Source organism: Numenius arquata, chromosome 1 (genome assembly GCF_964106895.1).
Source record: "Numenius arquata chromosome 1, bNumArq3.hap1.1, whole genome shotgun sequence".
Taxonomy (NCBI): Eukaryota; Metazoa; Chordata; class Aves; order Charadriiformes; family Scolopacidae; genus Numenius; species Numenius arquata.
In genome coordinates, this window is record NC_133576.1 from 48088285 (window position 1) to 48232463 (window position 144179).

At 45.2% G+C, this 144179-nt stretch overlaps 1 protein-coding gene across 1 annotated transcript; it reads right to left on the bottom strand.

The window, feature by feature from the left end:
• Window positions 1–18590: 18590 nt before the first annotated feature.
• On the bottom strand, window positions 18591–119224 carry TSPAN7 (tetraspanin 7). The gene is made up of 8 exons (XM_074149005.1): window positions 119136–119224; window positions 36947–37135; window positions 34649–34723; window positions 33101–33196; window positions 31122–31277; window positions 26999–27082; window positions 20409–20481; window positions 18591–19722 (listed from the first exon to the last, which is right to left on the bottom strand). Exons 1-7 carry the CDS (start codon window positions 119214–119216, stop codon window positions 20413–20415), a joined length of 750 nt encoding a protein of 249 aa, XP_074005106.1. The 5' UTR covers window positions 119217–119224; the 3' UTR covers window positions 18591–19722; window positions 20409–20412.
• Window positions 119225–144179: the final 24955 nt, after the last annotated feature.

The window sequence follows — 144179 nt, forward strand, 5'->3', positions numbered from 1 at the left end:
GTATGTCAGTGGAGGGAGAGGAATTTTTAAACAAAGACATTAGATAGATTCCTGCTCCAGCATAAAATGTCAGGGTTTCTTTCATATTAAAGCAAGGAAGCCAGGACTTAAATGGTAGATGTCTTATTCAATCTTTTCTTGGCTAAACTAGGCAAACTGTGAGCATTATTGAAGATAAGACACCCCAAAGCCAATCTCCCGTCAATACAAGGAGCTGAGTTTGGATCAGAGTTGTGCTGTGAATGCTTGTGCTGATTTTATGAGATGAGCAGCGAGCTGCGATCGCACAGATCCTAAAAGATACAGAGCACACACCAGATAACGCCTCAGACCCAAACTTGTAAACGCTCCTCTTCCAAGGACTTGAGTGCCAAAGATGTGTTCAAAGGCAGAGAAGCGGCCATCGAAAAGCCTTTGAAAGTAGTGCTGCTGAGCTGCAATTCAGTTTAGCTTTTGGGGCAGGATGGGTTATATTTGTTTGTATCCTTACAGAAATATTAGCTATGGAGTCTCTGCATGTATGAGAATATATATACAAAAAGAGAGAAAAAAAAATTAATGACTGCTTTATATTTTGCTCCTTACAGATTCTGAAGTTGGTGGTAGTTATATGTTGAGGCTGGGCTCTCATTACTCACCTGTCGTCCTCAGCATACAGACATGAGTGCTTCTTCTGCAGTTTAGTGAACATACAGAAAGGGTACAGTAACACTTACTAATTAGTTTCCCTTTACAGTATTTCATAAAGATATTATTATTATTGTTGTTGTTATTGTTACTATTATTCTCCCAGTGAGTGTGCACAGAGAATGACTATGTAATTTGGACAGACACAGCGTGATTGGGAAATAAAAGGGTTTCTAAGCACTTCATTTTCCCCCGTCCTGTTCCCTCCAGCAAGAAGAATAAAAACCCGTGGTTTTCATGCAGAACCTTGTGCAGGAGGCAGGCAACAAATAATTAAGCATTCCTTTCCTACAGCCCAGCTTAGGCCTTGTCTGCAAACACGCAGATAATGCCACTGCAGAAATGAGGTGTTAGCGGCTGCGTTAGCTTACCGGTGTGCCAGCAAGTGTTGGAAGGGGCTGCACGCAGCCAGTGCTTGCTCACTGACCTGACGCCTGTCAGAGGGTTGATGCCAAGCACTGCTAAAGCCTGATGGATGGGCATAAACAGCAAAGTGTAGTATAGGGCTTGTAAAGGGGTCAACACCTGGATGAACTCTACAGGCATTAAAGGAAGAAAGGGGTAGCTTTTCTTGGGTTCATATGAAAGCAAGTTAATGACATAACCCACGTCCATTTCCTTGAGTTATACACAAGGACAGCTAGGAGATGCTGGAGCAACCTCAGGTACAGTAAGCCTACACTAGCAGCTGGTGTTATGCCAGCTGTGATGTGCTGAGCATGAAACTGATGGAGCAATGTGCTTGGGATCCTGACTAGCCAGCTCTCCATCCTCTCTGATAAAGGAGACTTAAATGGCTTCTTTAAAGAGCTGCAGAAGCTCAATTATTTTTTGCAAAGGCATAGGATAAAATAATGGATGCAGCTGGAGGTGGAATTGAGATGAAAGAAGGGTAAACTAGACTGAGGTTTCCTTCTGTATTGCATTGATGCAAGCAGCACAGATAGCTGAACTGAGGTGTAGGACTTCAGAGAGAGAAAGAGAGATAAGGGAAGGGCTGAAACACTCTTCCATGTCAGTAATGCTGTGTCAGGAATGCCCTTCCAATTTTTTTTTTCCCAAAATAACCATATGTGAAGTTGTATGAAGAATGTTTGAGAGGAAGGACTAATTGTGTGTAAAGCTACTTCTGGAAGTTCTATACACGAGCCTTTCAAAGCAACTTACAGAGGTGAGGGGTCAATTTTCATTGAATTTTAATGGGATTTGTGCATCTGCTTTTTCAGAGTCTTGAATAAAATTCTGAAACTGTTGGTTTTCATAGCAGCAATACTTAATACTGCTTTCTTCGTACTATAGTAAAAAACATCAAAGTCCTTTAACTACAAATCAATATAATGGACAAAGATTACCATTTGAAAATTGTAGGCTACTATATTCATTTAAAGAAAACATTCTTAATCTTGCTAATCCCTATTCAAATAAATACAGCAACTACTTTAAGAGACATATAATAATCTAATGTACTCAGCCAGCTCTGTGTCTCCTTGAGTAACTCAAGGGGAGAAAACAAAACAAAACAAAACAAAACAAAACAAAACAAAACAAAACTCCAGCCAATTGCCAGATGGGGATAGGGCACAAGTTAGTAAATTAAAGTAAGATAGGAGACAGATGGAGGCCCTTTCAGAAGTCAGATTTTGGTAGTTAGAAAGAACGGTGATAATCAGGCTGTGATAAAATCCCAGCTACCAATCACCCAGAGCAGATTGGACCTCAAAAAGCCGTGGGTATGCAGGAGTCACAGCCTTACATTGAAAGTCTGTAAATAGTTTAGTTAAGTCCACAGCTCCCCTGTGCTTGAGATACGAGTTATTTACTTGTGAGCATTACAAGGGTACTTGGGCATGAACGTTGCTCATGGCATCAGGATGCCACGAGGAGCAGCAGGGATTTAACACGGCTGATCTGAGCCCCTCAGTCAGCTGCCTCGGGGTGAAGAGCCCCACTTGAACGCCTTTCCAGGTAGACACAGAGGTCCTTCTCACTGTCCATCCCTGGACTTCAGGCTGTTTTCTCTCCATTTCAGCGTCAGTGTGTGGAGTTGTTGCAAAGTACTTTCCCACACCCCCCCTTGCATGCTTTCCTTTTCGGCATCGTGGGAAATACCGTGTCCGCACTTTCCACGGATACTCCCTAAATGACTGAATGTTCATGTTGGGAATATGTAGGGGGATTGGTTGCTCCATCCTTTACTTTGAGGGTTTGTTGCTGGTTACAGTATTTCCTCTTTGGCTGCGTTTCTTTCCTCGCTCTCCTCTTTTTGCTGGAGGTACAGCACATTAGGCTTTATAGTCTTCACATGGGAGGCTTCTGCTTTCTCCAAATCATTTGACTGTATCTCATCAAGCTGAACACACTGACACATACTGGGTGGCACTCTGGCTGCTATTTTGAATTAACATCATTCTTCTTTCAGACTTTCAACTTACTTCCAAAGGCACTCATGGTTACCTGCCAGGGTGCTAACTCCCTACCGTTTCCTTCTCTGTGGCAATACAGTAGTTTAGGAAAATTTCTATCAGAGTGCTACAGAGTGAGGGAATTACCATCAAAAAACTGCACAATGACCTACATGATCCAGCATGTCTTTCCAAACTGTGTCCCCTGTCCTTGTTGTGCCACCTGCGAAGCTCACTACAGGCTACAGCCTGTATTTCTGGGGTGAAACACCACCTTTCCTTTCATTAGCTATTGCTGTAGACATCTTGCTCTCTTTCAATGACTTTTTTTTTTTTTTTTTTTAGCTTAGCAGCTTTCTGAAAGCAGAGACACTTGATCATCATCTCAGCATCACCAAGCATGTTAAGTCTGTGTTTCAGATCAACAGATGTCACACTGTTTGATGGATTATAGTTTAAGAGGAAAAAAATATGGCCGTCCTAATGAAATAGACACTTGTGAAGGTGGGAACCAGAGACCACGGAACATTTTACAGTCATTGCCGTAGTTTGGCAAAGCCCTATTATTTATTTGCAGCTGCAGTTTGGCTGTAGCATAAGCCTGATTGCAGTGGTTGAAAGGGAAGGAGGAAGAAATACTGGATGGCGATGGTGGTTAAGTGCTTGAGATCCTTGCTCTTACCCTTTCTCTGTGTCCACTGCTCTAGTTGTCGTACTTACTCTGTATCTGAGCAATGCTGTTTCTTTAGCAAGTGGTTTGAGTTGCATCGCTGGGTGTGAACACACTGACCTATTTCAACCTCCTTTGCAATTTCTAAATTTCTCTGTTTACCTCTTTCATTCTCAGCTTGTTCACTGTTGCTTATAATCAGCAGGCTTTATTGCCCTTGTGGTTGGTTTCTCCAGACATAATTAAATTGTCTGGGATTGACATCTGGCTCTGCTGAGGTTTGGGTTGTATCTTCTTGGCTGCCTCAATGTCCTCCTTGATTTGGGATTCTGATCACTGCCTGCCCCCGCATGGCACACAATCAATGGGTGCTTTCATTCCTGCAAGACTCTCTTGCGCCTGCAATAACTCTGTGAAGTGTTTTTAGCTCTCAAAGCACTCCGGAAGGTTATTTCAAGACTCAGTCTCAGCTGTGGTGCCTGTTGTGCATGCTGGAGCCTCCAGCAGGACTGCATCAAGCTGCAGCAATTTATAAGGGTCCCTGTCCCTTTGCAGGAGGGCCGTGAGCTCTCCAGGGCTGATGTCTTCACCTTCACACCCAGCTGGAGCTCTGGTCCTTCGGAGGCTGATAAAATCCTGCCACAACAGCTGATTTGTGGAAGAGTTGTGTCTCTTCCTGCTGTCTGTGATCTTGTCTAAGGGTCAAAGCAAGACCTGGTACCTCTCCCGGCCCCCTTCCTCTCCTCCGCTATTACAAAGCCTTCTCTTGTTTCATATGCTACAAGCTATGCTATCTGCCCTCTTCTTCTGCAATGCTTCTTTTAATCCCTTAATTTCGGGTTTGTGAAACATTGCAGGTGGTAACAAGAATAGGGCTCTTCTTTTCCATGACATACCTTTATGTCCCTGGGTGACAGCCCTGCGCCTTTTGTAAGGGCACAGTTAGTCCCCTTGCTCCTGGGAAGGCTTTTTGCTAGTTATTGTTGCAGCTTTTGGTGCCGTGCACCCTCTTGGTCTCGGGCCTAACAGCTCAGGTACACACAGTCTCATGACCTACTGCTTTTCTTTGTCAAGTTCACTGACTTTAGTGGGTTTGGTGGCAGGTACCCAATCTAGAGATGTCCCTCACTGGAAAGTTTGACATTGCAAGTTTTAATCTTCATATTAAATTTCCTGGTCCCGTGCTAGCTTGCGTGGCCATGGTTAGCTATGGCTCTCTCTGACTTGTCTGACTGAAAACTACACGTTTTCACCAGTGAGAGCCTTAAAAGCTGGCAGATTGTCTTTTCGCTGCACTTGAGCTTGCTCCTATCTTTTCTGTAAAGAGACTTCGCATTCTACCTTCACTTCCCAACTTTTCCCACTCTGAATTGTTTGTGATATTGTTTCTAGTTGGACACCCTTCAAAGTACGCATCCAATCTGTCTTGTTATCACTCCTTGCAGAAAAGCTTTCCCCCTTAGCCTTGGATTTTGGGTGCACTTTTCCTCTGTCTGCTTTACTCCGGCATTTCTAGCCACGTGCTCTCTGTCGCTTTCTGGATGTCATGGTACAGTTGTGTTTGTTCATTTCTGTTGCGGGCACGATGCTTTGCCCAATGTGATCTTTGCACCCATGCGGAGGCTGCCATGTATCTTTATTTTCTATAGCCCAACACGGAGACATTCTGCCCACCCATAGGGTGCCAAATGAAGATGTGTCAAGAGCTGATTAGTTTGGAGTTATGGACTTTCTTTAATAAGACAGATTAACAAGGCTTATTATTTCTTTTAAGTCTGTTTTAAATATGTAGGATTTTTTTTCTTTCTGAGTTCTTATGCAGAACATCAATCTTTGGTAGATCTTTTATGGAAATGATCTGAAGCCACATTCTTCCCTTCTTACCCTCACTCTCTGTCTTGCAGCTCCAACCACCACTAAAACCAACAAGAAGTGCCACTGGCTGTGCTGTTTCCCATTTTCCTACCAAGAGGCAGGCCTTTATCTCAACTTTTTTTTCCACAGTACCCTTCCATGTTCCTTATATTTAATCTTTTAATCCTGGTAACTGATCTGTGGTAAGTAAGATTTCCAAAGTAAGCAAAGTATACTCGTACAGCAAGCAGCCCTCTAACGCCCCCGTGCTTTAGTCTGGCTGTATTCTGAGGTGCTACGAAAGTCAGCTGGAAACTTGGTGCCGCACAATAACCCACCAAGAAATACAGTCGCTTCAGATTTGCTGCTGGGCTTAATGCTTCACTGTAGATTACCTCTGTGTGCGGAGGCTGAGCCTCGCACCACGCAGGCTCTTCCAACTTGCGCTAAATGAGACATCCTTTATCTGTGGCGGTGTGGGGAATTGTGTTATTAGCAAGATTAGTTGCTCTGATCCCAGGCAGGAGGGCAATCTATTAATTATACCCTTCCTTGATTTGGCAGTCTTCTCCCAAGCACCTGAGCTGCATGAAAGTTCAGGTCCTGCAGCGAGAGCCCTCAAGGAGCCCTGGCTGTGCAGCGCGACGGGCAGAGCTCTTCCCGGGAGAGGCTGGAGCTCCTCTGGGCTTCAGACACTGGTGAACAAGCTTGTTTAACAGGAGGAATATGTAAAATCCTGGTCTTGTGCCTGTGGTCATGACTATATAATAAGAATTCTTTTTTTTTTTTTTTAAGCCTGTGGTTTTGGTGCTGAAATCTCCGGGTTGAGTCCCCCATGATGATTGGAGTGTCTAACTTTGTGTTTCAGCAGTACCTCATTTACACCCGGGCTCATTAGAAAGAGTGAGATTTACAGAAACAACCACCTCCAGAGAGAGGGGTCTCCTCTCTTCCTCCATTTACCTCCCTGGCTCCTAACTAAAAGTGCTCCTGAAGGGAGTGGACCCACAAATATTTGGCATCCAGCATATCTTGTTTTCCCCTAGTGGAGGTGGCAGATCAACCAGCAGAAACCAAACTGGGGTAAGTTTCAGGTGACTGCCCTTTGTTTCCCATCGATTTCAGGGCTGCCTCGGTGACAGGCTAATGAGGGCTGCCGGGTGCCAGGTGCTGCCGGGGTCTGCTGCTGCGCATCCTTCCACCCTGATTGAACTGCCACCGTATCACAAAGCGGTGAGAACAACTTTGATACGCTCAGGAGGTGAAATGGCAAGTACAACGGTGAGGTTTGAAAGGGAAGCGCCAGAAAGCAGAGTACAAGCTACGGCTTGTCATTTAGCAGAGACAAACGTGAGTGCAACCAAAACAGCAGCATTATCCGATTAGCAAAAGCACCTGCAACCCGACAGGAGCAGATTTGTGAAGGCAGGGGATCTGTCAACTGTCGTTGCAACACCACTGCGAGTGCCACAATACATTAAGTGGGAATAAAGAGCGGTGGTGTAACAGGTGTAATTGCAATAATGCTGAAAGGGACACTGTCAGAGCTTGCAGACCTGAAATGAGATCTCCCGATCTCCTGCGTAGGTGTGCGGGGGATGCAATGTTGGTATATTGCACTGAGGCTCTGCCTGATGGCTCCACTGTGGCATCCAAGGATGCAACAATCCTGCGCTCAGGCACAGAGCTTGCGAAACTCAGCATCCCCTTTGCTCGTGGTCCTGAACAAGCAGAGGACTGCTGCGACTGGGAATACCTCAAGGAAAGCGCCTGGTGCATCCATGCTTGGGAACACTGTTCACCTGCCACATACATCTCTGCTGCCCTGGAAAGCTACCTCTCAGAAACATGTATCAGCTTTAAAAGCACTCAGTCACTTTTAGTTTCTCCTTCCCCTGCCACACGCTTTCCCTTCCCATATGGCAAAAAACGTATTCCATTTCAGTCCGACTATAATGTATACAAGTATATTTTACAATGATGATGATGATGATGATGACACATGACATAATAGCTGTCTTTTACACACAAACTCATATGTGAGTACCACCACACGCTTACTATTTCCTTTACAGAAAATACTCGTTATGTGAAATGTCACCTAGGCATATCTCTTCCCTGAAGGGTAAGTGGTAAAAATAAAGAACATTGATAAATTGGAAAGTGCATATAGGATTTTTCATGGCTAGGGATTCTTCTGCTCATTAACCCACACAAAGCAGAGAAGATACAGTTCACATGAGGGACTGGTGTCTCGTGCCCATCTTCCACTTTAAAGATTTTACAGGCCAGTTCATTAGGCTGCTACTAACATACTCAGTTTAGTCAATCAGCCCTTGGTTGTTGGACTGTCTTGGGATTGTGCCTTAGATGCAGAGATGTGCAGCCTCACTAGTACCTTCCTCAGGTGGCAGAGACTGTATCTTTCTCAAGGAATCAAACCACTGATAATGTTAACTGGGAGTAAAAAAAAAAACAAACCCAACCAAAAAGCTTCATCTTTGAATGTGATGTTGAAAATTGAACTGTCAGTACCAACGTGGGGCTGGAAAGGACTGCCAGGACTGAGAAACACGGCTTTTCTAGACCCCGGCAGCAGGGCCTGTGGGGCATGTCCTCCGCAGCATGGCTCAGGTTTAGTCAGCTGGAGAGGGACCAGACTAACTCCATCAGGGCAGGAAAGCTGGGCCCTTTTCTATTTGCCCCCATGCCATTTTGGCAGATTCACTGCAGGGGGGCTGAATTTCCAAATGTCTTTTGGGTGCCAGGACCCCATAACATTGCCAGGCAAAGCTCTGCTCTCCACCAGCCTGTGTGTTGGCCTGGGACGGACTGAGGACTCCTGGGGGGTGGGGGGGCACGTGAGCCTTTCCTGGCCATTTATCGGCATCTCCCTGGAGTGACAGTGCCTGGGTGAGCTGCAGAGCCTGGGGTGAGGTGGGGGTGTTGCACCCTGCCCTACGGCACAGCCCAGTGCTGCAGCCTCATCAGAAGACAAATGAGACCCTACAAATGGAAAGTCCTCCTTATTCACCAGCTAAATCTATCCTTGCCTTCTTCAGGCAGCAGGAAGGCAGTACATATAGTGCCTTTTTGCAATCCGTGTCTTAAAAGCAGCTTATTTTTTCCCCAGTGAAGAGAAATGACTGTTTTCTGTGAGTTTTTGGACACGGGTGCCCACAGCATGCCTTCTTCGACCGCAAGCAGGGGACTTGGAAAACTTTTCCTACTTATAAAGAAGAAAGGGCTCCAAATTGTTCTCAAATACAAGACACTGGCTGGCAAGAGGGAATTAGGGAGACTGAGGAAAAGTATCAGATGTGGCTTGCCCCATCTGGGAGTGAGCCAAGGGCAAACACAACAGCTCATTGGTGCTAAAAACTGCCTCCTGACTGTTGTAACTGTGCAGGGTGTCCAGCGTTGAAACCTTCCTGGGACAGGCAGCTGTGTGCAACCACCTTCAACGCCACAGGCAAGTTTATTGCAGGCGGCAATGCAGCAAGAACATCGGCCGTGATTTGGCCACTGGCTGGACAGGTTGAGCTTCGACTTTGCGATGGACTGTCACATTGCCGTGCCACTTCAGGCCAAGAGAAACAGTTTACGCCATTTTCAGCATGTGCTTTTGACACAGCTGTTCTTTGAGAGGCCAGCTGCAGGCTGCTCGCGGGGAAGGCAAGAGTTTGGCCACCAGGGACCAGGGACTGGAGCCCACGGTTCGGCCAGCAGCGCCGCTGCTGCTGCAGCCCCTGCCGTCATCTGAACCGGCCGGTTGGTGCTTGTTTGGGCTGCAATTTCAGTGCCTTATGCAGAAACACAGCCTGATTCCAGAAAAGAGCTATTATTAATCATCTCAGTCATCCAAAGCGAGCTGCATTTGCCATTATTTAAACAAGCATCGCTTGATCCACTAGGAAATAATAAAAAAGAAAAACATCAGTGGAACAGTTCAGGTTCAGAAATTACTATAATTTGGGGGTTTTGTTGTTGTTGTTGTTGTTTTGATTTTTTTTAAGGGAGACTGCAACTGTGTGGCTGAAAGGAGCTGAGCTCCTTACTCCAGTGGCCCAGGGGCAGCCTGCATTTCTGTGCATCTCTCACCCTACCATCACGACATCCCTTTCTAATAGGGAAACTTAGGCACATCGCTTTCACCTTAGGACTTGAAGCTATTCAAAGACTCAGGATAAAATGAAAAAAAAAAAAGATCAAAGCTGTCCATCTCCTTACTCTGATAGCCTTTGCTCCTCAGGAAGCCCGGCAAAGCTGTCTGGACAGAATGCCGGGGGAAGAGGAGGTGCTGGATGTGTTGCCCTGCGGTGGTGGCAGCATCCTGGGAATGACTACCCAGGATGACTACCCCACAGGGTGCCAGGGGCTGACAGATCTGGTCCAGGGGCTGGTGTGGGGCAGCTCATAGGTAATAGCTGTCTAGGCTTTACGTTTGCTGGGCCTACCTGGGATAGGTTCCTTGAGTGCTATATTAATGGGAGTTTTGCACGCAGGTAATTTATAGGGAGGGTTTATGAGCATCTCCCATTTCAGTAAGTGCACCTGTGTACTGGGTCACAGCTCCTACTGAACCAAAACATACTCCATAACTCCATCTCTTCTTGAGCTTGTGGCTGCCTTTATGTCTTAGAGTCTGACCTGTCCTAGCTGCAGATACTAGCAGCTAGTGTTTCTTGGCACTGTGGCTGTGATGGCATTAAAGGATACTGTCCTTTCCAAGCTTCAGCCATTCCGATAAAAATTACCTTTCCTTGTATTGCAAGAAAATGAATGATGGAAAATACAGATTCCAGTGCGCTGCATGAATCCATAGGAGACCTAGCCATGATCTTCCTCGGTTCTGTAGTAGGATCACACCAAGTCTTCATCCATTTCGTTTGTTGAAAAAAGCAAAAATCAACCAAAAAAAAAAAGGGCAACTCTCTAAAAAGTGAAAACTGCAAATACAAATGCATTAAGTTTAAATACCATTATATTACCAAAAAATATAATCCTTGAGCCCAGATACTTTAAATGTGGCAGTTAAGTGATTACTAATTCATGTTTCAAAGCTAATTACAGCTCACTGAGCTCTTGAAAACTTCTACATAGGAAAAAAAATAAATTTCCCCCCTTTGTAAAACTTTCCCCAGAGTTCTGCCAACACTACCAGCAAAAAGGGCTGGGGGGTGGGGCGGGTGGTAAAGCTCTAGCCAATGTTGAACCGAAGGACCTTTTCTTTCCCTTTATGCTGAAATCATGACACAGCATGGGCATCAGCCCTCTCAGGGGGCTGGGTGCTCTCCATGAGCATCCCCTTAATCCCCACTCTCTGTAGCCCAGGCAGCTTTGCCGGTGGGCCAGCAGCTGAGCAGCCCTGCTCCACCATCCCATAAAGAGCCAGTGCGACAAGCGGAAAGGGGGCTGATCTAGGGATTGCAGCCCCGCTAAGGCTCCCTCAGAGGATGGTTATAGTTCCACATGAAAAAAAAAAAATATCTTCCCCCATGTACTTTTTTTTTTTAAGTAATTACTTAATCAAAACAAATGTGCGCTGAAAGAAGCTTATGGGTGCAAAATTAGGCATCCATAACCTATGAAATGCCAAAATTGAGATTGCCTAAAGCGACTGTAATGCAGCCCTGTGCTCATTGCACTGATCCCAATTGCCCCCCACGCTGCCTACTTCTCATTTTCTGCCCCTTTGTTCCTATCCTTACACTTATAGCCTTAGCTCCATGGCGTGACTGTATTTCCTTGACATACCCAGTGAGACGGTGCTCTGATGCCGCACCATCGCCTCCAGGCAGCACCGCAAGTTAAGCAATCATTACATTTACTGCTCATCTGGGTGTTTTATCTTGCTGCACGCAGCGCGGAGCCGTAGTGGAGATGTGGCCACCACGGAGGCATCTGGTAGAGCTGGCTATTAAAGGTTGTGTTGGCTCCTGAACCGGATGCCATGCTTGCCTCCAGTGGTCACACATTGTCCCCCTTGAGGCTGTCTGTGTCCCCTGCATGGGGTGGAAGGTCCCTGCTCCCCAGGAGAGTGCAGGGAGGGCTGGAGGTGCCTATTTGCCTCAGGGGGAGAATGGCCTCCCTAGCAAATAAGCGTGACATGGCAGGGGGGGAAGTGGGCAAGGAAGCATATTAACTGCAGTACGTAAATTTGCTGATGGCTTTCTTAATTAGACCTCCCATTACCATTATGTCTTTCCGTGGGGAAAGCCCTGGGGGCCAAGCTCCCCAGAGTCATCCTGGACCACTTCTTCCTCATTTGGCAGCCCAGCTTGGAGGGAAGGATTCAGCTCCTCACTTGAATCCCCAGGTTTGTAAATGTTAATGGGGAAGCTTTTAAAGCCTGGCTGCAGAAAGCTGTGCCAGCTGACCCCTTGGTCAGCAGCAGCAGCCTGGGTCCCCACCAGACCTGGGCTGAGCAAGGGCCAGGCGTGGGTCAGAGAGGAGTGCTGCCCCAGGGAGGGGTAAGGATTCTCCCAGGGCAGGGGAAGGGAAATCCTTGTTTATCTGTTCACTCTTGGAGGGCTTTCCTCTGACAGGAAAATGCCTCAGCACCATGCCTTACCACCCTGAGGAGAACCAGGCAGCCGTGATAATAGCAGATGATGAGCTGTCAGACCAGGACAGACACTGAATTGAGATGTCTGTGTGGATTTTGCATCTGCACCAATGCATATCTTGCTGAAAATGCCAACAAGCAAATAAGGGCGAAGGGATGCCACTGCCGTGTCCTCATTCTTGTGGTGCCAATGGGTTAAGCAGCGAGAGGTAGACAGCAGGGACACACAACCCTCTGCGGCTCAGCTGCTGGACACCTCTCAGACAGTTAAAATCGCCACGTCCAGACAACCACACAGCCAAGTCAGGTCCCACCCTGCCAAGCTCTATGGACACATTCAGCAAAAGGTAGTAGCCAGCACTAGTACATCTCCACTGGCTTCCTAAGCTTTGCACCCAGGGAGACATGAGGCACTGCTCTTTTTGTATGCTTTGCTTCATCTCCTTAATGAGTAAGAAGTCAAGTCTATTGCACTAATGCAAACAAATTATTAATGGCTTTTCATTTCGAAGCAACCAGCTCCAGCGTTCACCAGAGCAGGATTGCCTCCTGTTTGTGACCATCCTGCCGCCTGCATTGTCAAACAATGTTGTTTTAGAACAACATTCATCTGAAGTGGATTATTACTGGGTTGACTACCCCTTGGGGTGTAATGAAAAGCCTTCATTAATTCTCAGGGCAGGAGGGCTAATTACTTTTTAATAAAAAACCGTGCTAATTGCCAATAACATTTTTATTGAATGGGTCTCATAGAGATGATTTTGATTGGCTTTTTGATCTCCTTTTCACATTGTAGCACTTCAAATGCATAGCCTAAACAAGTAGAGAGCATCTAGGTTGCTCTCCTGCAAGGCCAAATTGGATGGGGCTTAGAGCAACCTCGTCTATTGGAAGGTGCCCCTGCCAATGGCAAGGGGGTTGGAACTAGATGGTCTTTAAGGACCCTTCCAACTCTAACCATTCAATAATTCTATGATTTTATGATCTAGGTTATCCAGATAAGCATCAGGAGGAAACCTCACCATCACGAAGACCGGTGGACTATGCCAGTCTACACTCAGTTCCATGCCTGCGTTTGCTGTGGCATCGGCCAGGGTTTTTTGAGTCTCATACCTTCACGCCACCTCATGCTTCCACACAGCAGGTGGAGACCTGTTTTCCATCCTGTTTTCCATACTTCCCCAAGGCATGACACTGATTTTGGCAGGCTGTTGGTGCCGGCGTGGCAGAGGGAGCGCAGAGGGCTCGGGCTGGTTCCCCATGGGGCTGAACTCCACCTCGCCTGCAGGGAGGAGGCAGCCCCCGGCCCGGCAAGTACCAGAGTTGCATAAAGGTAAATGGAGAAGCACACAGCAATAACCCACAGGCTCAATGTACCAGTTCCTACACTTGGGAGAAGGACTCATTCATCTGACATTTGGGTCACAGTGAAGTCTGGGATGAAGAAAATTCTGGGCAATTTTTTGTTTGCTTTTAATTACGGGCCCGAAGACACCAAATAATCAACATAAGCACTAACCAGTTCTTTTGAGCAAGCAATAACTTACAAACACGACGTTAAAGGTAAATGCCACAGAAGCACAGCAAGCCCCTGGGAACCAGAGTAGGAAACTACCAACATCACACTGCTCCAGCAAAACCTCGGGTAGTGTCCTGGGCTGACACTGGCCATGAATTGCGTTGCATGTTAGCCTTGGTAGTTTCTAGCAGTCTTGACGCTTGCAGGCTCCCACAAAAAGCTCTTCTTACCATCAGGAGGACGTAAGAGGTGTCCTGGCAGGCCACAGTCCCCTTCGGACCGGACCGCAGACCCCCTCTGCTGCTGGACTGAGCTGCTCAGCCTGCCCAGCTCAGAGCTGGAGATTGCTGCACCCCTGTGTCAGACACAATCAGGTCAAAATACTTCCTGTTTCAAACCCTTTTGATTGAAAAAAAAATAGAGGGTTATATATTTTTTGCTCTTTTTTCTCCACCTCTTCAGTTTTCCTTCTCTCACATCATGATTTCTGACTCTCTACTCAAGAAGATAAAGCACACAAACCATGGCTTCCATGCAAGCCAGAAAGCTGTCCTTGCTTCCCCTCTGGAAATAACTGCAATTTTAAAAAATACCAATGTTTTTTACTTGGATGAATAATCTCCATTTTAAGAACAGATAGGGCTTTCAAAAATGACTTTTCACTTCTGAGTGCCCTGAGAGGTTTTGAAAGGGCTGGATTGCCAAAAGGTGGGTCGCTTGGCGCTTTCTGAAAGCCAGAGCATTTTGGAAATACCTCCAGGGGGTTGTCTGAGATCTCATGCTTCTGAAAGTCTTGGCCAAGATGCCTAAGTATGGTGAATAAAAAATAGCATTCTGGTGATTCGGCAGTTGCATTGGGAACGTACATCACCTTGTGAGTTAACACTGTTGTACAGTGCACCAGGGATGCTCTATACGTGTGTGTGTATTATATACACACCCCAGTTACTGATTACTCGGAAGGAACTGCAATCTAAAATAAGGACTCAGTGTCACCTATAGATAGTTTCAGCAGAGACCAAAAATAGCCACACTGCAGCTACCGTGGAGCAGAACAGACAACAGAGCTGGAAGAGCTGCTGCCTCAGCACGGCTTGCTTTTAATAAGCTCGCGCGTACCAAATATCTCCGCTCACGTAGGGCAAAAATGAAACCCCCTTTGAATGAAACGCTTCCTGGTTGCAACAGGAACAGGTGCACTGGCAAGCAAAAGGCAAAAGCAACAGCTTTTTTTTTTCTTCAGAATTAGGCCAAGATGGTAAAAGCAGCCTGCAGAAGGTCGACCAGATTTCATACGTTTGGGGGGCAAAACACTTTTACTTACAGAAAAGCAGGAGTGGCATTTATATGTTGAATCGTGAAGACTTCTACTTTTATTATACAGGTTCATACTGAAGCAGCCCTAACTCAGCCCTGGTAGAAGTCTGACATCCCAATCAATCCTGCCCCTCCAGTGGGATGTCAGGTATTTTATACAGCGTTAACTAAATAGTGCATGGGACTTGACTGGCAGCAAGTTAATTTGATAATCTTGAAATTACCTTAAATGGTAATGAGCCATTAAAGTCAAGGGGAAGAGTCACAGACGATAAAATCAGTTTAGCCCCCACACGGAGTCCTCCAAGGAGCAACAGGCTGAAATCCCATAAGCAGTCTGGCAAAGCTGGTCTCCTCTGCAGCGATGCTCGCCCAAGGATGCCGGCAGCCGGCATGGCCTCCTGCTCCCAGAGCTGCAGTTTGATATCAGTGAGAAAAATCACCTTCACAGCAACATATTGTCCTCTTGGCAGTGCTCGGGGCACCCTCCTCAGCAGAAGCAAGCCCTGGGAAGCAGCTCAGGACAGGATGCATGTGCCAGATGGTCCACCTTGCAGCCAAACCAAGCTAGCAGCTCATCAGGGCCAAAAGGAGGTGGTCTTAATAACCCTTCTTCCTCCTCCCACAGTCCTGCTCTATCTCCCAGTCTCGTCCCCCAGCCATGTCCCGTTCCTCCTGGACCTCATCACCCACATTGACTCCCAAACCTGCCCACCCTTCTTCTGCCCAGCTTGGGTTGGTGACGGCAGTGAACAAGCAATTTGCTCGGGGAGGGATGAGGCAGCCTGAGCCCAGTGCAGCTGGAGCCCTCCTCCTCCTCCTCCCCTGATTCAGTTCATGCCAGAGGGTAGACCTCAGCGTGGGAGGCAATGCCTCCCCTGCTCCCAGTACCCTCTGGCAGCTTGACCTCTGGAGGGAAAAATGCCTGGCTGACATCAACCCATACTCAGCAGCTCCGGCTTCGTTCCCTCTCTACCGCCTCCTTCTCCCTCCAGCAGGGAGGCAGGAAAGTGGGATGCTGCGCCCAGGGCAGGGGATGCCACGGTGCCAGCTCAGTGCAACCAGAGCTGCTGGGTGGCACCAGCCAAAGCCAGGGAGATTTCTCCGGGGAAGCCCTCGGCAGGTCCTTCACCACCCTGCTTCTCTCCACGGAAGTTGTCGAAGGCCCAATTAACACAAGCAGGAGTGTTGCTGGGCTGAGGGAAACAATGGAGCGCGCACTGAAGGGCTTTGCTGAATGGACTTAATTCAATGCTTACGCCTTAAGGCTGAGCACAAGCTTCACTGAATGGGGACGGGCAAGCTGGAGCAGTTTGGGGGCCCGCTGACCTGTCACCCAACATCAGCATCTTCAAAAGCAGCAGTTCCTGGCACAAACAACTCCTTCTTTCAGGAAAAAAGAAGAAAGAAAAAAAAAAAAAGGAAAGAAAACCGAAGAGAGGCTGGTGCTTTTCCACTCCGGAAGGTCGCTGGTGGCTCCTGAGGGAGAAGGTGGCAGCCTCGCCCCCCCTCCCTCCCCTCTGTGGGGCAGGGGGGACCTGCCCGGGGATGAATAGGGGAGGGAAACTGGGGCAGCTGGTGGGCCAGTTCTTTCTGGCGTGGAAATATATTGCGAACTTCCTGTGCCTGCGGGAGAAGGGCATGGCTCCAGCATCCTGTAGCCCCAGCAACCGAGCGAGCGGCTGCGACTGTTTTTAAGCCCTCGGAAGGGACTGCCAACGTGAGTGTTGTGACCCGCGCCCAGCGGCTTTGTCTCCAGCAAAGTACACGCAGACTGCCCAGCATTTACGTACTGATGTTCCCCACATTTAAGGATGCCCTGCTCCCCTCCCAGCACATGTTTTATTGAAGGCAGAGTCAAATTTGTGGACCAGCTTCCTCTTTTCTCATTTACAAATTTCTATTTCTGATTAGTTTTAAACCCCAAAGACAGGATATGGGGGGAAAGGAGGGAAGGGGAGGGAGACGGATGACCCCCCTTTGTGAGTGCTTTACTTGCTCTGAGGTAAAGTCATTTGCTTGGTAGGGAAAAAAAAAACTGTAAAATGACTTCCATGCTTCCACAGGACGAGCGCTACTAACTTCACTACGGGCTATTCATTTACAGTGGTAGGGGAACATCTCAGATACAGAAGACCTTGGAAAAACAGGTCTTCATCTGGAAGTCAATGCATCCCCAGCCATAACAGCATCCTGCCACAAAATACACTTCGCACTCCCCAGCACCTTAAAGCCCCTCTCGCACAAGTATACTAAGCCTTTTTGTCCCCATTACCAACAACTTACAACAGGGAAAATGTAAGTGATGAGGAAAACGTGAGTTGCTCATGTTTTTCATGGAACAGAGCAGGCCTGTGGAAGTGTGCCGCAGTGCACCCGGTGCTCAGCACAGCCAGAGCTCCAGCGCCGGGGCACCACAGGAACCCAACCTGCTGAAGACCGCACACGGTGGGGTTGTGCGTTTTAGAGCCGGGCTGAAAAAATGCAAATTGTGACAGAAGCCAAATGCGAAGCTCTGAGCTGTAATCAAACAGAGAAGCAGAGACTGAGCAGCAAATCGCAGCTTTTCATTTTGGCAGCGGATCAAATCTATAAAAACCATTACCTGTGTTTCAAGAGAAACACGGACTGCTGATTTCCCATCCCCCTGGCAAAGCAGCCGGGGTCCCACCCCTCCCTGCTCCGGGAGCGCTCTCTGAATAAAGCCAAAGATGCCACCAGGGTTTTTAAAACATGCTGCCTCGGCATATGCTGACAGGTTTTTGCCCGTGTGGCTGCAAGCCCTTCTGTAGTTGTGAGTGAGAGCGCATCAGCCGTGCCAGCACCGCTCAAAGGTTCATCGGGAGCCGATGCTGGAAGCACCACGCTGGGCGTCCCCCCTGGGCAGAGGGCCGCAGGAACCGGGTGGGTGACACTGACGGATGGACAGATGGAGAGAGGACGTGGGCAGCTGTACAGGCTGTGCAGACACAGGTCCTGCGCAGCTCCTCCACAGCCGGAAGGCTACAGGGCTTCCCTCCTCAAGTTTTCTTCTCTGTCCATGTTGCCATTGTAAGGGCTTTGTCCAAAACTTCCGGGTTTAAACTTTCATGGGCTTTCCATCAGGTCTTCAACACTTCACATATTCAAATGAGAAAGAGGCAAGTGCCTGCCTTTCCATGAATGCAGCAAAGACGCCTATTACCCACCCCCCCTCAACCCCAAATCCCTCTTCTCCCCACTCTTACCAAAATGAGAGAGAAAGGCTTAAGGCCAAAATCACGCACAGCACTAAGGATGGGATAATTAAACACTGTAGATCATTATCGGTCACAAGCAGAAAAATGGCAAAGCAGAGGGTATGTATTTGTCACGTGGTGAAAGCAGCTGTGGAAGGTTTTCTAGGACTTTTGAAACAATTCCAGCTCTTTCTCTTTTTTTCCCAGGGTAGTAACATTTTTCTGTCGCAAGCAAGTTAGTTGCTAAAATATGCATAAAGACACGTCACTCCAAGCTGTGCACTTGTGTTTCATGTTCACTTCCCCCCTTGAAAGAGTTTTGTTATGACTGAAAAACGAAAAGGAAGCAGCTAGAAATCTGTAATGGTTCCATTTATTAATACGTATATCACAAATACTCACAATATCAATGCATTCTCGTTGGCATGCTAGACAGAGGCATTATTAAAAAAGTCCTATTTTTTTAAAAAGATTTTAAACTTTTGCTTTCCCCCAAAAATATTTCATATGCCTGTTTTTTTTTTTGTGATTTTTTTTTTGTGTGTGTGTGTGTTTTTATTTCGATTTGATTCAACAATGTATTTGGTGGCTGCAACCCCAATGCAAAAAGAAAGAAAAAAAGAAAGAACAGGAAAAAAGTATGAAGGCCGCAGTACAGCACAGTTCAATTAGTTCATAACTACCTAATAAAAATAAAGGAAGCAAAAATCCTGCCTTCACAGTAAGCAACAACACAGCTTAATAACAGTATTACACAGGATCAGGTTCAGAGGCAAAATGCACTAGACAAAGCCTACCGGGATACGCACTAGGCATACAACACTGAGTAAGAATCAAAGATGTAGAAGAACATCAGGAATAACGGTTCCCTTCAAGCACAACATTTTAACATCGTTTTCAAGTATCTTTATGTTATGTTACTGATTCCTTTGTCTTTGGGGAAGGGGGGGCAGGCGCAGAGAAGGGGGAAAGGATGAAAACCTTAGTAAAGCAATAAACAAAACAGGAAATTAAGATAAACCCAAAAGAATATATATTTCATATACCGGTTTATATGAACGTGTGCAACACTTATTAACCATGGTGAAAGGCTAATTATGCCCTCCAGTCACTACATGCACAGCCCGATCAATGCTGTTAATGAATTACCTTTGTTAACTTACGATGCAACTACTGCGTGACCAAGAACATACATACGGTGCCGTCCTACGCCGAGCCGCGGGGATGGGGGTCTGGGTCCGGAGGCCGAGGGGACCCGGCTGACTCTCGGTGGCACCGCGGTACTTCACAGAATGGTACACTACGCATGGGACAAGAGTTCGGGATGTGGGGTGCGAGTGTGCGCGCGCGCACGTGCTTGCTTGTGGGGGTGTGGGTGTGCGTGCGTGCGAGAGACAGTGTGTGTGCTATAACATTCGTTTCAGTCTTTCTCCAATTCTGCAGCTCCTGATCTTGAGACAGGCTCTGGACTTCGCGCTCCGGAAAGACTGCGTCGGGGAGGATAAAAGAAAAGAAGTGGGTTGCTTTGGTTGCTAACAGCACGCGTGATGAATATTTTGCCCTCCCTTTTCAAGAAGAAGGTCCAAATGACAAAATATTCATATAATAGAATATATATAAATATAATAATATATAATATTCATATAATAGAATCATAGAATGGTTAGAGTTGGAAGGGACCTTAAAGATCATCGAGTTCCAACCCCCCTGCCATGGGCAGGGACACCTCCACTAGAGCAGGTTGCTCAAAGCCCCATCCAGCCTGGCCTTGAACACTTCCAGGGATGGGGCATCCACAACTTCCCTGGGAAACCTGTTCCAGTGCCTCACCACCCTCACAGTAAAGAATTTCATCCTAATATCTAATCTAAATCTCCCCTCTTCCAATTTAAAACCATTACCCCTCGTCCTGTCACTACACTTCCTGACAAAGAGTCCTTCTTCGGCTCTCATTCAACAGTATGTTCCCCCTCTTCCCCCCCTTTTTTTTCTTTTCACCAGATAGAATATTGGGATGAAAATCCCAAAGCAAAGAATCCCGTGGGAAGACTCAATTCTCCATGAACATGCTGAGCATCTAAAACTTGCCCACTATCTTCAGCGGAAGCAGCAGGGCCATGACAATATAGGGCAGCATATATAGCATACCTCATAGGAAGCGGGGAAAGCTCACCTTGTTACACCATCTCGTACTGGTTAGCAGTAATAAACCGAGACAGACAGCATGCCAGCAGCATCCCAATCAACTGTTCCAGACAAAAATAGAAGTGAAGTTAAATTAAAATGAACTCAGAGCAAAAGAGAGGCCATGGAGAGCAAAGATTTCATGTTCTGGAGTTACTATACACAATATATTTATTCCCTATTCTAAGGGTCACTCTAATCAGAAAAACAACATTAAGATCTCCCATCTTTCTTCCTCGGATCTTCCTCTTGATTGTTACCAGAGCTTATTTATTTGATCGACAGCACAGCTTTGTACTGCTTTCCAAACCCATTGTCATTGCCTGGCCAAGTCAGAGGTGGAGGGGTAAACTGGCGGGGGTATCAGCACTCTACCAGCTGCAGATCACTCACAAGCTCCACCTGAGTCCCTCTCTACCACCCACCACCATCGGGAGCTGGTGGCCCCCTTAACTTTGTTAGCAGCGTGCTGGGGAAAAGCTTCCCAATGCCCTGGAGTGGTTATGCTTTCTTTACAAATGATGCAGCACCAGAGAAATGAGTGTTATAAATCTGGAAATAAATAAAAAAGAAGTCTTTCATTATTCCCTTGGCTGTCACTCAGATTATTGAAAACAGATCCCTGGCTTCCACTCGTCAATAAGCACTCAGTCATTTCAACGTTTTGCCTATTGCAGTTTGTTAGCGTTTCCTGCATGTGCCAACAGCGTTAATATACTATAAATAATTCAACCTCGCTTTTCTCATTTGGATTGGTCAATTAATTAACCCATGAGCATATCCAGACTGTTACAGCTCATCCCCAGCTACGGGGCTGAGGCGAGAGGGCCGTCTCTGCAGACGGACCAGCCTTCCCTGGACTTGGCTCCGGGCTGCCACAGATGCTCCGGCTTCAGTGGGGCCCACCTCCGCCTGTCTCCTCCTGCACATCGGAAGGAAGCAGTGCTTAAGGAGGGGAATCACAACCTTTTGGCAGCAGCAGAACTCCCTCGGACCCCGCAGAACATGCGTAGGTAATGCCTGGATGGCTGCTCGTCCAAACTGGCTCCTTCTATTTCACGCTTGGGATTGCATGTCCTTTCCCCTAGACCGTCACACCTCCTTGTTAATGCGATCATCATTGAAATATACATCTTCTCTACCAGCCAATTGCTTGATTTGGGCTAGCATCAGCCCAGAGCAAGACCAAACCAGGGTACCTCAAATCCAGATAAACTGTTTTCTGCCCCTAAGATGTCAAGTTTCTGGTCAGGACGCACTTCATTTGCCAGAACATATGTACATTCAAGTTTTGGGTTTTTTTTCTTTCTTTAATGCCTGTGCCACAAGGTACCTATTATTTCCCATTATGAGCACCCAGATTACGGCCACCATTGTTCCCAGCCACATTCTGCTGCTCATATCAGGTTTACAAGGGGAAAGATGCTGCAGCCCATACAAAGACCCATGGGCTTTTCTCTCCTCCTTCAGCTATAGCAGACCTCCCCAGCTACCTTCAATTAGGGATTCTTCTAATAACAGTGTGTCTAAGCTTTGTAGCATTTGCAGGCATGTGACAATGTTTTGATTTACTCAAGTCACTGGTAAGACAAATGGAAGGTTACACATGAACGTATCCTTCTGATCTTTGGCCCACTTATTAATTCTTGCTCTGACCATGTGCTGGTTTATGCATTTAAGTGGTTACAGTACCATAATATTAAACTTCTATATTTCAAAAATAATGCCATGCATTTTGAGCCACTGCAAACACATTTTATACAGCATTTCTAGCTATTATCAGGACACAACAGAGCTATAATAAATATCTTAGAAGTACTTTGAACACATATAAAAACATATATTTTCCAAGGTGTCTAGACTTCCATATTTGACCACAAGAGCACAGTCCCTCCTGTAGCCAAGAAGAGGCAATACTGTATTAAGTTGCTGAATTTTCCTCACGGTGCTCTTTCATTACAGTCACAACTACAGTCCTCAGCATTTAAATCAGGTTAGAGGCTCCCAGTCTGTGAACCACAAATGAGCGCTCTCCACCCCACCTTGTTCTCTGCATTTGCTTGATCACTTGCAACCTCTGCTCTTCAGATGGGAGGAAGCCCCTTATCCTATTGCACAGCAGGTCCCCACAGCTCCTTTGAAAAACCAGAGAACTGGCATAAAAGGATAACCTCAAAGAAACCAGCTGCTAGAAGTTGCCTTCATTTCCCTTTGCTCCCATTGTCTCTCAAGTGCCCCATCTCAACTTTCATCCACTTATTATTTTTTTTAATGGTCCCAGTTTTTTTGAGTGCTAAGATGCCAGACTTGGTTCTGCATAAGTATTCTCTCTCACTTTCCCTTTTTCTTCTCCTTTTTCTAAGATTATCTTGGTCCTCTGAACTAGTACATAGAGAACCGAGATTTTGTCTTGGTACCTCTGGTCTTGCTGCAGGAAACTTAAAACTGCTGACAAATTATTTGGCTTTAGAGCACTGGGAAACCCATATCCCTCAGGTGTGTCTTCTTTACTACCACCCTGCTGGCCAAAGCTCATTCCAGAGAGCAGCACACAGTGCACGTATTGTTCACCTCTCCATGGTTTCCAGCAGTCATCTCATGCATATCTCAGATCTGACCACTGAAATCCATCCACAGCAACTTCCTAACCATCTTATCTCCCATCACAAACATGATAACTGGCTTTTTAATATAGTTATTTTGCAGGAGTTAACCTTGACTGGAAGCTGTCCTGCATGACATATTTATTACATCTTATTATACTGAAGAGAGACTGAACTGCAATTTGAATTTCCATTTTATTTTGGGTCTTGGTATCTTCACCTTTTCCCATTTTTTGACAGAATGTCTATAAATAGAAATGTTTTGAACTAACTGGGAATTCATCAGTGGATCAGGCAAGGTAAAACCAGATTTTTTTATCCATCAGGAATAATTGTTTAGTTCAATGATTTACCTTGCCATATTTGCAATATGCATATCTCCAAGCATCCAGGTTCTCTGCCTCTATTTCAGAAGACAGCAAATTTTCCATGTCACAAATCACTTACCTGAGTCAGCCTCCTGTGCCGTGGTATGCCTCTGGCACAGGTCCTATCTCAATGCTGAATCCACAGTGATTAGTATTTAGAAGCAATAGAATTTAGTCTTATATTAGATTTCAAGTCACATATTGGATCCCACTCCCCAACCCTGATGCAAGGGGTGACTGAGGTGTAATCCTGTGCTAAAGTCAAGTCTCAGCCCCCCTATACTCAGACAGGAGCTGCAGCAGACAAGGTGGATGATAGCTGCACCAGAAGTGTGTCTACAGTCAGGCAGAGGCTACTCACGTTAACCTTAACAGTAAAGAAGGCAGGTGGATGCTGCACCGTAGGGAGAGACTTTAGCCGCATGAGAACACATCTTCAAATGATGGGAACTGTGTGTGCTCAGGAACATGCCTGACTTCCAGTCCTTCAGTACAAAAGGTATAATTTGGCCTGAACACTGCACTGAGACTCCCGTAGTCAAGGACTCTAATGCAACCACAATCTATAACTCCCCCCTGCCCCTCCAACTCTGCCTCTTGTGCCCCCTTAAGCCAACGCCTGTGCTGCAGTTTTATCTAGGCAAAACTCTTCATCATCTATGCTGCTCGCAGAATTTTATTCTCCGTCGGGCACAACGCAGTGATCACTTTGCTGCTCTGAAGAGCACCTGCTAAACTGAAATTATTCCAGCTGGAAGTCAGCATTGGCATCTGATTCCAAAAACAATCAAATTGTATTTTATTACTATTATTTCAAACCCAAGGAGCAGTGCAGACAATGTCAGCAACACAGCAGTGTTTTTTAAAACTGACTCCGATTGGGAGGTCTGTGCCAGGCCCGTAAGATGTGCAATGCCATTACCTCAACTTTCCCTATTTCTGGGAATCAGCACATTCCCCATGCTAGTCAACACCTAACAAATCATGTGAAGGAAAGGCCCTTGAGCATGTTTTACTGTAGAAGAGCAACATGATCTAATTTGTCTTTTATTTAGATTAAAGCTATTCTCAGTAGGAAGAGCGAAACCTCGCCTACAGCTGGAGCACTGCCTGGCATTACTGCCAGCCACGGTTAACCTGAAATCAATTTGTAAACGCCGTCCCTAATTGGGTCCAGCAAAACAGATTAGGCAGTAAATTATAACTGGCCACCTTCTATTCTTTGCATCCCAGGAGAGCTGCATTTTTCTCCCCCGCAACCCCTCTCTTTCCCTGTTCACACATTCGCAGACACCCCAAGCAGCTGGGTACCCGTTCGGAGTGCCAGAGACTCCTTGCGCTTAGGCAGGGGAGGGACATCCCCAGCTGGCAGCAGCGCGAGCTGCCAACACCACAGCAAAACATACTTTGGTTTTCACTCGGAGCCACAGCAGCAAAGTGCCTTCCCTCCTCCTCTCCCCGCGCCGCCTGCCGCCGGTCACGATAATCTCGCCTTGTGCCAAAGGGCTCCCGTTGCAGGGACCACGCTCTGCCCGCCCGCCTTCCCCCTGTACCCAGCTCTCAAACAACTGATGACCTAGAGTAAAGACCCTGGCATGTGCCTAACTACTAACAGTTCCAGCTTGCGCCCTTCCTACAGTCCCCTTCCCGACTGCAGACAACTTTCAGGCAAGATGAGACTCTGCTTTTTCTATCCTACGTACAATACACCGATTGAAGTCTTCCAGGTAGCATTGGTCCTGCCTGAGGGGTTTGCCTCAGCAGCATATGAATTGTAAAATTCTACTCATCCCATTTTTCTTTTGGACGCTTTTACATCAGGCATTTTAGAAGACGCTTTATAGCCTTCTGGCTGTCTAGAAACTGAACTGGACTGAACTAAGAGCTCAGAGTCCTATAGCAGTAATCAAGTCATAATCAAGAGAGTTGGAGAAGAGTATGAAGACAACCGTGACCACTCAAGAAAAACTAGAATAGCCTATTAAAAAAAACACCACAAAACAAAACTGCCCCTGCTCCATACACCAACAGCTCCAGACTGGTGGTTTCACCACTTCTGGATCCTCAAGACCTGAGACCCACACATATGCTCTCGGTGGCTGGCAGGTGAGCCAGTATTTACGCCCACAACAAAGAGGCTGACAGGCCAAATCACGGGCTTCTTACATCTAGCACCTAGGCTACAAGGCATCAGGTTTCCAGATGTGCCCAAGGCAGGGCAGTCAACTGGTCTGAGCCCAAACAGTTTTAGGGCTCCCTTGGGTTGTGCATACCTTGACTGAGAGGACGTGGTGGCCATTTTCCACACAGCTTGGGAGCATTTACTCTGAAGAACCTGGAGGCCACTGTAACTGCTGAGCAAATTAAACCCCAGAGAGGGTCAGCCAAGCACAGGCTGACCACGTGGGGCAGCAGGGGCAAGAGGGCAGCCACAGCCCTCCTGTTAATTCACTTGCCCATCACTGGCAACAGCACTGGCAAATCATTTGTTTCCAGCGCAACACAGTGTAAACCTACAGCTTGCTAATTGAATTAATGAATTTCAAGAAGAAGTCAAATAATTTTTTCCTCATTTTTTCCAACCACTGGGTAAACATAAGTCATTCAACAGATATATTCATATTTTCAGTGCTGCCTGAGGACCCAGATTTTTAATATTGTGTGAATGAAGCAACTGAAAGTTGCATGATTATTTTAGAATACGACAGTTGTACTATGCACTCTCCACAGAAGGAAGGCAGATTGCCTCTCAGGTAGAAGTGGTTCAGGCGTCATACAAATTGCTCCGCGTTTTTGCTGAAACATTCCACAAGCACTTCTGTATTACCCATGTTTCCCTCTCTCTCATTTTTGCACGTTTCCAGGAGAGTCCTCGCCATCACACACAAAGTGACTAGCATAAAGGAGCAGCTTGTTCGAAGACGCAGGTGTTTTCCTGCCCCTTCTTGATCTCAAGATTCTGACTAGACCCTTAGTCTCCTCAACTCCTATCTAGGTAAAGGCAGTTTGAACATCAGGGAGCACCAAACACCTTCTTAGCTCTCCTCTGGTCCCTCCCATGCCAGACTCCTTTTGGTGCAGGCAAGGAATTGGTTTAATAATCTGATTTTGGCAGATCTCTTCTCAGTCTTCAGTGTTAAAAGGAAAAAAAAGAAATAAAACTGGTCACCAAAACCAGGTGCCCCCTTTGGGCTCCAGGTCCTGGATGGGGAGGCCTGAAGGTACTTTCTTATTTGAATTCTAGACTCCTTGAAGAAACTCTAAGAGCGCTTAGAAGATAGAAGCCTATCCAAACAATGGATACGCTATTTGTCTTCTTAGCTGTTTATGCTCCATTTAAGCCAATGTCTTATTGGGTTAACCTCTATTTGACCCAGTGGAGGGACAAGTTGTTTTCCTTGAGCTAGTCATTAGCTCAGCCGTAACTGATATTCCCAAGGAGAAACTTCATTTAAGTTGAAAAAAAGAAAATCAATGAACAGATGACCTCAGGACTAATGAGCATGCTGAGTTCAGTCCCTTTCCATAATCCTTCCTTCCTTGAAGTCTGGGTAAAGAAAAACAGAGAGGAGAAAAAGGTGGGGGAAGGCAAGCACTTATGCACTTACCTGTGAGAACGCAATCCCAAAAGCCACTCCAGCTATGATTCCCATATTTGTCTCCATAAAACTGGTCACCAAGTCATAACAGCCCTGGAAAACAAACACAATCATTCCTTCTATCAACCTTCCCTGCCAGAAATGCATACATACAAATTTCTCATTTAAAATGAACTTGGATAGATAATATTTTTGCTGTGATTTCCAACAATGTCACCTTTTTATTTAATAGCAGTTGTAAGTGAATGATGTAAAGTGGTGGCAAAAGTAGTTTGCTCCCCAAACCCAATTTTCTCTCTCTAGCTCGGACCCTGACCCCGTCAGCTGACTTGCTTCCTCATGCCTCAATTCACAGCCCACACTGGGGCCAGAAGATTCACACGTATTTCTGCCCTTGTCCTGGGTAGGCCTTTTTGAGATGCCCCCCACAGTATGACAATTTTCGCCAAGTTTTTTCCCCTCACCTGCTCTACCCCTCAAAAAAGCATTTGAAATTATCCTTCCTAGTTTGTGGTGTCTAAATGAATCTAAAAAAGTGATGCAAAACTTGAAGAAAAAAAAGGATAATGTCTATTTTTTTCTTTCATTACTAGCCTATCTGCCCACCCAATCTAAAGCCACCTCTTTGCCCCTTTTGCCATGTGTCCTCAAAAGACCAACACCACTCTTAGTGTAAAGTCAGTCCCAAGGCATTTTATTTAATGTTATTATTATCAGAATTTGGAAAAAACAGAAGTTCCTCTCCCCAGTTTGGACTCTGGTCCCATAAGAAAGAATTGTCTCTGCATTCCCCCTTCTATCCACACTCCCCCCCACTTCTGCAAATGCTTTAGGAACTCTCTACATGACTTCAGAGCATTAGATGCTTGTAAACAATAACAGCTAGAAGGAAAGGATCATGTCCTTTGTTAGAGACAGGCCATTCATGAACTAAATTGTATCATTTCTTTAACCTCTTTTATAATATCAGAAGACATTTTATTTAATCCTGAGAGTAATGAAGTGGTAAACCTAATAGTAGCTGAGGACTAGCACAGCTGTAATTCAGTTCTGAAATGTTTAAGTGTACATATTACCTTAATTACATCTTACAACACTGTACAGTATGCCAGATTCAAGCTTGCTTATTTAACACATCAAGCAACTATCGTTGTGTGTGTCTTACATGTTATGAAATGAGATTAGATTTTTCAAGCAGCGCTTTCATTCTGACATGGCTTAATGTTCTCCCAGCTCTTCTGAAATCTGTTCTGTTCAACAGCCTTCAAGAGACGCAACATCTAACAGCAACGGTAATTTGAGGGAGACAGAAGATCTCGTTAAAAAACCATGCAAGTGAGAGAGTTTTGATCGCTCTCCTCATTTGAAGGCTGTGTTTTCCCAATCACAATAATCTGTTTCCTGAAGTACATTGCATAAATACGGCTTAATTGCTCAGTCCTCACTATGCACGGAGTCAGAGTGCAAGTAGCACCCAAGAGTTGCATACAGAGTACAGAAGTATGTAAACCACTGTGAGCGCACATCTGGGTGGTGATTCAGAAGACAGAAGTGACAATTTAGCAAGTATCCGATCATTCTTGACTCCACACATCTGTTCCTTTATTAAGATTTTAGAGAGAAGTAGTTCTTGAGGTTCGTTGGTAATGAGCTCTGAAGATTAAAAGCACTGTATGAACACTAATTAGCTAATCCTAATGACAGCTTTTAAAGTTAGGTATTAGTCCCATCTGAGATGAAGAAACAGAGAGAGAGACTAAATGATTTACCCGAGGTCACTAAGCAAGTTAGTGGCAGAGTTGGCAAAGAAAATCCAGGACTTTTGTCTTTTAGTCCTGCAATTAGATCATTAGTTTAATCCTCTTTGGATAATTCATCGTTAGTCCTCAGAAACTGCTAGTAATTTGATAAGCTCATCGAGAACTCGTCTTACTGATAGTTTTGCATGTTCCACCAAAAAGAAGTATTCCAAATATACTTATCCACAGGAACGGTAACATGGGTCTTCCACAACACAGACAATATGTATTTTCCTTTTTCTCCAACACACTCAGAACAAAGTGCCTATTTCCAAGATGAGCAAGGGTGGGTCGGAGGCAATGATGCCTGCTTCCTATCTGAAGTGAAAGCACAGGGCCACACAACATTTCCTCCTGCTTGCTTTTTATTCCCATGCCCCTTTCAGAAACAACCCACCTTGTTCCAACGTTTGGGACAACTCCGAGATCTCTCAACTGCTAAACAGAAATCTTTACAACCTTTGATTACAAAAGGCTATCTGAGAAAATGGGATGCAATTTTTCAGATGTCACAGGACATTCAAACTTCCCCTAGGTAACCAAATCAATTAATTAAGTCAACTGCTTCCTGAGAAATCAGCACTTCTCTTCTGTCAGGCAAGTTGTGCATTTGCAGAAGAGATGCTTAGGAGCAAGCACGGCTGGAAGTGAGTTACTAGCCCCCAACTAGCACAAGCTCATTTATCCCTCAGCTGTTTCCTACAGTTTTGCAGGCATCCTTTCCCAAGAGGAACTCACAAGTGGACAGGGATTTGTGTGTGCAAGCTCTGCACTTTGGAGAAACACCAGATCGGTGCTGGGAATGCAAACAGCACCTGCTCAGTTACACAGCCAGGAAAGGTTCAGAGTGTGTGACCATCCAGAACTGAAAAGGTGGGACCTGCTAGTAGAGTGCCAGTCACACCAGAAAGCTTTCTGGCTGGGAAGGTGGGCAGAAGCAGGAGCTCAGGATGGGCTGCCCAGGAGGCACTTTGTCTGCAGGGGTTGAAGGCACATCCCCTAGATCCACCCCATCCTGCCTCTCACCTTCTCTCCCCTTCTACAAAACCAGGAAGTTACTACAAGTTCACAAAGAGCAACTGAATGGAGCAGCTCATCCTTTATACTCATGCAACCCTGCAACAAGATTACTTCGCTGGTGGCGACTGAGTTTCGTAACAGATGGACGTCACTAATGTTCCACAGATGTCTGCAATGAGTGGCCGTCATTAAACTATTACAGAAAAAAAAAAAAAGGCTTAGTGGAAAATAATCCTCTAGTATCTTTTTTTTAAATACATGCTAGAAAATGTTGTCCACTTGACTGGTTTACTAAGAAAGATATTTCAGGCTGGGCTCAGCCAGCTCTCCAACCTCCTGATTCACAGGTGACTGAGGTGAAAAAGACAGCCGCATTTCTGTATTTCCCTAGTTATCTACTCAGAACCTTAATTTCTTTTTTTAAATTCAGCTCTGAAAACAAAAACAGAACAGAAAATAATCCTTAAGTGACTAAGCTATGCTGCAACTTAGCTTGGTGATTTGGCCACAATATCATTCCAACAAACTGCCTGTTGCCTCTCTTGCAAATCTCAACTGAGAAAGAAAGAATTGATGATGAACTAGTACTTAAAGCAGTAACTTGAGTTGTATTTCTGCAGTGCAGTGTCTGCTATATATGCTGCATTATTTTCTCTTTATTCTTCCCTTTCCTTCTGTTTTCTGTATTTTTATTCTCCAATTATTCCTTTTCTTTCTGTTTTCCCAACGTTCTTTCTCAACCTTTTCCCAGCCTGCTCCTTCAGGTGACCCCTGGGGAAGGGTCACTTTGGCTGCACTACGCTCGCAGCAGCACATGTTCAAAGATCTTCTTAAGAGTCACTGTAAATGTACCAGTAAAGCACAATGCTTGTTGTCCACGATCTGTGTTTTCTCTGGTTGGGATGACAGTTAGGCTCTGGCACTGAAATTACTGCCTGAACATAAGCAAGAGTACGCTTTCCTCCACCTAGCTTCGTCTTTGTCCTCAACAAAAACCCACCACGTTCAGAGCACGGAGCACGCGTGCCACTTGTGCCAGTGCTGCCTGCGTGTGTACCTCAACCTCTGCCGTGAGCAAGGGGAACAAATCCCCTTCCTCATCAGAAGTGTCACTACAGCTGGTCACGTGAGAAAGGTCAGCTTAAAGAATCTGGAAGCAAGCATGGGGCAAAGCCTGCCCTTACCATCACTCCAGCCCAATACACGTTATCGACCAACCATTTGAAACAAAAAGCAACTGTAAGCAGTCTTATGCTCCGCTGATGTACTGGGTGGTTTTGTAACAACTGCCTCTGGCACAACGTTACTGGTACCTTCTGGTTTACTTTAGTGGCAGCCACGGTCATGTTGCGCAGATCCTGAGTATTACAGTCACTGGAGTTCATGCAACAGCTTGTAGGGATGCCGTGTTTGAAGAAGTAAGGGCTGGTGCTCCAGTTGGTGTAGCTCTGAATGCCGCAGCAGCTCAGCTACGAGGAATAAGAGGCAGATTCAAAACAAACGAACCAGAATTAAAACTAGTACAGGATCATCACTGCCCACTTAAAAATAACTCATGATCAAAATAAAAGCGGAATATCTCCAGTTTTGAAAAGCAGTTACATCCCTTGCCCCATTTATCACAAAAGTATCTGGAATGTCATTTACAGAAGATGGGAGCTGATGACCTACTAAGAAAAAGGTATGTTATGAGAAGAGTTATTACTTGTAAATTTGCCAAAGGTCAAACCATAAAGCCATCTTTCTTAATTGAAGGCCTGTTGGGTTTTTTTCATTTGTTTCCTTCCTTTGCTTATTTATTTATTCATTTAAAGATGATCCTGGAAATTCAAGACAGAGCCTCACAATGTGGTCAAGAAAAATGGCTTAAAACCCCCAAAGCATCACACAGTATTACATGTAACACATACAGGGTCAAAGTACTACAAATTGCTAAGGTTAAGCAAGCCTCTCTAACTCACCAAGATAATTTCTAGGAAAATTCACTATACCATGAATAGAAGGAGACCATAAGTTCATAGAGTGTGTGTATGAAATCAGCTGAAAAACTGTAAGTTTGGAAGGATATTCTGCTCTAGATGCTAAGCTACTCCAAAGATACGGAGTATGCGCTAAATTCTCTGCATGAAAAGGGTTTATAAATGCAGTTCCTGTGAAAAGAGATCTACAGATTAAAAGAACATTTTGCTACAACAGAAACACCGGACAGTTACTCAGAAGTATTTAGTTCAGCAACTCCAAGGAATCAGAAATTCAAACTAAGGGTTAACATTAGGCAAACAGACACTTTGACAGCAGAATATACTCAGTTTAGGTCAGTGCAGTGATCTGCTAACCCAGAGCAGCCAGGTTAGTTACAGGCACAGTTTCAAACACGCTGAGGGGCCCTACATAACAGTTGTAATTTCTAAGGAAGATCTAGAAGTCATCAATACAATTACATTAAAATTTCAGCTGTTCAGCAAGTTAGAATCATATGAAAAGCAAATTGGTTCACAGAATGTATTGTGAGCTGTGAGGATAGCTTCTTGCTAAGGCATAGCTTCCTGGGGGAATTTAAATATGAATGTTATAGCTTTGTTGTAGTTGGTGGACTTGGTCCCATGTGGTTGGCACCTGTGGTTATTTTGGCCATGCTGTGGCATTTGCTCATGCCCTGTGCCCTGCTGGAAGGCAAGGCAACCTCCCGTTGCCCTGCCACTGCACCTTGCAGGTCAGAAAGGCTCTTCCACCGAGTACCTAATCCACCCCTCCAGCATGGCCACAGAACAGCTTTCATTGCCTGCCACAGCAGCACATTTGTCCACCTTCTTTTCCAGTGGAGAAAATATACACTCTGTTTCTCCCCTTAATTCAGTCGGTTGCCTTTGCAAGCTTTGCATGGTACTTGTGAAGAGAACTGCTGCAGTTTATCAGTGATACAGGATGCTAGATTATAAAATCCTGTCTCATCCAGCTCAAATTTACAACATTTCATAATCCTACTGACAGATTCCCTCAACAACACCTTGTTCTCAAGGGATAAAACTCCTAAACCTAACTCAAGATCTGGGACCAACAAAAAGCAAGTGGGACAGGCCCTGTCTCTATTAGATAACTTGTTCATTAAAACTTGGACAAGCATACCAGTTGAAGTACTTTTTCTTTAAATCAGTTTTACCAGCCTTTAATTCTGCTTGCAATATACAGCTTGCAGATTGAGCCGTTCACACTTCATGTTCTGTGATCGAATCTGAATGTATGCTTTGTCTTCCTTTATTCATTAATTTTTAATATCCAATTTCAGACTTACGCTTTCCTGTACGTTATCGACTGCATGGCTCCGCTCATCGTTCTTGTTGTAATTCTGGATTGCTTCAGTATACGTCCTAAGGAAAGTATCCTTGATCTATGAGGAGCAGATAAAAAAACAGCCCACGTGAGCAATGAAAAGCGTAACATCCAAAACAGTTTTCACAGGAAGCAAATGCATTTCCAAACCTAACAGGGCACCCAAACTAGTCCTTCCCACTCGTTTCAAGAGTGTGTTCAGAGCTGGCAGAGCTTCCTCTTCCTTTTCAAGTGGGGTCTATCGGATGTAGAAAGAAAACTACCCCAGCAAACTGCTACGCTTTAGAAAACAGAAAATTACTTAACCTATACGAAAGATACCCTTTGATGCCTTTTCCCCAAACACTTTGTTCCAGTACTAAGTCTAAAGGAGGCTGCGTGCTTCTCTCTGCTCACAGATGCCTGGTGGGAGCTGGAGCTTGTGCAAACTTCTTGGTGACAGAAGCCAGTGGCATCAAAAGAAGACATGAATCCCCTGACCAGGTGGCAGTCCTTGTCCCCAGCACTGAAGACATTTGGGTAAAGAACAAGAGGTCTCTCAGCTGGAGAAGGCCAGGGCCATCACTGGGAAAGGAGCTTTGGGTGGTAAAGGGGTTGGGTAGCAGATGACTTGGGCTGCGGCCTTCATAAAAGACTGCCTCCCCCTAAAGGGAACAGCAGCCTGATGCTGAGGCTGCTGCAGATTAGGCCAGATGAAAGGGCAATCCTCAGCAGATGGGCAGGTGTTTTGGGATCAAATTAAAACCTATCCACCACTTGCAAGGGTAGACACCAGAAAAGCTTATAGCAAGGGAAATCACATGTCAAAAGACCAGACTAGAAAACCACTTAATACAAAGAGAAGAGACAAGAGGGGTCTCTGGGGTTGTCCTGGTTCAGCACTAATGGCATATAGGTCCATGGACTTAAAGCCAGAGATAGACCTGATTACAGTGGATAAAGCAGAAGTGCTACTACAAATCTAGACCATCATCTTTTTTTAAAGCTTCTTCCTGTCCCAGTTTCCTACCTCACTCTCTTTCTAATCTCTCCTTATTCTCAGGATAGAAACAAAATCCCATCCCACTCCCTCCCCCCCGCAAAAAAAAAGAAAAAGATCTACAAAACATTGAGTCTGGTCTGATGCAGAAGTGCTCTCTGCCTTTCATAAACAAGTACTTGCCTGGCTGAAGAAGCTGTGTTTAAGAAAAGTATTTAATCTATTTTGCAGCCCTCAGCACATGTAAAAGAGTAAAGAAGATCTTACACCATGGACACACAAAACCTGATAGCTCCAGAGTAAAGTATCAGGCAGCTGAAGCCAAGAGCTTTGGCTAAATCCCTTCATTTGGAATCGCATCAATTTTTAAGAGCTGTACATGTTATTGTTGCACATCAGTCACATCCCTGGAAATGCGTATGGAGCCACTGAGCTCAGCGACCTACACATTCTCCACACTCCAGAGAACTTCTCAGGAGCTCCTGCCCGGGGAGGCACTGCCATATGCAAACTCAGCACATTTCCACCTACCTCATGGCGAAACACAAACCCTGAAATGCCAGCCACTAGCTCAGCCAGGAACACCAGGGACAAGAACATGGCATACTGAAAAGGAAGGAGGCAAGGGAAATCAGAACGTGACAGGCTTTTGTCTCAGCACAGATACTGCTCAGTTATCACATAAAATTTAACTTTCTGCTCTGGACACTCTTTAAAGATGTTAACAAACCAAAGGTCTTTTGGAGGCAATACACAGGTTATTTATACGTGTTTATACAACTCACAAATGATATGTTTTGTCTAATTACTGGGTTTTCTGATGCTTCTGTTCCACCATTTCTTAGTGTTCTCATATAAATTAAAACACACTCACGTGCCAGAGATGGATCCAAGTCACTCAGGCTTTGATCTTGCAATAAGGAGTACAAACAGTCCCTCTATGTTTATATGGCACCCTGTTAAAGTGAATAGGCTTCTCCAGGTGTTTTGGTGCGTGTCTATCTGTCTCACTGCTAGTCTGGGATTTGCTGCCCAATTCCTGAAGCTTCTCCAATCAATGAACTGAACCACTGACTTCACTGATGTGGAAATATTCTCACGGTAATACTAGACAGATGTCTCAAATACTTTGCTGAGCCAAGGCCCATGTTTGGCTTTAGAAGCAGCATTTGGATCCGGAGCTAAATATACCTTGAAAACAGAGCTTTCAGTGTAGACACTCACAAACTATTAAAATTACATGTAAGCAGAAGAAAATAAGGTAAAGGAAAAAAATGCAAAGTGGGATGGTAAAATTTGAAGTTGGGTCTTGATCTTCTGGAGGGAAAATTACCTTTCTTCTCCATGTGTTAAATAACAGTTAATTAAAAAAGGAAACATTCTAAATTAAATTCAGTCCTAGTAGGATTTAGTGGAAAGAGGGAAATTTATTTTTAATAGAAGATTGCTAGGGAAGAGAGGACAACAGTGACAGGAGAAGCGGAAAAATCATTCTCTACAATTAATGCAGCTGTCAAATCACTGCCTATATTCTGTTCAGGAGAGAAAGAAATTTTTTAAATACTTCTTACATGTACAGTGAAAATAAAACCATGTGCTTGGAACAGCACATGCCAGTGTAAGTGGCATACCCTGAAAAAAGTTACATGACTTGTGGAGCACCTAGCAGAGCCTGAATTACTATGGATTTAGATCTTCTTTCACCTTTATCCCTTTCCCATCTGGACTGCAGTAACTCCAACAAGCCTCTACACGTGCCCTGACAGCACATCACCAGCAAGAGATTGCAGCAGTTTGCCTGTGACAGCGTTAGGTATATGCCAGCTGGCCACCAGCATATACCTGCTGACCGATCTGCAGCTGCTACCTCTCCCCTACTATGCCATCAATTGAGAAAACTAACTTTCTTTAAGATGTCCTTTTTTTAAGAGCAAGTTCAAACTGGAGAAAAATTGTCCCATATCCTCAGAAAATTAGCCCCAAATTACTGTAGCAGGAGATGCGTTGTACTGTTAAGCCCTTTTCCACTATCTTAGTGCTTCACAAGTTCTATTTCTACCCTTCAAATCATTACGCATATAGGATTTTGCTCCTGAATATTCCCAGAAACACAGTTTATCATATAGGTTGGCTTAACTTATAGTTACTTTGCATTTTAAGGTGGGCTGGAAAACTCCTAAGAGAGAAACTTATAGGGAGAGAGATTAAACTGGATTGAGAGACAGGTGCTGTACCTCTGCTTAGTGTACGCCAAGTCCATGCTGCTTTTGAGATGAGGACAAACATACCATACAGAGCTTTGTTTTCTGGGGTTGACTTGTTTTATTCTAGTGAATGTTAGGAGAAAAAGAAAGGCTGGTGTGCTTTTAGAAGGTACCAACTGTTTTTGCCACAGATTTCACATCAGAGTGTTCAAATGACCCCTTTAAAATATACTTCAAATTAATTTCACATTTATGATGCTTTGGACATTTTTAAGATTGTAAATACACCTGTCTATCTCTCTTGCAGAAAACCAGAACAATTGTAGAATTACTCACAGGGTAATTCATCATCAGCATTTCACCCTGCTTGCAACCGCACATGGGCCTGTACGCTGTGCGGTAGCAAAATTCATTCATACTCAATCAACAACTGGTTTTGGCAAAGACTTTTTTCCCATTCTTTGTCCAAAAGACACACGTGTTGAACATTAAGATCAATAAAATCTAGCTTATGTGCATAAAAACACACATTAACATCTGGTGAAGCTTGGCAGGGGGTGGGAGGAATCCCAGTACATCAACAAAACCTCTTCCCCTCTTGCTTCAGGCACTTCGGCATGCTTACCAGTTTCAGCATCCATGGGCTACCACGACAAGTGGCAAAGCAGCCAAAAAGACCAAAGACAATGATTGTGGTACCCGTCCCGATGAGCACGTAGGGAGCATTGGTGGAGTTCTCAGCAATGAGAGAGATGTACGTGCCAAGGGTGAGCTTGCCCCAGACGCCGACTGCAAGAAGGATAACACCTGTGATCTGCAAAGCAAGCGGAGAAAGCCGTCAGGAGCTACCAGGGAAGGCATCCAAATTCAATACACAGTGATCCTGAAGAGATTCATTGGTGCTGTCGTGTTGGCAGAAGGAAGCCTCAAGACTTCTACTAACTCCAGAGGGACGGACAGAGAAAATTAATTTCCAGCATCTGTTACGTTAAGACTATCACCGGAGGACAAACATCTAGGATTAATAACCGCAAAGCTGATGATTGCCAAGGGAGAATGCAGTGTTCCACCTGCAGGAACAGGCTCTCTGCTCCTGCAGCACACTATGAGAGGTGGCCAACTCCATCACTCTTACCAAAAGACAACAATAATCGCCGCCACCTCACATCTCCTGAGTTTTGCCACAAAAACTGCACGAACCACAAAGACCTGCTGCTTGATGTTCCATCCTACTTAATGCCTGAGTTTCAGGAACATGAGTATCCGTTGCAGTGCATTACTCTGACAAGTCCCACTCTACAGGCTATACAGCAAGCGAGCCCCTGGCTGCACAAAAGCTTTCCCCCCTGACACAGGGCGGGAGGACACCAGTGGGCCCTGAGAGTGCCCAGCCTCTTGCCTGAGATGTGCGAGCAGAGGCCACCATGCCACAGGGCAGGCGGACCACGCAGGCTCCCAGCACCAGCAGGGACAAGGGAGAAGCCCATGGTGTGTCATCAAGCAGTGTCCGCAACAGGGATGATGCCTGCACCATTCACTGATCATCACCTGATGCTGACACATCTGCTTCAAGACTCTACACCTGTAACTCATTCCCACAGCATGGCCAAAGGTGGGACATGAAGGGCCAGTCCTCGGTGCCAGCTCTGCAAACGCTTGCTGAATTCACCCAGAACTTCTTACTAGCTCCTCCAGGCCACTGCTGAGAGGCAGAAGCAGAAGAAATGTCCTGACGGTATTCTTTTGTACGCTTTCCAAGTTTTTTCTTGTGAACATCTTTAGACTGCTGTGAAATCTTGAAATTCAACACTATTACACCAGGGTTGCCCTGCAATTGTTTGTGGAGGGGATCCTTGTTCACAGTTATGTTGCCCCTAAAAAATCCCAGCTGAGCTGGGAGTAAGATCTTTCAGCTACTTTTCATACCGGTTGATGTGAATTAATTCAGGGAAAGCCTTCTCAAGGGGCAAAAGGAAAGGCAGCTTTTTGGCTTATTTTTTTTACCGAGGCTGGCTCTAAAAGAACTATGCAGGATGTGCCCCCGTCACTGCCTTCCCACTGTGCCCTCTCCACCGTCCCGCTGCTTGGCATCAGCAGGCAAAGGAGCCCGTCCTCTCCTTGACCTGTGTCTGCAGCAGTAGCAGCAAGTGCTGCTCTGATGCAGCATCCCTCCCTCTCTGGAGAGGGAACTGCCTTCAGCAGAGCTGCTGAATAATCAGAGTCACCTAAGGAAAATGCCAGGCTGAGGGAGGATATAAAATAGATGCTCTGAAGAAAGGTACAGGGGGAAGGATGCCACGGAAGAAAAGAAACCACAAAAGAGAGAATAAAGAGAGGAGACCAGACAGACAAAAGCAAATTAACATGTCCTCAGAGACAGGAGATCCTTTCTGTACCAGAGAGAAAATAATCTCACCTGGCAATTTTGACACTTCCCAGCTCAGCCCCTTCCTTCCCTCACACCTCCCAGAGCTGTAGGGAAGACCTGTCCCCACCTGGCTGCCACTCAGAGCACACCAGAGTGCATCACTGCCAGGGAACCCACCATGTCCCTCTGTCTCCCTAAGCCTCCCCTGGTCCCCCTGATCAGCCACTGCAGGCGCCGGCATTTCTGTCACACCTTCGGGACAGGACTAGCAGGGATTTCTGCTCTCCTGCCCACAGCGGCGACAGGAATAAATCCCGGTCCTGTCCATCTTTCAGTGGAACTGCGTGAAAAGCGCTGATTCCTTGCTCTTGTACTCCACCAACTAACAGCTGAATGCCCCAAAAAAATCACCAAGTAGCTTACCTACCCATAGGCATCAAACGCCTCCGCTGAGTTTGGTCCCATCCACACACAGCACTATCTTCACCTTTCTCCCTCTTCTCCCTAACAAAAGCTTTTTCGGAGGGTGCAGATTAATCAGCAATCAGTCCCCCCGAAAGTGAGCTGTGGGGAGACTCGGAAATCCACAGAACAACTTTTGGTTTCTCGCCTCCAGTTTGACAAAGGGCTGGTTTGTGTGCCTGAGCTGCTGAAAGTTTTACCACTGTCCCCAGGGAGACGTAAAAGCAGCCTTCGCTGCCAAAAGGAACAAGCAGCTTCACATTTGAAAGAGAACTCAAGCCTTGTACTAAAAAGCATTTTTAGTCAGCTGTTTGAAACAATTACTAACCCTTTACTATGCGTTTTTGTAGTTTGGTTTGGTTTCCCCCTGTCTCGGGGCGGGGGTGTCTATCCAATTTATGGTACACACAGACTTCGGCAAAAGGCAGCAAAGCCTCTTGGTGGCTCCTTCTCCTTCCTTTTCTTAATAGAGCTCTGATTTAAATGGGTTTAAGGAAATCCCACAGTTCGTGGTGAGGTCTAAACCCCCAGCAAGCCTGGCACTGTGCAGAGGGGACGGGACGTTTCCACAAAGACACGCTGCAGTTGCGCCTTGGGTGGCAGCCACGCCAGCTGGAATTTTGCTCATGAGGAGGAAAAGCCAGAATCCTTCCTGGCAAACCTTTTCATGCCCTTTATTTAACAGAGCACGAGAGCAGTGGTATGACTAATGCCCACCTCCCCCAAAGGCAAACCTCGTTTCCTGATTTTCAAGATACACTTTTTATCCCTATCTCTCTGCTCCATCACGCAATCAAGGGAACAATCAATGTACTGGCCGCTTGTTCAGTTCAGTTTTTGTTTTCTTTAAATGCAGGAGGCACAAGGGCAGACGGAAGACCAGGACAGCGCTGACCAGAAAACAAGGCAGCAGGAATACACACCACTCCCGCCACTCACCAAAGCTACATGCATCTTCTACTCTACCTCTCGTCCCAACAGGCTGTGGAAAGGAGCCCTGTATGGTTGCACCTGATTAATGAAGCAATTCCTTCTTTTGGCCTGAAACCACCAGGCCAGCCTAATTCTGTGTCCAGTGTGACCTGTGGGTCAGGTCCAATAGGTGATGTGGGTTCATTTGCATCTGAAAGGTCTAAAAGGACACTCAGAGCACCTCTTGCAGTGCACAGTCTCTCCCCAGTCTTCCCCACTCACTTCCCACTGTAATGTTTCCCTTCAGACCATGACAGAATCATAGAATGGTTTGGGTTGGAAGGGACCTTAAAGACCATCTAGTTCCAATGTCCCTGCCATGGGCAGGGGCACCTCCCACTAGAGCAGGTTGCTCGAAGCCCCATCCAACCTGGCCTTGAACACTTCCAGGGATGGGGCATCTACAACTTCTCTGGGCAGCCTGTCCCAGTGTCTCACCACCCTCATCGGAAAGAATTTCTGACTAGTATCTAATCTAAATCTATCGTCTTTCAGTTTAAAGCCATTACCTCTTGTCCTATCACTACGTGCCCTCGTAAAAAGTCCCTCTCCAGCTTTTCTGTAGGTCCCCTTTAGGTACTGGAAGGCTGCTATAAGGTCTCCCCAGAGCCTTCTCTTCTCCAGGCTGAAGAACCCCAACTCTCTCAGCCTGTCTTGATAGGAGAGGCGCTTCAGTCCTCTGATGATCATGTAGTTCAGTGGCAGAATGGAAAATGATTAGGAAATCATCAAGATAAACAGTGGCAGATAGATATATGGATATGATCAATACATATTCTGGAGACATACAAAATACCTCAGATATCTTGAAAGGCAGGGGAAAGCGAACACAAGCCTTTTGACTTTGACAGACCCCTGAGCCAAGATTCACCATCCAGGGCAGCTTTATTTATAAACACCTGCAACAGCCAGCACACATGGAGCAAGAGAGTGGCAGTCCCGCTCCACCAATGGACTTCTACAGGAAAACCTGGCCTTCACATGGCCCCTCCAAGAGTTCTTTCAGGGTTCATTTTCTTAGTACCCTGAAACTGTGTGCTATAATGGAACAGATGAATTAGCCATCTTTTAATCTTGCTTGGCCATAAGGAGCAACAAATGATACTTGGATCTCACAAGGCCACTTAGTTATATTTTTGAGATGTTGAGTCATGCAGTTTTGAAAGCTCCCTGAAGCTGAAGAACACGCTTTATTTACATCTAGGAAGAAGGGCTAGCACAGGCCCTGGTGACAGCAGAGCAGCACCAACAGTGGCTTCACTTCATGGTAGCTACATACCCATAGCCTCTGTCAAGCCACGAGAGGTGTGTGGAACACAGCAGGGGACGTGGCATTGCCTGGACATGTACTGTTTAGGGGTGGAAAGTAAATAGCTAGCTGCAAAGGTTTTAATTCTTCATTAAAACAAACACACACAAACGAAACAAATACCACCTCAAACACCTCCTGTGAAGCACAGACCAATTCTTCCCTGACTGCCCAGAGATGTTTTCCCAAACACAAGGGCTCTGAAGTACAGTATTGCATTTGTAATTTTCTCTCATTGTCCTGGCAATGGCATGACAACTACAGCCTGTGAGGGGTCTAGAGAACAAGTCATATGAGGAGAAGCTGAGGGAACTGGGCATGTTTAGTTTGGAGAAGAGGAGGCTGAGGGGAGACCTCATTGCCCTCTACAACTCCCTGAAAGGAGGATATAGAGAGGTGGGTGTTGGCCTCTTCTCCCAAGTGAATAACGACAGGACCAGAGGAAATGGTCTGAAGTTGCAGCAGGGGAGGTTTAGGTAAGATATTAGGAAGAATTACTTTACTGAGAGGGTGGTCAGGCATTGGAACAGCCTGCCCGGGGAGGTGGTGGAGTCACCAACCCTGGAGGTATTTAAGAAACGTGTAGACGTGGCACTTCAGGGCATGCTCTAGTGCCCGAGACTGTTGGGTTGGGTGTTCTGTTTTGTGGGGTTTTTTGGTGTTTGCTGGTTTGGGGATTTTTTGGGTTGTTTTTTTTTTTTTTTTGGTGTGTGTATGGTTGGACTCGATGATCTCAAAGGTCCCTTCCAACCATGAAGATTCTGATTCTGTGCAAAAGGGAGGGCACAACCCCAGCCAGCTCCTCAGCAGACACAGAAGAAATGAACTGGCAGCTGCAGAGCCTATGATGCCCCAAATGAGATACCTGGAGTGGTACAGAAAAACAAGCATTAACAAAGGCAAAAAAAAAAAAAAAGTTTTCTTCTAAAAAGCAGCTACAGGACAGATCCTGCCCAAGTGTAAGGAGCTGTGGGAGAACCGTCAGTAGTTGCTCTTTGGAGGTCTAGGACCCCATTGCCCCTGCAGTCCATGGTGGGAAGAAGGGTCAGAGTAGCCTCTCTGAGCCTTAGCCCCATTTTACACATCACCAGCTGCGACAGGCACAATGTGATGAAGGCAACCCTGGCTTTTGCCACCTCCCTTAAGCATCTCTGACTTCACAGATTGTTTGGGGTTTTTTTATGGGTTCAAGCGCAGAGTCTGAATATGCAGAGAGGCAGCTGATCAGAGGAAGGATGCACGGGAGAGGGCTGCCTACATAGATCAGCCGTTTTTCAATATTTACCCTTCGTCATGTACCACACCATCCCCTTGCCCAGCAGCTAATGATGGGTCTGCCTTCGTGGTACAGTGCAAGGCAGGAGCCCCACTACAGGCAGGGGGCTGAAGGGTGTCCTGCAGGCACCCTGCTGCCCTCGGGGCAGGATTAATGAAGCCCACGGAGCGATTTCCAGGGCTGAGCTAGCAGCGCCTGGGCTCCCCAGCTGTGTTCGGGAGCTTTGCTCACTTGCCACCATTGCTGGGACGCCCCGATCTGGAGATCCCGCCCTCCTAAAGCAGATCTCTGACTGCCCCCCCTTTGTCAGTTCCCACTGCCATAACGAGCACCACAAACTTGGACAGGTTTTGTGTCCACAAATGGGCTTGCAAGTGGTTTCATAGAATCACAGAATGGTACACTCGTCTAGGTTGGAAGGGACCTTTAAGATCAGCCAGTCTAACCGCTACCCTAACACTGCCAAGTCCACCACTAAAACATGTCCCTAAGCACCATGTCTACCCATCTTTTAAATACCTCCAGGGATGGTGACTCAACCACTTCCCTGGGCAGCCTGTTCCAATGTTTGACAATCCTTTCAGGGAAGAAATTTTTCTTAATATCCAATCTAAACCTCCCCTGGTGCAACTTGAGGCCATTTCCTCTTGTCCTATCACTTGTTACTTGGAAAAAGAGACCAACACCCACCTCGCTACAACCTCCTTTGAGGTAGCTGTAGAGAGCGATAAGGTCTCCCCTCAGCCTCCTTTTCTCCAAGCTAGACAAAGGAGACAGCCTCCTTTTCTCCAAACAATCCTAGTTCCGTCAGCCTCTCCTCATAAGACTTGTGCTCTAGACCCTTCACCACCTTTGTTGCTCTTCTCTGGACATGCTCCAGCACCTCATTGTGTGTCTTGCAGTGAGGGGCCCAAAACTGAACACTGTAGTCGAGGTGGGTCCTCACCAGTCCCAAGTACAGGACAATCACTTCTCTAGTCCTGCTGGCCACACTACTTCTGATACAGGCCATGATGCTGTTGGCCTTCTTGGCCACCTGGGCACACTGCTGGTTCATACTCAGCCGGCCATCGACCAACACCTCCAGGCCCTTTTCCACTGGGCAGCTCTCCAGCCACTGTTTGTGCTGGGTTTTGTCAGCTCTTTGGGATGCTTGTCCCGCCTCTCACACGATTCTGATGAATGCTCCCTTTCTGCACGTGTTTCCAGGCCAAAGCACTTCATTTCCCTCTAGACGCATGGCGCTCTCCTTCCTGCCTCACCGCTGTTACTGTCGGGAGAACCCTGGGCTTTGCAGTCCACCCATCAAGGAAACATCCCTGAAGTGCCTGAAGCACTCCCCATCCCCAGCATCACCCACAGCACCTCCTGCCAGCAGCTGCCATCAAAGTGGTTCTTGTTTTGCTTTGGTGACTGCCCCACTACCAGCCTTGTTGTAACACTGCTCCAGCACAAGAGCATCCCTTTTTGTCATGGGGGCCACAGGAATGTCTGGTTCTGTCTCAACACAAGGAAAAACTCCTTTACTTTGAGGGTGCCAGAGCACTGGAACAGGCTGCCCAGAGAGGGTGTGGAGTCATCTTCTCTGGAAATATTCAAAACCCGCCTGGATGCGTTCCTGTCCAGCCTGCTCTGGGTGAACCTCCTCTGGGCAGGGGGGGTTGGACGAGGTGATCGCAGAAGGTCACTTCCAACCCCTACCATTCCGTGATTCTGTGCTCTTTCTCCAGCCTTCAATATTATTAGAAAGCTATTTCATCCTGGATTTCATCAGAGATAGATCATGCCTTTCTTACAAAAATTCACTGTGGTGGAAGCCAGGAAACCTGAGCCAGAGCATTCAATAAAACATCATTAGGCCTGCCCTTCACTTAGGTCGAACATTTTAAAGGTTAAAAAAACCCAATGCAGGAGATATCTACGTAGGGCACGGATTGTAAAGACTGCACACAACTAGAAATTGCATTGTTTAGAACTAGCAGGTCTCACACTTCATTATGTCTGAACTTAGGCTCGGCAAACACACCCCAGAAACTCTCGACCGATGAGATGGCAGGAGATGAAGCCGGCAGGCCACTGGGTCATTTTCTAAGAAAAACCCCACTGAAATCAAGATGTTCCCACAGAGTGTTTTAATCTAGATGAATTGGCATGTTCTGGCTTAAAAAAAAATCTGGGAAAAAAACCCCCAACCAGCTCTAGCCCATGCTCTGGCCACGTGCATCATGCCCAAACCTCACTGGCCTCCCAAGTACCATTATGCTCCCCTGTGCCTTTGCAGCTAACATCTCTGTGTATCTCACATTTACTCTGTATATCACACATTTACTCTTGCATCTGAATCAACTGGGGATTGTCACTAGGACAGTAAGACTGCGCATGGACCACCAAAGCACCTTTCCTTGCTTTGTGCTGCCTCTCCTCAAGCATGGTATCACAGACACATCCCATCAGTCACCGATTTCAGTCAAAGGCAGGCTTCCTAGCTCTTTTGCCTTCCTTCAGCATTAGGACAGTTGTTTCCAATGTTTGTTTCCAATGTTGTCTGCAGTATTGCCCCCAGTTCTGGAGCTGATTGGATGTGGTGAAAAAATTAACATGCTACAGGCAGGTAGAAAAATTACTGAACTGAATGTTAGGTCTAACTTCACTTGTTCAATAAAACATCTGCTTTTAAGAGACACATAGACAAAGATATGGCCAGCAGCGTTAATACAAGGGTATGTGCTGCAGCTTTGTAAGAGGCAGGGAGAGTGATATTTCTGATTAACACTGGGCACTGTTGAAATCAGAACTAATTCTAAACACAAGCAGTTTTTCAATGAAGGGCAACAGAAAAATGTCTAAGAATTACTTCTTTTAATAGTGCCAGGACAAAGATTAAACTATCAACCCCCTCCTTCTGTGTAACAGTGATGAAGTATGTAAGTAAGAGAAGAGGATTCAAAGAATAACTTTTGAAAGTGCACTATCTTTAATTCTGTCCAAATTAGGCAGGAAATGTACTCCTTTTTAAACTGCATGCACTCTACATCCAATTGAGTCTGTTGTCTCCTTACCCCAAATCTCAGAGAGCATTGGTAGCATGGTACAAAGGGAGCTGCTGCCTTAAACTGAGATAGGAGATCTGAAAGCGACTGTCTTGCAGCCACAGAGATTCAAGAGGCCCAAATGCAGAGGAACTAATTTACATGCAGGGCTTCCATATGGAACATTTAAAGTTTATCATTTACAGAGGTGAAGATAAATGTGCAGCAGTAATTGCTAGTTTGTCTACATAATTCATGTCCTCCTGTTCATTACAGATGTCAGCTATTTTGATTCCTAAGCTCTGGCAAAATAAAAGTTGGAACCCGATCCTGATTGATACAGAGCATGCAGCAATCCCTACTGCTTCCAAAAGCAGTGGGAAGAGCTCAGCGTTTCCCTGGTCTGGTTCTCTATGCACAGATCTGAGATGCAGGAGGGCAGCTTCATTAATCAGGATCTCCTTGTGGTTATAATTTTTCTATTTCATTCCATATTTGCAACCTTGCTAAATGAATGTAAAATGTGTGCAACTTAAAAAGAGATCCAAAGTGGCAGCAAAGAGTCAGATGCAAGGAAAATACCAGTATTGCTGATATTTTCAGCTCCTCGATTCCAGTACTTCCTTTTCCAAACACTAGCCTCCATACATTCTGGTAGAGGTACGCTGTATCTGCACAGCTCTACTGAAATCTTCTACTCATATAGGCTAGAGAAAGTCTGTACGTAAAATGGATGAACCCAGGGGAAAACAGACAAGAACTAATGCAATCCATCTTGGCTGAAGCTGAAAGGTCTAGTGATAGGTTTAGCAGGCTGTGAGGAAATGAGAGAGGACCAAGACACACAGCTAATTAGATCTAACAGACATTCCCCAAAGGAGGGAAACTTTTTCACGAAGAAAACGGTTGACCTTGACAGCATCCAGAACAAATCCTGCATTAAAAGCATGCCCAGAGAAGGTTAAAAATAACTGGCCTACCTCTGAAAATTTTATAACGTTCCCAAAATAGGCAAGGGATCGCATTCAAAATGTTCTTGCTTTACAGCCTGCAAAGCAATAGGAGTGTCTGGCTTTGAATCTTCTCCTGCCTCAGCCTCGGGGCTCTCATCAGGCAGGCGACTAAAACATAAATCTTCCTTTGAGCTTCAATGTCAGCTCTTCACTGGCAGGAGCAAAGCAATAAGAAAAGATACGATGCAACATGGAGATGCATGTAAGCCAGCAACACAGCTGAATTCTCTATTCTCACATCTACCTGGTGATCTTGACTACACCTACAAAACCCATTTGGTTTTTCTTACCTTTTGCTCAAGATCGACCTCTTCTGGAGCTAATGAGAAACGAAGATGGCATGAGATGCATCTTTGGAAGAAGGCAACTCTTTCATGTCCTTACCTCCTCTTTGGAAAAAATAAAAAATTATGTGCATTGACAGAAAAAAGTCAAACACCAGACCACTACCAAAGGTGTAGTCACCAGTGGTGCTGCCTAGTATTTCCACTAAAAATGAAGACGCTTTAAAAAAAACCAAAACAACAACAACAACAGAAAAACACAAAAAAGAAATTCTGGCGATAAACAGAAACAAATGTTTCTGGTAACACTTCCTTGTCTGTTTTTAAAATCTGCTATAATTATACTCTATTCAGTGAAGAGACTACTCAAGAAAAAGCTGCAAGCCAATTAACCATTTCCAGACCATTTGCAAACTGAGACAGTCTGTAAATTCACTGTGTTGGGAGAAAACACCTGCAATGGCCATTCTGCTACATAACTGCTCTAGTGCCTTCAAGTCCCTGACTCCACCATTTCTTAATACATCCCCCAGTACCTGACATGACATTTTTTTCTCTCCCTGCTCTTCTAACTCAGGGCCATCCCACCTTCCTGCAGTTTCCTATCTAAATAATCCCTTCCTAAGAAAATACAGCCTAAAGGATTTAAAGAAAAAATGCCATAAGACTAATTTGTGAGATTACAGTCCTCTCGGTGATCCATTGCCTGTCTCACCTGGGTAGGCTGGAACTCTCTGGGCTCAGGGTTGTCTCTTTCTGTTGCATGTGCAGGACGTCCAGCACAATGGGTCTTGCTTCGTCCCTTCACCCCAGCAATCTATTTGAGTTATGATCCCTGCTGCTCAGCATCCATCTAGCACTTGCTGCTGTCATAAAATTGATTATCCACAACAGCTCTTACTGTTTCCATCCAAAACCGCGATTCCTATGTGTTAAAACCACTGGCCCGTGCCCTCCCTGCAGAAACCATCATCGGGGATGCACCAGCATGTGCAAACTATGGCAACGGGAATGCTGCCTCTGCTCTCATGTCACCACCAGGTCAGAGCTGAGTATCTAGTGCACCCGGGCCAGGGGACTGCCACCAGACTGGCCCTGAAATACAGTGGAGAAGATTTTGATTAGACACACTGATATCAAGCTTAACAACCTGCTCTTGCACTTAAGGTTCTTGTTATTAAGGTTCAGTGCCCTTCCTTGCTGGGACACTATTACAAGTACATGAATAGTTGACCTGAGTGAGCTGCCACCAGATTAATGTCCTCAGAGGTCAAACTGTAGGGCTGTTAAAAATATATATATATAAAAAGAAAGTAAAATACTGACTCTTAGATAGATGTCGAAGCGAATACTAAGTAATCATGGAGCTGATCCGGCTACTCACCTCCAACTCCGCAGATAACAGTGTGTACTTATCCCTAACTTTAACAGTTACAGAGAAAGTACAAGAGAAGTCATCAAGTTATCAAGTACAGAGAAGTAGAGTTAAATAACTGCTGATAAGAAATGCAAATTGCATATACAACCCAGCTGTTTCCCAGCACATCTATCCATCCATAGACTAACCATACACCAAGCTTTATTAACACTTTCCATGTAGACTAGGGCAGAAATGATGTCCAGGGCTCTGTCACTTGTTCTGTAGGGAAAACAGGTTAAAAATCACAGAGAGGATTGCAGCCGCCTTCTTGCAACCAGGAGAAGAGGCCAATGATTGTTTAATGAACAGCAGGGAAGAAAACATCAGGGTCATTTTGTTTGCTGCAGGATGAAGAACTGGATATAGCCCAAGAAGTCCTTAAAGCACTTACAAAGAGTGCGGGGGGGGGATGGGACACACAACACAAGAGCTTGAAAACACCCTTGTGGCGTGGCTCAAAACTAATAATTTCTTGCTAATACAGTAGTAAATACCTATTCTTATAGAATTTTCCTATAAGGAAATAATTACATGCCACTTGCAGGTAGATTCAGGAAGACTAATGAGATCTGGGACCTGATCTCCATACTAAGACCTTAATGAATGTTTATAATAAACAGTCATATTCTCATGGTGAAAACTCAGCTTTATTACACCTTGCACTTACTGAAAAATACTTGGATAACTTAGTAAAATTAAGGTCTTCATCACGAGGCTTATGCTTATTTTTATGTAAGACGCTTCATTAAATGAGAGAAAATATTCTGTTTTACAGTTTAGTCACCAGTGGCTCTATTAATTGATGTAACTTTTAAGTCGTCCGCAGACAAAAACGTGGTCATCACTGGATGAGAATAAAATGCAAAAATACATTTCTGCTGGGAATTTTCAGACCTAATTTCTTGAAACATAGCTTTAAATATGCATGACTGAAGGTCTAAGCAAAAAGAACTTACAGTTTGGAGACATCAAAAGCGGCATCCCACTCTGCAAGCTAAAGCATGTAATTAGAGAAAGGAGGTGCCTTCAGCACCCATCGTTCGCTTGTGGAGCAGGGCTTAGAGCCCTGCAGCCATTCGTGCTTCCCAAATACTGATTCACCGTGTGGGCCACGGCTCCCACGCATGTCAATTGTGGTCCCTTGTGAAGAAGTTGCATGGTGGTCTGTGGCCACCAGAACAAAAAACAGGCTGGTCAGGAGCAAGCCTGCTTTGGACCGAGCTTGTTGGGGCACAGACTGTTTCCAGGGAGCAGCTGGATGGCTTCAGCTTCGACCTGCTTGGCGGCCAAAGCCTCTGCAGAGCTGCAGCCTGCATCAGGCAGGACTATGCACCTCAGGTGGGTGGCTAGATGCAGGTCACCTGTTTGTCCACCTGTTTGCCACCTCTCCTCACCCTCACCTCCTCTGTTGAGCTGTGGTCAGTGATGGCAGGCAGCCATAGCCTCCCTTGTCAAGAACTGGGCTCAGAGCTCAGCTTTCAAGGGCCAGCAGCTGGGCAAAGGCTAAGGCACAAAGCCGGGACCAAGAACACTGCTTGAGTTTGACATTTGACATATCTGAGAGGTACATGATGACAGTGGAGGCTAACTACGGAGACCTGATGCAGCGGGGAGGCAGCATCTCTGCACTGTGCATCTGATCAACAGACCTCCCGGATGGTCTGCAAATGCTGCACCTGCACTGCTGAAACCTCGTCTGCAGCTAAGCTGCTCATTCCTCGATTTCCCTTCCGAATATCCTTCTTCCTCTGTTGTGTATTTGCCCTGAAAAGGGCCTAGTCTGTCTGGTATTTGGCTAGAGATCTGCTCTCGCTACCAAACTCTGGATATGGCTTATCCGTGAACGTCATCCAAACTCACAGCGTTCAAGGAGTATTCACCACACTCCAACAGAATTTCAGCACAGCAAAAGGCTAACGGACAGGAAAGCAGAGATGGTGTTCCTGTACATGAAAAAAGGAAAAGTAAACCTTATGGCACTCAGATGAAACCTAATTAAAACCAATCTACTTTTGAGTGATTAATATGGTGTTGAAAATTGCCAAGTCTTCAACAAGGATAACTTTAAATACGTGTATACTCAGTTCAGTGTCAATGAGAAAGCACACTCCTGCCCAAAGAAACAGTGGTTGTTTTAGGTCTAGTGCTATATATAACAGAATAGAAGGAACTAACTGATCATCAGCAAACTGATATAGCCAGAGAATATTTACCTGTGGGACCTGAAAGTTTTTGGAAACTTAAATGCAACAGCTGTCCCTCGTATTCACACTTTCAAATCCCTGCAGCAGCAATACACAAAGACAACAGAAATGTAGTTTACACAGCATAATATAGTTTGACGTTAAACTTTAAAACAGTTCTCCAATTTTTGTCTCTGAGACATAAGACTTCAAAAGATAAAAAATGTCAGATAATCAAGACTAGATGTTTTGAAACAGAAATATCCCCTACTTAAATCCTTTATTGTTTCTTAGATGCTCTTTTTGATAGCTTGCCTCCTAATAAATCCATGCAAAATGTAAACTCTTATAATCCCTGTGTGAAGAAAGTAAAGGAAGAAAATGAAACACCCTGAAAAATGGCCTTTAGTGCTATTTGTGGCTGTCAGACTAGCACTACATTCAAAGCCCATAGTGTCACAAGAATGATCTAGACTTCAGTGGAAAGATTGTCTTGTACCTCAGGACTGATCAGGATAGGGAAAACTTTGAGGGAGTTTTCCATGAAGGAGTTTTGGTAGTTTCAGTGTATCCGTCAGCACAGGAATTCCTCCCTGTATGTGTAACAGTCTTCAGACATACAACAATAAACTACAGCGTTCTTACTACACTGTCTTAAAGCCAAGCAAATCATAAAAACTTCTTCATCTCTTAACAGGAATAAAATAAATAACAGAACATGCAGAGAGCATAAAGTGACTGTGTGGCACAGTTCATGAAACTCTAAAAAGGAAGAAAATATAATGTGTGCACCCTGAGTCAAATGTTCAGGAAAAAACGTACTCATTTGCACGAGCACATGCGTTGGAAGACAGCAGACACCGTAGAAGTTGTCAGAATAGATACAGTCAGCAAAGATGCTGAAAAACAACTCTGAAGGGGAGTTGCTGCAATGCAGTTTAAGAGAGGAAACTCCTGGGAATTATTGCATTCATCTGACACATCTAACACACAGGCATAGTCAGCATGTGGAAAAAGGACTCTCCATTGCACCATCACCAGCAACGTGCCGAAAGAGCAAATGTAGGAACCAGGACTGTTGGGTGCACAAAATCTCTTGGGCAGATGCAGAGCAGTATCAGTCCCATTCCATCCTTAACTAGGCATGAGTCTGCCACTGCCCGTACGGCTATTATATCTCTGTAATTATGACTTTGCTGATCTTACACAGCTTCCCTCTGAATATAATGAGAGGCAGTAATGACATCCACAGCAGCGTGAGACCCAGAGCAATTTCTCACTTTGTTGGCTGCTGGAACTGGAGGAAAAGCAGAGCTATCAGTTTGTTTATCTGCTGGTCTTACAAAGTTAAGATTTAGCAGTAAGAAAACTTGAAAAGAATTAAAAAGTGATTTACGAGCTCATTAGTCACCATACACAACAGCAGTGGTGTAGAACTGTCTTGGAACCACTTTGTATTCAAGCAACTACGCTCCTAATAACCTTCAGAAATAGCAGAATATGGCATTGAAACGTGCGATAATAGATACACAATGAAATTCAATAGTACCAAATTCAAGGCCACGCTGCTGGGACTGATGCCAAAAGTTTCAAGCTCCTAAATTTGCAAATAGTAGTGGAGTAAAAGGATTTCTGGATGCCAGCTGACCGCGGTGTTTATGAGGAACCCCTCATGGCACCCACACAGAGAAAAAGCCATGTGCAACCCAAGGGCGCGTTTCCAAAGGCAAGGCGGTTCCAGGAGAGGCAGCACATGGGCTGCTGCTGCTGCACAAGGCACCGGTGAGCCCCATCCGCAATGCTGTAATGCAATCCGCAACGGGCATAAATCCGGTTATCCCCATTCAAGAAAGGTGAGGCGATACTGCAAACAGGTACAAAGAAAGACTCCAGGATGACAAGGCAACGGAGAGTCTCTGCAGCAGGAGGCGAGACGCGTGGCTTCCAAAGCCTCGCATGAAGTGGGATAAAGAGGGGTAAGGGGATATCAACCTGCTTGTAAGGGGATTACACACCAAGAACGAGAAAGAGCTACTTAAGCCAAAGGACAAATATGCTGGGAACAAAGCGGGCACACATGGGCCACCAACGCATTTAGGGTGTAAATGAGAGTTATGAGGTTAGAAGCAGCCTCCTCCTCTCAGAAGAGCAAGGTGGGAGGGAAGGAGGTGATGGAGGTGAAGACGACTGCTGCCTGCCCAAGATGATGGCTGGGCAGCTTTCATCTCTTCACTGGGCAGCGGCACAAGTGGAGAGCACAGGAGGGCTCTGCTAAAACCCTGAACTGGCTGGAGCCTGCACAGAGGAAGCAGGGGGCCAGGGGAACTCATAGCCTTCACTCATGCAGTGCCAGGCAGCCTCTCCCAAGAAGGTCGTTAGCTGCAGCGCTCATTTCGGTTCAATCCATGTGAAAATCAGCTCAGGAGCACGTGTAATGATCAGATAAGGGCTTTGTTTAAAGTTTAAAAAGGATTCTATTATTGCAACTAAACCCCTAACACATACTGATTCCATTTTATGGAAAATCACTGCTTATTTACATTCTCCTAATCATACTCAGAACATCCTGAGAGCTGCCATTCCGACTGCTTTTTTTCTAGGAAGAACACATTTCTTTCGTAATTGAAAGTTCTGGTTCTTTCCTTTTCTCCTTTTGCATGAACCATGTTTGCCTCTCCAGCTCTTTCAGGCACCGCGCTGCAGTGAACTTCTCCGGTGGATATCGGGCTGCTTTCGGCCGGCAGGGTACATATGGTGGATCCCCCACCGTGTTGCTGTACAGCTTACATGGGCCATCATGAGAAAGCAAGTGTTCTTGTTTCAGCGTACCCAAGCCAGTCCTTCAAAACCAATGATGTTCTCTGCAACCATCTGTATTTGCTCTCACCCACACCTTGGCTACTGCCCCTCTTCCCAAACAGAGGTAGCAACACAGACAAGGAAGTGAAAAAAGTAACAAAATAAGGCTAAGGAAGGCAAAAGTATGGTTCGTTCCATTCTAAAATAACCCAGTTTTGTCTCAGTCAAGGTCCAGCACGCTGGCCCCGTTTCTACGCAATGGTTTTTCATACTGTTCTGTTCTTCATTTGTGTGTGGCTCTGTTTTTCATGTTTTTCATGTGCTGCTCCTTCCTACTAAAGAAGCCAAAGTCAAAGCCAGAAGTTGCTTTTAATACTTAAATGCTATTTGAGAGAGAGGAAGGAAATATCTGCCCCGAACCCCAATAGGAAGGAATTCCCATGGACCATGGTGTGCAGATGCTGTGTGCACCCTCCTGCACTGCTGGAGACGGTTGCTCTATCAAGTCCTATCTTCCTAACAGCTAAAAGGAAAAGGAAAAAAGGCCAATTAAATTCGAATTTTTCAGTCCCTCAAGAGCCCACACAGTAAACAGACACCATGTGCAGCCGGTTCCTAACTTCTAAAAGTTTTGTGAAAAGTGTGCCTTTTTGGAACACACAATCCTTAAAATCAGCATGTAAACCAGACACACACACACACCCCTGAAACAATTACGTGGATGTCAGGGGGCCTTATGGGCAAGACCATCTGCCAGCCAGAGTGCCCATCAACTCCCTTCTTTGCAGGTTTATCCAGGATACACTGTCTTTATCCGCAAGCAAGTCAGATATTCAAGGAGGTGATGCTCGGCTGTGCGTGTGAAGCTACGCGATCAGAATATCCTTATCCTCAGCGGAAAAAAGATGACTGCTTCACGAGCCAGACTGGTAGAAAGGGACAAGTGACAACACGGCAGCTTTGAAGGACTGCAGAAGAGAAGCTACGATTCCCTAGCACGTTCCTAGCATTTAGCAGAAGACTGCAATGAACTGGCCTACTACTACGGTAGTACAAGTGTACTGCGTTACACCGTCTAATTAATAGAGAAGTATTCCCAAGAATCAAAAGACAAAATTATCACACCCCGCAGCTGACACACCCTAGTTTAGAAATATTATTTCAAAATAGTTTATGACCTGTAATCATTCACCAAAAGTCCCTGGACTACATTGAAAGAAACAAGTGAACTGTGTGTTGTTGTTTCTATACATATACACATATTGTTGCTTGAATAGTTGAGATGTAGAAGTGCCTGTGTTTGTGGGTATTGCACATGTATAAGGGTCTGAAAATAAAGGCATATCCCTGACATATAAATTGGTTTTTGCTACATGGTAGAATTGTTTAATGAAAATATGGAAACTTTTGAGTGTGTGTGTGTGTATGACTGTGTGCATTCTCACGTAAAAAAAACTTGCGTTTTTTTAACTAAACTTGCACTCAAAATGCTAAATTCCAGAAAAAACAAAACCAAAAGAAGTTAGCCAGAGCAGGAGCAAAACTTTAAAAATTTCAACACAGATATTTAAAGTTGTGAAGTTGTGTGGTGTTATTAAAAAAAATATAAAGGGGCAGTAGAAAACATCAGATATCGTAATACTGAGTGACACTACTAGATTGCATATAACTGTAGTGCTTGTACTTTAATGTTCTTTTGAGACACAAACTAACAACTGCAACTGCACGAACTGCAACTCTATTCTCTATCAGGATGGTCAGGCCACCAGAAAAGCTTGTTAACCATAAGTCTCCCACCACTTAAAACTCAGCTTACGTCCTGATGTGGATCCAAAAGCTGTGGGACACATGCAGGATTCCCTCATCCCACCCTGTGGCTTTGCCACAGCTCCTTTGGGAGCACAGGGACCAACGCTGTCATTATTTGTAACTGAGCTGCTGGGAGTCCCTTCAGAAGAGCCTCAACAGCTGCTGCTTTCACCTGTGGACCGCTCGTCCCCACTGCTGTACCTCCATCTGGCTTGTAACAAGTCCTTTGTCAAAACCAGTGAAATACATAAAAACTTCTGAGGAGGAACACTCCTGCTATTTGAGATGCAGTGAAAGACTTGCAGGAGATGGCTCACTTGCTCCTCTCTCCTTCAAGTTTTCCTTTCTTGAAACAACCACAGTGATGTCTTAAATGACAGGTGGACCAAATCGTACCGGACTTTGTATATCTTACTGCTATGAAAGATGATTCATTTTTAAATACTTTAAGACTTCTTTATTCCTATTCATCTCATCAGCTCTAATCAGGTTTTGATATACCGTTAACACACCTACTAACCAAATCCGCAATCCAAGCAAATAAATGAAGTAGGTGGACTGTTGAAATGAAAGGAGAGAGAAGGACCTTATCACGATCCCTAGCTCTGGCACACACACTTTCAGACTCCAGCTTGCAAAGCCTTGCCGGGCCGCTCAGAGCAGCCACTGGACAGGCAGAGGTGAGCAGCTATCCTGCTGCCTCTTGTGCTGCTCTTCAGTTCCTCCAAGCAGGAGACAAATTCCCCCCAGTAAGAGAAAGAGGTTCTGCGTGGCAGCTCTTCTGAGTTTCCTTTAAAGCGCCTGTGACGACGAGAACTGGCGAAAGCCTCTCCATGCATCCGGCTCTAGGGCGCTTTCAGCTTCACTGGAAATAGGGGTAATAAAAAAAGCCCATGTTTACATACAGCAGAGAAGAAATACGTTGAGAAAGCAATTTCATTTTCAAGCTTGAATGGAAGTAGTGCAATTAATGGAAAGTAAAAAGCTAAATATAAAAAGCAGGCATTAAAAAACCTGTTATATGTTTTAGAACAGCAATTAAAGGAAATGATTCAGTGTAGAGTGCCCGTTGAAAAGATTAAAGAAAACCATCGCTTTTTTCTCAAGAATTACAGTTTGAAGGGAGGTTTCATGCTAGTGTAATGATAGTTTATTTACAGACACTCAATATTTATCTTACTAGCATTCATATTAGCAGCAAGGCAAGCTAATGTTACCATCGTTATACACATAATTCTGTTTTATTTCATTTGACTGGTTGTTGTAAAATTTATGTTTGCGCTGTTGCCAGTCAGTCTTGTTCAAGCCTCATCTATGATCTTAAAGGCTCCAATCTGGGGAGCCACCTACTAATGAGAGAAAATAGAAGGCATTAAAAGGCTGAGCATGAGCCATACAAATTCCTAGTTGCTTACTCTCCTACGTACATTTACCAAGCTTTCCTGTTTTACTTCACCAGCTCTTAACTGCACACTGCCAGCAGCTGTCACTAAGATCGTAGCGTGACTGGCCCTAGGCAGGGATGTAGCTCACAAATTTGCCATCCTATCTGGTTGTAGCTGATGCTCGCTGTTAATCCAGGATGACACACCGGCGACATGGTGGTTTACCAAATGGGCAACATTAAGCTTAAGGTATCAGAGCCTGGAAGCCCAGGAGCGAAATAGTAGCAGTACCAGCAAAGAAGGCAACAGCAAATAAAGTTGCTACACTCACCCACATATAATGAGAAAATAAAATCGACACAAAACACCATGGGAAAAGACCAGACGTACCTTTTCATTTCATGTTGCTAACCACATTGTTAACACACATTACAGTGCTTTCGCTTCCAAACTCCAGGCACATACAAAAGGAGCACATCCTCCTACTTAATTAATATATAAAAATATAAAGATCTGGATTTTAATTTGCATTATATTAACAGGTGGTTTCCAAGAATGCCAGGCTGTTGGGGATTTCTCCTGCCTGAACGTTGCTGAGGACAAAGCTAGAGAATCATGTACTTTCCTGTGATCCATGATGAGAAAATGCACAACAAAGGCAGCTTCCAGCTGTGACAGCCCTTACAAACACCTCCTTCTTCTGCTTCTTCAAAAACATGTTATTCCCATCTAAGTGTTACCAACAGGGAGTGCACCATGATCAACCTCTGGAGAAGAACACACAGTCCAACAAGTAACCGGAACTTCTCTGAGAGAGTCTACATCATCATTGGCTTGCTCAGTCTGTAAGTCTCTCTCCAGCTTCCAAGACTCTGCCTACAGGTGTAGGAGATTAGTGTAACAAAACTCAGTGTAAGACTTCATAGAAGTGGAAGGTGATTTTATTTTATTTTATGAAACTCCAAAGCTGATTTTACTTACTGACACTCTCACATTCAAATACCCATAAGCACCAAACTGCATGTGTCCAACCAACTAGTCTGGCCAGGATCACCTGTTCTCTTTATCTGGGCATTTTACGGCTCCCGTCTTGTTCTTTGTCTTACGCTGTCTTTAGATCAGGTTTTTCTTCCTCTTCTTGTCAATTGGTTCCTTGATTGAACTCACACAGAGGGTTCTCCATAGCAAAACATGCTAGTCCTTTAACCCTTGTTCTGCTGTTTCTTATGGAGGTTTCACACATAGACATTTCCATTCGTACTTCACTTACATTGATCGTGGTTCTTTAGTTACAAATTTCTACATTGCAAAGACTTGTTGAATTTTGCAGTGCATTTTGCTGCACTGCAGCTGCAGATACACCTTCATTATCAGTAGAAAGCATCCCAAAACATGCCACATCAAGAAACATGAAAATCTAGAATTAATAAGAATTAATCTTTTTTGTTTGTGTCAAAAGGGACAGACTTCCAGAAAGGATTTTCAGGTACTGTGAATTAAGCCCAGAAGGGCCAAAACTCGCTGACCTGTAGGTTACTCAAACACCATTCATGACATGAATGAAATAACAAATGAATGCCTTGCCAATTAAAAAAAAAGAAGTACCATTCTGTAATATAGCAAGAAAGAAAAACAACCTAACTTACAGCATTCTTTGCACAATGCAAATCACTTACACCTAACTCCCTCTACCCTTACATCATCCCAATAGACCAGGCAACAAGATTCGACTGTCAGGCCACCAGGTTCCTAGATTCTCCAGATTCCAAGTTCCCAGTTTAGATCTTACGGGAGAAATTACAAGAGAAACAACCAACCAACCAACCATTTCTACACCCTAAACATTAGAAAGGGACTTGATGCATCTCTTTGCAGAGCAGTCTGGTATTGTTTAATAGCCAGCAACAGAAAATGGATGATTGGGAGCGCTGGATGCTCCCACTGGTTTGAGGAGAGGAGCATGCTTTGGTTAGAAGTAAAACAACTTAGACTGCTTTAGACATTACAATGTGTGCCATTCATACAGGCAAAAAACCTATGACTGGATGCTAAGGCACAAATGGATAAATGGGTGCCTAAATAAAAACATATCACAAGAATATTTCACGTTGGATAAATGGTGCCACTGTGACACGAAGCTGTCTACAAAACAAAGCTCAAGCAAGTGCAGGCCCGAGAAGATGCCTCCCCTTCAGTGAGAGTTCAGTCCAGTTCTGGGCTCCCCAGTTCAAGAACGACAAGGAACTGCTGGAGAGGGTACAGCACAGGGCTACAAAGATGATTAGGGGCCTGGAGCATCTCCCTTACGAGGAAAGGCTGAGGGACTTGGGTCTTTTTAGTCTGGAGAACAGAAGGCTGAGGGGGGATCTGATCAATGCTTATAAATACTTAAAGGGTGGGTGTCAAGGCGATGGAGCCAGTCTTTTTCCAGTGGTGCCCAGTGGCAGGACAAGAGGAAATGGGCACAAACTTGAACATAAGAAGTTCCACCTAAACATGAGGAACTTCTTCACTTTGAGGGTGGCAGAGCACTGGAACAGACTGCCCAGAGAGGTGGAGTCTCCTTCTCTGGAGACATTCAAAACCCACCTGGACACGTTCTTGTGCAATCTGCTCTAGGAGGACCTGCTTTGGCAGGGGGGTTGGACTAGATGATCTCCAGAAGTCCCTTCCAACTCCATATCATTCTGTGATTCTGTGAGAGAATCAGTTTCTCTGACTTGAGTGCAAGGGCCACAGCTCTGTGAAACTGGAGAGGACAAACTCATGGGAGCCATAAGAAGCAGGCACCACTCAACACTTGCCGCATTACTGCACACAGGGCAGCACTGGGGAGTTTGACATGGCTAGCACAAGTGTCCCCTTGCCCTCAGTGGGAAAAACGCAGAAACTCATCAGTACATCCTAGACAAGGCTGAAACCAAACCTGAAGGAAGCGTGCTAAGTTTGGAGTAGTTATGATATATATGGTCTTCTCTTGCTACCTGCTCACTGGGTACACTATACATGTAATAAGAGGATGTTAAGTTCTCAGAAGTTAGTTTTCCTTTCACTAGAATGGCCCATGTGGATTGGGAAGTCAGAAGGTTGAGAATGTTCCCACGATACAAGCACATTGCCCCCATTATACATAAATATTATTGTCAGCACAATTCAAGGCCTGGCTCTAAAGTACTTGGTGCTTGGGAGAAGTTTCACCTTAGCTATTTTGTGCTACAGTTGACAGCACAGCAGAACACCCTGTTTTTGAGAGCACAAGAATGGAAAGAACATAAATAAAGCAGGAATACAGGAGAAAAAAGCATAAATAAGTGCAAACGAAGCAAATCTTCAAAAGCAAATGTGTTCTCCTGAAGAAAATTAGTTTATTATCTGGCAGTAGCAGTTTTGGTATATAACTTCACCCACCAATGAAAAATAAACAACACTGTTTTAAGGAGGCTCTGCCATCTTTCTCTCATCCTCTTTCATCTTTGGCTGCTATTTTGCTCCATCTCTGTGTTTTCTGCTCCTCACAGATGCCTGGGCATCCCCTTCTAGGCAAGCCTGCCAGACACTTGTGCTCTACAGCCCAGAGGTGGGTTTGCTCTCTTCTAAATGCCAGCCCTACAGAAAGGGAAGCCAACAAAAACCATGGGGAAGCTGCCAAACATTTCAGTGGCTCCAGATCTCCTCCCTCCATGGAGGGGCATTTAAAAGCCACTGGTGATCTACTGGGTTTGGAAAGGTAGAGAATGGCTCTTTTCCACTACACTGTATTAATTACTTGCTTTCATCATATGAAGAATACTAAAGGGTATCCTTCAAAACAAAGCAATGCTTAAACTATAATGAAAAAATGTCCTTTCTAAATACTTTGCCCTCTCCCACAACAGGACTGCTCAAACACAGCCAAATTCCCCTTTGCGCTAACATGACAAAGTAAGCTGAACTTACTTTTATCAAATTTGCTGAAAAATTCAGATCTGAAAGGGTTTCTGAAACACACTTAGGCATGATGAACAAAACAATCTTCTCATTCAAATGGATATTTTAAGGTCAACACAAGTAAATACTCCCCTGCTGCATCATTACAGGAATTACACTGTTTAAGAAAGCAAATATAAGAAAGTAAAATCTGTTAGAAATCGTTGCTATTGTTTTCATTGTCCAAGCTGATACAGTGCCAACAGAAATGGAAAACCAAGCCCTGCCTATTGGAAAAAAAAGTCTTGCAGCATTTACAATCAGGCATACCACTGGGTATGAGCCATTGCCTCCTTCTTTTGGAATAGTTGGTGGCTGGCACCAAGCCATCAGCAAGGTATTATCATCACTGTTATTTCTTAAACTGGTAATGTCCCATTAAAATGCAACATTATTATGAAAATGTTCCTTTCAAAACTTAAAACCAGTATTAATTTTCAAATCAAGATCACCAGTGTACATCTTTAGCTGTATTGCCTGCATTAGTGCTGCTAAATGAAGCCAAAAATTGTTTTATTAATTTAAACAGATGTCCTATTTAATATAAAAATATTTTTTTCTACGTTGCCTCACTTGCTTTATTAAATGAAGGCATGGAGTAAGTAGGAAGTGGTATAAAGCCAAGCAATATGGCTTAGGGAAGCTTAGTTATTGCAAATTAACCCAAATAATTCTTTCTGAAAAGCTGACTCACTTTGCATACAACAGAAATACCACTGGAACCTTCTGAGTTCCCTTCAGTAAACCTGCTGACAGAGCACCACGCAGAAAACACAAAACCAGCTGTACGGATACAGTCTGATGATAAAGGAGCTGGCAAAATGGGGGAAGCTGCAATAGCCTTTGCCTATAGGAGCTGTTCGAGAAATTCTGCAAGCATTGGAGTTGACTTATTTTTATGAGCCTCACAAAAAATTAGGAATATCCTATGGAAAGTTTACTGGTGGTGAAACTGGCCAATACTGTCACGCAGAGGACACTGGAGGAAATGGAGGTGTTTCACACCAAAACAGAAAGAACATGATTAACTGTGTAATGTCCTCAGCGTATGAATACAGATCTCTGCCATGAGGAATTACAGACGAAAGACCTGTACTAGCTGCTCAGAAGATGAGTATTAGCAACCAATGCAATGCAGGTGTGAAAAATGCTTGTGCAAATAACGTACTTCCAGCAGGCACATGGAAATATGGGTGCTACAGAACAAAGCACTGATGAAATCTCTGGAGTAGAGTATGATTCTGTCTGTCCATGTTCAAATATGACATAATGAGAGCATGAAAGATCTAGAGAAGAAATGCTCAGCTCTTCCACCTCTGATCAATCTACTGTATGAGGAAAGAACAGAAGATCGTGGCTTGCTCTGCTGAACACAGCAATACCCGAGAATAAATCCAATAGACTTGGAGCTCAACCAGCTTTCCTTGTTTACTCCCAGGTAACTGCAAGGGTACAAAACCACAACTGGATTGTCTTGGGATAAAATTAGATGTTTAACCCCTCATACAAACGAGTTTCTGAATAGCCCTTCAACAGGACTTTTGGAGGTAAGAGCCAGTTAGCTCTGAGAAAGAGTTTGGTCAATGCATGAAGGTATCAAGACGATGTAGCTACCAGAGATAGCAGGGAGTCAGGTTCTTTCCTCCAGTAGGTGCTTTCCATCCCACATTTCTACAGTTCTAGAAATATCTACATACCACAAAATCCATATTCATGTTAGGTCTTTTTCAGTGTTAAAACATACCAATAATCAGTCTTTCAACCTGGCTAGCTGCCCCCGAATCCTGGCTCTCTCCAAGAGACTTCTGCTCTGCCTGACCCGCACTCAGCACAGAGAAGAACGCGAGCCCTGAAGTTGACTAAAGCTTGAAGTGGTCCATGCTGCCTAGGAGCCCTGGTAATCCTGTGTTCAAGACGCACAACTGTTTGGATGCCACGTTTAACATATGCATTTCCTGGCAACAAAACCTAGAAAGGGAACAAAGGTGGCGTAAGAAAGTAAGCTCTTATGTTTTTTTTCTTTGAAATCTTCATCAGAAGACTGAAGCTTCTCAAACTCCCGTGTGTGACTCCACGTCAGGGTCACTGGTGCCTGCAGGGAGCCTCCACGAACACCATGACTGCTGCAGAAACCACAGTTTTCCAAGCTGCCTAGCGAGTTCCTCGTCTTCCTCCAGCAGGAGCACAAATCACACTCATGATGGTGCAAGTGCAAGGTCTAAGGGTAGTTTCCAGTCATGCTCTCAACTCTTTTTTGCAAGCACGCATGACCCATGTAACTATGTGGATTGTGTATAAAACTGGCTAAACAACCAGTTTAAATCAAAGCTGGCTGGAAAAAAAAAGAAAAGGTATTTTTTTGGGGAAGATCTCATTATGGTTTACAGGTTTTATATTCCAACTTGACAAGGTCTGCTAACCTTTCAGCCCCCTGCTCTGAAGCATCAAGCATATGGCTCTCTAAATCCGTCCAGCATTACTTGAGCAGTTTTTTCAGATCTCACTTTTCCTTTTTTAACATGTAAATGAGCCCACACACCCACAAAATAATGCCTGCCTGACTCTGCAGAAACACTGAAATAAATGCTTATGAGTCTCCAGCCACAGAGGCACTTGGTAGACTACAGATCGCTTATTTTAACAGATTTTAGGTATCTGAACACTAAGCCAGAGCTGTTAGCTCCCGTGTCCTCTATTTCCTTTGTCAATCTCTCAGTTCAAAACCCCACTTGGTTGTCAACACTACTAAACCATGAAGACTGCACCCAAGAATGGGCATCACAGGGCAGAGGATAAAATACAGAGGCAGCAGCTTTCATAGCTACTATAAATCAGATTATCAGAGGTTATAAGAAGCCCAGCATGTAAATAGGAAAATTTTCAAAGGCACCAAAATATTCAGAATGCAATAGAAACTAGACACCTAATTGCCAAAGACTGTCCTTCACCGCACAAAGGTCCAGAAACCAGACTATCTGAAAACCCCAGGACCCATCTGCACCTTGAGGTATCTAAACATCTTTAGAAACCTGAATCTACATAAACATCACCTTTTCTGACCACTGTCATGCCTGCATTAATGTCTCCCTTTTCTCACATCCCTTGATGTGTTCGTTTTTGTCAATTAATCCATTTTAGAATAACATACCAAAATATTCAGTATTTCAACTCCCTACCCTTAGCCTTTTCATATAGACACAGCATATTTACAGTGGATTTTTAGTACAGGTGTGTAACTGGAAACACCAGCAGAGACAGTTCCTGTAAGGAAAAGGTCACATTAAATATACTCTGCAAAGAACATAAAATCAGTGACATTTTGACCATCAGGCCTTGAGGAATGATCTGTACTTCCCGTTCGCAGCGCACTGGCTGGTGCTAGGCTGATGCTGAGCAGATGGCTGCAGAGCAGTTTTTGCTGGCGCTGAGCCGTCATATTGGTTTTTTCTTGCTCATGAAGGCTGGGTTATTTATTTATTTATTTATTTATTTATTTATTACGAGGCCTTAGACACTTGTGATGAGGGCATGATGGAAATGCAAACACATGAACAATAAGATGAGGTTGCAGTTGTGAGGGGCTATTCATGGTCAAACTTTGATTTTCTACTGCCAGTTTTCCATTACCACCTTTTGCCTAATAAAGCCTTCCCTATTGTCTCACCAGCTTACAACTGCTGATGAAATGCTTCAATGTTTCTATGGGAGCTGATATTAATCTGTTTTTCCTAGTAGTTTTCTTTCTTTACAAATAGTGCTGAGGATGTCAGCAGAGCTCCATTTTTGTTAAGCACAAAGGTTAGGATCTCAAACTAATTGGCATAAAGACAAAAGAGTCTTTAATTAAAAATCTGTAACAGTGAAAGGGATTAAATAGAGATGCAGCCTTATTAGATGCTAATTTTCATACAGTTGTTCAGAATATGCATTTTTAGTAACTAATAAGATGCCCATTTTTACTTTCTAATCAGTTCCTCTAAAAATGGTAACTTTTTTATCTTAAACTCTTTCCTATCACTAAGTTTCTCACAGATGTTCTTGTTTTGACATGTTTTGAGAAAAAGCAAAACAAGAACCAAGTACACATGAACTAAATTAGAAATAAAACCCATTTGACTCCAAACTAAGATCCACACAAATTATCCTGCACAGAATCAATAACCATTCTGCTTCTTGCATGCATATTTAAATAGACCTAATCCCATACATAAAGGCCGCGGGTTTAACAATTACAAGATAATCGTCAAACAGACTTTAGATCAGCCAGATGTCCAGAAATATACTGTTAATCTCAACTGTAGTTTTACCTCCAAAATTACGCTGTATTCTATCTTCTGCCCCCCATGCCTCATTTTTAAATCCTTCCATTATTCACTCCATAGCTTTTTATTATCCTCCCCTTAACTCAGTGTGATCAGTTAAGTTCCAGTAGATGAACACATTCTCCAAATGAATAGGAAATCCAACATCCACATCACTGCCTGGTATTTACATGTAAAGTAGTAAATCTTATAAGAAGAAAATTAAAATGACATCAATTTATACTTTACATTAAGTGGATCAGACATCTCCCCTCTCCCTTCCCCCTCTCTCTCTCCCACCCCCCGAAGCTGAAATGACAACAGCAGCACTTAATCTTTTTTGCTGAAGGATGTTAACAGCACTGGGCTGTGTGTACTGCTCCTCTATGTTTCTCGGTTATTAAATACTTTCTCTGCTTGGTTGCTTTCAGGCTTAGAGTCAAGTTCAAAATAAATGAATACAATGCAACTATTAATACTCAGTTCTGAACCAACTTTAAGCATTTAAGAGGTAGCAAGAGAGCGCAGTAAATGTCTGAGCAGAAGTTCTGATGACACCTATGTCCTTTATTTTGATTTAGAGGTGAAAGGCAACAAAAATGCAACATTTCTAATGACTGACTGCTGTCACCTAGCAGGGCAATGAAAACTCAGGAATACTTGATGTAATTGATTTGCCTCTAAAAACAATTTGATCAAAACTAAAAACGAAGCCACTCCCTTCAAGCCATACAAACTCCCAACTAAACCTCGTACATTTTGCTCAAACGGTTTTCTCCTGTGAGTCTCCAGATGAGTATATTCAAGTGGCATAAGCTTCTCCTGAAGATCTGGACTCTGGTCTGAAAAACGAGGGTGTTTCCCATCCTCCATTCCCAGGTGAGCTCCCAAGGGGACTGCAATTTTTCCACAAGCACCTCCGCGTGGCACAGGGGAAGTGGGAGAAAACGTTCCCCCCGAAGATTGCCCCTCCTGCTGGCAGCGCCATGGGTGGCCCTTCTGCCTGACTCCTCCACTCTCTGTCTCTTCCCTCTTCTCTCCCTCCTGCCTCATCAGAAGAATAAAGCAAGCATGTTTTCTAATGCACAAGCCTAGTTTCTTGGCAGTCAGCGTCTCGTTTGAGAATGAGAAGGCAGGTGGCAATGGGGCAGCAGGAGAGAATTTGCAACCGTACCAGGCAACACCTGCAAGTTGTTGCAAGGGAGTGCACATACTGCTCCAGCACATCTGGTCATCTCCAACTCTGATGGCCACCAGGAGGACAGCAAAACAAAGCACAGAGCTGCCCATGATAGAAGAGAGAGGAGACCCAGGTGAGAGCCAAAATGACCAGGGCCACCAAGCCAGACCCTGCAGAGCTGCAGTTTGGGCAGCTCCTGCTGGATGGAGTTGCCTTCTTCAGGTCATGGATGGTCCTCAGGACAAACAGATCCGATCAAGGCTTCACACATCCTGGAAGCTGGGGACCTAAACGAGGCTTTGGTGGGTCGAGTGAGCACACGATGGGCCCTGCAGGTACACCTACGGTGTAGGTGTAGGTTACCTGCAGTCACCTACACTAGGTGACTGAAGGTTAAGAAACTGAGGGTTTAGTCTTGCTTGGGTCCCAGAGGGCACTGTGTAAGATGGCAATGCTTCAGGGACACCACCGCTTGGCCGAGTGTTGCTTGCACAGCTCCTGCACCACCAACTGCATGGGCAGAAGAGGCCGGAGAAGCCAAGGAAAAGCAGCACGTCAAAGAGCAAAGCCAGAGGAAGGGTAGCCTGGCAGCCACAGAGGATTACTCCTCCCACCCTCTTTCCCCTGAAACAAACCAAACCAAAATCAGTGAGAGCTGAGCCTGGGCAATTCTGCTGAAAGCCAAGATGTAAACTCTGCCTCCTTCTCCCCAGAGGCCGCAGCTACCCACCCATACTGGTTTCCCTCAGGTGGAGGTGGCATGTGGGGCTCAGCGTCCCACCACCCAGAGCACAAGGCCCCAGCATGTTGGGGACGTGGCACCCAGCCCGGGCAGAGACAACGGAGAGGAGCCCTGGTCTCCCGTTGGGCTGAGCAGGTAGGGCAGAAGAAAGGCCCCTTACATGGGGTTCTAACAGTGAGGACACCATGCGTAGGAAGAGGAGTGTTAAGGCTGTTCTTCTGTTGGCCAGGGAACAAGAGACAACAGCCTCTAACCTCTTACTTTTGGGGGAAAGAGGGAGACGAGAGCAAGCAATGAATGATGAAGGCACAGCATGCCTGTGGTGCGGATCACAATCATGTCTCCGGTACCATGCAATCCTCCACCTCGCACCAACCACTGGTACCTGCTGGCTCCCTGGAAGAGAAAGCAACATGATTTGTACTCTGCTGAATAAATTCCTCATTTCCTTTTCCAGCTATATCTCAAGTGACAGTCATTCCCCTTATCGCAGCAAAGCACATTAGTAGAATGAACATTACCCAAGGCAACTGTGTTAATTTTTTTTTTTTGAGGAGGAGCTCGCATCAGAGTAGGTAGCATGAGGGACACTATCAAGAAGGTATAAAATAGCTCCAGGGATGGCCAAGAGGAACCTGATGACTAAGGGACTGCCTTCCAGAAGGCTCTGGGTTATTCTGTGAAATGCGGCTCATGGCAGGAGGAAAGCAAAGGGCACACAGCTTTAAATGAAGAAGGCAGGTCAGTATATGTTGAAGCGACGCATGCACGGGCAGTCAGCTCTGCTGCTAATCAATCATTATCCGTCACCCTCTTACAGATGCTGCTTTATATCAAATGCCATCTATAAGCCCTTTACACTGTGGCAAAGCACATGGAGAAAGATGGAAATGACAGTAATCCAAAACTCACAACACACTGGTATCACTCCAACATGAGATTCGGGCTGAGTCTGTCAGCTCCAAGCTCTGATTTTCCAGTAAACTTACAGGTCTCACACCACTGCTCCCATGGCTCTAAGTCACCAACAAATCTTCCATTTAGCAGGAATGCTTACAGCAGCACAGACTTTGAGAAAATAAAGATGGGTCCAATTCAGTTCTTATAGGATCAAAATACATCTTTTCAGACAATGTGTAGTAAGCATGTTCATGGCCAGACTGGCATTTGCACTGGAAACATCCAGACGCAACGTGGTGTTCCTGGATGGATTTTTGTATCTATAATCATATTTTGTTTTTCTTCTTCAGAAAAGTGGAGTAATTCAAGCCTTCCCCATAGTTCCTCTCTCATGCCTGAGATGAATTTTCTGAAAGTTACACCTATGTAGCAGTTCTTCAGCTTAGGTAACTTAAGAATAACTTAAGAAAGATGTCCTTTTCGTACTACTCCTCCTCCTTGCAAGGTAAAGCCTACACCACTGCTCCAGCAGGTCACCGCAGGCTGACCACAGCCACCACTGTCCATGCAGCACTGTCATCCTAAATTTGTTTCCTGACACATGATTAGCAACTCCAATGTTTTTTTTCTGGAGGCTTTTCCCTCTCCGTGTTCTCTTATACTCTGCTTCCTCCCACTGGCATCCAAGTGTCCTGAATATATCCCTGGAAAAGCATCCACTGTCGTGATGACAGCAAAGTAAATTCTGTCTTCTGGCTCACCATCCCTTGTCTGTTTGTGGATTGCATTTTCTGCAGCTCCCATATAGCCAGCCTCACCAAGACTGTGGGCTGCTGGCTGGTGGGGGCACTACTCACGAGCATCGCCATGCTGTCACCCAGTCCCACTTGGAAATAACTTTGCCAACAGAGGAAATAGAGACTGAGAAGACAAAAAATGAAGAGCAATAAACTAAAACAGCAAATGAAGAGACAAAAGGAAATGAAAGAGCAAACACTACCACAATCTTTCTATTGATATTTTACAGCCCATCTGTGAATGCTTTACTAGTGCAACTCTTGTGTAAGAAGAGATGTAAAGAAAATCAGTCACTGGTATGCAAATGCTTATTGCCGTAACTACAACTGATTAATGTCCTTGTTACACCTTTAACTGTTCCCTGTTCTACTGTGAACCAACCCTTCCTCCAAAACAATGTAGTCAGCTATTTAATAAAGAAAATTGAAGTAGGTAAGACCACAAGTACATAAGACAGCTTTCTGCCAAAAAATATACAAACCCTGTTGCCCTCTAAAGACAGTGCCAGTGATCTGGTTTATGGCCTTAAACCCCTTGAAGATTACAGATAAAGTTGATAATCCACCTTTAAGATGGCTAAGTGACCATTTTGTCCTCGGACTTCTGCACACGATGCAGGGGTTTGACATCTCCTAAGCAAAGGCGAAATCCTCTCTTGTGTTCCAAACACCAATAGATAACTCCATATAGCCACTTGGTGGTTAGATTTAGGTCCAAATTTCTAGCAGTCAGTGCTAGATGTGCAGCAAACCTGCAATGTGCAAGCTAATCTTGCTGAAGAAGACTTTCCCACGGCAGCCTCATCACCAGCACAGGCAGCTCCTCCTCCAGAGGCTGCTCCAGCCATGGGGCACAGAAAACAGCCCAGGAGTCTGCACCAGCCCTGGTGAGCCCCTGCCCAAGCCACAGGTCAGGGCAGGGACACCATCCCCCTCTGTCTGGGCCAGTTGGGAGGTGGTGCAGGCAGACCTCAGAAGGCAGCACGCTGGGTGGCCCTGGCTGCTCGCTGGGTAGAGGGACCTCACTCTGCCCATCCATTTGGCCCTCAGACCCTGCTGTCACGGGAAGCTGCACAGAGCCACCAGGCAATTAAAGTACCAGCATTTCGTCTGGTCGTGTTGAAAGCGCTGTGCAAATAGAGGGATTAATTAATCCCCACAACAGCAGTGCAAGGTAAGCACCGCTCTCCAGATGGAGGAAAATGTGACAGAGGCAGTGAGGAAAAGCCAAGAATAAAATGCAGGTCTGTGCGCCTTGTCAGACTTGATTTCAGTCCCTCAGGCCACATAGGAAAACATTTGCCTTTAAAGGGGAAGTGATTTGTGATGATCTGGATCTCAACCTTGACCTATTTTAACAATTACAACTGGACAGGAAAAAAATCTTTCCCAAATGTTAAATAAGCTTTTAAATCAAAATCTTCTATTCCGATGCAGAGGCATGTTCTGCACAAAAAGAAGCAACTGCAAACCCCTCCTGGCTCTGTGGTGGCTCACTTCCCCCAGAGTGATGTGAAAAGCAAGCCATGCTGGGACGTTCTTACAAATAGGCTCTGCTACTGGCTCTCAAGTCATATGCCGTGTACGACAGCTGTGTACGACAGGTTGTCCTGTCACTACTTAGACCCAATTGCTGAATTACAGTAAAGATAGCTAAAATACATGAAATCAGTACTTTCTACAGAAGTGACTGGTGTAACTACTCCAGGGTGCTACATGATACTGAAGTTCCACGAAACAACCCCTCTACTGGTGTGGGCTACACTGCAGAAGAATTTGGAGCCGTTGCATTACATGAAACCCAACATTTCAGCACACCAAGTTTATTTCCCATCCACACAAAAGCCAGCTGACAGGAGACAGACCAGAAACTGCTCTTCACCATGCAGAGGAGGTGGCAGTTGATATGAAGGGGACATAGCAGGAGGTAGACCAAGACTCCCCTGGATTCACTGAAAACCCAAGATGTATGCACTTGCTCTTTCCCCACAAAAGGATTGAGCATACTTTCATACGATGATTGCTTGTTCACCGGTGAGCAGGAAATTATTGCTATGCAGGTTAAGATTAAGTCATTTTAACTTTAAGTCATGGAACAGGTTGCCCAGGGAAGTTGTGGATGCCCCATCCCTGGAAGTGTTCAAGGCCACATTGGATGGGGCTTTGAGCAACCTGCTCTAGTGGGAGGTGTCCCTGCCCATGGACAGGGACTCGATGATCTCGATGACTCTCGATGACTCTCGATGATCTTTAAGGTCCCTTCCAACTCTAACCATTCTATGATTCTATGATTTTGAACACAAAAGCTTGCAGAGTGCAGTGTTATTACTTGGGAGAACTTGCAGCAGTTCACAGGCTCATGCTGTCCTTCCTGCTGCCTTCTGCCACCAACCAAGGGCTTCATCTCGATTCCTCATTCAAAACATTTGAGCATTTAAACATCTAATCAAGTCTAGCTGTCTTTCACAGTGGGAAAGCACATATGGTAAATATTTTACTCAATAAGCTATAATGGGTATAATTCAGACTACTAAACATCCTTGTAAAATGCAGGTTTTAATCTTTAGGGGCTTTTTTTTTCTACAGCATGGGATGGCACACTGACACTATGAATGAAGATGAAACGCCTCTGTAAGAGTCTAGATAGAAAAAGGTTCTGCAGATATTATCACCAAAGTCCCTGCGTAAAATACGTCCAAAACAATGGATGATATGGTCTTACCAATGGCAGGAGAGAGCAGGAAGGGCAGTACTAATTTTGGTGTCTTCCTATGGTGTGATTTCTGTTAAAACTTTCCAAAGCAAACCACAAAGGATGGGTATGATCAAAGTATCCTGATGTTCCTTTCTTTTTCTGCCCTGACACCTTTCTCTGCAGCTCTCAGTCCTTTTGGTCACAGCCTGGCTCCATCAGCCAAAGCAAGAGTGACAGCATGCAGCTGCCCTTTAAGATAAGATGCTCGGTCCAAAGGCAGCATATCTCCTACTGTGCTGGAGCACTTTTGTTCTCCCCCAAAAACCCTCTGTCATCCCATCTGTCCTGCCTGGCTGGAGCATGTTATGGCTCATAGGGCTGGGACTTTGCCTGTTTAGGAGAAGGCAGAAGGCTGTGGCGAGAGTTCATCAGTGTCAGTTCAGGTGCAGCTCAAGCCCTTATTTCAGTGATGACCGATCCCATGGCTAGCACGGTTGCAGCATGTTGCTTAAGCCCTGTCCCTGATTGCCATCTGCACCCTTGTAACCAGCTCTGCCAGGAACAACTGCCTGTAACCATGGCTGCTTTCCAAAGCACCTTGGTGAAAGCCAGTTCCACCTGGACAGTAGCTCCGCAACAGGTTTCTTCTGCCATAAGATATCTAACAGTCTCCTGTGCTGTGAAGTCTGAGGCAGGCTTTAGCATCATCAGCCAGTTACCAAGGAGCACATTCAGGGCAGCCTAAAGTCCACCGCAGTCCCTCTGCTCTGTGTTTACTATAGGACCATGGCTGCATGGGTATTTCAGCAGGACACACATCGGCATCAGGGCTTCAGCGGAATTCAGGTTGCCACAAAACTGTGCCATCTGCTGAACATGGCCAGTCTTTCCTAAGGCCTCTTCCACACAGAGTTCAGCCCTGCAATACCAACAGACATAAACCTTGACACTTGTCTCAGGTTTTTTTGGGGGGCAGCCAGCAGGGCTGTTTGAAGAGCCATCCCTGTTCCTGCTCTGCCCTGGCTTCAGGTCCTTTAGCAACAAACATTGAGAACTGGAATATGCAGCCACCTACTCTGCCAGAAAAGTCGTGGTGATGAATAAATGCCAACTGTGCCTGAGAAGTAAAGCTGGCTGATCTCCTAGGAAAAATCCAGTATAGAGGGGGCTTTGGGACAAGCAAGCAAAAAAACTAAGGAAGAAAATAAAAAGAAGATACTCGAAGTCATTGGCTCATTTGATTGCCAGAGAAACATGGGACAAGCTGCTGATAATGCCACGCCATTGACATACAAGAACTGGCAAGATGGCACAGAGTGCAAAACCAGGAGTCACGGTGGAAAAGCCCCTTCTTGAATACAGCGCTTCTCGCTGCACAGCTAAGAAACCGTGGGGATTACGCTTCCCAGTATTAGCTGGCTGGTTTCTTACCTTGGGACTGGAGATCGGGGAGGAAAAGAAACATGGATTTTCAAGCACTCTGCCTAAAATTGAAATGGGAGTGCAATCTGCAGTCTGCCGCATGAAATTAATCACTATCACTTCACATCCCCAATGAGGTCCCACCACTCTTACCCAGCGAGAAGGCAGAAACAGCTATAAAACAAACCATTACAAAGCAAGCTGCCCTTCCTATTAACAAGGCTTTATCCATCTAATCCTGCTACTGATCTTCACAGGGAAACCACGTCATTTGTTAGTGACACAGCACCTGAGTATCAGCCAGGGGGAGGTTTGCTGGCACCTTGTCGGCAGCCACACACAGACCTCAAGCCCCTGTGCTGGAACTGCAGCGAGCTCATGTACTGCTGCACCTGCCACACGCATATGTGCATCTGCTGCCCATTTTGCTTGGTTCATCCTCGTTTCTGTCTCTGCTCGGCATTTAAGCAGGGGAGGAAAGGAAAGGAACAGAAAGGACTCAATCACTTCTAGTAAAAGCAAAAATAATTCTCGCAGAGAATGACAGTGTAATTTTATTTTCAGGCTTGGCCATTTTCTCAGAGCAAACCAGCAAACTGTAGCTCATTTGAGAATTAACTGTTAGAGCAAGAAAATATCGAAGAGACAGCCAAAAGCCTTCACTTCTCCTGCAGCATTGCTATCACCGAGCTTATGCTCTCTAAGCATCAAAGCAGTCCTTAGTGAAATTTCACTGGCAACTTTTTAAATCAAGATGCACCATGTAAGTCAAGCTTACCATTTAATTTCTAACGTGATATATATTAACACAACTTATTGAAGGGTCTGGCCTGCTCAAATCCTATTCTTGTAGGAGTGTTCCTACCCAGGGGGAAAGACCACACCAAAATACAATGCCAAGAGCCAAGTTAGTTTCTTTTCCAGCAAAGCTAATGAAGCCTTAAAGTCTAACGTCTGAGCTACCCTCTCGGCAAGATTTTAAGCAAATTAACTGCATTACCTGGTGCTGCCACCAGATGTCAGAGAGCAATAGGAAAAATTAGTTGTAGCTGTCCTTAGTCAAAAAGCTGGTGTTATACAGGGGAGGTAACAAAGTCAGCCCAACCGTGCCATCTCTACGACAGCGAAGTCCACATGATTCTACCCCTATTTACTGCAACATGTCTTATCGCACCATAATATCTTATATGCAGTAAGTCTTCTTTCACACAAACACCCCCAGGTTTTGAGAGTGCCGTCAGAGGAGGGGGGGGGGGAGAGAAAAAAAAAGCAAGCTTGATTTTCTGAAGCTGGAAATTCAAAAGAAAAACCCTAAGGTAATGCAGCAGCATTATGTAGGTCTTAAAGGCACATAGCTCAGAAATACCCAACTTCCAACATTAAGATCAGCCCTGCTTTGTGCATATGTAACAATATTATTACACATACTGTTATCTTCTCTCCTTTAATTATCATGCTGTTGGCAGCAAATTTTACACACTTATTCAGATCTCCACCTTCTCCAAATCCCCTGTCAGTGATGAGTAAAATATAGAAGGATGCATTAGAGACTCCACAGCAGCCACATTCTTCCTGCCAAATTTAAAGGGTCTCTTTAAATCACTCCGTAGCAGGGTCTGAGAGTATGAATTGGAATATACAACGGGGAAGAAGAGCATACAAGGTGATTTCAGCATGAGTTTGAAACCATGGATTGTATACAGGTGGTAAAGCCACAGTTGGGTTTGGACGGCAAGACAGAAATGTTAAAAAAAGGCACCATTACACTGCCCCGCATCGTCCATATGTCACCTTTCTGGAAACGCGTCAGACAGCTTCTCAAATCCTAGCACGAGTATTTTTTGTATCCTTTCAATATGATGGAAACAAGGCTTAGAGGATACTGAAGCCTCTTAGATGATGTACATTACTTACACTTCCTTGTGAAGAGAGTAAGAATGTTAAAAATTGGTATCTTGGGTCCCTTCCAAGGTAAGATGGAAGTGCTACAAGTCCCACGGGAAAGGAAAAATTCCCACTTCTCTTGCACTGCAAATTGTGTTCAGGAGCAGTCCAAGAATGTGATTAAAGTTATGGCTGTTTAAATTGCACCTTTGAGTAGCTTCAGGCAGAGAAATTTGGAAGTCCGGAGGAGAGAAATATTTCTATGGCAGGTTGAGTGACTGAAAAATGTGTCTAACACTTGGAGACATTCAAAGACTGTAACGGTGCTGCGAATGCACATCAGGTGATGAGAGAGAAGCCTAGCAAAGCAGCCAATAGCGCATGGCAAATGAATTATTTTTCTAGAAATTCCACATGTATGATACTATATATTGCATTAGGTGAATATACACACACATCTACATCCAAGTATGAAAAATCTAAGGAGTCACATTTGGAAGCAGTGATTTGCCAGCCCTTAGGATGGAGTTACTGGGCAACTCCTCACAAAGGCTGTCCCAGGACCTGAGCAATACATGAGAGGACCAGCAGCTGGGAATACAGCTGATGCCCTGGAAACCTGCGAGCAGATGGGAACTGGAACGATGGATGTCAGCAGGGGAACGGCGCGGGTAACACTTTGTTCCGGATGCTTCGTGCTGAACGTAGGAGATTATCGGTTATGTGAGCAGCAGATATATGGGCAGCAGCTCCAGCTACAGTGGATGCTCCGCTTCCCGTCCTAATCCCTCTCCCAGGCAATGAGGGCAGCAGGCGCAATGCTTTCCTTTGGTATCTGGAACACAGCACGGTATGGAGTACAAGGTAAACAGTGCATCAACAAATTGGTTTGTGCCAGCCTCGGCATAAAACACTCAGTACGTGAAGCACATGGTACAGTCTAATGAAAATTGCTACAGAGGGTTTGAGCACCAAATGTCTCAGCGAGGAGATGGCCCGGTCCTTCTGTTAAGCCGTAACACTAGGGAATTCCCATGACACTGAAGAGCAGTTCTGCTTGTTGCGGTGTTTCTGGCTGTTGCATGCTATAAATACAACCACTAAGGCCGTACATTAGTTCCACAGTATGTCAGGCAGCAGACACTTCTCGTATCATACATTGCAAGCTGCACTTCCTCCTAAAAATCCTGATCTGGTCCTTAGGGATACACCAACCTGTGTGTGAAGCAGGTGCTTAGGATTACAGTATCATTATCTGATGCCAAATGCTTTTTAGAGCTATCTTTTGTATGGACAAATTTATTCTATAAACAACATTTGCAAAATCTCCCAAAATCTACTTGCGCCCTTATTTATTTATGAAACGGTGAATAATTCATGAAAGAGGGCAGACAAAGGGAAGGGATGGGGACAAACAAGGTGCTAAGGATTATAACATATGTACGGATTTGAAGAGAAAACATTTGACTTTGAAAGATAAAACTGCAAAGTTATCTGACAGCGTTGGCTTTAAAGCCTCATGATGTCATTTCATGCTTCCAAACGCACATCAGCAATCACAGGAGAGATTAATGGTTCAAAGCTGCACCATAGAGATCCGGGCACAGACCCGCTGAGCTCGCTGTGTGCTTTTCCAGGTATTTATATGAAAAAATAAGAGAGCGGGAGGCTGTATGAAGCGACAGGCATTAGATGAGACTCCACGCAGACCAATAACCTGAATTAAAGGCAAAGCCTGGAGAGCTGGGCTCTAAGGGCTGATCACAGCTGCGACGGAGGGCCGGCAGGGCACAACCCAAATTCCGCAACAATCAAACCTGAACACTGTATTTGATAGATTTAAAAGAAAACAAACCCCAAACGCTGGAAAAAAGCCCCCAAAGGTCTTTAGTACCCAGCATACTTCCATACGTTTGCTGTTTGTCCTGCTCTAACCAAACACAGGGCAGCTGATTGCACTAAAAGGAGTTCCTGTTTCAAGCTCCTACGGTTAGCATTTGAGTTTGATAGAATCAGGTCAAAATCAGTCTTGCTCAGGCTGATATGATGCAGACTTCTGGATCCTACCCTACTCACCAAGAAGATGTGAGATCTCATTCTCCTTTCCCTGAAGTCGTGTTGTTAAAAACTGCCAGAGAAGTGCTAGCGCTGTAGGATGATACGCCAGCAACAAAAAAAACCCCAAACCCTGAAGTACAGTGAACATTTTCAGAGAGGGGAAGGGAGGTTAGGCCAGCTCTTGGCCTTTGCATTCCAAATAAAAAAACCTACATCCTAGCTTTCACTGAGAAGATAAACACAACAGTTGGGGTCATGAAACAAGATGGAAAGACTGAGAGGGCGTGATTTAAGACATCTTGTTCAACACTATATCCAAACTTTTGCCTTCCAGTTTCAAAGAAGAGCTGCTCTTCTATTCTTAAAACAAGTGATACATAAGTGAATATGTATAGAAAACAGTATTCATATCTTTGACATATAGATGAAAATATTACCAGCAACTGTCGTAAATTAAAGAAATATTTAAAAAAATAGAGAAACACTAGAATGAATCTTGTAGAGGATGCATTTATTCATCTGTGTAAAGCAAGCCTCATGAACACATTGTAGTTTTAAAATTAAACCTATCCTTTCCCAAGTGATGGACTTTTCCACGGTTTTCTGTTGCTTTTAAAGACTGACAGCTTTCAATGCAAGAACATAGTGGAAGACAGATTTAATACTAAGACCTTTCAGTGAAGCCACCAATTCGCACCAGCTTGAGTCCTACCCTGCAGGACATTTCCTACCACCACAGAAAAAAAATAATGGAAATGGATAACTTGCCAGATGAGACAGGTACCAAACCATTTAACTGACCTATGAAAAGGTCAGTTAACTGACCTATTAAAAATCCTGATGTACTGGCCTACCATGTGGTTAATAAAAACAGACTGAACAGGATGTGATATCCTCCGGCCCTAGCTTTAGCTCCTGCAAAAGCAACATTTGGCAGTGTACGCTGTCACGATGTCTTCTCCATAAGTCGGGGACAGGTAAATGGTGCAAGTCAGAGAGTGGGGTGTACGTAATTTGGCCCATCCATCAGTGGTGAAAGCAACCTTAGATAAAAATGACCCAGGATCTTACCACGTAAAGTGAAAAAAAATGCCTTCAGTGAAAAAGGAACTTCCAACCTCATAAGAGTTCCTGCATTCCCAAATAGTCCAGGCAGAGCGGACTAACATGGTAAGGACAAGGGTCAAGTGGGTGCACTAAGACTGTCTCCAGAAAGGGATCTGTACATATTCCAGTCAGTGAGGTCTTATAATTAGATGAAAGCTTACTATAAATTGAAGGGGTTGCACAGAAACATCAATAAGGCCTCTTAATGCTTCAACACATCTCCTACAATTTACTCAGGGCAAGCAAAGACCAATCTACTGTTGAATTACAAAAATAAAACCACAAATCAGTCCAAAATCCAGGTTAAGGAGGACAGCTGGTTTTGGCATTGGGAAAATACTTAAGAGTTATTAAAGCAAAAATCCCATAAATGTGTGTATTTACTGCTTCAGACAGTCTGAATCCCTGTGAGAGAAGCTGCTGATTGCCACCAGCTAATTATAGCTCCAGTCTCACGACGGGGCCGACGATGCCGGGGTGGTGTGAAGGCCGGCAGCTCCCCGACACATTCACCAGGAGCACTCCAAAAAATGACCCGCTCCCGCCCACCCCCGTTTCACAGCCAGCGCTTAATTGCCGACTGCCACGCAAGGAGAGACACAGGAGGAGCACTCTGCCCTCCCACAGCGGTGGCCCGTTTCTGCTCCTCCAGACTCACGTCCTCCTAGTCCTGACCTGCTGGTAGGACAGGTGACACCTGGTCCTTCTTGATGTAAGAAAACTCAAGGCAAGACCTTATGGGCGGGGAGAAGGGTATTTATTTCAGCCTCCTACAGATCTGGGAAAGCATGTGCTGTGAGAAGCAGCTGAAGACTCCGAGTTTGTCTAGTTTGGAGCAAAGGAGGCTGAGGGGCAACCTCATGGCTCTCTACAGCTTCCTGAGGAGGGGAAGTGGAGAGGGAGGTGCCTCTTCTCCCCAGTATCCAGAGATAGGACATGTGGGAACAATTCAAAGCTGTTGGGGGAACTCAGGGGAGTTCTAGACTGGACATTAGGAAGCATTTCTTTACCAAGAGGGTGTTGAAACACTGGAACAGGCTTCCTAGAGAGACGCTCGATGCCCCAGGCCTGTCAGTGTTTGAGAGGCATTTGGACAACGCCCTTAGTAGTATGCTTCAACTTCTGGTCATCCCTGAAGTGGTCAGGCCCTTGGAGTAGATGATCCCTTGTAGGTCACTTCCCACTGAAATAGTCTAGTTCTGTCCTGTCCTGTCCCGTCCTATTCTATTCTATTCTATTCTATTCTATTCTATTCTATTCTATTCTATTCTATTCTATTCTATTCTATTCCTCCAGGGAAAGCAGAGCCAAAGCTGTCAGAGCCAGCAGGGCACCTGCTGCCTGCAGCGGTCCCTGCCCGCGGTGTCAGCAGGAAGGCAGGTGACCGGCGGGCAGCACAGCTACCGGGTTTCACGCCCACTGTCCCCGGGGAGCCCTGGCTGGCCACGAAACAGTAACCGCTGCCCATTTATTCTTCCAGTCCCCGATGCTTCACAAGAATGAAAAGCAAAATAAAGCGGGAGGAGATCACTCCTCAAATGTTTTCCTTGGCCCGGAGAAAGCAACAGCTTGCTACAGACCTCCCGCTGGCCTACCCGGGGTCAAAACAACCGCAAGGGCTGCGGCACGTGTTTCCATTACAGAGTTTTGTCCTTCCCCCAGGCGCTCTCCTCGCCGTGATTAGCAGCGGCGTGTGAAGATACTTTGGTATCAGTACCCTTTCCCCGGAAAGGGTTCCAGTCCACCAGCCCCGAATGGCTGCCGTGAAGTGCGGCCTTAGTCCCCAGCCACTGCATTTCTCCCCCGAGACAAGGTCCCCCAGGTTTCCCCCAGCACAGCCAGCAGCAGGCGAGGGGACACACCCGGTTTGCAGCAATAGGCGGGTAGTTTTCCAGCGTGACTCCGCCCGAGTGTCACTGTGAGACTCGTATATAACAAGAAGACTGTTTTCCTCATACTTCTGATAATCATGCAACCAAAATGGGGCCACGCAACCTTAAAGACTGCAGAACGCGTCAAGTCTAAGGAGATACTTAACATAAAATCAGTGCTAAGTAGATGGGGAAACAGAGATGGAGAAGGAATGAAAAATAAAGCCAGCAATATAGCGCACCCAGACATATCACATCTTAGTTACTTTTCAGTCCACGCAAGCTGCCTCTTTTGGAATCAATTCCAGTAGCACCTAAACTAAATCTGATCAAAGTTGCTGTAATTACTTGTATCCTTAAAGTATCAACTCATCACCAAGAATGAAATGGCATCAGCTCATCAAATGCTTCGCATTATTACAGTCTTTCACAGCAGGAGCCTGCATCTTCCATCACTGCAGACATCTGCTATTACCATCAGAAACCCAAAGACAAAGTGACACGAAGACTCTTTTTCAGGATTATTTCAGTTTGAGCATTTGTCAGTGCCTCGCATGCTAACTCCATTCTCCCCTGCTGTCGCCTTCTAAGACACATATAAAGAAGTGCAAAAGTACTATGAAAAGTACCTACTGTGAAACCCACACATTGGCAAGGCATTTGAGGATATATATATAGTACTCGAACCTACATTTGCCTTCAGTCTATGAACTATATTAGCTTTCAGGTCTATGGGGCCATTTAACATGGGGACTTTAAATGCCAACATTCCTGAATGCCAGCAACTACTTGCATGTTCTTGAACATTTGAAGCCAGGAATGTGGCCATACCAATATTTGCTACTTACCAGCTTCCAAAATCCTTATGTTCATGACTGACTTACACTTCCCTGCATGATATTTATCTGAAATTTAGATTTTCAAGTGAGGAACCTGCACTTACGCCAACATCGTTTCGGACAATCATTCACTGTTGCAACTTGACTATAATCAAACTGAAGAGAAAGCTAGTATATTAGCATCCCGTGAGTTTTCACTTCTCAGGAAAGCTCCAGATCCCTGCGTATAAAAATATTTTTATAGGTTTTTCTACCCATATAGCCACACCTCTTTGGCTGCTGCATCCACAGATGTTCCCGCAAGCAGTCAAGGAAGCACAGTCTTGATAAAACTAGCAACAAATGAAGGATCTGTGAAACTGTCATTAATGGGTCACTGTAAAAGCAAAAAGAGACGTCAAGTAGATTCCCCCCTTTTTTTCTTTGCTTGGTTCTATTACACACTGACATTAGTGAAGGAGAGGAGGAAGTAGAGGACACGCTTATTAAAATTTGCAGCACACAAGTCTGGAGGGAACGCAATTATACTTGGAGGACAAGATTATATGAGATTATTTCATCATCTGAAGACATGCTTTGAAATTCAACATGGCTAGGAGTACAGTTGTTACACATACCCAGCAACAGCCAACTGTACAAATAGAGGTTGGGGAAAACTGTTCAGACAACCGCTTTTCGGAGAAAGATTTGGGGAAAAGCAGACCATAAGGTGTACGTGATGCAGTGAAGTCATACTGTTATGAAAAATGAACACACTGGGATGTACAAACAGGATCACACATCACCTACAATACAGGTCACCATTCCGCTCTGCTTGGCTTCATAAGGCCCCAGATGAGGTATTATCTCCTGCTCCGAGCCCTTTAAAATAAAATATGGCGACCAAAGGAAGGGAGGTCAAAGAACAAGAAAGATATCTAGAAAATGTGGCTTGTAAGGAGAGGTAAAAGAAAATCATATTGTTTTCATCTAGAGAGAATGTAGGGGCAGGGTGATAATAGACTTCTACGTACATAGAAACATGCTACAAAAGTCAATAGAACGATCTGTTCCCCATAACCATGGCAGATAAGGAATAATGGGCTGAAACTGGAGCAAGAACGACTCAGATCAAACATTATAAAAGCTACATATAATGATAACAAAGCACAGGAACAGATTTTGTGCAGTGTTCTTCAAACAGAGTAGATTAATACCAGTGATGAATGACTCAAGTATTGCTGATCATACCCAGGAACAGGGCAAACATGCCCTCCTGACATTCCTCCTGACATTCCTCCTCCAACCCATTTTCTTCTAGTTTTCTAGGAATCTTAGCTTTACAACTATAAGCACTAAGAGCTGCAGCACTATTATACCCATAGGAGCCACAGAGAAGTTTACATGCCCCAAGTACCTAATTAATATTGAAAATTAAGTCACAAATAGTTTGTGCTATCTGGGTCAACATGATGGCAGGGAAGTGCCTTTTACTGAGGATAGGATTCGACTGACGTAAGTTTAGCAGAACAAGAGAAATTTCAACGACACATCACTCTCATTTCCCAGCAGTGTCAAAGGAGAGAAACATCCGTGGTTGGTGTCCACTTTGGGATGAAGCAGGCTGTGCCAGGGCCACGCTCTGTGCCGGCTGGGCAGGCAGACTCAAGGATAGCTCAGGGCTTGGCTCAAATCGCGAGATTCATTCTACAGATGACACAGTAAGATTTGTACGTCTGCACCATAACATTTATCTGTGTACGCTGTACCTCATCCAGAAACCCCTACACTTCCCAGCTATTTCCCGATCAGTGCAGCCGGCCACAAAGAGAGGATACTCTACAGCACCGGCACATGAGGTCTCGGATGGATTTTAGGTTTCTCTTGTTAAAAGATTTTGGCTACCTCCTGTACTATATAAGAGAGCAGAGCATCCCAACATGCTTCAGGGTTCTCCCTGATGTTAGTCTGTACGGGACGTCAGTATGTTTTTAGAGTAACGCTTCTTTGAAAACTGTATCCTTGGCCCTGGATCTAGAACCATCTTTTTTTTTTTCCCAAAAATACAACTTAGGACACTACCAGAGAAGAACAGTTCATGTTTTATCCTCACTGAAACATCAGGCCTAACTTCTTGCAAGTATGAAAAGCATAACCTTTCAGATTACGTTTCAGGTTTGGCGTCTGCCCATTTTCACTGGATTTTCTCTTGGTGGGGCACAGCCTCTCTGGAAAACATTACAAAGCCGGGGCAGTGCTGTCCCATAGGTCATGGGCCTTTTGCATGGTACAGGAGATCAGCAGTTGCTTTCTTACACCGCAGTGTTTGTTCCAGCCCCCTTGGGGCTGGGAGGGCAAGGAAGGCACACACAATTCCCCTACTGCGGACCACAGAGATGATTTCTTCTAATTAGAGAACTCCAAATATTTGGAAGTCAGCATCCATTATTATTCTGGAAACTTAATACAGCAATAAAGGATGGGCTGATTCTGGCAAAATTTTTTATAACAAAAGAACATTATCAGGCAAGCAGAGAGACACTTTCCTGTTTTTCAATCTAATAATGCCAACTGATATATTACAGCAGGATTTCGACCGCCAGGCAGACAGCTCAGCTAGCTCTAAAGGGGAAGAAAGGCAAACTTTTAAATGTCAACATCCCAAACCAAGGGCATTCAGAGATCCCCTCTCCTTCCATAGATGAGTCTGTGGAAAAGACTTCTGCCAAAAATGGCACAGAACATCAACTGAAAAATAACTGTGAATTCATATTCAGCTGAGTTTTTCATATGCCAATACAAGATATGTGACTTCTCTTCCCTGAAATGGCTCAGGAGAAAGGAATAGAAAAAGGAGAAAAAAGAGGGAAAAAAAAAAATTGTACTAGAATCGATTTTGGGAACAAATGCTATGTCAGCTGGAAGAAACTCTTACTGGGTTTGAAACAGCACTTTGCTATATTCAACTGTACAGATTTGTCTGACTGGAGATGGCTGCGCTCAAGGATGTTGCCATAATAATTGGGAACATGCTGACATCTGCATCAGAGGCTCAGTCTAGTCAGAAGTCAAAGTATTAGAAAGAGGCAATGAGATCACCCTTATGTGTCTCGAAAACTTTCAGTCAAGAGAGCATTTTGGTTGCCTATTTAATTCCAAGATGTCTTCCTAAGACACCTTCTTCTAATGTTGCAGAACAGAGAGTTGATCCTTTACTCAAATACTTCTTTCAGAGCCACCCCAAGCTACACTTGATTAAAACATAGTTAATTCACAGACCTTGCTTAGCCAGTACCACAGACTACATCCGTTAGCCTATTGCTGGGAGTCATAAGCAGGGTGATTGCTTTACCTGCTTAACAATTTTGCACATGCCTTGGTTATGGTTGAAAGATTAGCTCTGAAATAGCAAAACTCCTATATGAATCATAGAATCATAGAATGGTTAGTGTTGGAAGGGACCTTAAAGATCATCTAGTTCCAACCCCCTGCCCTGGGCAGGGACATCTCCTACTAGAGCAGGTTGCTCAAAGCCCCATCCAGCCTGGCCTTGAACACCTCCAGGGATGGGGCATCCACAGCTTCTCTGGGCAAACCAGAGAGAAATGGTGGAGAGAAAACCAGAAGGCCTAACAAATAACAATTCGAGTCATGCTGTCTTCTTGCCATCAATTTGCATGGTGTTGGGAGAAGCAGAAAAGGAAGACGCATAACACAGACAATGCACAGATTTGTGAGAAATTGCTCATCAACACAACCCAATATGCAGAGGGGCCAAATGGAATTTAATTTCTAAAGAAAATTTCAAATGAAAAATGTCCAGTCACCAGCATGTAAAATTACTTTACAATAAGTGACATTTCCACTTGCAGACTGTGTTCCACCTAGACATATAAAATCCATATTGTTCCTCTTCCCCTCGGTATGCAGTGCACACTTGGAATGGGAATTGCTGCTGAAGAAGTTCATTTGTTCGCAGGGTTGAAGGTGATCATGTTCCTCCTAATTACATACGAAAATTCCACTGACACAGGGATTGTGACAAGAGAACAAATCTGTAATGCACAGAAACCACGGTGCTTTGGGACCTCAAGAGATCACCCTACTCTGTTCAGAGAATGCTGTGACCTCTCTTTCTGATACCTTGTTCCAAATGAATCAGGGACCAAACAGGCCCACCAACTATTTTTCTCCATCCACCACTGATGAAGGAAAAGAGGTAACAGGATTTCACTTTCCATCAGTCTACAACAACACAAAGAAGTAATGGAAGTTACTGGGTAGGAGCTGGTGAGAATATTGCATCATTGTTCTAGCTCTGTATATAGGATCCATAGCCTGCAAGGAAACAATAAATAACTAGTTTTATGACTGTAACAGCATTTATTTTTCTCCTTTGAGCCCCCTTTGTTTTGAAACTAGGAACCACTTTTATTCATTCACATCCCAGGAAGATAAGGGCTTTCTCTGCCATCACATGTGTTTTTTTAGCATGGGTCCAGGATACATTATTCGCCAGATTTGTTTGAACTTTCTTTTGATTACCAGGCCTTCATACAAAATGCTGTTCAAGAAGAAGAAATTTCTCTCTTCCCAATATCAACAGCAACATAACCAGGATCCTGAAGCAGCCACCATATCAAAAGCTGGTGAAACTCAGGAAGAAAGCAAAACCTTTGCTACCAGAACATAACAAAAGGACTGGGGGCGTGGGACCAAGAAAAGAGTTTGCTTTAGGGATATATCCAGGAGTTTTTACTGACCTTGACTCGACTTGTGGTTATCTAAATCTAGAATTAGATCTTCATCTTCGAGGACAGGCAGGCAGACAGCAACAGCCTCAGAGGAAATGAGTAGTACAGTGCAAGAAATGGGCATCTTCATTCATGTCATGGCACTCCCTGGGACACCAAGGCAGAAACAGCTTTGTCCTGTTCCTAACAGGAACGGTCACAAACGGTCAGGCACTCGCCCTGGCCAATGTCCAGCAACCTCCTCCTGATCTTCATTTTCCTCACTCGAAAGAGTTCGGCGCCACATAAGTTTAAGCGCAGAAAGGGTCTGTGGGTAGCCATGCAGATGACCCTGAAGCAACCAAAACCAGCCACGGACGTTGTCTCAGCAAACTGCATTTGCTTCTGCAACATTACATTTTCTTTGCTGTCTCCATCGGGGGCTTATTTGACCTGACGTCTGACCTGCAATCCTCACCAAAATTGCCTTTTCTCTGTCCTGAGTTTTCCTTCCAGGGTGACTCTTTGATCTGGCCTTTACGCAGGAGTCTGCAAGGCCAGAGGGCAAAAGGGAGCTGCAGAAGGGACGGAGGAGAGAAAAATCACACCAGCCCGTGGAGAGCAGCACAGACTGGAGCTAACACCAAAAACAGTCGGACCTTTCTCTGGCTGGCGGGGGATGACTCGCCTGGCAGAAGGTGAAAGGTGGTGCCGTTGAACTTTACGTTAATCACGGGCTGCCGGGAGAGGAGCAGCCTTTGCCTGGCCCCTGTCACTGCGGTGCACAAGGACATCCATCACCTAAGGGCGGCTGGTCTCTCCGGAGACGGTGGTGTGCTGCTGCATCAGCAGTCCCCAAAACGGGACCATCGCCTAACAGACTTGGAAACTGCTGCAGCTAAAGCAAGAAAGGATGACAGCACGTAAACCAGCGCCCTTCACTCCCCAGAAAACCGCAGGACAAACCCAGAAGATTTTTAACGAGAAGGTACTCAAGAATTCAGGAGCAAAATTACCTCATATTGTGAAAACATCTTCCCTTCTTCCTGAAGGCTGCCACTATCTCAAGCAGCAGAGCAAGTGAGGACACATTACCTCACCACCGAGAATGTATCACTGCATCATTTTGGGGAAAAACATACTGTATTAGCAAGTCAAGTCTCAAACATGCAGCCTTTTAGATTAAGAGGAAAACCAGCTCTTACAAATTAAAACAACAGCAGTTTGGGAGCTTCCAATTCAGGAGTTTCCCGGGGCATTCCCTAAAAAGCTGAACTACCTATTGCTTCAGAAGCACCTCTGCACGGGGCAGGGTCCCACAATGTACTTCGCATTTCTCTGCCCACACGAATCCCCCCGCGCAGCCAGGACGAGGGCAGGCACCAGATGCTCCCGATGCAGCTTTCTGTTTCCTAATGCTGCATTTCGCAGCCAAAAATAAAACACCCCAAAACAACCCACAGGTACTGCGCATCCCAGCTGTCTCATCGTCTAAAGCCAAGCTCCGTGCTGCAGGAACAGCTGCACCTTGAAAGAGAAAGAAGGTTCACCGAGGTAAAGTAGCGCAAGGGAAAATTAAAGAGGGCAGAGGCTCTCCTAAGGAAGGCATTCTGGCACGTCTCTTCCTCAGTGGCTTGGCCCCCTGAGCAGAATACAAATGAAGAGCATCGCTGACAAGCCAGTGTAACATCTCAGTCCCCTTTACAAGCCATCCATTCGGCTCACGGCACAGAGACAGAGCAGGCATTGTCAGAAATACACTGCCCGCAAACAGAGTAAGAGGGAGGCCCGCAGACAAACATCACCCTACTGAGACTGAACACAGCCTTAAAAATATACTAACAGATACAGCTATTAACATGCCTGCACAAAATGGAATATGGGCAGAGCGCTCAAAAGTGCTTTTTCATTCCTTATCCTCCATTTCGAGCTATAACGTCACCCTGTAATTAACTGAAATAACCTCTATTCTGTTCAACTTCTCTACTGATGAGAAGCTCACAAAAAGCATGCATCATCAGGAAAGGTTTAAAAATACACCAAAATTTTACAGCAACAGCAAGAGAAGTAAAGCACTTGCTTTTCAGTGTGCTTTTGTTTTAATCTCGAGAATGCTGATTAGCAAGGATGTCACAAGTTTGGCTATGCAAGCTCATTCGTAAAAATTAAGTGGGAATAGACTTTTTCAAAGCTTCAGTTCTATGACAAAAGGGTCGTGCCATTTCTGGGAAGGATTTAGGCATTTCATTCTTAAACAAAGGTACATTGTCAACTCAAGAAATGCCTAGCTCTAAAATAGATTGAGGACAAAAAGTCTACCATCAAGGCAGAAGAATTAACACAGCAGAATTTCCATAAGAAATATAAAGTTGAGGATGTCATATATTTTATTGGCTGATCATCCTTGCAGAAAGACATGGGTGGGAACTAAGGGCAAAGAGGGGAGCCTACATTTCAAACAGCATATTATTCACAAAGCTTTTCCCCACCTCCATTACTCTGAACATCTGATTCACTGGGCCTTTTATGTTTTTTTCTTTAATTAAACACTTCAAGCCATTCACCACATGTGACTAATGAACCCTGCATATTTCATTCTCGTTTTGTGTGCAGATGGGTTGTACACACAAGCGTGAGCATTGTGGCCTATGAAGCATAAAAAACAAATTTAGATTTAAAAAGTAAGAAAAAAAAACTTCCACTCTAATGCAATTTTAGAAACTTGGGAGAAAAAATACAGTGTGAGTGCTGGGGAAGCTCAGGCTGTCAGAATTCCAGGAAAATCTGTTAAGAGTCACATATGAAGTTGCAAAAGATAAATATATTGGGATAACCAAATAATTATATGCAGGCATTGTTTTTGTAAAGAAAATGATGGGCTGCATAGGAACACCAAACTACTCTCAAGCCCAATTCATGTTCTTTAGGTGCCACATTTATACGGACTGTAATGAAAAAGGTATGCTTAATTAAGCTTCTTCTTTAAAGAAAGCACTGATAAAACATGAAAAATAAACCCCCCCATCTCTGGCATGCATTCCCCCTTCTTTTAGCTTTGCTTGCTCAAAAATCAAACACAGAGAAGATTAATTTATTGGTTGGAACATAAAACCAATTAAATAAATAAACAGCTTGTCACTCTGGCTTCAGAATGAATCTAGTGGAAAATTTTTTTCCTAGGAAACCTATTTTGGGAAAGTAATAAACCACCGGGAAGGGCAAAGGCTGGAGAAAAGGCTAGAGGCGTTAAAAAAAACCACCTGGAGACACTGCACTATTTCTGACGTTATTGAGGATTTTTGCTTGGTTGCTTCATCATTGCAGGTGTCAAATGGCAGCGTTGATTCTCAGAGATAGTACTTTTCACGCAGAGCAGCCAAAGCTGGATCATCTGTTGCAGAGAAACTGCAATGGGGGTGAAATGAGTTGCCCTACCCAGCCATGCATCAGTGGCAGAGCGGGGGACATCACCCACACGTCCTACAGTCTGTTGCAAGGACTTGCCCCACTGCAGGCTGCTCATGGCCAGCATCTCGGGGCCAGGGCTTGCTCACCAGCAGCGCTGCCAGAAAGGGATGAAGGAGCCTCGCGTCCTGTTTTAAGGAGCCTGGGTGCCCAGGGAAAGAGAGGAAGGTCTCCCCCTCCTCCTGCCATGCACTGAAATGGGGATGGTAATGGTGGGGAAGTGGCAAGCAGGGGTAAAATATAATTCACAGGTGTCTGAGTGCTCCCCGCGTCATCCAAAAGTGGTGCTGGGAGCTGAGGAGCCCTGAGGAAGGAGCTTGCAGGAAGAGCTGTACTCTCCAGCCACCAGCTCCAAGAGGAGTCCACGGTCCCCCAGTACCAGGGGTCTCGCCCAACCTCCAGCTGAGCAGCCACGCTGCACAACAGTGGTCCAAGTTCCCAGGACTGGGCACAAAATTAGCTTCAGCACAGACAAAACACAGCCCTGAGACATTTTCCACTTCCCTGGCTCTTAAAACCCAAGATGCTGGGGGTGTGGGCATGGTCTCCTGCAGAGGTGTACAGCAGGAGCAGGTCAGGGGACAGCCCCCGTCCCAGCCGCCAGCAGAGCTGCCTGCGGCAGAGATGGGCAGAGGGAGATGGAGAATCAATTACCTCCCTCCTGTCTGTTCCCACCCAGCTACCCATTGTCTATGGTGTTTTTCTTCAAAAATACATTTTTCCAATTTTATTATTTCCCTCCTGATCTATAGGCCACAGAAAGCCAGCAGATTCCTCTGCAGAGATAGCAACTGAGTTGCACTTAGGCTTGAAGGAAGCAAACCACTCATGAAGGGTCCCCCTATGCCTCAGTCCAGCTGAAGCTGCACCGTTACCCGTCCCCCCTGTGAAAAGATGAGAAGCAGCTCTCTTCTGCTGCCAGCCGAGACACCAAAGTGGAGAAAATTGTTATACACAGCAGAGAAAATGTTTCCTTTGGCAGCAGTTAAGAAACTGCTATTCATCCTGTATACAGCCTGCATGCTCTGGCATAATAAAGAGAGCGATTGAACAGTCTTTTAAGAAGTTTACTGGGTCACGTTTCTCCTGGACTGAGGCCAGCGCTCCCATTATTCCCCAGTGCCGGGTGCACACCGCACAAATCCTTTACTGGTCTCAACCCTTACTTCTTACTGATGCTGACCGTGCCTGAAAACAGAAATACGAACCCTGAAATTACTTACAATGTAAAACATGCTTCTAAAGGTTGTGGAGGGCAAATTAACAAACCCGCTATCCTCGCTTCTTAGGTGGCCAAATGGCCACAAGAAGTGGAGCCTGTGCACTTCAGCGTCAAGTGGCATGGGTTTGTCCCCAGCACACACTGTTCCTCAGAGGCTCGGATGAGAACGAGAAGCAAAGCAAAATACAGTGAAGGGTAGGATAATGTGAGAACTTGATTATTCAAGCCATTAAAGTTAATGGCGCTAGTCATATGAGGACAAATTACGCCAGCGAGTATGGTTTTGCAGAAAAGTGCACTGAGGATAAATTGTACTTTCCAGCTAGACATTCATGCAGCTTTCTAAGGCACTCAGTTCTCCCCCTGCCACAATCAAGGAACCACATTTTCCCAAAAGCATGTGACGCAAGATGCTGTGGGCAAGATCCCCTGCAGCAGCACTGCAAATGAGCTCAATGCCATGCGACAATCCTCTACTGCATTTAGCAGTTCTCCAGAGAACCAGCAGAACACGGAGGCATCAGCAGTTACACAATCAGTGTCCGACACTCTCTAGATCAACAAAATTGCTAGGAAGCAGTACATCTTTTGCAAAAGGAAGCAATTCCTTACAGAAGAAGGTGACAGAAAGTCTCCTCAAACAACACCAAAAAAAGGGGAAAAACACCAAGGGGAAAAAAAAAAAAAGAAAAACAGGGGCATGAAGGAAATAGAAACAGAGCGAGTTGGAGGCAGTGACAAAGGGATAGCCAGATTTTAGAATCCCCTTTGAGAAGCCCTCTTTGCTGCCTGGCTGTGATAACCTGGGCAGCAGCCAGCACAGGACCCTCCCACAGAGCCAGCCCCATCCAGCAGCGCTGCCTGACGTTACCTGTCACAGCCTCTTCCCCCACGTCCAGGGAGGAAAGCAGAGGTATGGGAAGGATGTTGGACAGCCAAACAGACTGGGAATAAGGTAAAACACCTTGCATTCCTAAATTACTCTCTTCTGTATCTTAGCACATGAGAGCTAAACAAAGAACGCAGAAATAAAAAGAAAAAAAAACAACAAACAGAACAAAAACAAGGAACAACTATTTTTTCCTTCTCCTTACCATTGGGTTTCCCACCTGTTTAACAGACAGGTCTCCTAGACAAGTTATTTCCTCTGGTTTTCTTTAATGATTCAAAAATTATTTTTAAAAATAATTTCACATTTTAGTGCTTCAGGTGCTAGTATTTAAGCAAAACTCATCATGAAATACCTTTCAACAAGCCTTCCCATAAACCAAGGGTAATAAAGCCACAGAGAATGGACTGTGCACAGAAGGGAATCAGTAGCAATTGCACATCAGGAGGAGGGCAGGAGCCAAAAAAAAAAAAAAAAAAAAGAGCATAAGACCCAACCTCTGATTCAGCTACGGAAAATCAGTACCTCAGCTGGCTCACCCTGGACATCCTGGGCTAAGGGGCGCTTCGGGGAGAAAGTGCAACACAGCTGATTCAGGAGCACTTTGCATGGCCAACCGAGCTGCGGCAGAGTACTTGGTTTAGTGACTTTGGAAGGCGACCTGGCTTTCCCATCCCGAGTCTGAGCATGCGAGACCTCAGCTCGGCTGGGTTGGTTAGCTGGCCCTTCCCGAGCAGAAGGCGCACCTGGAAGGTGATGGCTCTACAGGACACAAACAGGCACAGAGGTATGTGTGCGAAGTCTGGCCAAGAGTTTCATTCCTCACTCCCATCAGACTGATGGGCACAAGCGCAAGGAGACATTCTTTAGGCTGACCAGGTTTAGACAGTTTTGGATAATTCTGCCCAGAAGGTCCACCTGGGGCAACTTTAAATCATTTCCCATCTAAAAGCAAGAAAGGTAAAATGAGGGGGAAAAAGGCAGAAAAAGAAAAGGGGAAAAGAGCCTTTATACCTCTCCTATTAATAGTGTTAAAGAGCCTCAATAGCTTAATTTCAGACCCAAGACCTAATTTACTATGTCACTGTACTTAGCAGAAAGAGACATTTTGTGTTGTACGGGTGAAATGTGCCCTTTAAGGCATTACTGAAGAGCCTGCAGGAAAGCCTCATGTTCTCGTTTTGAAGCAACTTTCAACAATTGACCCTTTTATTGAGGGAGCTACGCACAAGCTTGGCAAAATTATGTGGTCTTCTCTGCTGATGCTCTTGCAAGGGCTGTAAATCAGCAGCGCCCATACTTGCCTACCATCTCACCTAGTACCAAAAAGGAAAAGGCACAGGGCTTTCCTTCTCCAAGAGGCCAGGAGCCGGCAAGAGCAGTGGAGCAAGGTCCTGCCTACAGCAGTGCTGACACCTCTGGACAACACCGAGACCTCCAGCTCCCACCAGGATGGTCAGCCAAAGGGAAAGCTCTCCTCAGCATCCTTCTGCAGTAGTCTTTCGTCTCAGGGAGCCTCAGAAGCAAAAGGCCTCCCGTCTTGTCTTCCACATGAGCAAGGAGAGATGGCAGTACCTTGAGTCTAGAGCTCCCTCCCCAAAGTACCCCGGAGCCGAGAGAGCTCAGCTCTGAAGTGGCACCATCCCAAAGAGATTTAAAAACAGACGTTTGCCCAGGCACGAGGCAGCACGACAGGCGCTTCGTGGATTTTCTCATTGCTCTGAGTTACATTTTTGAGTCTCCCCTGCTGGGACTCCCACCAAAAACTTGGCTGCAAAGAGGCTGCAGCTGCGTGGGATTGCACTGATGTCTGGCAAAACCCCCAACTCCAGGGCAAGGACGCAAAAATCAGATGGAAATGTAGACACCGCACTATAGACACTTGGAACATGCCATCTCTCCACACAGTAGCGGTTCAGTTCTCCAGCACTCCTACAGCTACATCAAACCATGCCGATACTCTCCTTTTCCGCCTGTCCAATGGTACAACCCAACAACATTTTTACACTACCATCAGCGGTACAACAGTTGTTCCCAGTAGAAAACATGAGCCAGCTCAATAATTCTGACATGTTTCCCACAAAAGAGGCAATTTTAACCACGCTAGGCACGCTACAGGCAACATTTATATTTGCACAGGTTTAAATGAGCAGAGTTCAGTTTCCAGTACATGTAGATCGAGCTGCGGTAAAAATTTAAGCTTGTGACACTTGTAGGAAGGAAGGCTGGGCTGGTATGTAGTGACTCAGACAAGCTGGCACTGAGGAGCAAGCTGACAGAACATTTAATTAACAAATTAACTTTCTACTCTCTTAAATAAGCATTACAGTCTTGCAAACATCCAAGAATATAGCATTCAATTTCTGCCTAGAAGACTACACCTGACATTTTTCCAAGCCCTGCTTCCCATTTTCCATTAAAAACAATTTTACCTATTGCCTCATCAGATGTTCTGCTGACAACAACATTTTGCTCTGTACGCTTCTTTGTAGCCACAGGGCATATTAGCCAATTCCTCTGAGTCACTTCCAGCAGCGTCTCACTCTATCAGTAGCCCTGATTTGTGCGAGTGCCTGTTTGCTTGGATGTCCTCCAAGCAAACCAGCTTTTCTGACTGAATCTCCTGGTCCCTTTCCGAGCAAATAAGAGTCAGGAGGCTTGCAGAAAGTCGTCTTCCCATTGGGAGAGTCGTTCAGCAACAAAATCTTGGAGATCTTTTTTCCGAACTGACTTGGAAGAAGGAAAGGAAAATGGACAGGAATAAAAGACATGCGTGTATCTCACCTTTGTCCCTTTTCAAAAATCTTAGCCTTCCAAATTTGGGGGGGGGGGGGGGGGGAAGTTAACCGGTGCTAATATTGTCTGCTGAAGGCCATTTCAAGAAAACATACAACTTTGAAAGTAAGTGGCTAAAGCTACAAAAAGGCATCTTCATGCATAACCCAATCCACCAGATCAAACATCTGCCCGGAAGATTTGAGCTCCTGTTCTGCTTTTTGGTCACTGTCTTTCCCCCCTTCCCGCACACAACCCTTGCTTCCTATGTTGGAAAAAAGATTTATCCTTAGCCAATTTTAGGAGCTTTTAAAACAAATTTGACTGTTGTTTCCCAAGCTCAGCCATTTGCAAGTTCAAGTGGACCTGAGCACCCAGCTTGCTTTTTGAGCATCTGCTCTTACACCGGTCTGTCCTCAGACACAATGGACCCGGTTTCTCCAGCAGTCACCACCATGTGGGTAAAATAATGAGTGCCAAGTGCTTAACCAGCAGATGGGAGAAACGGCTCCAACCGCCATTCAGACTGGTCTCTTGGGCCGGGACCCTTCTTGCAAAAGCAAGCCACCTATTACACACTTGGGAAGAGCATCTGTCGTTCGTTTCAGTAGCCAGGCTGGCCCAAACCACGACAAGCAGGAACCAGTAACAGACATTTAATCGTAATTAACAGTTTGCCGAAGGAAAGGCAGTGGTAGCAGGGCCAGAACACAAAGGAAAGAGGCGCCTTCCCTTTCTCCTGGGCCAGGGAACAAGAAGCAGAGGTCTCCAGTGATTTGAAAGAGCAAGCGGCGGCCAGCCAAAGCACCTCGGGGAGTCCTAGTGTAATGGGGAAAAGGTTCCTTGGCCAGAGAAAGCAACATGCGAAGAGGGAACTTCCCATCAGACGATGCGAATCCCACAAGCCCCGAGGGACACGCAGCAGGGAAAGTAGGAAGAAATCCTCTCTCTCCTCTGTTTTCCCCAGGGCACTCTTTCCACCCTCCACATCTCAGCGCCCTGTGCGAACGCCTCCTCCCTGGGGCAAGGGGTTTGCTTACCGCATTACTTACCATCAGCAGGGGAAATCTGGGTTGTTTATTGTCCCTCACAGGGAGGGCGATCCCGCATTAGGAAGATTAAGGTCAGCCAGTAAACGCGTGACAGGGTAATCTCCTGCAGGCGCCGAAGGGGCTGTGGCAGAGATGCAGCACGCATCCTTCCCGGGCTCCGCTCCCGCAGCCAGCCCCTGTGCCAGCCAGCCCCCGCAGGGCTCCCAAACCCTCAGGTCACTCCTGGGGTGCTGCGGGCCGGGAGGTACCCCGCTATTCACCCCGCCGTTAACAATACGGCCATGCCGAAGCTTGCGACCTCCACCCAGAGCCCTGCAGCTCACGACCACGCACAACAAGCCCACGGGGGCTGCACGACCTCCATGGGCTGCTGGATGTGTCGGCTGCCTTACTCCCCACCCCCACCTTCCTCACCAAGACACTGTATTTGGGTCAAAATATACCAGCGTTGCTTTGGCATCCCCTCTGTCTTCCCAGTACCATGCAATATGCTCTCCTGTACCTTCTGGACAGCTTGTAAGCCAAGCTCCTTTTTAAAAAAATGTTAAATAAATGACACTGGGAAAGTCATGAATGATTCCAGTGAAGTGGGGGGAAAAAAACATTTTATTTTCTGAGAACAGCAGCTGTTATTTCCCTCCTGAAGTAATAAACAACCCCTCTGTATATTTTGGGAGAGCATGATTGGGACTTTTTAAAACTCTTACTTACCTCAGAACACTAAAGGCGTAATTTAATTTCACCCTGAATAAGATAACTAAATATGAACCATAGTTTAAAACACAGCAGCATCAACAAAAAAAACCTCACCAAACCCAAAACTTATTTCTTGCCCAGAATATCACTTTACTGCTGACTTAGGAGAGAAATAGTAAGCTCTTCTTAACGAGCCTGGTCAAAATCATTTTCATCAACAGCAAATCAGCATTCAGGTTTCCGGATGCTCAACCGCTGCAGCTCACAGCACTCCTAGTATTTTGCAAGGAAAGCCAGAGACTTCCACTTGCAGGCTGTCCCGATGGGAGGCCGTACAGCGCAAGAACTGCCTGATGCCCGAGACACACGGCGGGCAGGCAACACAGTGTCCCATCACCCACAATATGAATCCCCTCGATGCTCATGGTTGCTTTATTTCTTCACTACCTGATGGTCCCCACCCTACCTAGATCAACCTCTTCACCACCCCTTTCCCGGCTGCCTCCATTGGCAGGGGAGGCTCCAGCCCGTAGCTCTCACGTACCCAGGGGGCTGCAGCACTGATTTTCAGCAAGCATTATCACTCTCGCTCTCGTTTCACGGGTGAGCAAGGGCTTTGAACGCTTGTCTTCCCTTCAAACACTTAATTGCTTGATGTATTGAGAAACTACCTTTTAAAATTATTACACAGCTCTGTATCACTAGGCCCCCATCTCCCAGCATCAAAACCCGTCACGCACAATCAAGCCAAAGGAATCTTTTATCGTGGCATCACAAGGAAAGGAGTAAGATCCCTATGGATTAAGAAAACTGCTCTTATACAGTCAGTTGAGAATGGTTGGTGCTTTCTGTCTCAGCCTTTCTTCTTTAGAGCCAAAAGCATTTTTTCCCAGACCTGCCTGGTACTGATTTTCCACCAGCACCTCAGATGAGGAAATTACTATGTTAATTCTCAAAAGCCCAGCCTTACCACAGATTTTGTACCTAATAGAGAGAAGGAAGAAAACAGCCCTCAGTGTGGTTTTGAAACCAGTGCAAACGCAGGTAATATTTAAATAAGAAAACCTTATTAAGTAAATCTTTACATAAAGAAATCCAACCTGTTCCGATTCTCCTTTTCCAATCCCCTTTCCTATTTCCCCTCTAAGCTAGCAAAGCTAGCTAGAAAGATCAGTCCATGTGATGGAGCACAACAGTTGGTGTTCGGTGTACAAAAGTAGCCTCTCCACCCCCAAACCACTCCTGTTTCCAAGGGCTGTGGTTAAGAGGCTGAGTATAACAGGTATCTGCTTAACACCAAACTCAAGGTCAAATACTCTTTTAAGATCCACTTCCTCCAGAAGACAATGAGTTTGCTCTGCCAAAGATAACTCCAAATCCAAGTATCTTCACTACGCACAAAAATATAGGGGTGTCAAGTGAGAAAAGGAAAGGACCCCCCCCCCCCCCTCCTTGGAGAGAATCAGAGCGACTGCTGAAATATTAATGAAGCTCTTTATTTGAGAGAGTCTAAAAAGGACTTTGAATAATGCATTGCAAGCAACGGTACATCAGCAGTGGCTTTTTTATGCGAGAGGCAGCTGGCATTTTAAAAATAGACAACTTTCAACTTGATGGGGGTAGCTTACCAGCGGAGAAAATTATCCACAAATGCGCCATCATTTAAGGGAACAAAGCAGATAAACAAGCAGAGCACAAAAAAAAGTTTATTAATACAAATGTTCTGAAACAGTCCTCTGCTTTCAGCACAGGCTTGCCCACCAAAAGCGCAGCTTCACTATTATTATTGGACGTCTCAACCTATTCTGTCCCTTACTGTCACCAGAACAGTCCCTTTAAGGTACTCTGCAACGGGCACCGTCTGGCAAAGATCTAATGATTTGCTCCGGTAAACAGATGATCTGTGTCCCCCAGGCAGCTCACGAATATCTGAAACTTACTTACTTTTAAAAACAGGTTTATTAGTGATACTGGCTTTCTCATTCAATAGAAGAAAAAAAAAAAAAAAAGTGGGAGAAAATGGTATTGGAATTAGGAATGAGGTGGAAAGGAAGACCCTTGGAGCCTGCTCTGCTGTACAGCTAACTGGACACCTGGGGTCCTTTGGCTTTAGGATTGCGCTAAAGGCCCCGCTCCCGCAGCACGAAGACCTTTAGCAGCAGCGTATTAAAGCCACGTGCAATGCAGCTAGTGAACAGCTTGGCACGTTTGGGGTTTCAGTGTTTACACTTACTAACAGCAACGTGACTGACGGACAAGGATGTTGCTGTAGCTGGCTTTGTGACAAGTCCCCTTGAGGGTGACAGAAGTCCTTGCAGACAGAGATGTTTTCTAAGTATCCTTGATACGCGCTCCCTTTCCCTACATGGCCAGGATATAAAATGCAGCTTTAAAATACAGTCGCACGGGCATAGCTGAAGGCACGGGGCTTCATTCAAGGCACAGGTGCCCTCGCAGTGGGCTCTGCCTGCACACTGACATTGCTAATGGACAACACCATTGACACCTTTCTTTTTCAGTGGAAGCACTGCGAATCTTGATGCCACCAAGAGCCACGACGTTACGAATCTACTTGGGAAAGGGGCTGATGGCAGTTTTGCAGCCATCTGACCATACATTTCCCTCTTCTGTCTCAACACAGTCCCCTCTGACACCTGCTGATCCCATAGACCAGCCTGCTCCCACCCCATGTACCCCCTTCTCCCCTGCCAAAGAGTGGGGCCAGAGGGGCAGCAGCTCCCCACCCCAAGGGACAGGGAACTGAAGGGGGAGTAGAGAGGGGCATGAATTGGTCCCACCACAAAGGCTACATACCAACTGGTACAGCGTTTCAGAGGTACCTGGTGTCATGCACAGGCAGAACGGCAGTGGTCCCATAGTACTCATATATTGCCCATCATTGCACCTATATAGGCACACCGCTTCTGAGACAGCCACCTTAGGAAAAGCGAAAGGTTCCAGAAAGCAAGTGCACAGGGCAATAAAACAGCATGTCCTGCCAGCCCCATCTCCTTTTCCATCTGCCTGATTTATTCTATCAAGCCACTTATTTTACTGGCCATCAAATGACTGGTTCGTTGCCTCAAGCATCAGTTTCCCTTTGCCCTTCTCTTCTCCGTCAACTTTTACCTTCCTCCTCCTCCCTTGCCATTAACCCACCCTTTCTGCTCTTACATCTTTGCCTGCACAACCAAGTTCCGTCAGTCATTGGTGTCCATCTTTCACACGGTTAGAAACAGGCAGCCGACAGCACCAACACCCACAGTCACCTCTGCTGGGTGAAGCCATCCGAAAGAGCAGAATCTCAAAGGAAAGTAAGGACAATCCCGTACCCCAAAGCCATTGCATGGTATCACGGCTTAGAGAAGCTGCCAAATGGCATTGGGGGGTGAGGCAGGGACCCCAGCTTCAGCCAGTGTTCTTGCTCCCACCCCACGCCGGGAGGTAGGCAAAGGGCTGCTGCCCCAACGGCACCCCGAGCCCCGCAGCGTCACTGCCAGCGGCGGGAGGATCACACATGAGCACAACACCATGCAACCCCGGGCTCGACCTGTTTGTTTTCAAAACAAGCTCGGCCTTGCCTGGGCTAAGACAGGAGGAGACATTTGCTCACGGCTAAGATGGCAGGCAGCCTGCCCGCAACACCACCTCCGGGGAATACCTGCGCCGTGCTGCCCGTATTCACACCGCAAGCAATGCTTCATCTCTTCACAGGGAGGCCGTGCTGCACCGGGGGGTGGGGGTGTTAATTGCGAACGAGATGACAAGAAAGCTTTTTAGGGCTTGCAGCCCAGTTTGCGCTCCCGACACCTCTGTGCGTGCCGGTGCCTCGTCCGACGCCGTTTCCCTCCTGCGCCAGCACGCACCGCACCAAAGTTTAAGCTTTTGCATTCCCCTTCACGCTTTTATTTTCCATTTTTTCACCTCTCCTCACTCTTCCCCCTCCCTTTTTTTAAATGCAATGCGGCCTTTTTTTTTTTTTTTTTTTTTTTTTCCCCCTGAAGGTAAGAAGAAAAAAACAAACCCGAGACCGACGGGTCGCAAGGGCAGAGCGGAGTGCGTGCAGAGCGGCTCAAGCCTGGGCACCCGGCAGCTGCCCCCGGTGCCAGGGAGGGCAGGGCAGGCGGCCGGACTGAGCCTACACAGTAAATAACCACGACCTCATTAGGAAGGCACTGCAAATCCAAGATATAGCTGGCACAGGACGGATTTAGCGTGGCTGCGCTATTCAGCATTGGCATAAACCCCTCCGTGCCCCGCGGCCGCACCCCCTGCCACCGCGGTGCAGTTGCCCCCTCCTTGTGTTAGCAGCATCCCCCCCCCCCAACTCATAACTCCCCAAAAATGCTGAACAAGGGTAAAATCACAGGGAAAACAGCCTACAGTGAGCGCTTGGACCCCTAGTCTGTACCACAGCTTAAAAAAACCCAGCAGCATTTGGACTCCCGGTGAGTCTCAGATAGAGGGAGCCCACAGAGGGGAGAGCAGATTCATCTAAACCAAACCAAAATCAGATGCTAAACCTTTAAACTGGGTGGGTGGGGAAAAAGTAAAAATAAGAAGGGAGAGAGATGATTTCACCAGGAGTTTTTAAGCAAGCGGGAAGTACAAAAGCACACAGTGTTTAGGATGATGCGTTCCCCGTGGATCAGGTCATAAACTCTCTGCAGCCTCAAGCTGGGCACAGGACGGGAGCTGGCAAAACGCAGAGGGGAAAAACCAAAGAGAAGTCTGAATAAATTGTGCCATTTAAAAGGGACACGGGAAAACAGGGAGCCAGAACAAATAGATGTATGTATTTGGAAAACGCATGATACGGACATCAAAGTGGGGGGAATGAAGGGTTTGGTCTTAAGTGAGGTTGTCAACACACAAGCAGCATCAGGAAGCTGGTGAAAGGGAGACAGTAATGGGGACTCCTTAAAAACAAGCAACTTGTCTCTCTGGGAATAAGAGAATGGCTTATACTGGTGGGGAAATAGCACTGCCTGCTAAGTAAAGTTCAACCTCAGAAATGCAAGGAGCATTTAATACTTCCCAGCTTCCCCAGACAGGCAGAGATTAACCACAGCAGAGGCAACAGCCACAGGCTGGGGGAGGCTGTGAGGGCACACTGAGTAACTCAGCTCTCCCCACACTCCTTATGCCAAGTTATTGCCATGATGCTCAGGCTGAAGTTGCAGGCATCACGCTGGGGAGCCCATAACAAAGCTCAGAGCCCACCTTAGCAATGTGGTGACCAAAGGTCCCCTCTGTAGCAGTGGCCATCACAAAACCCAAAGAAACCCACCGCCTTTCTCTGAAGGAATGATCCCGATGCATGGGAGCTCTCTGAAAAGAAATTAGAACGAGCAGCCCTAAAGGTGTTATATTTGAGGGGTGTGGGAAGATTGCTTAAACACGTGCACCTGGAAGTACAGGGCAAATGGTACCTGCCACAGGAGGCATCCAGAAAGACCCAAGTCAAGCTGCTGTCATGAAACAGTGGTCTGATGGTTATGTGGCTACCCTTACATCAAAAGACAAATGCTGCAGGTCCATCTCTCACACCCCACTGGAACCAGGGCTGCGACCCGGGCAAGCTTCATGGCAGTTGTCTGGCAAAGGACCACCCAATGGAACAGAAGGAACCTGCGGGTTAGCTAAAGAGAAGTATTAAGAAAGGGAAAAAATGTTTTGTTGCTTTATTTTACCAGAACATAAGCTAGAAGCATTGGATACAGAGTGAATTTTGAACTTCCAAGATCACTTCCAAGATGTTCAGTATTATTGTTGTTGTTATTATTATTACTTAGGTTAGATACACATACAAATACCATTTTATTATTAGGCATTTCAGGACAAACTGTTCACTATTTGTCTGCCTGTTCCTGAAGCTGGGAGCCTCAAAGGTGCAGCCCAGGTCTGCTGTAGGAACACTGGCAGGTATGTCAGGAACAAAGACATCTAAAACTTCAGTAGTATGATATTTGTGAGTAACTATGGCACTTCATAAAGAAAGTTTCAAAACAAGTGATGCCAGAGTTTTTCCTCCTTCAAATATCTTTCTGTGTCATGAGAGATAAAGTTAACTAAATACTTCCTATTTTTCTAGATGAATCACCTGTCACATATTGTTTGCTGGAATACACAGCACAGTAAAATCTTCTGTCTTTACAGGCATCCTCACTTCCTCTGCCCGATTTGAAATATGCATTAGTAACGTGAAAATCCACAGTGTCTTCCTACAACAGGAACCAAGTGCAAATCTTTATACTTTACAGTCACCCTGTGGTTTTCTTGCCAGTTTCAAAGCCAGGTAAGAAGTTCGTGGTTCATTGTAACAGACCTCATCGGTGAGCTAGAGAAAAGGACGGCAATAGATAGTGTTATGACACCAATATTCTCCTTCCTGAGCAGGTAATGGACTGTCTTTTCCTCAAGCAGTGCTTGCCAAGCCCACACAAAAGGAACCTGCCAATTTCTATCTATCTGGACGGCTGACTGATGAGATCAAAGCATTATTATAAAGATCTTTTTGCCTGTCAACTTGTGATATACATGCAGACCCCTTTTGAAAAGGAAAGAAAGCTACTGTGTTTAAGCTCTGGTATGAAGTTTTGGGAGGAAAGGAGTTGTTAAATTTGGAATCTGTGTAAGCTATACAGCCCTTACCATAATTTCTTAGGTAACTTCTCATGTCCATCAAGAAGAGGTTTTATACATAGCAGCCAGTGTATGAGCAGCAGCCAAACTAGTATATGGCACAACAGGGAGGCACCTTCCTCGCCATCCAGCTCCTGATCTCTCCGCCAGAACAAGGAGGGGAAAAGCAGGCTCCTGACTGCTATGGGGAGTCTGGACCTGGACTAAATTCATTTGTTAGTGGCTTTCCGCCCCTTCCTTCCTTACCAGGCCACTAACAAATTAATGAGCTATTTCCCAAGAGCAGAGCTTAAGAAAGGAAGCACAAGGGAGAGTTAGCATTAAATACTTTGATCCCTTCAGCAGCTTAGGCACAAAAGCAGGTGCTTGCTCCTTTGCCATTCTCCAGAAGGTATGCCACGGCACTCCATCCCATAGCTAACACAGAATAGGAGAGACAGGAAAGACTCAGCTGTCACCTCCACTAAGGGTAAGCGCACTGGAGCATTTTGCACAGCCATACATTCTGTGGCGCCTGCCGCAAGTGAGGGTAAACTCATCTTTTCTTCCCCTGAAAGACTAACAATGTATTTCTAGCACTGTCTCCACAAACGAGACCATTGGTGAGAAAGTAGGGCATGGGACTGGGTCAACCGTTTAAGCCCACTGCTCTGAAAATACCCTCCAGCAGTCCTCTCACAGCTCTTAGAGGCAAACTCACGTGACTTCTTAACCAATTCGTAAGGGGACTCGTAATTCCAAAGAAGGGCTTTTAGTCCACCATGAGCATAGCCCCTCTGACTGTCTAATGCCAAACACGTGGAGAAGAGTCTTGCTAGCACAAGCAGGCAAGTTTGGGAAGAAAGCTGACAGAACGAGAGATCTTTCTGGTGGAATCCGGTAACCACCTGGAAGAGAAATCTCTGAAGTATCTCAGCCCTTCCTTGAAAACTCAGCAGAAGGCAATATGGTCACTAGAATCCTGCAAGCTATTAATTTCTATAAGCTGAAGCAAATGCTTCAAGGAGAATGGCCCTCTATGGAAAAAAATGAATTCACGAACATGGAACAGCCCAAAGGAGGCTTTAATTGCCTTTGAAATTACTTTAATACCAAATGAGGCAAAAGATGCTTTAAACGGAGAGAAGGCAGTTTCCAAAATAAGAAGTCTTGTGTTAATTTAGCAAGAGGCTCCAGATGTATCACTTGTATCTCTCTGTTTCTTGAATGACCAGAAAAGCTTCTAAGTGAGCCCACGCAGAATTTGACTAGACTCAAGCAAATGTGTGTACATGGGGCAGGGGCAGGGGCAGAGGAGGAGGTTTCACTGCCTTACTTGGTCTCCTGTTCTCTCCCAGGGCAATTCAGAGACAGTCCTCATGGGCCTTTTTGTAACACATTGCCAACCTTTCCTGCTTATGCTCAAAAGATAGACATCAAGACAGCAGAAACTACTGTCATCGCAGTGATGCCGCACTAGGAAAACACAGTGTTCATAAGCCAAGTTGTGAGACAGAAATGCTTCCAGGACAGGATGAGGAGAAGTGTGAATTGTTTTCCCCTTGCTCAGCTGCCCAAGGATAAGGTCTCAGCCTGACAGGATCACCTTAGGTCATCTTCAGCATCATTCTCTGGGCACTTCTCCTGTGTTTCATCTACTATGGGCTATCATCCTACAGCAGAGAAAAGAAGTCAGAGCGTTAAAACATCCTATGGTTGACACATGCTCTAGTTACTTTGCATTAAGCAAGGACTGCTCAGCCTCAGTCCATCCAGGGGGAAGGAAAAGGAGAACTGAATGAAATGTTACCTTGTAAACTGGGTTTGCATAGGAAGCTCCTAGGACAACACCACCACAAAAAGAAAAAACGTACAAAGTGAAGATTTTCCCATGTCTGACAGAGAATTTTTCAGTAAGAAGTTTCTGCCATTTTTATTCATGTGAAAAAAGACAGTCCCCTGCCTCCCAGAAATGTGGTTTCTTAGTGTCAAGAGGAAACAGATACCAATATACATTGTAAGAGCCCTCCAGAAGGCCTGATCTACTGAATCAGTCACAAGGCCATGCCTGGGATCTCCTGGATTTTGCCTGCTGGCGCCTTTATGAACATCCAACATAAAAGAACACACAAAGCAAGCTGTAATTTCAGTGGTTGTGCCTCAGCCTTAGCCACCTTAGTAGAACCAAAGATTTACCACCACAGACTGTTTAAGATCACAGCTTTCTTCATCCACGTTTTTTCCCTGCCCCCTTAGAGATGTGCCTATTACTACAGATGAAAATGAAGCCAGAGCGTGGAGGATGCTGCCCTCCCAGCATTAAGAAGAGACAGCCCCAGAAGAGGAGCTCTGCAAGGCAGCCACTTTCTGACATATCCCCTCTCCTCTTTGGTCTTTTGCCCATCATGGTACCAAAGCATTTTAGTGCAGGAGCAAGGCTAGCAGTGGGAAAACCGGTCCGAAATGTCTATGACTAATTCTGGTTTTCCTCCTTCAGCTTTGCATTAGTTACTATACTTTAAGGTCATTCTGTGGCACAAGATAGAAACAACATTATATTATGGAACTGTCTGGTCTCTTCAGTGTAATTCCTCCCACAGTACTTTTGATTACAGGATAAGCAAAAATAAAAGGAGAAAAGCAGGAAGCACAGCGATTTTATCCAAGAAGGGGTATAATTTCAATATTATTGATATAGCCCAACATGAACCACATACGTTAACTTTAAAGTATGCCAAGACTTGGAATAAAGAATACCAAAAATCAGATTTCCACAATTCCAGTGCCAGCTGTGCTCCCTCCTGGGAAACATTAATGTTGATATCCAAAACACATATCTAGATAACACTGGCTCCTACCCTGATGATCCTTCCTGTCCTAGCTAGCATGGGCCATCTGTTACTGCTTAGCAGGCAGACCCACTAGATACTAGATTGGTACTACTTACATGAAAAGGATGAAATAAATTGCCAGCAAAAATGGCATTAAGAAGTCTTTCCTAAGCAACTCGTAATTTACCATTGGAAAAGCGTAATTTAAACTGCACCAAATAAGGTAATAAAAGATACCAAAGCATGAATTAAGCCATGGGCCAGTCTCTGTCTCTACATGATACCACTTATGCAGAAGTGGGAAACAGAAATCATGCTGTACCTCACCTGAAAATTCTCTTTTTAGGTAGCAAGGTCCAGGAATGCCAGAGAAATTAATGACCTTTTCCCAAGTCCCTGCTGAACCCTTCCCACACTTGTTCACCAGATCATACAAGAGGATAAAAACAAAACAGTGACTGCTCTAAACTATTCTGCTCTGCTCTCAGCCTGAACAGCTGAGCAATACCCATTACAAGAGATGTTAGGATAAAACTGCACAGGGACCATCAGAAGAAAACCAGCTCGCCATTCACCCAAACCCACTCAGCTTCAAAATGCATACTAGGATCCATGGTCACTTCTTTCCATGAGCTGTCCCTGCCTACACCCACCTAACAACAAAATACACCTTTATCTATGGCCAGTGAAAAACTTTAATTTCACTCTGACACAAACCCAAGGGCAGCCAGCACTAACTTCTTCCAGAAGGGCCTCACTGAAGGTGTGGGAGAAAGCACAGAAGACCTACAGTATGGGCTACAGAGTAGGCTCTCAGCATGAACAAACTCCCTTCTTGAAGGAACCCCAAACTAAATGCTTCCTCCATGCAATAAATTACCTGAAACCCTTATCCTCATCCTGTTCTAGCCTTATGGGGCAGCCTGGGGTGCCCACTCTGTCCTTCCCAGCACAACTCAGCCTAAGCCCCAGAAGGTGGTAGTGCACTTTTCCTGCACTAAAGCAGACTCCTGAAAGCTGCCATCCCCACGCGGACTGTACTTTGTAGCCATCCGATTAAAATTTAGCAAAGAAAACTGCTAATAAGTCTTCACGCTGTCATAGCATCCACTGTACGAGTAAATTAGAGAGAAATCCTTCTTTAGCTAAGAAGTCAGTCCAATTCCTAGCAGCACCTGGCAATCTCACTCAGAAAACGTGGCAGAATCCACAGATGACCAAATTCTGCATGCTGGTCTTTAACCAGAGCTCCATGTTAGAAAAATCCTTCTCCGTATCTTCATGTCCACAGCAAGGTAAAAGTAAGCAAACTAGCTTGTTCTGGAGGTCAACATTCAAACTTGATCCTGCCTGCCACACTTGGTACGTACCATGGACATAACAGATCGCTGACGCTTAGCGCGAAGAGGATGAGGACATTCTTAAGCAGGCACACCAAATTTCCTTCCTTTGGGGTAAGCATGTCAATATGGCTGCTCCCTAGCCAAATGATCTCTCAAAATAGAGGTGCATATCCATCTACAGAAATGTGCACTTACTTCCTTGAAGGAAAGCTATCCCCCCGACATCCTGCATGAGGGGATTCTTTTTTTTACTCCCCACAAAAGGGTTTGCCTGACCTATGAAGTCAGAAAAATTGCCTGGATCATTCCCAGCCGTGGAAGTCCACTCACCTGGGAGCCTGCTGTCATGCACTGGCAGCTCTGTTCCCTCTCCCAAGATATTGGGCAAGCTGAAATGCTTTTTCCGGTGCCTTTTATATGCAACTTGAGAATAAAGAAGCATCACGATCTACCAATTTCATAGTTCAGAGACAGCTAGCTGCTCCATCCAATAATCTCTTTCCACAAGCAGTATTCATTAGACTGTTCAGAAATATTACCATCCTTTACAAGCTACCTTAACAGCAGGTAAAACGCAATTTTTATTTCTGCTTGCTATTCCTGCAATTGAAATAAGATGTCAAAGCGAGTACTACATTGTAATAATTATTACAGTCAGGGACTTAAAATAACTGATTCACAGCTGTGCCAAATTTGACCAAACTGTTCCTTAGAGATACTGCTTGACTTGTATTAGTTCTCTGTCTATAAAATGGGCATGTCAACTATTATCTTTTAAGGACTACCACTGGTAAATAAATCCAAAGATCTAGCTTTCTCCTAAATAATTACACAATGCTTCTTATGAACAACAGTATTTGAAGAACAGAGAAAACATAATATACAACTGTCAATGTTGTAAAAACTCCCAACTTATCAACATACAGGGACCAGACAGGCTCCATTTTTTCCCTGAATTTAATCCAAACAACGTGCACTCTGCCATGCCCTCTGATGCCAGCCATAGTACTCAGCATTTATTCATGCACCAGCTGACTCACGTGTGATGTCGCAGTCCACTGTCTCATCCACACATCTACAGATCGAGTCTTTTGCTCTCGTGGTCTTTAGTTTAGGCTTTGTTGTTGTAGAAACTGCAAAATTTTAAACTCAATTCTACCTTGTTTGGGGCCATCTAAGCTTTAGTGGAATCACCATGCTGGAAGAGTGCACATCTTCTTGTGAAATGATGTTGTGCTGCAAAATCAAAGGGCAACCAAAGCCAGTCTAGAGACAGGAGGTGGAACTTAACAAATCTTCTGTCTTGACATAGGATGGGAAAAAAAGGTTCATCCTGCTGAGATATCAATCAGAAGAATGAGTGAAAAACCCTCCCAATCCCAACTCTATGGGAAATCTGTAGGATCCAAGCCAGAATAACCCTCTGTTTCACCAAATCTGAATATTAAGCACGGGCGAGTTTCAAAAACAATCAGTTGACTGCATAAGACAGTCTGGACATACATGGTTCCCACTGATTTTAAGCAGAGCAAGATTGCTTTGCAAGACATTTTATACATTTCACATGGACAAAGCTCTGTCCACCCACATGTACTCATCAATCTCAGCTGATTTAATTCTTCTTAAAATGTCTTTCTATATCATACCCTTTTGCTTACCAGTATTGCACTAACATACAAGATAGAGCAAATATGCTTTCAGAAGGCAAACATTACTGCAACACAGGCTTGGGTGCACAACTGTTTGGCTGGTGAATGCTACTAGAAGAAAAACTGGTTAACTGTCTGTTTCTCATTGATGAGGTGGCTCTTATTTTCATATCAGTAATAGCTTGATTGATTGCCCAAAAGCAAAGACTTAGCAAGAAATTCTTCTTGATATCCTTCATATTTAGAGGTCTGCCATCTTATGTATTTTACATATTTGATGGTGCTGGAAAAAATAGGAAGTCATTTTGGTCTAACACCTGGCATGAAACTGCAAAGCCAAGCACTTCATGAAATTAAAAGAATAAATCAACTAAATGGTTGTGGTTCCGTTATATTCTTGATCATCTGGGGATTGCACTGGTCTAGGAAACAGCCCAGCTCCTTGCTTTAATACTGGCTATTCTTCAGGGTACAGGGATTAATCCTCTCTGCTCCCCCGGCAATCTGAGGTCAGCGAAGGAGGGGGGAGGGAACACTGTAAATCTGATACTTCTGTTAAAAAATAGCTATGGTGCAGCATGCTCAGGTTTCCGTATGACAGCGACCAAGTTTATTTTGTGTTAAACAGCACCCGTTTCTCTGCATAAGTAACACATGTGTATCATGCCAGCTCACAGAAACTGAGGCAACTTTTCCATATCGTTTTGAACAATTTCACTATTTCTCTCTCCCACAGATGTACCTATTTTAAGTACAACCATCTTTCCCGGCAGAAAGCAACTAGCTGTTGCTTACAAAACACAAAACTTCTAGAAGTGGGAGGTTTTATTTTTGTTGCTGGTTTCACTTGAAAACAACGCAATTGCTGGATGAAATACTCAAGTTTATTACCACCCTGCTTGGTCCAGCACATCTTCCGCAGCTTGTAATTCCACAGGCCGGCGAACGGAGAGGGACAGCCACCCCCACCCCATGCCTGCCCACCACAGGGCAGACCCCAGCTGTGGCAGGGACCACCTTGGATGGGGCAAGGACCAATGGTCCTGTCTTGCACGCCTCTCTGGTGAGTGTGCCAAGGTAAACACGGCCGAGGGTGGGTAAGCTCAGCACTACGCAGGGAAATGGTGGGGGCTGAGCTGCCCTTTCCATGCTGGAAAGATGCTCAGCGTAAGCATCGCTTTGAAACAGGGAGACCAAAGGGGAGAAATTTTAAATGGAGTAGTTTTCCTTAAGAAAGCATTTGCTGACGGGCAGAGACAACGGTTGCACCATCCTGCCAGCAAGAGTTTTGCACAAACACTCTGAAAGCTGCACAAAGATCCTGAACGTATTCAGTAAATATAGCAAGGCCTTGCCACCTCCTAGAAAGGGTGTACATGGCCCCAGTCTCACCTGCCATGACAAAAACCTGTAATGCCATCCCCATGAACCATATTTTTTTTTTCTTCTTGAAAGGTGTGACCTTCCATGAGTAAATCCTGATCCCATCCCTTTGCATCCACCCCCGTTTTATGAGAACAGGTAGCAAGGAATATGCTTGGGCTTGGCTTTTATGTTCCAGGAAATAATACTGAAATACCCCTGACAGCTAGCTCCTTGACATCTTGAGGTCCTGATTCTTTCTTCAGGAGTTTTCAAACTGCACTCGCATGTGAAAAAAACCCTAAAGTCTGCGGATGATGCATAGATGGTCTGTAAGTTGTTCTGGGACAAGAAAGATCAATTTAAGCCTCTAGGTCATTTAACCTGCATAATTTAACTCAGCAGTTTTTCCTGAAGTATACTGGAAAGAGAAACTCAGTCACAGATAATACGCAAGCTGATCTCAACATTAGCTAGCAACTGCAAACTGGTTCTGCTTCTACTGACTCAACGACGCAGCTGTACAAAAGAGCACTAACACAGATTCGGTGACCTGTAAACCAAGAGGAAATTAAAAAAAAAAAAAACAAGTCTCCAAACATGCAATAATATCAGCTGCTGTTTTTCTGTAAGACATTATTTTACAGGTAAATTGAATCACGCTCTGTCTGCAATCAGTGCACACCACAGAGCAGTAAGTCCTATATCCAGCACAGGGCAGCTGCACCAGTAAAAATGATCCCAGCAATGAGATGCAGCCATCAGGGAGAGCATCAAGGTACTGACCTATCTTTGCTTTTGTTTCCTCTTTGTTTTCAATGGGAAACAGAAGTGACATGCACTTAATTATGTTATCATTGCAAGCCTAATTAGAACCAGTTAGATGTTAAGTACTATTGAAGTGAACCGCATACAGGAGGATTGAGTTTCCATCTTATCTTCTGTTAATACATACCTGGAAAGTGTCCTTTCTTTTATCTTAACCTATTCTTGCAAGAATAAAAGCCACAACTTTCCTATCCGGTGTTTTGATTGTATTTTGATGCAGTGGTGGCAACAGCAGGTTGCAATGAAAATGCTTTGGCCAGGAGACTATTAGGGAACACAAGAGAAATCATGGGGTCTTCCCCCTTCCCTTTGACCATAGGAAATTTGCAGCAATCCTCCATCTCAAATAGCTTCTGGAATTGATGTGCACGTATTTCCATAAACTGTATACAATGTCCTTTGCATTTTCTTTGGTCAGGTCAGAGTAGAGCATTTGGACAGCCCCAGGCAAGGTGCACACTGTCATGCACCTTTGTGTTGCCTTCTAACATGGGCAAAAATGCCAATCCAGGCATACATCCCTGCAGACGCATGGACCCACTGGCCCCTAGGTCCCCCATCTCTGCTATAGACTTTCAATTCTGGTTGGGCCCCGAGCCCCAAATAGATATAACTTTGAAGCCAACACACTGTGAGATCTTCAAAAGGGCAAGCCTTGGTTCTGCCTAATTGGACTGATACAACCCACGGTGCCATAAAGGGGCCTAAGTTTCAAGTCCAGCTGTGAAAAAGAACATTGATGTTACCTGGCATATTCACGAAATTCTTGTTTCTTCGCAAACTTCATTTTTATTTTTTTTTTAGGATTTCCCAAATCACCGACACTTTCCATCCCTGCGAGGACTACCTCCATCAAAAATTTCAGGTTTTGATATAGCTCCCATTTATTTTTAGAAGCATACCAAATGAGCACTTTTTCATATTCTGTTGCCAAAAAATGCTGAAAGGAAATTTCTAAACACTATAAAGTTGTTGCCAGATGGAGGCCAACCCATCGGAAACTCCATCCACATGATAAATGTTTTTTTAAAACTTACCAAAGGAATAAAACAGATAGTACAGCTGAAACTTCAGTTGCAGGGAATGTACTTAGGCCCTTGCAATAAGAATAATTTCTGGTGTGTTAGGGGGGAATTGTAAACATACCTTGCTGGTGGCGTTCAGCACAATTTTCTGTTCCCATGTACTATATTCTCTGAAGTGATAGCTATAATCCGGTAAGGAACAAGACCCCGAAGAACTTGTTAGCTTCACTGATAACTTCAACCCTGTGGCATCAGCAGGTCTGAGCTTCTCACTTCTCTTCAAAGGCATTAAATCACTGAGTGGTTATAAGGGTTATACAGCAGGGGCTTCCTTCACTTCCCAGCTTTAGGGAAATGTACGTGCGTGCTCCTCTTCCTATGGTGTTCACAGGCTTCCAGCCTCTCCTCTTCTCTCCTTCTTCTCTGCTGGACCAGATAAGCAGACCAATCCTTTCCTTAGGTCTGCTCCCAAGATCCACAGACTTTTGCAAATTAAGTCCAACACCTCATTATTCATACCACCGTATTCTCTGAGCAAATAAACTCTTAAAAAAAAAGCTGCTTGAATATAAAAAAAGAAAAAAGAACCTTTCAGCCTGATCCATCCAGATCCACATGCAGGCCAAACCAAACCCAACCTCTTCTCAAAGCTCACAGCAAATAACTCCCAGAAAGAAACGACAAGACACCATTTTAGCCTTCTGCCCAGACTGGGCTGCTCCTCAGAGTCCTCCTGCCTTGTGGTGCATCCAGCCTGGCCTCTGGGAGGGGGTGGCTGTGGGCATCGCATAGTGACCAGTCACCACCTGCACTCAGCATGGAGATTCAGAGAGATGGGGAAAGCGAGAAACGGAGAGGGAAGGGGGGGCTGCTTTCTTCTTTTAAGGCTTTTAGCACTGTCTCCAGAATCATATAGACAAAAAAAAAAGAACATCTGGAAAGCAGCTTGCAAAACACTACATGGAAATTACAGCAAAATTAATATTAATAGCATCGCTTCCATTCTTTTATTACAGCTCCTAAAAAGTCCTGTGGCCTAGTCCCAGAGCTCAAAGAACCAGTTCAGCTACGAAATAACGATAATCCAGTAAGACATGCGCGTGCCATGCTTCAGAGTCCCTTTAGTGCAGGAGAAATTTAAATGCTTCCCTCTTATAACCCAGAACTGTTGTAAAGACAGAAAACGTGTCAGCCATCTGCCCACCCCGCTGAAAGAGAGCTAAGATGGAAAGAGGCCTGCTCCACCGATGCGAGGGACCTATCCTCTGAGAGATGGTTAAATGCTAATTAATAGTGATGAGCCTAAAGAAATAACATTACGCAAATAAAAATGGCCTTACAGTAACTGCCATCTGCTCCCTGTAGTCACCTCTGGAGTCTTGCACTTTATTCTAAAGATTCAGTCATCTAGGTTTGCAAGACGCTGAGGTCAACAGGATTTTCACCTACAAACTTGGTGGATGCAGAACAGACTCAGCGCTACAGCAAAGCTAGCATCTCCGTAGGAAGTATAATTGGACGTAAAAGGCACATGAAAGATTGAAGGAGATGTTTCTGCAAGCTCACATGCACAAAGCGCGCTTCCAGATATTCATCTGTTAACTCATTGGAACATAAATTTATGGGACAGTTGCAACAACCGAAGAAATGATGATAAAAATCCAGAGATGGAGAAAACTAATGGTACCAGGTAACCTAATCTACCTCCCTGACAGCACAGGGAATTGATAAATAGTCACATAATCAGAGATAAAATCAGGTTCTTGGATCCATTTTAAATTCCCTTGGTTTACCTATGATAATCGCCTCCGTTTCCTTGACAAGCAAGGCTGGTATGAACCAGCATCCGAGAAAAAGGACTCTGCTGCCTCCTCAACAGAAGAGTGCTAACAAGGCCTCCCCAGCACCCTTCCCTAGAATTTGTATTGACACCGCTTAGGCCACACAACAGGTTTCTTAGAGCAGGAGCGAACCCTAAACAGCCGAAGTGTTTACTGCACATACAGCAGTTCTCCACCACAGCCTTATCTCAGCACCTGTGGAAGAGCAAGGACTTCTGCTGCTGCTTGTTTATGAATGCATCCTCCGTCTTCCCAAACATAACTGAAACACTTCGAGTCACCCACTGTCCCTCTTCACCAGTCCAAACTGACCTGTTAACGTGACCAAGTTACCATCCCCAAACTAGAGAACGCTCCAGACACAAACGCCAAGGTCAAGGTGTAGCAGGGACCTCGGCGAAACGTAAGCATAGTTACACAAACAGCAAGAAAAGAAGGAGCATTTAGCTGCCAGCAAAGTCAATTACTCCCTTAAATGAGGTCTACAATGCTAATTTGTACCATCCACGCACGGTTTCCAGAATGGGCATCAGCAATGCAAAAAACTACACCAGCTTGCCTACTCCAAAATACACAAGCCGACCGCACTTGTACAACCAATTCCCTGCCCAGGAGAAGAGCAGCCTGAGACCTTCACAGTGTCTGAAGGCACAACCGCTGCTCCATGGCAGCCTTCCCCCCGCGCTATCCCACCCGTGGGACTGCCCCACATCTCCTCCCAGCACACCTGCAAGTGCAGCCCAGCACTCCTGATGGAGCCCAACTGGAAGTCACGGCTCTATCTTCCCTGGTGACTCGCACTTATGAGAGCTGTCATGCTGGCATGACTCTCCTCGGTTAGGACTGTCATTAAGGGGGTTTTAGGCCACAGCTGTTGTAAAAACAAAAAATCCCACCAAAAAAACTCCTGCAAAACTAAGCCAAGTCAGGTAAGCACCCCAACAGGGAATTTAGAAAGCTGACTCTGGAGCTATGTTTTTAAACACCATCTAGCTACCTTCTTTTTTTTTTTTTTTTAATTCTGTTATTTATTTAGCCAACAGAATTCACCTTGGGCTATGCTCACAAGAAAACACCATTATCTTTAATCTTTCATGTATGTCATTATAAGAACAGAATGGGAAACAACTGACTTAAGGAGGCAGAGGCATGAGGTTTGTGCCTAAGCAATGGAGCACTTCAAATCCACCACGATGGGGATATCACACATTTTTGAGAGTGCAGTTTTTCTGAATTTCAGGTAACTTAAGCACAAACAGTAAAATTTCTTAGCAAAAACATAGCAATGATGACTTTGCGGTCAACAGAACCAGCAAAAGACTGAGAAATCTAAAATCTAAGCTACGTGGGAAAGCCAAAACATTTCTCAAAATATTTCCTTTAAAACTGTCTTCTAACAGATATTAACAAAATTTAAAAGAAACAACAAAAGCATGGCAAGCAAGAGATATTAAAAAGACCAAACTCATGCAGAAACCAATGCAGAAGCACTGGAAAGAAGTTCTGGGGCAAAACCCAGTAATTTCAGCGACCCAGCTGGACGTTCACAGTGAAGATGACTAATGTCACTAGTAACTCAACGGGACACACAAATTTAATCCCATATTATAATGCAAGGCTCGAACGGCTGCATTTGAAGATGGGTCAGCAGTTCAGCCATAAATCTGTGTTACAGAGCAGGCCATCGTGCTTGCTCTTTATCTCAGGCGTTTCCCAGAAAACGGCTTTTGTGAGCTCCTGAAATGGTGAGCAAATGTCACCTCCACCCTATCACTGCAGTGTGAGGACCAGGAGCCACCCGCCTCGATGCCACAGCCGTCACCAGTCCCCCCGCCACCCACCTCCTTTTTGGGGAAGCCTGAGAGTAGGGGGAGATAGGGGGTTGGCTTCTCCCAAGCAGAGACCGTTTCTCCCCACACCCCACATGCCTGAGGGAGCCTGAGCCCCCTGTTATTCATGGAGACATCTTCTGAACACTTGAGCCCTCCATGCCAGTGACACCACATTCCCACGGCCACCAGAGGTACTGGGTAAAAGAAGATGAATGATATGGAAATGTGAGATTTCAAGCTGGTTTAAAATCACAGTACCAGCTGTGGCCTTGGAGCCAAGCAACACTCACTTGTCCCACCATACTCTGGTGCATGGCTCTCCTGCCACCTGCTAACCTCCAAGGGGTCATACCAGGATGCACAGGTCCATTTTCCAAGCGATAAAAACTTGGAAAACTAAACTACTAGTATTGCAAATAGGTATCTTAGTTGTGATTTTATCACATAGCAAAAGACAAGCCAAGTTCTAAGAACTTAATTTAGTATCCAAAACATCAACCTTGGTCGGAAGATGCTCTTCAGACCAGTGAGCCACCTTGGAAAAACATCTGAATGGAGATTCTACTTATAATTTTTTATTACATCAATTAATGGTAAGGATCCCCACACCAGCAGGACAGCAGCACTCATTTGAGTGCCAAGTGTCTCACAGGGCCTGAAATTGGAAGCTAATTGCTCTGTGTGGTGCCTCTTTGGGGCAACAACAAGCTTTGCATGGAAGATGTAACCCATTTTCGGCAGCCCCATAACTCTAAGGACCAGTGTGTGCACCTTTAAAGCTCCCTTCCAAAACACATTGGGGCAGGCTGTTAATTTGATAACAAAATATATTTCAAAGCCTAGAATGAAATATTAAGTACACATACATTTTAAAACATAAGATCACTTAAGAACTAGATAAATATAAGGTACTGAGGGGTGCTTAAAGGTTTCACTCCCCTATAAAAAATTCATTTTGAATTCTAATCCAAAATTCATCTTCCCTTAAAAACAAGACAGGTTTTATCTCAGCTTTCTAAGCAAGCAATTTATGATACCCAGAAGGAAAAAAATAAAAATAGCTAACAGCCAAGCAGTGCTTTTACTGCCTTTTTTTAATCTACTAGTTCCAAAGTAGATGCATTCAGTACAGAATTCTGATTAGGAAAAAAATGGCTGTTGAATTTTTATTACTACGTCCCTTAAGGACCAAAAGCGGTAACCCTAGGCATTTAATGTGTACTATGAATAACAATACATATGAGCACATAAAAAGCTTGTTATCTCTGTTTATGGAATTTTTTTACCATCTTGATACATTCACGGAAAGAAGTTGGTAAGTACGGTGAGGGGGAGGAGAGGAAGCAAATACCATTAAATAAAACCTATTTGGAAAGGAACAAGCTACGCAGGACGAAATTTGAACGAACCATGTCGCTTCATTACCACCCTGCAGCTCCCATGTAGTCAGTGGAGCCTCGTTTAATGCTTATGCTAAAAGCCTTCATCTATGTACACCTCACCCATTGATACAAATGCAATTCATATTTAACCCTGACAAATAATCACTTATGATAGAAATGTTCTGCATACATAGATTTTCTTCTTTTATAAACAGTGTAAGCACAAAGAAGTCCTTCTGGATGCTTCAAAACAGCTCACTGGATTCAAAGAAGCATCTTCTCTCCCCGTCTCCTCACATCACAATCCATAACCGCCTGGCCAGATATCCAAAGGGTTTCCACCACGTACCTCCCTGTCACAGCACCACTTTTCTCCGTGTTTTATACTGCAACTTCATCCTCACAGCCAGAAAAAACCCCTTACAAACTGCAGCTAAGCAACGCAGGGCTTTCTCCTTCAGAAATTAGCTTACAACCTCTCAAAAAACCCACGGGTAAGCCATCGGAATAAAATTCTACAAACCAGCCATTTGTGGCACTGGCATGTTTTCCTTCTGGTATTTAGATAAGTCCAAGAAATAAATTTTTAAAACAGTTCCTCCTATTGAATCCTTCCCATATTTTCAGCTCTGAGAATTCACAGGGACCGAATTTGAGTTACACTGACTCCGGAGCCAGCAGCTTGTGAGAGTAAAAAGAGCACCCCCAGAAAATAATGGGGGAGGGGGGATGAGGGGGGGGGTGAGGGAGTGGGACAACTCCACGCATCCCTCAGCTCTCAAACTTGCCTGTAAAAAGGAAATGAGGATACGGCCAGGGCACACCATGTTTCTGCTCTACTCACGGCAATAGGTGCAGCCTTGCTCCAATTTACACTAAATGCGTTGACTCAAAGCCCAGAAAGCGGGCAAAAATGTGAATTAGTTTTTGTTCTGTGCTAAAAGGAAGAACTGACGAAGACTTAGGGTCTGCTGTCAACTACTCTGGACTTTTAGGAAGCCCTTTGTTGTCTTCTCCCACTGAGATGTGCCTGGGTTTCCCTAGGTTGGTGCCTTGGGAAAAGAGATGCAACAGCAAACATGATGGAAAAGAAATTCGTTCTCATTTGTTCACGGTTGCAGGACCCTGTCTCAGACCTTTTATCTTCTTCCTCCTTTTCCAGGCTCAAGAAAGAGGCCAAACAGACAAACACCCTGACGGCTGTTGGGTGTTAAGTAACCGTAAGAGCCACATTAGTGGGCCATGCCCTTGGAAAAGACCGGGACACAGGGGAGCCTGACAAACAGTTCAGAGGAAAAGAACTCGCGCTGGAGCATCCCACCAGCACAGACGCATTGCCGTAGCCCAGACCAGAGCTCAGCTGTGTTACTTGCCCAGTGAGGTCCCAGCTGTCAACCTGGCCTGGCATCATGACAGCCTACAGCGCAAATGCCCTTAGCCAGCTGCTTGGCTCAACGTACAATTCTCTCTTTTTTAATGAGATTAGCGTTCGTGAAATGTGCTAGCTCGACGGGCAGGCCGATTTAAGTCCTCTGTTTATTCAGGCTACAGCAGATACAGCGGTCACTTTTAAAAAGACGCAATCTGAAAAGACAGAACGAATTCACCAGAGCTCCTGCAGTTGCTCTTTAATCACAGGATGAAGGGAGGGTTCTTGTAGATCCGTTGAGAACAGGGCACTGGAAAGGATGAATCTTTAAATTGTGACAAGTGTATAAACTTAGCGACCTACCTCCTTGAGACTACCGCGAAGGATCTATTTGCCAACAAAAAAACCCAGCAGATTATTCCGGCTTGCTATCCATTTCAGTCGTCACACATCTGCTGCGGTTACCACCAAAATTGTTTAAAAAGAAGGGGAAGTATGTTAAATGCTGGGGGGGGGTGAGAGGGAAGGGGGATGAATAATGCAGAGGTACTGCCATAAGTATACATTATCAAAATGACTTTTGGTTACGCTTTTTTTTTATTATTATTATTAAAAAAATAGCCTACGAAGTTAAAGTTGAAACAGGAAAAGTCAAATGTTTACTATGAAGATGTAAAACATCATTGCCATGAATAAGCAATTCTTTGTTCAGAATGCATTTTTAAGCAGAATTATGAAGATCTGAGCTACTCCTTTTCACTTTTCACAGCATCAAGCTATTAAAAGGATAATACACAATCAGCTTCCCTTGCTAGGAAGTGACAAATTCGCTTCGGTGTATTGTATCCATGACGTGCAGATTACGGTCCACAGCGGGGCCATTATCATCTGTTGTCACCGTGCACCATTAAAAGGTCTTTAATCCGCCAAAAAAAAAAAAAAGCCGCCAAAATACGCCGCTGACGCCCGGGGATCTGCTGAGTAACGGGGCCAGGATCGCTGCGAACATCCCCCCCGGCCCCCGGGGTCGCCTGAACAACCCGGCTCTCCGCCCCCCCCATCCCCCAAGTCAATCACTGCGACTCAATTAATGTATCTGGGTCATAAAAATGGTTTACGGGCGCCGGAGCCGGGTTACGAAACGCAGCGCGGCGGCTACACCGGGCGGCGGTCGGTGGGGCGGGCGGTCGGTAGCCGCCGCCGCCAGGTAAAGAGCCGGGCCGAGCACCGGGGGGGCGGCGGGGAGAGTTCGGGGGAAGGCGATGGAGATGCGGCAAGCAGCGGGGCCGCCCCCTCAGCCCCCCGCCCCCGTCCCCGGTCCAACCGGCCGGGGAGGCGGCGGGGAGGGGGGCGGCCACCGCGGCAGGCGGGGGGACCCCCGCAACTTTCACCCGCGGGGGTATTTGCTGGCCGCAAGAAGAGGCAAAAAAAATATTATTTTATATATATGTGCGTGTATATATATGTGTGTGTGTATATACGTGTGCGTGCATATATATATGTGCGCATATATATATGTGTGCGTATATAGATGTGTGTGTATATATATGTGTGTGTGTATATATGTGTGTGTATATATATGTGTGTGCACATATATATATATGTGTGCAAATATATATCTCTCTCTCTATCTGTGTGTATGCACATATATACCCCGGCATCAACAGAACCACGTCCCCCCACGGCACATCGGTGACATCCCAGCGCAGCCCCCGCCGCCCGCCCTTACCGGCCCCACCGCTCGCCCCGGGGCAGGTGGGGGCCGCGGCCGCCGCGGGGGTGCCCGGGGGCCCTGCCCGGCGGTGGGTCGGTGTCCGCGCCCGGCGCCGCGCCCCGCCGCACTCACCCAGAAGACGAAGGAGTAGATGATGAGGAGGGTTTTCAGACACGTTATCACGGGTTTGGTCTCCATTCTCCTCGATGCCATAATACTGAGATCCCGGCTGCAGGCTGGGCGCGGGAGGAGGAGGGAGGAGGGAGGGAGGCGGGGGGGGAGGCGGAGGGAGGTGAGCTCAGCGCCGGGCTCGCCCCGCCGCCGCCGCCACTGCCACCGCCCGCCCCGCCGCCAGGGGGCGCTGCCCGCGGGGCGCCGCTGAGGACGGGGGGCGATGCGAAGGAGGGGGCGGCTCGGCCGGCGGCCCCGGCGCTGCCGCTGCCGGTTCCTCTCAGCGCTGAGTAGAACCGTAGAATCATAGAATGGTTTGGGCTGGAAGGGACCTTAAGGATCATCTAGTTCCAACCCCCCTGCCATGGGCAGGGACACCTCCCACTAGAGCAGGTTGCTCAAAGCCCCATCCAGCCTGGCCTCGAACACGTCCAGGGATGGGGCATCCACAGCTTCCCTGGGCAACCTGTTCCAGTGCCTCACTGCCCTCCAGTAAATAATTTCTTCCTGATACCTAATCTAAATCTCCCCTCTTTCACGTTAAAACCATTACCCCTTGTCATATCACTATGTGCCCTTGTAAAAAGTCCGTCTCCGGCTTTCTTGTAGGCCCCCTTCAGATATTGGAAGGCCGCAATAAGGTCTCTCCGGGGCCTCCTCTTCTCCAGGCTGAACAACCCCAGCTCTCTCAGCCTGTCCTCACAGCAGAGGTGCCCCATCCCCCTGATCATCTTCGTGGCCCTCCTCTGGACCCGTTCCAACAGGTCCATGTCCTTCCTGTGTTGAGGACTCCAAAGCTGGACACAGTACTCCAGGTGGGGTCTCAGGAGCACAGAGTAGAGGGGTAGAATCACCTCCCTCGACCTGCTGGCCACGCTTCTTTTGATGCAGCCCAGGATGCAGTGGGCTTTCTGGGCTGTGTAACCCAGATGGGCTGAAACTTCATTTACTGGCGGGGAAGAGGGTTGTGACTGCAGGGCACCAGACTCTATCCCCAGGGTGAAACTAGCTGAAATATTTTTGGAGGGGGGAAGGAAGGAGGTTTTGAAAGATTTTGAGGTTTTGAAAGATTAAGTGAATCCACCTGCACATACTCCCCACCCCAGCAGCCGCCATTGCGTGTGAAGATGCTGACAGCAGTCATGAGTTGGGTGGCTTGGGGGGCTTGGAGAGATGGGGCTGGAAAGTCAGAACTGGACAGGGAATTGCCCACATGGGAGAAAAATGTCTTTTCAGTGTCATGACAAAAATTTGCGTTTGTATTCAAGCTGCAAGGATCTGGAGGCCACAGCAAATGCAAGTACCAGAGGCTTCACAGTGCTTTGCTTAGAGCCATGCAATATGGGTGAGCTGGGCTGTGCCCAAGAACAAGAGCTTGCACTGGATCCATTCAACGGCCCAGGGCTCCTCCAGTTCTACACCTCTGATACCCCTCTCTCGGGCAGCTCCACTGCACGGAATTGAGTTGAGACAGTAGGATTTATGGATGTTGCCTTACAAGAGCAGGTCATGAAGCTGGGGTGCTGCTGGAGCCTGGTCCCTAACCTTGGCTTCACTTCAGCCTCGATTCTGAACTCTGTCCTAAAACTTGTCTGACATTGAACCCCAGCCTAAACTGATCAGAAACCTTGTACTTATAGACTCATAGAATCTTGGAATGGTTTACTTTGGAAAGGACCTTAAAGACCACCTAGTTCCAACCCCACTGCCATGGGCAGGGACACCTCCCACTAGACCAGGTTGCTCAAAGCCCCATCCAGCCTGGCCTTGAACACTTCCAGGGATGGGGCATCCACAACTTCCCTGGGCAACCTGTTCCAGTGCCTCACCGCCCTCATAGTGAAAAATTTCTTCCAGATATCTGATCTAAATCTATCCTCTTCCAGTTTGAAGCCATTCCCCTTCATCCTATCATTACACGCCCTTGTAAAAAGTCCTCTCCAGCTTTCTTGTAGGCCCCCTTCAGATACTGGAAGGCTGGTATAAGGTCTCCTCAGAGCCTTCTCTCCTCCAGGCTGAACAACCCAAACTCTCTCAGCCTGTCCTCATAGGAGAGGTGCTCCAGCTCATCTTATCATCTGCTCCAGCTTATCATCTTCTTCTGCATGTCTTTGAGACCCTGAGCTTCAGCTGGAACAGACCTGTCTCGTCTCTGCTGGGCCAGGATGGACCTTGAGCGGCAACAGACTCTGGAGAGAGAACAGACCTCCGGAAAGAGCCACCTTCTCATTATTGTCGCTGCAGCTACCAGCCCACCGGAAAATCCATCAAGGGATGGACAACAAAGAAATAACCATATTAGTCTAGGAATGGAAAGGGGACTGATCCAGCAGAGCCCTGGCAGCAGAGCAGCAGTGTGGGTCTTGCCAGCCTCCCCTGGGTGGGGACAAAAGAGGCTTGTGGTGTGGCTGCCTTCAGGAGAAGCATGGCCAGAATGAGCGTGCAGATATTCCTCGGTAGCCCGAACTGCTGCACAAAGCCCATGGGCAGGCATGGAGGGAACGCTTTCAGATTTTCCTTTCACATTTTGGAGGAGGGTATGCTGGCATGGGAGTGAACTCTAGGGCACGGCATGCCCCTCCTAAATGGTACGCCTCCACCCACCCCCAAACAGTGCTCCGAACTATAGCTTTTACTGCATTGAAATCGAAACAGGGTCAATGCTAAGCATCGTATCTCCTCAAGCTACAAAAACAATGTAGTCTGTGCAGCTGAGGCATATCAAAGTGATGAACCAGACTTTGCCATTCAGAGGACAGTGTTTAAAAACAGGAAAAATGGTCCCCGAGCAAGTGCTTTTGTAATGTGCAGAAGTTTTGCCATGAAGACTGCCGCAAGGTTTTGCTGGGTTTGACTTATGACTTCCAGAGTTGGTTATTTTAATGGATAGCCTACTGTTTCCCAAAACAATGAAGGCATTTAAAGGATGCTTGGAGGGAGAGTATTCTGCAGGAGATACTGTTTTTTGAAGCATTCACCACTTTTGTGGAAAATTCAGATGACAGGTGCATAAATCTTTATTGACTTGGCCATTAAAATGTAAATAAGTGCAGTAACTGCAAAAAATTATATTGACACTAACAACAGTTATAAATACTCTCTGTACAAAAGTTACAGTAAAATTTTTGACAGCAAATAGCTAAGCAAGAGCGGGAGAAACTTATCTTCCTGCCCCTCACGCATGGGCTGTAGAAAAGATAAATGCTGCTGTCACAGGCCAGGGGATAGTAACCATTTATTTCAGTAGCTGTGGTTGTACCTCCCCTCCACTTTGGGTGTTTTTAAGACAGCGTGAAACAAAATATAGTATCAACCAGAATTTAAATATCCAGCCAACAGAAAGCATGTATGGCTATCTTAGTAGATGCTGATTTTGACAAAGGCAACAGCTCACATTTTTTTGCCAATAGTGTACAATTTTGGGTCACTCCGTTTTGTAGCGCCTAACTTGAGATATTTAAGGTGCCTCGGCGTAACCTTAGGCACCCAGAGAAGTGTTCACCTCTAAAACATTGGCTTGCATTGCTTGGCAGGGAACAGTGGAAACTAAATGACCAGTGTTCCAAAGAGGGTGTCATCTCCAGCTTCCTGGGAGTATTGGTTGTGTCTTCTTCCGTTTCACACTTCCAGGGGCAGAGTTACAGCAGCGGGGCTTAGGAGAAGGTCAAGCTGCTCTTGCAAGAGACATCAGCCAATGAGTCTTCTCACAAGGATGATGTCCTGAGAACCGAGAACCAGATAATCCATGTTATCTCCATCTGAACTCACAGTCTCCTGCTGAGTCTGTCTTTGGAGGAATGCTGAGTTGCTTTTTGACATACAGTCAAGCAGCGTATACTTTATTGGATGTAGATGCAAATTTTGGATTAAAAATGAGAATGCCTGAACGGAGCTGGACATAAATCTGCCTGGTTCCAGCAAATGCCGTTAGAATATGGCAAGAGCACCAAGCTATCAAACATTTTAGGCTTAAATGGAATTACTGAAAAATTGTTAGCCTTCATGTGTCCATTGGAAACACATTTAACTTTTAAAATTATTTTATCACATTTCTGCAGATTTCGGAGTGCAGATTTTCAAGTATTCCTTGAACCAAAATAAAGCAAGTTTTTCTAGAGGAAAATACATTTTCAGTTCTGTAATCCATATTTGCAAAGTTGGGAACATAATTGCTCTTCACATCTCCCCACAGAGAGAACATTCTTGTAGTTATTCAAAACAGGACATTTTTGCCTAGCTGTGTCATTTGAAAAATATTTCTTCAAAACACCAGAAGTTTGCAGGGATTCTTCTGACAATCAGTGCCCATGAGCTCCCTTTTCTTCATAACGCACAGGGAATATCCTCTTTCTTGACAAGTCTACCTGCAGCACATCGATCTAGAAGAGCTCCTTCAGCTCACAACAGGAGAGCATCACATTGCAGAAAGTGAGAACGAGGACTGCCATCCTTACCTGAAGCTGACGTTGGTTATTTGGTGGTTAAATAGAAACTTTCTGGGGAAAGTGGTGGAAAGAGGTAAACAGCCATTGTAGCAAGTGTGATGAGGCTTCTCACCCTTCTTCAATTATAGCACATGTAATGAAATGTGGTGCTTTCTTCTCTTGGTGCCCACTCTGGCCTTCCCCAGATTGCCTGTGGTGCTGTTGAAGGTAAAGATTGCAACCTCCACTGTCTTTTACTGGGCATTCAAGCTTACCATCCACACTCGCTTCATCCTCCCTGGAGATCTCACGTTTGGGTTTTTTTTTCCTTTATTTCATTCCTTCTCTCTCCATGTTGCCTGCCAGTGGCTGTCCTCAGCTGCCGGTACCCGCAGCCTGCCTCAGTCCATTGTATTCCTTGTACCTCTAACAACACAAACTAACCAGTTAGGAGGTCAAAACTGGTACAGAAATTAACAAAACTGAGGTAAAGGTTACACACAGTCCTCCCAGAAGCCAGATAGCAACTAAAAATACCCACTTGTCCTGTTTCACAGAATCACAGAATGATACGGGGTTGGAAGGGACCTCCGGAGGTCGTCTAGCCCAACCTCCCTGCCAGAGCAGGTCCGCCTAGAGCAAGTTGCAGGACTAACTTGGTAATGGACTAATTTGCTTTAGTGCTGTTTTATAATAATTATTAGATGATCAAAGAAGAGCTCTGCCATGCTGTGATGATCCTTTGCCCCTGGATTGTTCCTTGCTACAGGGACAATGAAGTTCTTGATTCTTTGCAGACTTACTTCCAAAGCCTGAGCAGCTTTGTCCCAAAAGCCACCCAACTGTGTGGAGGCAGGAGGGAGTGTGTGGTAGCGGGATGTCCTTTATCCTGTTTCGTTTCAGAGCAGGCATGCAATATCTAGCTTTTATGAGTAATGTCAATATGAATATGCTTTTCATAACTTTTCCTATTTCTCAGCAAATACCTTGATTTAAAAGGGAAATTTCTAGCTGTTTTGTAGGCAGGCACTTCTGATGGCTTGTGATGACTTTCCTGATTACTCTAAAGCTATGCAAAGCGTGGTCTCTGAAGGGAGTGGAATAGAAATAGATTTGTGACTAAGTATAACTACCATAACAGGATAAATTAAGATCACTAGCATTTGCAGAGAAAGGGTGGGTGACTTGGAAAAGATAAGAGGTCAGAAAGCAGAAAAATACACAAAGGGCATACCTATATTATTTCAGGAGAAGCATTGTTACATCTCCAGATGATACAAGTTTTGACACACAGCAAGAAAAATGGAGCCATACAATTTTATAATCTTCATCTTTAGCAATAAAGTGACAATTAATCCTGCACATTTGCCAAGTCACTCAAATTGTTTTGTCACAATCTGTTGTTTCTCTTTTTTAAATTGTTTTCTTTCTTTGTGGTTCTGAACACCAGCACCAGATTCTGTCCTGATATCCCTGGAATAGCTATACATTTTCTTAAGGTCAGTAGATAATTTACAATTACCTTGGGAGGAATTAAATCATTTATTCTTCTGGAAAGATCAATAGGAGGGGTTAAGAAGCATCTGTGAGGTGTCCATGATTTTTTGTATTTTGCTTCTGTCAAGAAGCCTGGTGGAGCTGCATCTTAACATCCGAACACCACAGCGTTCGATACTGTTTCCATTTCCCTCCTTTCCCTTTCTTGACTGTGCCACTATTTGTTTCCACTATATTTCTCCTAAGTCTGCCCCAAAGCAAGTGCAGGCAGAACTGGGGATCCTGGACGATTCTCCAGCACTGGCAGAAGTTACCACGTATCATCGCAGGTTTGTAACTGTTCACATAAGAAGTGGGGGCAAGCAAGCAAATTCCAGCTTTTCTGTTATGCAGGTCCACTTATGTGACAGATGCAGACTCCTGACTGACATGGAACTGCCTGCTTACTCCACAGTATTTCCAGGAACTCCTGAGTGTCCTCAGTTTATGGATAGAAGGAGTGGGAAGCCTCAGGTGTGAGGCAGCTGATGGACTATGGACAGCATGGATGCTACCGAGGGAGGTCAAGATGTGGAACTTTCACTGCAATGGAAAGTGATATTACGTTAGTGTGACACAACAGTGTAGGGTGAGATGAAGCACCATAGGAAGAGGGTCATGTCAGGGACCTGCTAATTCTGTCATTACCTTCAGGGTACAAATGACAGGACCTGATTCCCAGTGGGAGGATGAAAGAAGATACCCTGGGAGACCCAGAGGAATCCCTACTTTATACAGTACAGAGAAGGACATGGGATACTGTGAAGAGAGTCACAGAGGCCACGGTCAGCCCAATAGCTCTTCGATACATAGCCGTGCTCAAGGTGACAAAATGAGACCATGCACACAGTGAAGGGAACAGTGAGGTACACTGTATGAATTTTGAGCCAATGTGTTTTCTTTTGACAGGATGCCTAGGCTTCCTTCTGCTCCTCTAAACAATGACTCCTCTTCATGCCTTCAGAAAAAAAGAGGATTGATTTTTAAAGTAGCCATTTATTTTACAACAGCATACCAGTGATAAAAAGAGAAAAAAATACAACAATTTAATAGTCAGCATGTTTTGGTGAATAGAATTAAGTTATATAAAGCAATAACATTAAAAAACCCCAATTCATTACAGATCAAGTATAATGACAACAAATCTTAAAACAACCAAAGAAACAAGACTGATACATACAGCACATCTTGTGCCCACCTCAGTCTAGGCAGACACCTTGGTTTTTAAGGACAGCCCGTTGCATGTTGCATACAGGTATCTGTTACACGAGCATGCAGAAGATCTAGCTCCAGCTTAGAGGCCCAAGCTCCTTCCCTGGAATGCTGGGAATGGAATGCATGTGAACTGCTCACTCAGACACTGCTTGCTTTTTTGATAAGCTGAGAGTGGTGGACAAGAGCAACTCCTCTTCCCTTGTAGAAGAGTTTTTGCTTTGCTCCCACATCCCTTCCTTCTGGAAGAACAATCTCAGCACTGTTTCCTGGAGACGCCCATGGCTTATCCTTCTCAGGTTCTTTCAGTGAGCAGCCTTGTTTCCTCCACAACCGTACGGTAATTTCCTAAGCCATTGTGTGAGGACCTCTGCTCCGCTAAATGGAGGAGCAGCAAACAATCGGGGACTCAATCTGTGTCAGTCTTACTAGCCATAGCGAGCGCTGCCTGTCAGGCCCCTGGCACACCCTCCTGCCCTTCCTAGGGTCTTGATTGCTTGGGCTCAGGGACAGCTTAGGTAATGGGGCAGGTATCACATCTTGAATTAAAGAGGTGTTTTGAGAAAACAGAATCACAGAATCACAGAATCTTCATCATTGGAAGGGACCTTGGAGACCATTGAGTACAACCCTCCACACAAAAAAACCCAAAACAACCAAAACAAACACAAAACAAAACACCCAACCCAACAATCTCGGGCACTAGAGCATGCCCTGAAGTGCCAAAGTGCCATGTCTACACATTTCTTAAATCCCTCCAGGGATGGCGACTCCACCACCTCCCTGGGCAGGCTGTTCCAGTGCCTGACCACCCTCTCAGTAAAGTAATACTTCCTAACATCTAATCTAATCCTCCCCTGCCACAACTTCATACCATTTCCTCTGTGAGAAGCCTTGGTGGCAAAGGCCGCCCTTCCCTCAGGAGGTGCTTTTAAGCTGGGCATTCTAGTCATGCTCTCGGCTGAGCTACACTGCATCTACATTGCAGCCATGCCTATGCCCATGCCTATGCTTCAAGCTGGCCACCCGCTGTAGACAGGCTCAGGTCAAGGAATACAAGAAACATACGCAGCCTGTTCCCAAAGTCTGCTTGGCAGTGGAAAAAAAGCACCATATGCTTAAGCAGCAGGAGCAAAAGGACGAGCCCAAAGCAAAGGGACTTGAGAGCAGAAGGGCAAGGGGATGCACAGGAAAGGCACCAGGACATCTTGCTTCATGCTCCACCATTCCTCCTTATGGGGCACTGGTGTATAACGCACTGCTACTTCCTCTCCCTGCAGCTCTGAGCGGGTGGCTCTTCCCCTTCACTTTCTCATATCCTGCCCCCGAGGTGACTACTGCTTATAGGCATCTTCCCCTCCCTCTTATTGCTTTTGGCCACCATCACCCCCACCTGTTTTTGCCTTCCAGTCTCTCCTAGGCCCTTGCTGTGTTAGCTGCCTGCTCAGCCCACTGTGCAGGTGGAACCAATAGCAATATGGGCAACAAGCATTGGGGCACAGATCAGGTCCTGTACGTGTGCCATTGTCCCCAGCACAGAGCACGGCAGACAACCCCAGGTGCCACTGTCGCTGATGCATAAGGCACAGAGGTTGCCTGCATCACCGGCCCTTCACACTGGGTCTGCTGGAACCAGACTTAGACTGTAGGTACGCAGATTTTTAATTAACACAGACTCAACAAGAGCTTTCCTTTTTCATCATGTATGGCTGAGACTGATAATGTTTTTGCAACGATTGATTGCCTTTGGAATGTATGGTTCTTTTCCATGTTTGTCCTGAATTGTATATATTTGTTAACATTTCTTTTTTTTAGTGGCAAACAACAGAAATATACCTGTATTAGTAACTGTGATAAAATTGATTCATTTGAAAGAATTTGTAATGTAGTAAAAGTCACTTATATTCAATGCTCAATCTCATATGGCTAAATGAAACATAAAAAAGGGACCGCAGAAACATCAGCACTACAACACACGTGGAAACGATCTCTGAAGACCTCCCTACGCTGTCCAGCTTCTCCTGGGGCTTCTGACCTGGTGCTCAAGAGTGCAGATCAACACCAGAATATTCTGTGTCTTCCTGCCATCATGCTGGCCTCATGGATGAGGGAAGCAAAGTGTGCCATCAGTCCACGGGAGTCACTGCAGGCATCCCAGTGACACTCATGTGAATGCCCCCCATGAAGAAGAACTCAGCGAGTCTCTTATTCATCACTTTGGTGCCTGAGAATCTACAGGCTTTAGAAAATGAAGTAAGTCTCTCTGTCTCTTCTCTTTTTCCAATTTTCTTGTTTTCCTTCAAGATTGCATTTTACAGTTCTCTCCGAGTCCCAGCCCAGGCTGCAGACGTGCAGGATCTTTTATCCCACAGGCCACCTTTGGGGAGGTTGTCACGTGGCAGTTCCACAACGTACGTAAGAGAAGGAGCCACATGGATCGCACAAGTCACACAAAGCCAAACTAAATTATATACTGTTTTTTTACTAGGTTCTGGCGACTTCAGAAGCACAGCAAGGGCCTCTATAATAGTTATGAATTACTGACAGGATATTATTCCTGTGCAGGAGCAGGACAAAAAAGACGCACGGTGGGTGCACCATGGAGGTGGTACCAAAGGGAAAGAACTTCACCATTCCCATGCAGAAATGAGAGAACCAGGTACACCTTTCAGGGACATGTTTTGATGCAGGATTCCTTTTTTAGCGCTTGGATAACACCACTGACGTTCAAAGCATTGCTGTAGTCGGTAAAGTAGTATCAAATAAAACTCAGAGTTCTACATTTACTTTCTCCTGAAGATTTTTTCTGTCAAATTGGGTCAACTTCTAAGTAAAAAAAGAGAACATTTTAATCTGTCAGCACTGCAAACCTAGTCTGGGATTTGAAGATTACTTCTGTGCTTAGAAATGTTGTGGATTCTGAATTTGGCAAGCACTATTGTTGGTACATAAGATATAATGGTATATAATCCAAAACCTGATAATTTCTGCTTTGCTTAGCTTGCCATTATTTCGGAAGATGTTTGCTTTGGTGGGTTTTTTGGGTAATATGAGCAAAAAAGCTCCATAAAGATATTTTAGCCAACATTGAAAATAAAAAATAAACTAACATTCCCCACCCCCCCCAACCCTCAGCCCCCCGCCCCCCAGTTTTTTAAGCAGTAGCATTTGTCACCTTTATAAAAATACTCCCTGTTATAGACATGAAAGCAGATCATAAAACTGCTCTGCCCAGATCTGCAGGGGAATCAAACAGATGGCAGAGCCCACTGCAGTTTGGATGAAGATTTCATAGCTAGAGCTGCAAGAGAATAGTAAAGCGGTTTCAAGGTCAGCAATGAGGTAAAAACTGTGGCCAGATTTTCTCCAGCTAGAAGCACATGCAGCCTTTCTCACACATTTAAAGGAAACGCACCAAACCCAGAAATTCCTTCAGTACCAGAAGCAAATGCACTTGGTGCAAGATGGTATTGCAAAAGGGGGAGGATTTGCTTGCTTAACTGGCATTTTTAAAATGCATATTCTACATTAATTTCTTTCAAATAGATGTTCATGAGTATTTATGTGTGTATATGTGAGTATGCATTTCTTAAATTCAGTTAGATCTGCAGGTGGTCATACAGCAGATTGTAGATAATATTTGTGAATTTTGGCAACAAAACTGATTCTCAAATAATGGTTATTGTTTTTCAATTAGTTCTGGGCCCAACACATATCTAGAGCTGTTGGCAGCCAATTTTTTTCCTCTGTGCTTGTTTTTTATGCCCCCACAAATCTCTGAATTGAGTACTTATAGCTTTAAATGGAAAATCTCCTCCCTGATTTGTTGTGTTCTTTTAAAAATAAAAACCCCTAGCAATCTAGCTTGTAATATCCATCAGGCTCAGCTACACATATCTGGATGCTGTATTTCTCTTTTGTTTATGTCATTAGTCTAGTTTTAGTTAATTTTCACTTCCAGATGTCTCTTGTGCCTTTTTTTTTTTTTTTTTTTCTGATTAACAGGATATAAATTACCTTCATAGGCCAGAGCTGTTTGCTCTGTTTTACTTGTTTAGTTTCTGGATACATTTTACAGATCCCTCATCATCACAAAATAGCTTTTACTGGCTCACAGCACAGATTTCACTACAGTTATTTAGTAGCAAGAAATATGCACAACCGACTGAAGAATTAGGCTTTTAGTCTGAGCGCTTTTCTCTTTCATTAAAGGGGTACTAAGACCTGCCCTGGCGAGGGTTGGATCCAGCTCCCAGACCATGAGAAACAGGAAGACTCTGGTTAGCGTGACTGAAAGAACAGAGGTGTGGGTTACTGTTATGAAGGAAGACTCCTGCTTTCTAGATTAGGGCGTTATCTGGAGAAAACGATGCTGAACTGCATCACGTTTAGTATCTTCCTTCCATGAAAGGCAAGAGCTTTGGCTTTACTCATTATCAGCGAAAGGTGTTGTACAAGAACGTTTGCGGACCTGCAATGGGGTGTCTGCCAAGCAAATAAATTCTGTGCTGCGTCATCTTCTGCTGAATCACTTCTGGTCCTTCAGGTTTCCCCCTGAGGGAGTGGAGGATGGTGCCAGGGTCCAGGTAGCTCCTCCAGGTTTTTTCCTGCAGGGTTTTCTGAAGAAGGCTAGTTGGGGTGCAGTGGTGTCGATTATGCCTTAGTGGACTTGAGCAGATCCCTACAGCACTTCTGCAGTTACGGGTGGGATAGGTGCCTTTGCCTATAGATGTTTAGCTGATGGATTATATAAAGCACTGCAGCAATTGAATACTTTCTGCTGCTTTTCCAAAGAACTGCTGCAGGAACACTCATGCATTTCATACAAGGATCCCAGGGCACCTTGTACTTTTCTCTGGAGGCTTTGAAAATTTAAAGAGATGAGATCCAGTCATCTTAGAAAAAGGCTGGGAACTGGTCCTCAAGTACTAAATTTGAGTGACAGGGACAGCCTCTGCCCTGTTCTGTGCATTTCCCCCTTGATAACCTAGGGCTAACTAACATTCCACTGTAGGCAGTCAAAAAGTATAGAAACGCTTCTAAAATTTTCCAAAGCTTACAAAAGTATGCAGAGTCATTACTACTTCTTCTCTAACCAAAAAGGCACCGATTCAGGGGCCTGGTCTTTGCAGTTACCATCTCCAGACAGTTCTTGGTGGGAAAAGTCAACTTACAGCCACACTTGCTTCACTTAGGGACCAGCTGCAGGTCCCTCTTGGGCACCTCCTTCCTGCTGGCCAGCTCAGCTGAACAGAGGTCGAGAAAAGCAGTCACAGAGCAGCTGATGCACATACTGATATTTATCACTAGGTTGCTTATTAATTGTTATTCAGACTCGCATCGTCAAACGCACTATTTTGGGTTTTAGGCTAGTCAGCCGAGGTCTTGAGCTTGTGCTGATCAAGGATCATGAAGGAGACCGTGCAGCAAGTCAGTGAGATTTGTATGCTGTAAGTCACTCGTGCTTTGAGAGCCTGCCAAAAATAATGTTTCAGAGGGCATGTATAACACTGCCAAAATCAAGCTGATGAATGGCTGTATCATTGAATTTGGATGCAGGATAAGGGTCAAGTTCAGAACAGTCTAGCAGTAGGCTATTCATACAATCTAAACAGGATGGGACCAGGGCATTTTGTAATCAACACTTATTAAAAGTAAGTTATTTAGCTCTGTTTTATCCTAAAGTGCTGTAGAGGGAGAGCAGCAAGGAATTAAATCTGGAAGGTAGATGACAAGCCAAGTTTAGGGCCATAGAGTGCCAGGCTTACCTGAGCATTTGGGAGTTTCCTCTAGTTAGGCACAGTAAAATAAAGAAGGGAAATGCTGATGGGCTCTTCTGTAACCTGTACACATCTGGGAGTTGGTTCTGCAGCACTGGTGTTCACTCTTTTCTTCCAGGAAAGTAGCTGTTCATGTTTAAAATTAATTCAAAACATGGGAATAAGTCTGTAGATGAAATACTGCATGCTATTTTTCCTGAAGATGAGAGGAGTTTGAATTTAAATAATGAGGCTTAGTTCTGAAAGCATACAGTCTTGCGTTTCATTTTTTTATTGAAGAATTTTATCTCCCTGGGTAACAGGCAGGTGATACAGCAAGAAGCATATAACATTTTCATATCTGGAGAAAGATGGCAAAGAAAAGCACAGATCGGGTACAGAAGGTGTCAGGTCTTGCCTGAATACTCTCCCCTTTGCTTTTCAATTCCATTTACATTCCTCTCTAACCAGTGTGTGCTTTCCCATTGATTTTGACTGAAAGAACTTTATTATGGCAAGTTACTTTGGGCTCAGGCCAGTTTTAATCAGTTTTATAGTCAAAAGCCCATGTGACCAGGTGTCGTGGTTTAACCCCAGCTGGCAACTAGGACCATGCAGCCTCTCGCTCACTCCCCCGGTTGGGATGGGGGAAAGAATCAGAAGAGGAAAAGTGAGAAAACTCATGGGTTGAGATAAAGACAGTTTAATAGGTAGAGCAAAAGCCACGTGCACAAGCAAAGCAAAACAAGGAATCCATTCACAGCTTCCCGTCGCAGGCAGGTGTTCAGCCATCTCCAGGAAAGCAGGGCTCCATCATGTGTAATGGTGACTTGGGAAGACAAAAAGCCATAACTCAGAACATTGCCCCTCCTTCCTTCTTCTTCCCCCACCTTTATATGCTGAGCATGACGTCATATGGTATGGAATATCACTTTGGTCAGTTGGGGTCAGCTGTCCTGGCTGTATCTCCTCCCAACTTTTTGTGTGCTCCCAGCCTGCTCGTTGGTGGGGCCATGTGAGAAGCAGGAAAGGCCTTGACCACCTAGCAACAACCAGAAACATCGGTGTTTTACCAACACTATTTTCATCCCATATCCAGAACATAGCTGCTAGTAAGAAAGCCAACTCTATCCCGGCTGAAGCCATGACACCAGGAGAGATACAGCAGTAACCCAAATCCACCATGACGATAGCTGAGAAGAAAACTAGGAGCTTACCTAAGAGAGAATACTGCCTAAAGTAGCTACCAACCATGATACTGCTAATTGTTATTAACTTATGAGAAGTGTAATATCATTTCTAACACACACAAAGGACAGTGCATGGAGTTATGTTGGGAATGTCATGGACAATTTATTTATAATAACTGAATATATGCTAATCGTGGCTACATCTTACTATGATTGTTGTGACCTCAGTGGTATCCTTTCTTATACAACAGTCATAAGCTCTTGAAGTGATAACTAGACAGTCCAAATCCATGGAGAAAAAGCCAGTCCTTGGCCTTGCACTGTGTCAGAAAATGACATAACAGATGACTGAGGAAACCGCTTCATGTAAATTAGTTGTTTGTAAACAGAAAACTCATGTGAGACCTCATGATGCACATGGTTCAATGGAACACAAATACCGTAAGAGAACAGCAAACATGATTAAATGGAGTTTAGAGCTGAGGCTATGTATCCAAAATCACCTGTACAGTGTTGCCATAATATCTAGTGATGGGCAAATCCACCACTTGGATCTGGAGATACTGGTTTAAGAGATATTAGTTGGTTCTACATCTGTGCTTAGATTACTAGATGGCTTGTACAAGCTGAATTAAATCTCATGGCAGAACATTACATTAGAAACATTAGCTGAGCTTTACAGACTCAAATGGTTGCAGAGCTGTTCCAATGAATGATTTGTACCAAACTTTTTATTAATTTATTGCCTGCCCCTAAGTTGGAGAGTTGCTCTTCAGATAAAATGTCTCGGTTAAGGGAAGAACTGAACTCCAGGAACACAGAGGACCTTGATTCAACGTAGTAAAGAAAGTAATAAGGATTGAAGAGTTTATGAACGGTGTATTAGTTTTCAGTTTGAATTCAGCTCCAGCAGAAATCTTTCCCAGATGACCAATTCTCTTTCCACAGTTACGTCTGGACAGCAGATCTGGTAGCTGTCCATTTCTTTCAGTGAACAGTCAGATTTTGAACCATGTACTAAATAGTTATCAGTTTCTCCCTCTTTCACCCAAACAAGCTCATTTCAGTTATCTTTAAGGTCAGAGCCAGAGCGGGGCTGCGCACGTAAGGAGTTTGTCTTCAGCTGTACCCTTCTGCCCAGCTCCTGCTCAGACGCATCATTCTGTGCTCCAAACACTTCATCTCTCATCAAGAACTTCACCATGTCTCAAAAATTCCTCCTCTTCTTCACCACCTCCAGCCATCAGTCATGTGAGTCTGGGCTAAACGTGTTGGGTGCTTTGTTCTCTGGTCTCCTTGTGCTTCCTCACATTCTCCCAAACACCCCCTGCCCGCACGGTGACGTTTAAACCTGGCTGGTACCAATGCCTGCAGTGTGTGTTTTTCTGTGTACAAGCACTGATGAACTATGGTCCCTCTGCAAATACCCCTGCAAACAAACAGTGGCAATTCAAATTCAAATGTTTGCTGAAAAACAATGGTATGCAAGCCTGGCTGAAGAGGATCATCTGCTTGGGCACAAATATTTGAGGGGTCTTTTCTCCATCATTTTCTCGGCTAATTTCCAGCTATATACTCAACTGCTTACCAGCTGATCACTCACTGTCAGTGTCACTGTCACCCACTGTCAAAAAATACCGATAGTCTCTGAAGAGAAGTATGTTTCATTCTCCTGGGCGAAACTGAAGGTGACGATGCTGAAAAGCCTGGAGAGCAAAGGTGGGCCTTCATAGGAGGGAGGAAGAAGAGGAAACTATACTTCCATTAGACTAAGAAGCCACATTTTTAGACGTCAGATCTTTCGTCTTTCATTTCCTAGGTACAATCTGACCAGCGCTTTGAAGTGCATTGCTGCTCTAGCTGTAAATAAAGAAACTTAAATTTAGGCCAGTTTATGAAGCAGCACTCAACACTATAGCTTATGTGGCATCTCCTCTTTTGAGACTCATAAAAAGCAAATTTATACCAAGAGGCATTGCCTCACAACTGGTGTCAGATTCTGGTGGAGAGATTGGAAATGAGCATCTCGGCGATGGTGAAAACTGCTTTGTGTTTGGAGAGCAGGAAGTTAAATGGCTAGGCTGCGTCACTTTTCTCCACTTCAGATGTGCAGCAGTGCTAAAACCAGACAAAAACACCAACAGTTTGCCTGCTTTTATGAATTCAGGTTGCCCTAGTTTATATGGATGTGCGTGTGTGTGCGTATGTATGCGCAGTTGCTCTGAGTGAATGGAAAAAAGAGCTCTACCTAGAAAAACTGTCGTTTATTTTGGGGCTGCTACAGGCTTAGAGAGACACTGGCAAAGGTTGGTTAATGCAACTGCAAAGAAAGTGGCTCATGAATTAGAAAAAAAGGACTGTGATGCATTTGGAGTAGCCAGTTGTGCTTTATGAATAAGGGAGTGAGTAGTGCTGCTGGACACGGATACGGCTGTATATACTGTATATAGATGGTGTAGAAGAAGACCCACAAGGCTAGGCTTGCCTTTGCCATATTAGGCAGGTGGCCCTTGGTGTGGTCTAAAGGAGTAAACCAGCTCAGTGGCCTTTTTTATAGAATTTGTCAAAATGAATAGTAGAGTAAGCATAAACTGAAGCAAGCATGTTACTTAGTTTATTTACAAAACTAATAAAAATGCAAAAAAATACAGTAATTAAATTATGTTCTCAAGTAAGAATGAATCAATAGATTAATAGCTTCAAAGTGCTTCCGTACCAAATTAACACAATAAGCAATCAAATCAGATGATGAGGCTGTCACTTTCAGTCCTTGTCACTAATGAAGTTGTGCTGAATGAGTCAGAGGACGAGTTGTTTGCTTTTAGACCAAAAGTATCCATCATCCTACCCAAAACACTCCTTTCGCTTGGCTGGGGAGGAACACAGGTCACACCATGTGTTTGGTTTGGACTTAGATCCTTACCAAGCAAGAATGACAGAGGTGAGTGATATTCCTCTTTCAACCTAAGCTATGCGCAGCTAAGCAGGCACAAACAATAACTCTTCACATAACATTTCTTACAGTCTTGTGGCTGTTTCAGGGTGATGGCTGCCATTGCCAATTCCCCTGTCCATGTGTACAGTTTGTAGGACAGCAGATCTACCCACTTAACACAGACGGGATCACTAAAGAATGCATGATGGCAGCTTTTGAACAGCTTTCGACCTCATCAGAACTTCCAGGCTAACTCACTGGGAGGCTGACATTTATTTTTATGAAACTGTGCAAGGTGTTTCTCCCTGAGCTGTACACAAACACTCATTTGTAACCGGGGGAGGAGGGTGGTGGGAGGAAGGGAGAAAATAATTCACCTGAAGTCACCCTGGCAGAAGAGCAATTCAGTGAGGAGCCAGCGGCTGTGCCAGCAAGCCAGGCGAGTGCCCGCTGGCCTGGGCTGGTCCATGCCCAGGAGCTGGGGACATGCCTGCTGACCCAGGCTGGACCATGCTGAGTCCCAGGAGCGGTGTGCTCAGGCATTACTTGATTCACTACTGGTGCCACAAAAATTAATAGGAGGCGATATAGGGAAAAATAAGGAGGGATGGAGAACGTAGTGCTCAAAAATCCCCAGGAAAATATGCACTAGGAGAGGCTGCAATTTCTGATGACTGTAGTATTCCCATCCTGAAACAAAGCTGAACCCCAGTGAGTGCTGGGGATAAGAAGAAAGGCTGGATTTATCCTGCATAGAGATATGCTGAGAAAAAATTCTCTGGATATTTCTCTCACTAAAATATCTCACTAGGAGAGTTCAAAGGCAGATACTAGCAGACTTTATCAAAAGAAAGAGCTTTCAATCCATCAGAGAGCAACAATGTGTTGCCCAAGGAATATGAAGATAAGCTACTATAATTTCATGCTGTGTTATTTTATTCCATAAGAAAAACTATTACTTGCTTTCACAAATTTATAATGGTGACCATACAAATTATGGTTTGATGTCACAGGCAGTCTCATGTTTTAGCTACTAGGGGAGAGAAAAAGGTAGTTGCAAAATGTACAATGACAATAAAACAGCAAAGCTAGGTGGTTATGTTAGCAATTATTCCTGATGTGTGAATGTTTCCACTATATCTAATTTTCAAGAGGAAAATTTCTTTTAAAGAAAAATCCTTCACGGAATTCTAATAAGGGCCAGGGGAAACGGACGGTGAACCTCATGGTGAGCAGCATGAGATAGCAGGGAAGTTAGCTGAGATGTCACTTGTTGCTTCCTGAACAGGTTCAGGGAGAGGATGTCAATCAAGGACTGACTCTGAAGAGAGCAGGCATCAGCCTGGCCGTCACTGCTGGGGAAGTACCTGGAGTGCTGCAGTCTTTGGATACGCAGTAAACAGACAATGCAAGAAAGCAGTTCAACATCAGTCCTCTGCGCAGATCACCATAAGCAACGACCAGAAATTTCTAACAGGTTCTAGAAAGTTACTGTTCCAAAAAGTTGGGAGGACACTGAAGACAACCTCTCTGGGACAATGGCAATGACTTTATTAACTCTTGTAAGTGAGGATGAGCCAAGAGAAAATGGGTTGTGGGACAAAATAAAATGCTCTAGGGCATTCTGACTATTGCAGTAGGTGCTTGTTTAACATGGCTGGGAATATTGTTATTAAAATAAATATTTGTTGCTAAGATACCCTGTTAGTTCAATAGCCTTGAAATCTAGTTTGTGTCATTTAGACTGGAGGTGCAGATATTTTATAGATATGTCATTACAGCCATTGCAGACAGACATAGGAGGCAGGGAGGGAACTCCTCAAACACTAATAAGAAATAAAGCAGTTACTAGCAGCAGCTCTGACCTGGAGGGCAAATCTATCCTTGGAAGAAAAGCAGCTTGCTGAGTGGGAGCAGGAGAGAAGAGTGAGCAGGAAAACAGTGGTAAAAGAGGAGGGAGAAAAGCAGCAGGATGAGCCACAAGGGAAGGGAAAGTGCTGCAGCACACCGGCCTGATAAATGCCACCACAGACACGGCACTGCCGACTTAGGCTGGGTTCACTTCAGCCAGTGAGGAGGAGCAGCAAAGGCAGAGCTTGGAGACCAAGGGCTGGTCTTCTGACACCAAGGATCCATCATCTTTGCTACACGAATTTCATGAGTTTTGCTTGAGTCTGGCTCAGGTCTTGTGCCATGAGCTGAGGTCCAGGCAGTGGCTGGAGTGCCATGGATGTACTCCTATGGTTTGTCTCCTGAGTTAGGGTTGTCCAAGCACAAACAGGCACCCAAAACCATGAAACTAATTAGGTCAGCATAAGTTTGGTTTTTAGCCCTCTAGCCCATGGTGTAGAAATGTTTATTCAAGCCTTCCTAAAGCAAATTATCTATACCGTTAAGAGAGGAAAAGAGGTGTCCCTGGAAATTTCCAGATACTAATTCAGCATCTTTGATTGAGCATGTCCCTCTCTCCATTGATAATTTAAGAAATGAGTAGGAAATGCTGGATGACTCATTCCACCAGAGGTACTGATTTTCTGAGGAGGATCAGCAGCTTTTTAAAGAAAAGGCAGTGGCAGTAGCGTGTCTTTTTCTTCATCTGTCTCTCCATGCCACCTCACCATGTAATAAGACTAGGCGATGGAAAATGTGCCTTGAGCGTGAGCAGCTTTGAGTCCATGCTTTCCTCAGCCTAAGAAGATCTGGGTTTCTGTGATATGAGAGTATGCCAACCTCAGCATGGAGGGGAGCCAGGGAAGGATCATGAAGCACCCTCTGTCTTTCCTGTTGATAGGGGGCCCCTATGCAGTCATTAATGGGGCTTAGCTCCCAGGTCTCAAGGGGCTCAGCAGGAAAGCTAGCAAAAGGGAGTCTGGGTCTCATCTGGGAAGTAGCAGGAGGTTCTGTTCCTTGAAATTTGTCAGTAATAACACAAGTGGTTGCCGAGTATGATCCAGGGTGTTTTGTGAAAAGACACCAACTGCCTCTTCTTAAAGGCTAACAGGAGCCATTTTCCTCTTGCCTCTTCTGCTTCTAGCTCCATCCCTCTCACCTTCCAGCCAGACAGGGGACAGAGTCAGCAGGGAGGTTCTTTCCATGTTTAGGTGTCTGCCAGAACAGGTCTCAGCACCTGTACCCTGCCCACACGTGTGGGCACCAGAAAGGTCTCAGCATGCAGACTTCCTTACCACCAAGCACATGAAAGCTTGAAAAACGTCACCCCCCTCTTGCTAGAGACTGAGTCAAAAGGGAAATCATCAGGGTTGGATCCTGGTTTCAGGCAGAAAAATCCTGGACAATGCTGACACATAAAGGGAATATCCCACATATTCCCCCTATTTCTTGGGGCTTTAGCAGCTGATACCTTATTAACATTTATATTTCTCATTTCAGTTTACACCATTTCATTGCAAAGGGCCTTGCCAGATGGTAACCCTTGCTGTAGCTGTTTAAGATGTTATTGCCTCCAGCTGCCCACTCTGTCCCTCCGATCAAAGTTATGACCTTGTAACGAGCAAGCAGAAGGGGACGTGCACCCAACTGCATCTGCTCCCATTCCCAGTCCTGCAAGTTAAGGGCTTCAGCAAACGCTGTGGACCATAATTTGGAGCAACCAAGGGACAAATGACATTTCCTTCTCCTCACATAGCTGAGATAGTGATAACCTTTGCCACTGGGAGTGACAGCCAGAGCTGGTCACATATTAAAGCAGTAGCTCAAGTTTCTGAGAGCTCATGTGTGGCAGTCGTAAACTGTGCTGGTCCAAGAAGGACTTTACTTGTGTAGTAATATAGGTACACCGATTTGAACAAAACAGTTCGTGCTTGGGCGTGTGGCTGTATCACCATTTCTGCTCTTTGCACTCCTAAAGAAAGCAAAGCTGTATTTTATGAGCAAGGCAAACTATCCCAGCAAACATGAACTCGTGCCAGTATAGCTGGATCTGCACCAGAGGCTTCTGCTGACACAGCTAAGACAGTCAGGGATTATTCTTCTTCTCCCTCCTATCAACACCCCAGGCTGGAAAATATCTGTTGTAGAGACTGGAGTAAAAGCAATCACAATAGTTCGTCTTTTCTGCAGTGCTCCAATTTAAACAGGGTCACGCAGGCAGCATCCGTGGGTGCAATTTCACTGCTGAGATCAATTTCAGTGCCCTGCAGAATTTGACTAGTGGTAATATGTAGTGCAGCTGTAAAATTAGAAAGCCCAATTACGGCCGGGCTCTGCCTGCACAGCTCGCAGCTTCAGTGGTTGGAGCCCCCAGCCACGTTCACGTGAGAGCAGAAATCTGCCAGAGATGCCCTGGAGCCAGCCTCTGAGAACAAAATATTGGGAGTGCACATGAAGAAGAAGGGGAGCTCACGGTCACATATAGCTGCTGTGCTGTCTGCTTGTATAACCATTTTTTACTAATAGGGAAGCAATTCTGGCAGAGTATAAATATTGCTGTAACAGTTCTGAGAATGGTGTTGAAGAAGAAACGTGTGGATTAGCAGGGATGGCTAGTGAAGCACTCATGTCACCACTTCACAGGGTGCTGGAAATATTTTATTATTACTAACCTGTCCTAGGAAATGGACTTCCTCCACCTTTCCCCTGTCCCTGCTGTTCAATAATGAGAGTGGTGAACCATGTGTTGTCCTCTACAGTCTTCAGACCGAGAACCTGTGGACAAATTACTAAATTCATTAAAGCCAAACAGGTAGAGTCTTTATCCTACTGACTTCAGCGGGGCATGGATTTTACTTTATGTGCACCAACTTGCCCATGTGTATAAAGTCCTTTTGTACTGTGTTCTGCTGTTGTGTAATAGTTAAATTATTTCCCAGTATTAATGTTTAACATAGATTTTTTGTCCAGGTTTTAATGTGGAGTTAATTGACTCCAGTTCTACCCTGAGTTTCTGGTAACTGAACTATACTTCCTTTGCAGAGGGGTGATGTATGGGGTTGTTATTATCTGAACCTGGGACCGGGAGACAAAGAACCCCACGTGTCATTGCCTGCCACTCCTGCAGCTTTTTAAAGCAGCCAGCAATGTGTGTAATGCTCCTCCATTCACCACCAGTGATAGTCTGGGCTCGCCTTTCAGTGGTGTGAAGAACAACCCATTTTGCTGACCAGTGGAGGGTGAAGTCTACAGATAGATACCTACTTTCTCACCTTGCCTCTCCTAATAACTCCTCAGTACCTTGGGCATTTCACTTATTGTCCCTCCCCTTTTTCTCATATTTACAAACCAGAGATAGTATTTATACACTCTTTCAGCTGTTATGATGACTATTAATTACTGTTCATGCTCTGCTTTGGAAATTAATGTATTGTGCAAGTACTAAGCGTAATTAATTTATTGAATATTCAGAATTATTTGACTTTATGGGGTATTTTTGACATGCTCTGGGCAATCCTGCTTCGGCAGGGGAGTTGGACTAGATGATCTTTATGGTCCCTTCCAACTCTAAAAATTCAGTGAAATTCGGTGAAATTTAGCTCTTGTTTCTTAGCCTGTACAAAAAACATACCTATTTCTTTCAGTGTGCAGAAGACTGTGTTAATGGCAAAAGGTATATATGCCTTGATGCTGGCTGCTATAGAAATATGAGACCTTCTAGATGCCTAGAAACCAAAGTAATATTTGCACCATCTTCTATACCCACTAGTGCATCTTCTTTTTTCCTTGTCACCTCCCTTTCCTTTCTTACCATTGCATGGTGTAGTTTTCCCACCAGTTCCTACATTAAACCTACCCGGAGGTTCTGCCCATCTGGAAACAGTTTAGTTTTAAGATTAACCCATTCCAAATCTTGTTTTCAAAACTCATGTCACTTCTGTCTTCTGATCTCATGTTAATTTGTTATCTTTTCAAACTTTAGACTAAGGAAAACAAATTCTGTTTTTTTAACGATTTATGACTGAAAATCATTGAGGGTTTGGCTGAACTCTGTGTGCATGGCTCAGACAAAGAGTTTCTGTGTCATCAGATATGAGTCACTCATGGTCTGGCTGAATGGATGTTGCTTGGTCTCTGGCTGTCTTCACTGAGTCATGACATGGATTGTGTGTGTGTGTGTGTGCGTGCACGCACGCTGGTGGAAATAGCACCCATTTTGTGCAGACCTGCCCCCTCAGGAGCACTGAGAAAAAGCAGTGCCTGTGCTGTGGGGACTGTGGGGACCACGGGGTCCACCACTAAGGAAACTGTATTTGCTCATTGAGTAGATTTATTGTCATTATTAAGCCTCTTCTGACTGTGGTGTTTTCACACTCTGGAGAAGAGCAAATGTTGCTATGCGGAGAATTCAGAAGGATCTCCTTCCCCACGTTTACAGCAGTCGAGGAGAATAGGGTCCTAATATTTGTAGCCAGCTAAAAAAAAAAATCATACTCCAAAAGCCATAGTGAGGATTTAAGGAAATGGATGAGAGTTGCACGCTCAGCCACTCATCTTTATGGCCAGATAGGATCAATGTTCAGACAACAAAAGGTCATAATAAGTTTCTGCACTGGATATTTCTCTTCTACAGACAGCTTTGGTGAGTCTACAGAGAATAATCTGAGAAATGCCCGTGATTTCTCAAACTCTCAGATTTGTGCACTGCCAGTAACTCTGTTCCAAGAGTACTGGGTACATTCTGAGAGACTCAGTGACCATCGTATGCTACACAAATGGCATAGCTGCTGCAAATGAGTCTAGGAAAAAAGAGACCAGTATGTTTATATTGGAGTGGAGAGAGGACTAGAAGACTTTTCAGACTGTCTCCTAAACTAACAGTTGCCCTTGAGACCACCCTGCCACATGTGAGGCATGATTCAGGATGCTACAAAGCCTCCATTGCCTCAGGCAGCATCTTTTTCCAGAGGAGCAGTAGGAAGAAAACACAAATGTACTAAGTTATGAAGCAATATAGAGCCATCAACTGGTTCTTCTGGCCTAGTCCCTGAAGAGGAGGACAGAGAGGCAGACCAAGATAAATGGCTGTCGCTCTAACCTTGTCTTGATTCCTGCACAAACCCAAAAGTCAGTTATTTTTCTGGAAAAAGTGGGAGCTGTACGATAGCTTTTGTCCCAGAAAAGCCAAAATAGCTGGAAATGGTTTTCTTCTCTCCTCTGAGGGGTGACTTTAGGCTGTCTGAGAATGGTGAGACTGGGGAGAGGAAAAGCTTGTAACAGTCGAGTGGTATGGGTTTGAAATACTCCATATGTGGCTTTTTCTGGGCAAGGTTAGTGGATTCACTGAGGCCCTCCTGGATACAAAGGGATATTGAAATGGAGCCTCTGGAGAGACATGTGAGCTCTCTCCTGTGCTAAAGGAGATTAAGACTCAGTAGGGACTTGGCTGCATGGGAGGTAATTTCTCGTGTAATAAAAACAGTGTGCATGTGCAAACTCGTGCTGGGGCAGATCGGACTCAGCAGAGAGGACAGCACTGACTACGCTGATGGTAGAGCTGAACGTGGGTTTGTGTGTGCATGTATAGACATAGTCATGTGTTTCGTACCACTTAAGTGGTTGTGCTGAGTGTGTGTCTGAAGAAGGATCATTGCATCCTAAGGGCAAGGAATGGAGGTGAGCAAGCAAGGCTCCTACTAAGGGAGCAGCAAGTGAAAGAGGATCCAGCTGCAGAAAGGGGCACTCTACACACAAAGAAAGATGGTGTTTAGAAACTCGAGACAGCTGTGAATGGGAGCCCAAAATCAGGAAACCCTGCTGGAAACAGGTCCAGAGGAGGGCCACAGAAATGGTCATAGGGCTGGAGCACCTCCGCTATGAAGACAGGCTGAGAGAGTGGGGCTTGTTCAGCCTGCCGGGGAGAACTTATTGCAGCCTGTCACTACCTAAAGGGGACCTACAGGAAAGATGGGGACAAATTTTTATCAGGGCCTGTTGTAACAGGACAATGGGTAATGGCTTTAAACTAAAAGACGGAAAATTCAGACTAGATATAAGTA

Bases quoted from the DNA above. Each gene is read 5' to 3' on its own strand.
- TSPAN7 (XM_074149005.1), bottom strand. From the start codon at position 119,216: ATGGCATCGAGGAGAATGGAGACCAAACCCGTGATAACGTGTCTGAAA. The intron at 34,724-36,946 runs GTAAGCATGCCG...CTTCCTTTTCAG, and splicing joins GCCCATGGATGCTGAAACTG to TATGCCATGTTCTTGTCCCT. The intron at 27,083-31,121 runs GTACCAGTAACG...TTTGTTTTCCAG, and splicing joins CCACTAAAGTAAACCAGAAG to GGCTGTTATGACTTGGTGAC.